General features: G+C 43.5%; 1 protein-coding gene and 1 non-coding gene across 2 annotated transcripts; both read left to right on the top strand.

Annotated features, from left to right (window-relative positions):
* The first annotated feature begins 18,864 nt into the window (after positions 1-18,864).
* Positions 18,865-76,657, top strand: ETV5 (ETS variant transcription factor 5). Its single transcript, XM_027586396.2, has 13 exons — positions 18,865-19,025; positions 22,065-22,183; positions 22,315-22,402; positions 22,533-22,580; positions 22,674-22,724; positions 46,378-46,507; positions 47,425-47,712; positions 58,905-59,164; positions 61,195-61,254; positions 65,628-65,696; positions 65,856-66,025; positions 70,358-70,459; positions 74,101-76,657. The coding sequence occupies exons 2-13, from the start codon at positions 22,139-22,141 to the stop codon at positions 74,320-74,322; spliced, it is 1,533 nt and encodes a 510-aa protein (XP_027442197.1). The 5' UTR covers positions 18,865-19,025; positions 22,065-22,138; the 3' UTR covers positions 74,323-76,657.
* LOC113919009 lies at positions 40,304-40,408 on the top strand. Its single transcript, XR_003518755.1, has one exon. It is a non-coding gene; the product is annotated as a U6 spliceosomal RNA (small nuclear RNA).
* Positions 76,658-121,896: the final 45,239 nt, after the last annotated feature.

The following is a 121,896-nucleotide window of genomic DNA, read 5'->3' as shown; positions in this document are numbered from 1 at the left end:
TTAAAATGCAATTCCCAGAACCGAACCCAGTGCCCCAGAAACGGGTCGACAAGTGCAGAGCCACATCCCACGCTCTGGACTCTGCATTCGCTTCCCTTGGCAGCCGGATGGCTCTGCTAAGGCAACCCCCTCTCACGGCAGCCATCTCCCACCTCCCGTGAGCGCCAGTCACTACTTTTGGGGCGGTGTTTCACTGATCACCAAGTCCCTTCAGAAACACGGCCTCGTTTACTCCTCACCACAGCTCTGGGAGGGTGATTAGAGATGAGGAAGCTAAGGTTCTTCCGAGGCCGCATGGCCAGGCCTCACACCCTGCCCTGAGCCTGTGGTTCCAAGCCCTTGCTCCTCCACACACACACCCATGTGGCCTTTTCACTTGAACTTCTGTTAAGGCCAAGAAAGTCTCCCTGGCTCCATTTGTTAGTGTCTACTCAAAATCTTTTCCGGGGCACCCGGGTGGCTCAGTCGTTAAGCGGCTGCCTTCGGCTCAGGTCATGGTCCCAGGGTCCTGGGATCGAGCCCCCGCATCGGGCTCCCTGCTCAGAGAGGAGCCTGCTTCCCCCTCTCCCTCTGCCTGCCGCTCCCCCTACTTGTGCGCTCTCTCTGTCAAATAAATAAATACAATCTTTTTTAAAAAATCTTTGTCTTTTTTCCGTTCCATTTTGTCTTGTTAATTTCTGCCCATCCTCGAACCTGTCTAGATCTTTCTGACTCCCATTTCTGCCGCCCCACATGTTAAAGGGAAGACAATGGGCCAAAGAGAGAAGCAGCAGAAGAGGTTGAAGGACCAAACGAGGAAGGAGGAAGGAGCCGGAAAGGGAGCATCCCGGAGAAGAATGGGCAGCACGGTGCAGCATGTTGGGGGTAGGGGGAAGACTGCGTTCCAAAGCCCACCACCTCCGCGGGCTCTGCTACCCTACACAAGCCACTTAGCCGCTCAGAGCCTCACTTTCCCGGGAGGGGTGCCGAACTAGTCCATTCCCGAGACTTTTCCCAGTCTCATGACTCTAATGTAGAAAAGGACCTCATCGTTAGTCCAGTGGATCTTCTCTTTTAATCCAAGGACTCTGTTGGACATCAGATTTCACTCCAAAATATTTCACGTGGTTTTCTTTTGCTACAATAAAGAAAAGCAAAGATGGCTAGGGGCCAAGGCAAGCAACATCTATTTCATTTGATGGCCAGCCCTGCGTTTTAGGGGGTGGGGGAGGGGAAGGAAGGATTACAAGAGTTACATCTCAAGATGTCGGAGCCAAAGACTAAGGAATCCTCAAGGGGGCCGAGCCAGAAGCTCTGCAGCTGTCACCAGACACCCTCCCCATATTATCAGAAGGCCAAGGGTCCCACAACGAGCAGTGGCCACTGAAATGTCATGAGAAGGGAGAGAACGTGTTACCCATCTCTCGTGCACCTTCCTGGGGAGGTCACATGGCAAATGGTCTCGGATCATTGTGCTAAGATGGGAAATATCATCCCATGGTCTTATTCTTCTGGAGCAAAGCTGTTCAATAGAAATATAATGTGAGCCACATATGTAAGTTTACCTTTTCTAGCAGCCACATAAAAAGGGTAAAAGGGAGCAGGTGCAATTAACTTTAATAAAATATTTTCTTTAACTCAAAAATTTCCCAGATACTATCATCGTCATATGTAATCAATATAAAAGGTATTAATTACTTAATAATCAATTAAACACTTCAATACTTGAAGTAATTTTAAACAACTTTAAATAATAATTTGAATACTTTGAAATAGTTAATTTAATACTTAAATACTGAACATCATTTTTTTGTACGAAGCCTTCAAAACCCAGTAGTTATTTGACATGCCAGCGCTAGCCAGGGGGGAGTAGCTGCTGTGCCAGACAGAGAAGCTTGAGGTGCTCCCACCGCATCTGGTGCTCCGCCCCCCCATAACCCTTCTCCAACCAAGTGATAACTGCCTGCTTCACGGTCTGCATTATCCATCAGACTGGAGGAGGTCTAGGAGGGCTGGGACCGGGAGTTAACTGGTATGTTCCCGGCTCCCGACTCCATGTTTGACATGGATATCATAGGACTTTGATGGACATTTGACAAGGAAGCAAGGAAGGAAGGGATGCAAGCTCTGCTGTGTAAGCAGTACAGGGAAGAGCTTGGGTTCGAACCTAAGGATCTGACAATAAAACACATCATCATTTCACTTGATCTTGCCTTCTCCTAAACTTCTGGAAGCATTATGAAGAGAGCACAGTCTCAGTGTCCCACAGACTTAGACTCAAATTCCAGCGAGGTGACCAGTTACGGGGAGCTCACTGCAGGGGTTTGGGAGTGATTGTGTGCTATTTACCTTACCTCTCTTAGCCCTGATTTCCTCATCTATAAAATGCGGATGATAATATTTACCTCATAGGTAACTATGAAGATGACATGTATCTTGCAAACATCAGACTTTCTGTAAATGTTAGTTTGCGTTCCTTTTCTAATAAAATGGAAATAAATCATTCCTATCTGGCCAAGTTTGAATCCTGCAGCAGCTTTGTCCCTATCGAGAGAGGGAAAAGTAATGAAAAGCAAACCAAAATTTGAGAAAGGGAGCCAGCTCCTACCATCTGCCTCCTTGTTTGTTCTTTAAAAAGCTCCACAAAATGCAGATCTAGCCAGGGTAGCCCGTGAATTATGAGGAAGCTAGCAATCCCCTTGCTTTTCCAGCAGGTAGCTACGCACTGTCCTTTCTTCTGACCTTTGCGTCAGGGATTCCAGTCTTTAAACCTCCTCAGCCCCAAGCCCAGTAGAATCTGCTTTTGCTATTCTGAGCTCAGGAGGCTGGAAGCACTTTGAACCACATCTGGTGCAACCACCCAGGTGGAGAAGGTGCCCAGGAATCGCTCAGAGAATCGCTCAGAGATTCCATCCTGAGGCCTGAGTCTTAGCTGGGGTTGATCCTCAGGGAAGGCAATGGTTCCTTTAACCAAGAATCTCACATGAGCTCAGGAAGAGGGACAGCTGGGGAAAGCAAAACTGCCATTGTCTGGATAAGAAAGCAGTTATCAAAATTAAACACTCCCTCCCAGCTTATTTCTGACTGTTCACCCTCCCCTCACACACCCCCTCTAGAGCCTTCTCAGCTCCAGGCCTTTTCTGGCACAGCTCCTCGGCCTGCTGGGCCCTCCCCCTCCCCTGTCACCACCACCCTGCTCCTCCCCACCTTCACCTGTCACTAAGCCTTGCCTCACTCAGTCCTACCACCGCCATGACCAACAAGTACAACACACACACACACACACACACACACACACACACACACACACACACACACACACACCATCATCACACAGGCATACCTATCACCACCAATACCACACACTCACTCCCGGATTCACCACCATTGCTTACTCCCTGCGTACACACTTACTCCCTTGCACATATACACAGCACCCCCCACACCACAAACACACGCACACACGCACAGAGGAACATACACATCAATTGTGTCATACACCTTCCACTGCCCCCCCAGCCTTATGCACACCCAACACAGAAGCAGAGTAAGTATCCACCTCAGAACATTTGGTCTCCTGGGTTCTGAAGATTTATCGCTTTCACCTTGATTAGAGATATTCATATACAAACAACTTAGCTTCCCTACTGGACTATGAGACCCCTGAGAGTCTGTTTCTCTTCTTACTTTTGCAACCTGCACAGCTCTTGGTCAATAATTATTTCCTTTTTTTTAAGATTATATCTATTTATTTGAGAGAGCGAGAGAGCACAAGCAGGGGGAGGGGCAGAGGAAGAGGGAGAGGGAGAATCTTAAGCAGGCTCCATGCTCAGTGCAGGGCTCAACATGGGACTCGATCCCACGACCCTGAGATCATGACCTGAGCTGAAGTCAGATGCTTAACCGACTGAGCCACCCAGGCGCTCCTCAATAATTATTTCTGAATGAATAAATGACTCAATTAATCAATCACTATGAGTCCGTAGGCCCTAAATGAGGCGAGGGGAGAACCAATGGTGTAGGCCCTGAGCCGGCCTGGCCCTGGGGGCCTGGGGGGGGCGGGGGGGGCGGGGGAGGTGCTGTCTTTCGTGGCTAGTCCTGCCTGATCCTGCTCCGCTGCCTCGGTTTCATTCCAAGGGAAATATTTGTTCTGTGAGCAAATAAAATGTGAATATGTTCTAATCTGTTGCAAAGATACACAGAGCTGCCTTGGGCCTGATGCTTAGCTCTCTGAGGGCACTTCAAAGAACTGCAAAAATAAAATGTCCCGGTGAGGGCAGGAGATGTAACTCTTCCCTTCCCAGAGACAAGGGCAAGGGAAGACTGGGTATTAAGATTCCCTTTGAACATTTCTAAAGGAAACCTCCTCCTCCTCCAGGGGTGCCTGGCTGGCTTAGTCAGTGCACCATGTGGCTCTCGATCTTGGGGTTGTGAGTTCAAGTCCCATGTTGGGTGTAGAGATTACTTAAGAATAAAATCTTCAAAAAAACACAAAACCAAAAACAAAACAAACCCTCCTGTGGGCCTGACAGGTCATCGTAAGGTTCTCTTTCCCATTGTTCCTCAGACTCAAAAGAGCCAAAACCCCACAAAAACACATCGCCACACACTCACACCAGAAAACTTTACTTGATGCCCACGGTTAACTAATGGAGAGTATACCTCCCAGAAATGCACGTGACACCGAACTTCTCCATCTCCCTGGCCCTCTGAAGCTAGCCTTCTGCCCACCCGAGCATCACACACACACCATGGATCTCTGTTTTAATCAACGAGCAGAATGCTTGGAGACATCAGGAAGAAAAAAAAATTCCTACCAGCAGAACTTTAGGAAGAGTGCTTTGTATTTTGTTTGTTTCCTACTAAGGAATTCTTAGAAGTTCAGAACCTTCCATAATAAGCTGTCATCGGATACAGTTGTTTCCGAATATGGCCTCAGGTTTGATTGCAGGGTTTTTAAACATCTGACCCCGGAATGCAATGTTTCAGTGTTCACTTAGCCCAGCCCTGCCCCTGTTTACAGGCTGGGACAAAAAAACACAGCGTCGAACTATCAGTTAAGGAAACCCAGGGTGCGCAAGTGCAACCATTTAGTAAATGCCTGAAGAGGGATGACTTCAGTCCCTGCAGTAGGGAAATACAACCCAGGACTCCCCCTGCATCTCCATGCTCTGGAAGTTTGAGTCTTCCAGGTTGAGCTGTCCTGAGGTCAGGCACACCTATCTACGATTCCAGTTCAAGAACAAGCCTCAGCCCCACTTCTTAGGGCACCGTCTTAGCTGCCATTTGCAGATCCTTACTTGGTGTTTGAAGCCTCTCCACACACTGCAGGTGAAAAATATTAGTGTCATCCTGTGCTTCATTTCACAATGGGGGAATCTGAGGCTCAGAGAGGCCAAGCAACTTGCCCAGCGTAGCCCAGCCAGAGTCGGAATTCTGATTTGCTGACCCCAAAACTCCTTCCCAGGGGACTGCTTCACCAAGAAAGCCAGCCTGCACAGAACTTCAGGAAGCCAATGTCTGCTTATCCCTACTAGTTTGTTATTCAAAGCAACTGCTATTCTCTCCCTCATTAGATCCTCTATTTTTTAACACATGCAATTTTTAAAAATTTAACACATGTAAAAGCAACACAATACTAACCCAATCAATTCAAAAGACTTTTTGAAAGCCTCTATGTTTCCTTTGAAAATGAATTCCCTTTTAGATTCCCCCATTACAAAGTAGAATTGCAAGACCTCTCTGATTCCTTTACAACAGCCCTGTTCTCTGGGCGTTACTACCTCTTCCAGGGGCCGCCAGGTGGACGCCTCCAGAGCAGCCCCTCCTTCAGCTGACCACTGTCATTCACAGTGGGAAGGGGGCAGCGGAACCTCCTCTGACATAGGCACCAGGGTCTGGCCCCTCTCCAGCACGCATACCTATACTAAAACTAACACACACACACACACACACACACACACGCACGCACACACACACAGATTGTCATGGTAGTGTTGTTTTTAACCTCAAAAAATTGGAAACAGCCTTATCTCCATCCGCAGGGAAACAAGCAAATGATGTTATAGCCATAAGAAGGCATACTAGGCAAACCTTAAAGATGGAGTTTATGAAGAGTGTTTAATGCCCTGGGGACATGCCTATAATCTCAGGCAAAATGCAAAGTTATATATTAAAAAATATATCTCCATTATGTAAAACAGTGAAGAAAAAAGCCAGGGAAGAAATATGTTTAAATGTTAACAGTATTCATTTCTAGAATTATGGGTGCCTGTTAATTTTGAATCATTTTTGTATTTTCCTAATTGTACACAATGAGTGTATAATGATTTTATAATTCGAAATGTTTTGGTAAGTTTTCAAAGACCAAATCCCCAATGTTGGTGAATTAAGAATACTGATAAAAAAAAAGTTTACAGTAACAAACAATTTTGGGGAAACTAAAAATGTGAGACTACTAAATATCTGATTGGAATTGGGCCATAAATTTAAAAAATTTTTAAAGTATCATGATACATATGCACGCCTGCCAGTTGAGAGAACAATTTCTACTTCTGATCCTACTCCCTGACAAGTAATAATGTACCAAATCTTTTAAAATAACAAATGTAACAGCTTTCAGAATTCTGTTCCTTGTCAATCCTGGACTTGAGCTCAAAATGGCTTGTACTGACCTCTACCATTCAGGGCCAGTCTTCATGAGGAGCTCTTGGATGAAATCCCTGGGGGGGGGGGGGGGCAGGGAGGCAGGAGTATAAACAAATGTGAGCCTCCTCTCCAGCCTGGTGCGAGCTTAGTCACTTACTGGAGGAATTTAGAACTCTGTTCGCCTTCCACTATGCAAGCTAGCAGAGGCAGAAAGAATCAGCAGAAGGACATGCTGGGTTGATCGCAATTGTTCTGAGGCACTAGAGGGCCAGTAGCCCATGGCCAGCCTTCCCCATTCTTCTTGCAGACTCCATCCTGTTCATTTGCACTCTGGAGCATTCTGGGCCAGGACAAGGAGACCTCTACAACGAATGCTTTTGTTGATTTCCCACGCCCCGCCCCCTGCCATCTCTTCATATGGCGTCTGAGCTCTTTTTTCTCTTACCTCTCTGTTCTGATGTACTTCAAGCCACCCTTCACACCCATTAGATGTGTCTTTCCCAAATTTCCCCTTTTCACGTGTCACTCCCTTACTCCAGAACTTACCTTAGCTCCCTCTCGCTCAAAGAATCAGATCCAGACTCCTCAGATCTTCACTTCCCAACTCCCAGTCCCTACCCAGCCCCTCCAAACTCACCATCCTCTGCTCTACTTCCCCTCCACACTGCCCCTCTCCATCCTCCCTACTCCCCACCCTAGCATCCAGCCCAGCCCTCCCCATCCTGCAGGCTGCACTTCAGTGGAACCTCAGAAGTCTCATCAATTGGAAAGAAATGTTCCTTCACTAAAATAGAATAATGGAGTCTTGTCCAAATTATGCTCAAAGATACAATTTTCTCAGTGTTAAGTTTTCTCCCATCAACTTTTGTTAAACCTTTGGCACCAGCAGCTCTGCCTATCTCTAGTGAGAGCCTGCAGATGGCAGAGCGAAAAAACAGTCCCCGGTGAAAAATTGTGGAAAAGCCTCAGGAACAGCCCATCGTGTGTCTTCAGTAGCTTGTTTATTTCACAGGCATGTGCTCACATTGTGGTTTTCTATGTACACAAAAAATAAATTCCCATTTTCTACTAATTAAATTGCTTGGGTGCATGTGAGAGAATTCTATACCACGTGCTTTTGTGATCACCTTTTTAAAAAAAATCGTAGTGTTCTTTGCATAAGAAAATTCTGAATGCTGTGAGCCAGGACACCTGGGTGACTTTGTAAACCATTGCTTCAGACCCATTACACCCCTCCTTCCCCAACATACCACACACTCATGCATAATTTGTGCTTTTATCCTTCTGTTCGGCCCATGCTCGCCACACCCCCTTCTCCGCCAAAGAATACCTCCTCAGCAGCCACTCTGGAAAACAGTATGGATGTTCCTCAAAAGGTTGAAAATAGAGCTACCCTACGACCCAGCAATTGCTCTACTGGGTATTTACCCCAAAGATACAAATGTAGTGACCTGAAGGGGTACGTGCACCCCAGTGTTTATAGCAGCAATGTCCACAGGAGCCAAACTATGGAAAGAGCCCAGATGTCCACCAACAGATGAAAGGATAAAGAAGATGTGGTATATATACACAATGGAATATTATGCAGCCATCAACAAATGAAATCTTGCCATTTGCAACAATGTGGCTGGAACTAGAGGGTATTATGCTAAGCGAAATAAGTCAATCAGAGAAAGACAAGTATAAAATGATCTCACTGATATGAGGAATTCTTGATCTCAGGAAACAAACTGAGGGTTGCTGGAGTGGCGGGGGGTGGGAGGGATGGGGTGGCTGGGTGATGGACATTGGGGAGGGTATGTGCTATGGCGAGCGCTGTGAATTGTGTAAGACTGTTGAATCTCAGATCTCTACCTCTGAAACAAATAATACATTATATGTTAAAAAAAAAAAAAAGATAGCAGGAAGGGAAAAATGAAGGGGTAGAAATCGGAGGAGGAGACGAACCATGAGAGATGATGGACTCTGAGAAACAAACTGAGGGTTCTAGAGGGGAGGGGGGTGGGGGGATGGGTTAGCCTGGTGACGGGTATTAAGGAGGGCACGTACTGCGTGGAGCACTGGCTGTTATATGCAAACAATGAATCATGAAACACTACATCAAAAACTAATGATACGGTGACTAACATAACATAATAAAATTAAATTTTAAAAAAGTTAAAAAAAAAAAGAATACCTCCTCAGCATTCTGCAAGATCCCATTCATGTAATACATCCTCCATGAAGGCATTCTGCCCTCTGTCCTGAGATCCAACAGAACTCCTTTAGTTCCTTCAGAAATCAATGGAGAGAGAAACACTAGACATCAGAGAAAAGTAGTTAGGAAGAAAACACTAGTGAGATCTACAAGAAAGGAAAATATCACATTGAGAAGCGAGACATTAGAAACTCTCTCATTTATCCCAGGAAGTATTGCAAAGGTCAGGAGTGGTCATGAAAGGTTCATCCAGCACCTGAATTTATACAGAGAAGAAGGGTGGGAGATGGAGTGTTATGTTTCTAATCTATCCCACTGCGCTAGATGTTTTTCAAATAGCCTATTTATTCCTTCTTGGAAACCCTAAGGTTTGCATTAGGATCCCTATTTTACAGTGATAAAACTGAGGCTCGGAGAAATTAAATTTGCTCAAATTCACCCACTTAGCAAGCGGCAGAGCCATGATGAAAACCCAGTCCCACTGCTCCTGCCTGCTCAGCACTGGACACCTTCACAACCAATCTCACTGAACGGTCAAACTACTCTATGCAGCAGGAGTTATTATTCCCATTTTTTAGACAGGAGACTCATGCAGAGAACTGAAGTGGCCTGAACCAAGAGTCACATAATTAATAGCGATGGAGCTGAAGTATGAAATGGGGCTTGGGCTCCAGATTCACCCTCTGTTCCCTCTGTTCACCACACAAGGGGAGCGCAGGTATAACTTAGTAACAGTTGCAAGAGAAGACCGTGAGTCTGGGAAGCTGGGAGAGGTAATCTAGCCCACTGAAGACTTTTTAATAAACGAAGAGCTTCTTCCAGACATGAGTCTATAGAGCTATTACGATTATTACCTGATGGATTACCTCACAACCATTTACATCTGCACGGGGTACACGGAGTTGTAAATGAACGCTACCCGCATGCTTTTGGGAATGTGTGGGTTGGAAAGGGTAAAACACGGATCCTGGAATGAAAAATTACATCTCGTCATGGAAGGCAGTCTAACACATAGGGAGGAAGAGGAAGACCATATTTAGCATTTATATTCTACTGTGGTTGAAACGACCCTGTCAGAACAGGCCCTGGGGTCAGTTTCCAGGTGCAAAATGAACATTCTTAAGTGGGAAGGTCCAGATGAAACCCAGATAAATAGACAAAGCAATTAGGTATGCAGAAAAGAGCAGCAGGAATGAGGAAAGACTGCAAGGGCAGTTCAAGTCAAAAGGCATGGAAAATTCTCCCACCCACGGTGCTACCTGGTGAAAAAAATTCCTCAAAGGTCCGGTGGAAATGCTGATTTTTCTGGCCTGCCTAAAGGGGGCCCTCAGGGGTGGGGGTGGGGGTCTCTTCCAGAGCGCCGGCCACACTTAGGAAGGCCAGGCCGACTGAGGAGAAAGGGAAAGTGGTTCTTCCAACCTGTTTCATGTCACCAGCCCAGTGGCTAAGGGGCTGTCTGCAGGGGAGGATCTAGGTCGAAGGAGTCAATGAGGAGGCTGATCCCCTTTTTCTGAGCAAGGCTCAGATTTCCAAAATGGAAATGGAAGATGTGGGCATTTTAGTGCAGTATGAACTCCCCCTGGATTGCCAAGGGCAGAGGTGAGGCTGTCGGGTTTCACCAAGCTCCATGCCATCCCAGTCTGGCTGAACTGAAGCCCCATGTTGGGGCACAGGTAGTGTTGCTAAGGAAATGAAGCACTTCCCTCAGCAGACAGCATGAGCTGGCCCAGAGGCCAAGGTTACAGCTCCTCATTCCTCTCCCACCATGTGGGCAGGCAGAAGCTGGGCGTGCCTAAACACAAATCCACCAAGAGACGCTCACCAGCCATCCCCTTTCTCAAGCACAGTTTTGCCGGGCAGTCGAAATCACTTGCTGCTCATTCACGTACTCATTCATCCTTTGGTGACCTCCTGTTAAGTGCAGGTGCTGTGCTCAGGGCTGGGCAATTCAGGCAAGCATATAAGGGGGTCCCCGTGAGAGGAGTTTGTCCCGTGGACAACACAAACACAGGACCAATGTGATCAATACTTTAATCAAGGGTATTTCAGAGGAGGTGATGTTGGAAGCAATCGCTCCGTGTCTTTGGCTGTTTGTTTTTAAGCACCTAAGAGATGTAGCCCACAATTCCAAACTGTGGATGATCACCCCTGTAATGACTGTATCAGACCCCTGATATCTTATCTCCCCAATCCCTATTGTACCCTGTCTCAGTCATCTCCTGGCCCTACCAGCCTTCCATCCAGTGGTCTAGCCACACAGAAGCAATGGCCAGGCCCTGAACGTGCCAGTTACTGCCCAGCCTCGCTATGTCCGTGAGGGTCCTTCCTTCTGCCCGGAAGGCCTTTCCCTTCTTGCTCTGCCCAGCCAAGTCCTAGTAATTAAACATTCCAGGGCTGGCCCAAATGTCAACTCTCTCTGATGCCTTCCTTGACCCTAACAGGAAGTACTCACTGCTCCTTCATTTGTACTCTCAGAACCCATTTATGGGCCCCTGTTACCACACCTGTAAACATCATATTGTAGCTATTTGTTCCTGTGCCTTCCACCCACCTCCCACCAGACTGGGAGCTCTTCTCAGACAAACTCCACGCGGGGAACACCAGCCCCTCAAGAAATGTGTACGGAAGTAGAAATGAAAGTTCCTGCTGCATAAACTCCCATGTCTTACCTTAATAAGAGCGCATTCAGGGGCGCCTGGGTGGCTCAGTCGGTTAAGCGACTGCCTTCGGCTCAGGTCATGATCCTGGAGTCCCGGGATCGAGTCCCACATCGGGCTCCCCGCTCAGCGGGGAATCTGCTTCTCCCTCTGACCCTCCCCCCTCTCATGTGCTCTCTCTCTCTTTCATTCTCTCTCAAATAAATAAATAAAATCTTTAAAAAAAAAAAAAAAAAAAAAAAAAAAAAAAAAAAAAAGAGCGCATTCAAAGTGATAGCCCAGGTTCGCGTCTGACAGGAGGGATAAGCCATTCACCTTCACCGGCATCCACTGATTGCCTGGACTCTGTAACGCTCAGCGGGGGAGAGGCAGGGGCAGAAATGGAGTGTAATAAAATCCAGTTTATGGAGTTTGTTAAGGGTATGAAGCATATCCTTAGATATGATTGTCTGGGCAGTAGAAAATATCTAGACTGATACACAAGACACTGCTAATAGAGCATGATTCTGGATTACGGGTAAAGGGGAGGAAGTGATGAAGGGGCTTTTGTTTTCCACACCTTTCTGGGATGTTGCAAATTTTTGTCATGAGTCTCAGTCACTTTTCAAAGAAATAAGACACGAAAATGAATCTTATGACTACATTTAAATTTTTTTTAAGTTTTTAATTTATTTTTAAGTAATCTCTGTACCCAACTCACAACCCCGACATCTAGAGTTGCATGCCCTTCTGATTGATCCAGCCAGGCGCCCCTTATGACCACATTTTAAATGAACCGATTCAAACTAGGTTAATAACTACAGTCTCACTAGAATATTCATAGCCGTGTCAACAGTAATAGCAAAAACTAGAAACTGCCCGAATGTCCACGAACAGTAAAATGGATCAATCAGCTGTAATATATTCATACGATGGGAAACTATGCAGCAAAGACTGAATGAAACATAGCTACACACTACAAAATGAATGACTCTTCCAAATATAGTAAAGAAAAGAAGCCGGACGCAGAAGAGTTTGTACTGTACAATTCCATCTACAAAAAACAGAAATAGGCAATATTGATCTTTGAGAGTAGAAGCCAGGATGGTGGCTACCTTTGTGGGGAATGGGGAGAGGGATTCAATGAGTAGAAGGGGGCATGAGGAGGTCTTTTGGGAGCAGGGAGCTGATAACGTTCTGTCTTGTGATCTGGGTCTGGATGCACGGAGGTGTTTGCTTTGTGAAAATTCACCAAGTTCTACACTTACGATTTGTGTACTTGCCTGTATATACGCTTCAGTAAAAAGTAAACAAACACACAAAATAGGTCACAGGTGAGATGTCCGAGCACTCCCTTACCTCAAGCTGATAATCTCTCTTAAGAGCAAGATGTCGACCTTCCAGCCTCCTAGACGTTCAGCGATGGGACCACAGAGACGGGAGCCAAACTGTATGAGCACCTGTGTCCTGCCCCGAGGAAGAGCCCACGTGCAAGGAGGAAGAGAGGACTGGAGCCCCTTCCACGGGGCAGAGAAGTCCGAGCTTTCCTGGGATGGGAAGCTGTTCTCATATTTTGCATTTTTGGTTACGTAATTTGGCTACTTTAATGGGAGAGAATATGGAGAAGGGAGAGGGGCAGGAATGAGGAGAGGTTTTTAGGCAGGCTCTGGTTTAAATAGAAGCTGCCTTATGTCCCAGAGGTAAGGGGCAGGGGACAGACTACTAGCAAGAATCATGGTGGGGGAGAGACAGAAGGGGACATGACCTGTTTTTAAAGACTCTGTTTGGCTCCATGTGGCAATAAAGGGGAAAGACTGCCTCAGGTTGAAAGGGCAGGCCGGATGCCCAGTTGAAGTCATATGATCAAATCCACGGACGGGACATTTCACCTGGGGGCTCCCTTACCAGTGGCCGTAACTGATCTTTCCTTTGTCCAACTCAAACTAAATGCAGCCCCCTCCACAGGCCTGACAGAGCTGAAGCAGAGGTGGGCGCTTAACAAACCAAGCCACGAGCTGAAATGCCCACCCTCCCTACTACCCGCTCTCCAGCTGCCACGTTGAAGCAGGCCCCTAAGAGGATCCACATTCCAGCCCCACCAGCCTGCTCTTCCAGCGGGCCCAAGGGGTGATGCCACAGTGAGGCCTTGCAGAGCCCGAGGCGGGCAAGTTCTGAGCCGGCTACTCATACGTGGGGGGCTGAACTGGGAACGTCGCAGTAAGTGTTAACCCCTGGCCATAAGGAACTCTCCACTAATGGTGTAAGGGAAGCAAAAAGAAGACTCTGAGTGGTCAAAATAGATTTTGCCAAGTCGACACATTCAAGTTCATCTACTTCCTCATTGGAGGGGGCCCTGTGGCTCTTACCCAGAACCCATGGACCCTTTCTCTACGCCCAATTCAAACTCACTTGGTTGGCGGCTTTCCCTTGGTGGATCAGAGGCAAAAAATTACAGTAGATGTGAAGGACTGCTGGAGAAGCATGTTCTTAATATATGGACAAGTTCTGACTGACACACTAATGTGGCACAGGAGCAAGAAAACTTTAAAGCTAAGACTCGGGATTCTCCCCCTCCCCCAGATTTCAGCAGCCTACGGGGGGGCTCCTTCTTGGGCCTGGGAGGTAGAGCAGGATGTGGGGCTGTGACTGGTCCGACCAGAAGGCCCAGGAGGCTCGGGAGAGACAGCAGGGGCACTCATACACAGTGGAGAGCCCACTGCAGAGCTGACTCCTTCCTGGAGGCTATGGGAGGCCTAGGAAGTTTCTGAAGACGTTCACTCTACTGTTTTGTTTTGTTTTGTTTTGTTTCTGTTTAAGGTTTTGGGCTCAAGGAAGAAATCCCTCAGCCATCAGGAATCTAAATATGACATGTGCCCCCAGGTTTCCTGGAGAGTAGATGTTTCCTACAATCTAAGAATTGAAAGTTAGGAGAAGGAGGCAGGACAGAGGATGTCCTCAAGCTTAGGAAATGGACCAGGAGAGGAGTAAGTTCCCACTAGGCCCATGGGTCAGAGGCCTGGCTTGTTCCTTCCTCACTATGACACCTCAGACGTGTTTGTTAACCTCTCACTTTGACCCTCAGTTTTCACAGCTGCAAATTGGGTATTGTTGCTCCCTCTGAAGAGGATTGGGAGTATCAACTAAGACAATGTACATGAAGCGTCTAACATGGAGCTTGGTGTCTAGGGGATGCTCCAGTGAACGAAATTCCCATTCTCTTTCTAAAATTGGCTTCACTGAAGACCAAGTCTTGCTGGCCCAGGAGAGTCATTCATAAGTCAGGTGGGAGTTGCTGGAGCGAGTTCCCAAGAAAGCACCAGGACTTCTGTGGGAGTGGCCAGTAAGAGCCCCGAAGGCAAATGAGGGAAAGGCACAGAGGGAAAACTGCGGGATCGGAGACTTCATAGTGAAGTGTTTCAGAGCAAGGACTCTATTCAAGATCTGCTTTCAGCTGCTGACTCCCCACTCCTACTCTTAGATCTTAAACAAATTCCCTAACCTCTCTGTGCCTCGGCTTCCTCGTCTGTAAAACCAGGATACGAATGGTATCGACATCACAGGGCTGTTAGGAAGGTCAAGTGGCTTAGTACAAGCAAGTCCCCTAACCAGCCCACGGCAGCTGGCTACTCTTTCAGTGCTGGCTGCGGTCCTGCAGCTTCTTTCCCTGGGGCTGAGGCAGCCCAGCAGAGTGCGGACTGGCAGGCTCCGGAGGGGCCCCCTTAGGTACACTCTCCCTCTCACTGGGTGCTGGCTCTGTGACCTGGAGTGATTTATGGAACCTTCCCAGACTGAAAATTCCTCATCTGTGAAAAGTGGAGGTGGTAATAATTGTACCTCCCTCAGAGGATGGTTGTTGGGACTAAATGTGCTAACACATGAGAAGGGTTTGGGAAAGTGTCTGGCTCATATTAAGCACTCAGTAAATGTCAGCTGTTATTATTCCCTGGCTATAAGGAACCCTGAAGGCAATATGGCCCCTGTTTGTTTAAAGAGACATTGAATCTAAAAAATTTTCTTTTCTCTCTTCTGTTTTTAGAGTATTTACTTCTGAATTCGAGAAAGGAAGAGGTGCTAGCCATATGGAGTTCTTTATCTCTCCCTTGAAGACAAAACAAGCAAACGAACAAACATTTCCTTACCTTTTTGCCATTGCCCTCAAGTCCCTTCCTCCATATTATACCGGAAGGGACCATGTAGCCCACAGTCCAGCCTCCACCCAGGGCTACACTCACCACAACAGTTCTAATAGCGGAATGGGAGGCAGTTTCCCAAGGTGAGGGACCGAGAGCAGGACACTGCCACATTTCCCACCGTCATTTTGGTGATCAGCTGGAGGCAGAGTTGCCTGCTTTACACTTTAACCTGCTTTGGGGATTTTAGGGAAAATTTTAAAAGCTGTCCTCTAAGGGAACACACGTTTTCAGGCTTGGGGCAAGGGACTTGTCTTTCCATTTTTCCACTTTTCCATATTGTTTCCCTGAAGACACACTGCACATGGAAGAACAAGGTGCAAGTTATCCTGTTGTAATTAAGTGACTTTTGCTACCACTGGAGGACAAAAGTTAGGTTGACCCTAGATGAATGTTCCAGAGGGCTGGTCACTCTTTTTGTTATCTTTTCTAGTCCTGTTACTCTCCTGGAAGAGAAGAAATGATACATTAGAACATATGCTGTAAGTAATGTTCTAAGGAGGAAAGACTCAATGTACTAGACAAAGAACTTCTAAATACTGACACTTAACTCTTTTCTTTAAAAGATTTTATTTATTTATTTGAGAGAGAGAGAGTGAGTGGGGGGTGGTGAGGAGCAGAGGGAGAGGGACGAGCAGACTCTGCACTGAGCGCGGAGCCTGATGCAAGGCTCGATCCCACTACCCTGAGATCATGACCTGAGCCAAAATCAAGAGCCCTAACTGACTGAGCCACCCGGGCACCCCCCTAAGCATTAAGTAACTCTTATAAAGCAAAGATCACATGAGAAGATGGGGAGTGGAATAGGGATGGGAGCAGAGGACATAAGTCACCAAGAAGGAGAAGCAGAAGAAAAGAAGGAAGAGGTGTGGAGAAAAGACATCAGAAACACTAAACAAAAAGGAACCAACTCTGGGCCCAGGAGTCAGCCTGCGGAGGTTGGTCATCATGCATTATACCATCACATTTCACACTGCAGCTATGGTGCCTGGGCCCAAGGACCCCCCTCTCCAACACAAGCTCCAAATTCCAGAATCGTTGACTCTTAGAACTAGAACAATCCTCTGCATGCATCTACCCTACCCACGGCAATGGTCCCTCTGTACTATCCTTAAATCTTTCTGCATAAATACATCCTGTGGCAGGACACTCATTACCAGCGGGAGTGTTCCTTCACTGGCCACTCCAAACATCCCAAAGTTCTTCCTCATGCTACACTAAGCTAAAATCTGCTTCCCTGTGACATCAACCTGTTCTGTCCTCCATCATTTGGGGTTCAAATGATATTTCCTGGTGGTTTGCTAAGCAACAGAGGCACATGCTATTTCTCTCACATAGGGACTCTGGGGCCTGCCTGCCTTAGGGGAGGAAGTGGATGGGGAGCTAACCTGGGCTGGGAGTCTAGCTGGAGAGAAAAAGCCCTCAGGGCTGGTAGCAACCCAGTGGCAGCACAGCAGGACTGGGGTAGAATCTCCAGCCACCAAACAGAAACAGTACTATCTGGGGGATGAAGAGAGGCACTAAGGGAAAAACTGTCCTTGAGCTGGCGTCGGAAGCAAAATGCTCTATTAGGAAATTAAGTATCATGGAACTGCCTGTTGAAAGTTCAGAGCACCTTCCCACCCATCAACTCATGTTCCCCAAGTCTTTTGCAAAAGCCAATAGCTCACAAAGGACCAGTGCTGGGTCCAGGACTCAAGCAGGGTACTCCAGGTTCCTTTGATGAACCCCAATATTTCTTGGGCTATAAATGACAAACCAAGTGGCTTCTCTCTTTAAGATACACAAATGGAAGCCGAAAAGAAGGTGGGCAAATTTTGACTTAAAAAAATTTTTTCCCCTAAAAATCCACATTGCATTCCCCAGGCAGGGGTGGTGGTAGCCCCACAGTTGGCTACCCCCTTCACTAGGGGCTCTCTCCTAACATCTGGCGTCTTTCCTCCCTACCACGGGCACGCGGGGTGAATGGCAGGGCACCCCAACATCCTGGGGGAGCGCAGAGAGCTGCCCCGCCTTCACAGGAGGGGGTAGAGGGGGCAGAATAGGGAGAGGATTGCTTATTTATTTGTTTCCTGGAACACCCTGTTAAGAATCTCAGCAATTGCAGTTAGTGCCCGATCGTTTGGCAGGCAGAGTAGCTTCTCGCCGTTCCCAGCTGCACGGGATCTAATTCGCAAATGCACCATCTTGCATTCAACACTTAAATGGAAAACAAGCAGTCCCGGAAGGGAGGCAGGCGGTCTAACTCTGCAGGCCCGTTTCGGAGGGATTTACGTTTCTAGGTCCGTTGACTGGTTGGTGCCATCCCCGGAGAGGATTTCTCTGAGCTCCGACCCTCTCTCATCTCATCTCGGGTCCAGAACCTATTCTGGCGAAGGTTGTAAACTGCAATTAAACGGGGAGCAAACGGAATTTGGGCCTTAGGCCTTGCCAGGATAAAATAGTAACCAAAATCTGTTTGAGAGCTCAGATTTTAAAGCGAGATACTGCTTATTCTTCCCCACTGGAAACCTGGTTAAAGGAAATTAAGGCCTCTCTTAAAGGTAACTAAGATTAGAGGGCTCGGTTTCCGTTTTCTGTGTTTCTGTGGGCCGAACGCCCAGGTCGGTCAGCGAGTTTCTCTCTGGGTGGAATGACGAATTCCTCTCGCCTGAATTATAAAATGATAACTTTGCTTGGTGCTGCAGCTGCTAACGTCTGGCGCCCAGTGGCCCATCCTGGCGGTGGCGTTGCGGGGTGTGGGGTTGGGGGAATAGGGGTGAATGGAGACGGGGGAAGAGCCATGCTTCGGTGAAAAGTTGGGAGAGCTGCGAGGAGGGAAGTAAACGCGACTCTCCGCGGCTTCGGCCCCTTTAAGTGCTTCACTGACTCAGCTAAGCTTCCCCCTCAGGTCGCGTTTTTTATGAATGAAAAACGTCCTTACATTCATTATATAAACAAGCCTGTGCTGATTGGCCAATGGCCCCCGGTGCATAAATCATGTAAAACAGACCCCTGAGGGGGTGGAGAGGAAAGCGATATCGACCAATGGGGGCTGGAGTGGATGGGGCGGCTCGGCTGGATTTGCCCGCAGACAGGGTAAACAAGACGTGATGGACAAGCGCAGGAGCGGCCTCGGGCCAATGAGAACCAGACTGAGCTAGGACCGCGGGCCAATGGTGGCAGGCGGAGCAGCAGGCCCCGGGGGGCCGGGCCAGCGCTCCAGCCTGGTTGGCAGCTGCGGCGCAGAGTCCAGCCGCTGGTGCGCGGAGCGGTTCAGCGTCCCCCGAGCGGTTCGGCCCAGCCATTCGCCCAGGCGCCCAGGCCCGGTGCGCGCGTGCGTGAGCGCGCCTGCGCCCCGGGGCCGCTGCAACCGGAGGAGAGCGGCTGCCTCAGGTGAGGGGGCATCGAGGAGGCAGGGGGGCATCGGAGGGGGTGTTCAGGAGCCGGTCCGAAGGGCTCAACCGGCAAGAGTTCACTGGCTGATTCAGAATCCTCAAAGTCCGGGTGCACTTTCTATCTGGACTGAGGTTCCCCCCCCCCCCCCGAGCTGGCCGCCCCCTCTTCTCGTGGCTCGGTCCGGTTCGGTTCTTGGTAGGCGTAGGGTGGGGGTGGCTAACGGTTCCGGAGCGCTCGGAGAGCCGGTTTCCGCACGTCGCGGGGAGGCGCACCCGCGCGCGAGGTGCGGGGGCTCTCGGGTGGGAATGGGGGGGAGGGACGCGGAGTTGCGGGGCTGTACAGTCTCTGGAGGTCTGAGAGCCCGGAGGAGCCTTGGAGGCTCGCGAGAAGAGACGCCCGGCGGAGCTTTGCAGTGGGGAGGAGGGGGCGGGAAGCCGCTTGAAGGGGAATATTTGAGAGGTGATGCCCCCCAAAGCACCAGGAGGGGTTAAGTGACACAGGCATGTGCAGCCTGAGGGGTTGGGGGTTGGCCAGGAACTTATGCAGGCCTTGCAAGTTTCAGATTGTGGAAAGTGGACACTCAATCCCCCAACTCCCATCCCCAGCAGCCTGAGGGCGTCAAGGCTGCATCGCGGTTCTCGAGAAATCGGGGAGCATCAGAGCAGCGGCCTGGGGATAGTAGGGGAAAAAACGGGTGCGGAGGGTGGGGGGATGGAGAGATGCTGGAGCCTCTCACTGGATTAGTGATCTGTCCGCATTTTCAGAGGAGAGGGAACCTCTGGAGGGAACCGAACTCCTGGTTGAGGAGTGCCAAGGAGAGATGTTTGGAGGCTGGGGGTGGTTGGTAGCGCCCGGCGCCGCCACTCGGTTTTATGAATGTGGATGACTTTATGAATGAAGCGGGTTTCTTTTCGTTGGCTCGCTGCTCCCTGCGGCTTTTTTTTTTCTTTCCCTTTTTGTGAATGAAGCATTGAGCTTTCTTCCGAAATCTCTGGGGGTGAGGGGCCTGCGTCGGAGGCTGGGCGTGCGTTGGAAGTGGGGGCGGGGGCGCATCTGAAGGAGTTTTCATGAATGGGGAAGGCTGGGAATTGGGTGGAAGTGTGTCTTGTTTTGTGAATGGGGCCCAGCGCTGGGGATCCAGTTACAGCCTTTACCTGATGTGGCGGCTCGCTCTCCCATTCATAAAACCAGGCCCGCTGCGCGCCGCGGGGGAGGGGCCTCGATCGCGCCGCTGCGCCGCGTTAAAGTTTTCCTGGGGGCACCGGGAAGGGGGGACCACAAAGGAAGTGGTTTAAACTCCCTTAAGGCTTTAAAAAAAATTATACTTTAAACAAGATTTTCCTAGCCCTTGAACTCTGAGAGCTGCTTTAAAAATCCTCGATGCCTCTTTCTGGTTCGCGTATGGCAGCTTCTTTCTTTTATTGCATTTTTAAAAAGGTATTTTTGCTCTTCGTGGTGAAGTGTTTTGCAACGTATTTCATTGTGAGGCTCGGAAATATGTCCCCCTCCGATCTCTTTCCCGTTGTCCCTTTCCCCCCTAGACACTGACAGAATTTCTAAGGTCACGATTTAATCGCACAGATTTTGAAGTCTACAGAGGACTCATTTTCACGGCCCTCAACTCACTGCCGACGTTTCTCAGATTTTGTATATGGGTTGATGACATTTGAGAAAGAGGCTTTATTCTGAACGTTTAGCGCTGTTTGGAAGGCATGCAGGCAAGCTAGCGGGCATGTTTTTCTAGGAAATTATGGACTGTGTGCAGTTTTGCTCCTCTCCTTCTTTCTCTTTGACTTTGAAAATTTCTGACTAGTTGGACCAGAGTGCTGAGAGGAGGTTGACCACGAAGGGTTTTCTTGTATCCTGCTCACTTAAGAAAAACAAGTTGCGTGGAATTGCCCACTGAGAAAAAGTTCCCTATTTAAAATTTGTATGCAAGGTAAACAAAAGAATTATCCTTAAGCAGTTGGCTTTGTTTAGAGCTGGGGATAAATGAAATTACTGTTTTCTCCATTTTGTTGATTTAACTGCATTTCTATTTGGAGAATGAAACAAAGGGTTCAGGAAGATGGTACATTCCTAAAATTGTTACTTTATTCCTCCCAAATTAGAAAACGTTCCCTCCTTTCCATTTGACCCTCAACCTGTCTTCCCAGCCCCAAGACTTGACAGTGCCTGAACAAGTTTAATTGGGCGGGGGGCAAGTTTGGGGAAAATTACTTCACTGTAAGAAACAAACTGAATTTTCTTTACATGGATCTTTTGCTTTTAATGCTTTTTTAAGATCTGTGGTAGAGATGCATTTAAAATCTGTGTGATGGAATTTAGTTTCCTTGATCCATTAGTTTTCATGGCTATTTTATTCTAGAAGTTGTTGATAGCACAGATATCTCTGTAAGTTGCCATAGGAATATTTGTGACATTACAGACACTACATCTGTTTGAACAGAAGAATTAGATTTTAAAAGAGTGTTGTGTGAAGATAAGTATATCTCTGATCGATATATTCCTGGAACTATATATGGTGTCTTACCACTGACCTACAAACTACTTTTAGAAACACTATGTATGTCAAATTCTTAATTGCCAATAATTTGGAATGCTTAAACCCATTTTCTCTACTTCCTGTCACTGTACTGTCAAAAATTAAATTATCTCTTAAAAAAAAAAAAGACCTAACATTACAAATGCCCTGGAGAACCTTCTATTGGAGAGAATCTTGAAATCACCCTTTTATAATGAAAATAAGGGGTTTTGGTTTTGGTTTTTATAGGGAACAGATAGTAGCAAACTTATGATTAGAGAGAGAGGGTAGGAGGGCTAGGTAAATGGATTTGACACTAAGTACACTATGAACTTTTGATGCCCTTAATCAAGCACACCTTTAGTCTGTAAAGCTTACACACTGAGTGGGCTTTAAGTACCTCAGAGAAAGGTAGCGATTTTGCACAGGCCCTAAAGAAAGAGCAGTAAAAATTACTTCATTTCTCTTCTTTGCTCCCTCTCAGTTAAAAATCTCCCAAATTCCTATTACAGGAGGACCCCTTTCCCCCCAGAAATTACTCAATGCTGAAACCTTTCAAAGTGATATTCAAGGCATTGGAAGCACCATGGATGGGTTTTATGATCAGCAAGTCCCTTTTATGGTCCCAGGGGTAAGTGTATGTGGCTTTGGTTTGTTTTGTTCTCCCTCTTCGAATATGAGTCTTCTCACTGGTTTAGTGGCACAACCCCCTTTGACCCCTTTATTACCCTGGAGCCTTCACTGTCTTTTGGCCTCTTTCAGAAATCTCGCTCAGAGGAATGTAGAGGGCGGCCTGTGATTGACAGAAAGAGGAAGTTTTTGGACACAGATCTGGCCCATGATTCTGAAGGTAGTAAAGCTTTCCCTTTGGTCTGTGGCTTCTTCAAATGGCCCCCTGGGAGAGCCGCATGTAGACTCATCTTCCGTGTTCTCCCTACCACAGGAGTTCTCATTCTGGTGTCTTCTGTTTTCAATTCCAGAGTTGTTTCAGGATCTCAGTCAACTTCAAGAGGCTTGGTTAGCTGAAGGCAAGTTTCTTGGCTGTCCGATTTTCCATATAAAACATTTAACTGCGTTTTTTAATAAAACTTAAATGTCTAAAATAAAAATCTCTTTTCCAGCACAAGTTCCTGATGATGAACAGTTTGTCCCAGATTTCCAGTCTGATAACTGTAAGTACCTTTCTGGTGGTGGCACGTTTGTTCTGAAAACGTTTGGTCTTGGAACATCCATGTTTGGAAGACTTTTTTTCAGCCATTGCCAGCATATTTGGACAGTGGAATGCATTTAGTTTCTTTAAATAATTCAAAGTTAACCCTCAAAACTTTTATTTCATTCCTTATTGGAGTTATTTCTAAAATGCTTTTACTCTATTGCAGATAAGATTTACTGAACATAATTTCATCCTAAATTTCTTTTTGCCTAAGAATGTTGCAAGGCTTCAAGCTCAAAATTATAAATCAACTGACATTATATATATAAGATGTTGGACTTAACATCCATTAACCAGACGTTATTTTACGGTGTTTTTTTTGTTTGTTTTATAAATTAAGTCCTTGATGCAGATCATGAGTCTGACATTTTTTTCTCTTTTAAAGGTGCAGAAAATAGTTAATGGAAGATTCCAGTTAATTGTGGCTTCACCCAACATGTTGTCAATTTTGTTTCTACTTCTAAGTTGACACAGGGTGGTCACAGTGTGACCTGATTTACTCTTATTTTTCATGTAGTTGTTCAGGACTTTATCTTTCAGAGAGGAGTAAAAACTTACTCTTCAAATGGTCATTGAGTGCACCTATCTCATTGAGTTAATAAATGCAGTGGGAAGCTCAAAAGATGGCTCTCGGTGCTGGCAAGGGCATGGTTAGCTTTTCACTGATCTTTCTGGGCTGTCCTCAACAGGTTTGGGAGCTTTTATGGTCCAGGCAGAGCTCTCAAGGACAAAGCTGGCTGATGAAATGTGAGCAGCACAGGGCAGCTCTAGAGAGCATTAGTCACTGGCGAGTGAGCTGGTTTAAGAGAGGCCTGGAGAGAATGCTGCCTCTCTTGAGAGTTGCATCATAGAGAAATTCATGTCTCTTAGTCATAGTTTATAATAGCAAGCACCTGAGCCAGGCAAGGATTCGATTTCTCATTTTGCACCAACAAATTCTTCCCGCTTTGTTTTATCTTGTGTGCGTGTATGTGTGTGTGTGTTTATGTGTGTAAATGCCACAGGAGAGAAAGGGTATCTTTGTATTTAAGTAAAAGCTGACTGTTCTAAGTCATTAGATGAAAGCCTAGAGGTACCAGCTAAACATTCTTTAATGATATACCTCCTATTCAAGGCACAATGCCATGAAACTTTAAAAGGGAATAAACCGTAATCCACAAATGCATAGTTAACCTTAGCGGTGTCACAGCTTGCCATAGTTTTTCTATAGGAAAGTAAACGTATGTTAATTATTGCCCTTTGATTGCTTTCAAGTGATTGGGAAGCTTGCCACTAAAAGGCTAAATAAAGATAACCCAAATATTGTGTGTGTGCAAGTGTGTGTGTGTGTATGTGTGTGTGTGTGTGTGTGGCAAGATAAAAGATGGGATTTGTAATCCTACTTTGTTCTGTGTTGACAATTTGGCCCAGCCTTTCCATTTCCTCCTCAGAGCAGCAAAAACTGCAGTCTGTTTGGGAGGTGGCTTTCTTGGCAGAAGTTCTTTGAAATGCTTTTATGACACTTTTGTTTGTTTCTCTGTAACCCAAAGAGTTAAAAAGGAGTTGAGATGACTGCATTCAGATTGATTTCATGTGCTGAAGCAAAGGTATGCTCTTTAGATAAAGATGTCAGTAAACAAGATTTATATTTGGAGAGATGTTTCTCTGCAGGAATAGGCTAAAGTGAAGGAATCAATAAATGTGTTTTGGCTCCTTAGAAATAATTCCCACTCAGCCAATAGAATGTGCTAAATTCTTTAATTAAATTGCCATACCTACCTAAAATGGAGATGCTTTTCAGAGATATTTCTGCTCACCAAGTGTGATGTGTTTTTTACTTTGTTTGCTTTTTGCTTTAACTTCTTAAGGTTGAGCTTTTCTGTCCTTTAAGGATAAAACAGATGGTTGAGTAGCCTCAAAAGTGTTTTAATAATTCTTTCCCCTTCTCTGACTCTTATTTCGGGAGATGGAGCTTTAAGAAGGAGGGCTTCAAATAGATCAGCTTGCCTTAGAGGTTAAGTAAGAGTACAAGGATGCAGTGGTATGTTCTTGAGCCGTTCATCCTTACTGTTACGTGTGACTGGTTTTACTGCAGTTGTGACTGACAGTGTAGATGCATGGAAGCTGGCAGAGTCCGGGGCTGGGCAGACTTCTCTTTGAACACATCTCACAGCCTTGGATTGAGGATCAGCTTTCACTGCAGTCACCTTCTGGAAGAGCCCATGCTTATCCCAGGGGAGGGGGAGAAACTCATTCAAATTTAATAAAACCTTATGAGTTGATTTGAGTCAGCCAATCAATGAACTGTAAACCAAACTTGCGCTTGCCCAGTAAAGCAAACCTTTTCCCTGTAGTAGCAAAAGCATTTGTAACAAATATTCTTCTGTGGCCTGCCGCACTGATTATAATCTGTCCTTTTAATGATGATTTGATTAATTTTCTATATGTGGGGGGGCTGTGTGTGTGTGTGTGTGTGTGTGAGGGGGGTGCAGAGGCAGAGAGAGAGAGAGTGTGTATGTGTGTGTGTGTATGAGAGAAAAAGAAATACTAAGTAATGTGGTGATTTTTATTTTAGAATGTCAGTTTTGAAGATTATGGCTTACTTTTTTCAGTAAGTGCTATGAGCTCAGCTTCTAAAGAGATTATATTTTGTAAGTTTTCCAGATTTGGGTTCCTAACCATAGGCATCTATCCATAAATGTGATTTGAATAAATTAAACCATTGTTCTTCTAAGTCTTACAGAAATGTTCAACTTACTTCTAGTTATATAGACTTCACCTTACCTCACAAATACAGACATTAGTAAAGTATCCCCCCATCTGGAAATTCTTAAAGGTCAATTCAAGGCAACAAAAAGTGCAACCTGTAGACAAGAGGGGTTCTGCCAGTGCCCCCCATTGTCCCCTGGTCCTGAGAAGTAACCTTGAAGATCCCAGACTGGGCTGCAGGTACCTTGTAGAGATAGTCTTCCCAACCCCTTCGTTTTACAGAGGGGATAATATAAGGTCCAGATAACTGGAGAGACTGACTGGTGGTTTGGGGCAAATGGGAGGGGTTAGGTGAAATGAGAAAAAGAAATTACAAAATATTATTCTTAAAGAAGCTCTCACAGAGCTGCAGAGCCAGAGGGTCCTGGCACATGCAGGTGTGGTCCAGGCTCTCTCATGATTTCAAAAATCATGAGAGAGCCAACCCTCAGGAAAGACTTAGGGAGACTGTTGGCCACCCAGTTTGTCACCTCAGTTCTTTTCATTCCATGATCCTGAAAAACTTATTAACTATCTTGGTGCTTTGAGTTTTTCCATCTAGGATTTGGAAGAAACCTATAAAACAGAAAAACTATAAAACTGACATCTTTCCTATAAGACATACTGGTGTACATACAGATAAAACTGTGTGTATGTATATATCTTGTATAATATAAATAAGTGTGTGTATGTGGAAATCTGGGTCAGTGATTAGATGTGTATACATTTTTACTATACATTTTCACAGAATTAACTATAAATCAAAACCATGGATAAAATTGGAACTCAAAGTGCTTAGGTTTGGGGAAGAGGAGCTTACATTAATTTTTCTGGACTAACTTGGCACTTAAGGGTATTACTAGATTTTAGCATATAAAAATAGTACTTTTTAATGCAGATTTCAGTTCTAATTTTCTTTTAATCACACTCATTTGTTTCAATTGTGATATTGTGAATGTTCACCTGTCAGCATCTTGAATAACAAAAATATTTTACACTGGGGAAAAGTCATGATAAAAATCTTATTTTAAAAACCGTGGCCTCCATAGCAAATATAATTTAGAGAACTGTTTGAAAATCCAAATGACCTTATATTCCCCTTGAAGTGTTCTTTTTTAGATCTGTGTTTCAAAAAGAATGGACCGATTGAAGAAAGTACTAGTAATTTCCTAAGGATTGGCTAATTAACTGATAAAATCGACTTTTCATAAATACATTGTAATAGGTGGGTCGGGGAAATAGAATTAACTGTTATGGCAGCCCTTGAGCCTAAAACACATTGATCTTAATCCTGTTTTTATAGGAGATTATTCAGCTGGACTTTTTTTTTTTTTAACTACATATGAAGTTGATAGAGTAGAGGCAGAGTCTTCCTTTTGGAGAGGGCACATCATTTGGGGCCCAGTTTGGAGCAAAAACTCTTCAGTTTACTTGCTTTGTGGTCTTGGGCCATTTCTATTTGAAAGGGTTGTCCCAAAGTCTTTTGTTTGGTAAGAAAGTAATAGTAGGCACTTGGAAAACGAGAGATGTGAGGGAGTCAAGGTTATCAGTTTGTCCGTTTTGAGAGCCAGAGGTTCTTGAAAGTAGGAAAAGACAGAGCAGTGCTGTGGGGCAGGGCGGGGGGTGGGGGGAGGATGTGGAGGGGAGAGGTCATTTGACTCCAGGCTACAGTGTATCTTTCAAAGTCTTTGTTAGCTAGCCCACTACCTTACCACTGAGAGGTGCTAAGTGACTTGAAATCCTTCCTGTTTTGATAGCCTCCAAGATCCTTAGACCAGGACTCTTAGGAATCTAAGACCTAGAGTCCCCGTTTATCTAAGAGAGCCAAGTGTTCCCACAAAATCTATTTTCTCTAACATTAATTCAGTTAGGCTTATTACAAACAATGACTTTTTCTCTTCCTCTTTGATGTCTTTCTGCTCTAATAAAACCCAGTAACCTTTCCAGTCCTTTGTGTTTGGCAAGAACTTGGGACAGGGAATTACATGTGTGTCTGCCCAGGACACCACTTATGTGGATTCCAGAGCTAACAAAATCCTGGTATCATTCAAGAACTCACCATCTATCCCATTTCAGCATCCTTTTATAAGATTAAGACATGGGTAGCACGATAAAGCTGGGGATTTGTATTATCTGCCATTTCTACCATCTAGGAGTATACTTGTTTTAATTTCAGTCTCAGAAAAAATGTTCGTGGTGGTGGGCTTGGGTGGGGTGTGTGCTTCTCTACCAAGAGACCGTACCCTCCACATGTTACTCGAGTTTTAGTGGTGGTAGAGTAGATCCAGCCTCAGAGGCTGACAGCCCCCTCTCAGGCGCACGGCTGCCCTTGAGGCAGCTTGGGCCCCATCTGTGCCCTGGCACACAGTGCTTCTCCACTCGGAATCCAAGGAGCTCGGAGTCTTGTCATGTTGCAGCTCCCAGCTCTTGGACAAGCGCCAGGCATACTGATGCCAATACCGGATTAGGTTGCTTTTTTAAAAATTCATTTTGTGAACTCATCAAGCTCATTTAACAGAGGCTTTGGTCGTCAGTTTCTATCATTGTCCCAGCCCTCTAAGAGGCTCAGCTTAGAGGAGAGGCCAAATACTAGGTCCCTAGTGTATATGCGGGTAGGCACGCCTATGAGAGAGAGAGAGAGAGAGAGAGAGAGAGAGTGTGTGTGTGTGTGTGTTTGTGTGTGTGTGTGTGTCTGTAACCACAATGTAAGTACTCCTTTAGGCTTGGCAAGGGAGTAGCAGCTCTTCTCAGGGAGAAGAGCCCCCACAAAGCAAATAAAGGGTGTCCCCTGCCCAGAATGAGGAAGCATTGGTAGAAAGTTGCAGCACAGGGCACAAAGACTCCAGGGAGCAGGATAAGATCTAGCTATCAAGAGGCCAGCAGTTTGCCACTGGTCTGCAGAGCAGCCAAGACATTGAATGGAGATTCTGTGATCAGAAAAACTATAGAGAAATTCTTCCCGTGTTGCCCTCTGAGTTCACTAGCTTGGGGGGGCCGGGGGGGGCGGGCAGGCCATGAGAAGAGGTAAACAGAAGATATTTGAAAATAGCCAAATATGTTATGAAAAAAAGGAACCAACCCAAGAGCTAATTTATCTCCTGGATTTGATTTTCACAAAGTAGTATGCTTTTCTTGGAATAAACTCTGGCTGTCAGACTGGCTTCATCAGATCTTCTTCAGGGTAATTATCGAAGATTTGAAAAAAATCTCTAAGAAACCAAACCAGTTTTTAGCCTTGTACTTTGCGTTGTCCTTGGAGTAGATTTCACTCGCCAACCCCAAGATACCCATGCTCTTCCCTTTTGATGTCTCATGGGCATGGGGCGGGGGGCGGGGGGGGGGTGTGTGTAGTTAGGGAGGATTATAAACCTTTCAAGCCGGATGTGAAGCGGTAAAGGAACTGTGAAGCTGTTCATAATAGGTAGCTGGCACCCTCCCCCCTCTGCAGCCAGAGAATCTAGTAGTGTCTCCAGAGACCCTCTCCCTTGGGGAGGATGCCAGGTGGCTCCCCATGTAGCTATTGGCAGTGAATGGAAAAGCAAGGAGTCTGGAAAGGCTGACTTCCATAGAGAGCTGTCCTCTAAGGCAAACCAGCTTGCCTGGGGGCAGGAGAAATACAGTGAAGTCTTTTTTTCTCAGCTGGTAGCTACAGTCAGATTCTGAACAGGGCAGCACTAGATAGTTTTCTTTTGCCTTTCCCCCTTTTGCCAGAGGGCACTTGCCGACCTTACTTGGAGCTGACTTGCACATCCTTGCAGATTTCAGCCAGGGTCTTGGCCATCTGAATCTTTGCGAGGGTGCAGAGCAGGCAGGCGCCTGCAGTGTCTGAATTTCTTACATAAACACAGCACACTGGGCGAGCTAGCGTCCCTGTGGCGACAGCTGGGCTCTGCTCCGTCTGCCCCAGTGAGCTGAGCTGCTGAGTCCCCCTCCTGCCTGAATGGAGCATTCCAAATTGGTTGTGAATGGAGGGCGGGGCTCCCTTGCAGACTTTTTCAATGAATAACCAGACCCTATTGTGCAGCCTGTGGAAAAACAACCAACTCAAACAACACTGGGACTGTTAGAAATACGCTTGTGATTGGCAGCTTGGAGAACCTCCAAAATTAGTTTCCTTTGGCTTCCCTGCTGCTCCCTGTTCTCCGAGCCTGGGCTTAATGAGCCTGGGCTTAATGGGGTTCCAGTTTTCTTTTAAGTGCTGGCTTTAACCCTGCAACTGCCAGGCGGATGGTCTGGGCTTCTGGGGTAGGGCTGCTACTGACCAATGAGGCCGCCCCCCCCTTTTTTGTCCCGTTTTACACTGGAGCTGTCCAAAGGGGCTGCTAATAGAAGAGGGTGGTTTAGCTTCCCTGGAGAGAGAGGTGTTGAGACTTGATCTGAGGATATTACCCTTTTATCTGCCGCTTGCCATGGGGTGGTGGCTTTAGCTCCCACTGAAGATTCCTGCCTGGTCTGCTGTCAGCTCCAGCCCGGACTCCAGGCCCGAGGATCGGTGTCTGCGGCAGCGCAGAGATCTCTTGGTTAGGCGTGCATTTTGACTCGGCAATGAGAAAGCTGTAATTTGCCTACTCCTTGGCCTTCTCTGTCCTGTTTAATTCCCCACTGTGGTCAGATCCATGTCATTTTAAAATGATACTTCTCAGACTGTTACTCAGCTCCAGGGGAGCCTCGCTCTTGCTGTGACCCTTCCGCCCGGGCACTCGTCAAATGCCTTGCCTCCCCACGAGCATCCCAGGAAGTACCACAAAGTACCACCAGCCTCTGAGCAACCCCCAAACCAGAGCGGCCTCCTCACCCCAGATGAGGCCAGGTTCTAGGGGTACGCTTGCCTCAGTACCCACTCGAAACATCCTCCACCATCTTGGCCAACAGCTCACAGACACACCCCAAAGGGCTATGTGCGCTAGCCCAGGGCCATGGGATAAGCATGAAAAGGGCAATCAGTTAAAAAGCAAAACAAAACTTAATACAGATTCAGGGCACCTTCCTCAAGAGCTTTAAGGAGCTCTTCTGAGTTCCTGCTCCTCATCCTCACACCTGAAATGAGGCTGTTGGCATTTGCGTCTCGCTACAAGGTTTGTTGCTGTTTTTCTGAAATATTTCCTTTGTTATAAATTGAGACTGCAAGAATGGCTTCCTTTCCCTATTAAAAAAAAGAACAGGCCTGGGCAGATCGTCCTTTTGTGAGAGAGTTTGAAACCTCCCAGGACGTAACCCTAGATATCAGCTGTGTAAGAGGATGCTGATATTTGTGCTTTTCTAGAGGGGCTGAGGAGGACTTCAGCTTCCAGAAACACTTTTCAGCCGAGTGCCTGGAAAGGCTTTGTGACTGCCTGAAAGGGCACTTAATGAGGGTCCTTGGTACTTTACCCGTAGAAAAGGTAGAGTGGAAGAAGGGGACGTGTCTTCTACGCGGCTGCCCCGCCCACAAGACCGACCAGATCCTGGAATGCCTACCCCAGTTGTCCTGATCAGAATCTTAATGGGGAATAACTTAGTAGGAATAGCTTCCCTGTGCCGAAGGGTTCCTCAGGTCAGAAGATTTCTCCCCCTCAACTCCCTTTTCTTTCCTTTCCCTCTCCATGGACTCTTTCTTGAGGAGTAAGGAGACAGCTGCAGAGGGCCTTAATGTCATCTCTATTTTGACAGATATTAAACTTCGTCCCTGCTTCCCAATTTACATTCTTGTTAAAACAGGAAACAATCTCTCCCAAAGCAGAGAAGCCCTGTGTTCTGTTTCTTTCTGCCGCAGCCAGTCCTTGGCGAATGTATTCTGCATACCACATTCTCTGTCAGGTTCCCTTCCCACCCCATCTTTCAACAGCCCCCAACATCAGCTTCTAACTGCTCAGAAACTGAGGATCTCAAAACCAGAGTTCTCAGAGTCCTTGGGATGACCTTAGAGATAAATAGGAAAAAAAACTAGTTAGGGCCAGTTCTCATTTTCTGATTCCTCCTTTAAGCACATTCACAAGACAAGTCTTCCTAGGCTGCGTTTAGACTTCGTGCAGCTAATGCTCTGTTTCCCAGTAAGACTGCATGTGCTAGAGTCGAGTCACGGTGTAGACACCCTTGACACATTTGCCGAGTTTCTGCTTTTAGGAGAAGGAGGGCCATAAATAGAGGAATGGTTCTCAGAGAACCTGATTTCCCTAATTTCTCTAGAGTTTGGATTTTCTCCTGTCAGATTTTTAAGTTTGAAGTCAAAGATAAAATTTCCACCATGCTTAAGTCCTGTTTCAAGTATCTTTAACACTTTAATGCTAGTTCAGATGAGAATCATGTAAATTGGGAATAAATTATAGGAAGGATGCTACAGAAGGTGTAGCTTTGCGGGCTTTTTTTCCCATTCAGGAAAAATGCCCTGTTTCCCCTTTTCTTGACGGTGTGGGCCCTCCCTGTGAGCAGCCCTTCATGGTAAAATCTGTGGTTGACGTAAGGCCCACAGGAGAGGAAACCATCCTGTCATCTCTACCACAGAGGCTCTCTTCAGACCTGTTTCTCACGAGTGAAAATCAAACAAATAGTTGTCTATCACATTGGTGAAAGTTGAATATTGAAATTCTTTGAGCAGCTCCCCCAGGAGAGGAATTAGGATGAATAATGCTCAGATTTTCCTTTTGGGGTAAGCAGGCCAGTAAGTCACCCTTTCATCCTACTGGTCTCTTTAAGCTTGAAAGTAACCAATCGCCCCAGGTGGAAACCAGCTCTCCAGGCTGTGGTCTAAAAAGCCCCACCCAGTGGTAGTCGAAATGGGATGTTCATTCAAAGCCAGAGGAATCACTTATTTTTATCTTGACTCTCCTCTGAGTCAGCTCTGTACACTCGCACAAGCCTTTTCCTTGACTGTCACACGCTCTGGTTTCTCCAATCGCCCACAAATTTGGGGATGTGACACATTGATGCAATTAGATATATGCGTTCTGTACGAAACCTTTTTGTGGAAGAGCCCCATCTTAGTTAATACACAAGCCCTACCTCAGTCAGGGTGGGGCCAGTTCTTTTCGAAGCTTACCCTCTCTCTTTTTTTTTTAAGATTTTATTTATTTATTGGACAGAGCAAGAGCGAGAGAGGGAACACAAGCAGAGGGAGAGGCAGAGGGAGAGGCAGAGGGAGAAGCAGGCTCTCCACCGAGCAGGGAGCCTGATGCGGGACTCGATCCCAGGATCCTGGGATCATAACCTGAGCTGAAGGCAGACGCAGGCTGAGCCACCCAGGCGTCCTGCTTGTCCTCTCTTTAATTGCTAGCTCTTCTATTCAAGGCTTCTGGGTTTCCATTTTCAAATTCTAAAGTAATAATCCTAAGTTGTTAGAATAAATGAGTCCTTTGGAGAAAAGAAACTGCACAGATCCAAGCCGTTTCAAAAATAATACTGAGGTGTGGAGAGTGTGAACTTGAGGTAAATCTGAAACTAGTTCATCTGGGTCAGAAGGAAAAAAAAAAAAAACAACCTCTCTGCTACCTTTGGCATTAAATTATCTTCCTGATTTGATTAACAGCGGTTTTCTACTTGGAAATGACTACTTGAAAGATTTGCGATTTTGTACCGAGAACAAGAAGGAGCTGTTCTGGGATAGACACTTGCCCATCTGTGAGTCAGGACATCCCTCATTCAGTACCTATGTCCAAAGTGGATCCCTCTTACTAACATGACCACTTCTTTTAAGGAGGATCCATACAAAGACTCTCTTTCCTTCTATTTTAGCCAGACTTGGAATAGAAACCTTCAAAAATCACCTGTGTCATTATTGTTAGCTGATAAAGTTTAAAGAAAAGGCAAGGTCAGTATCCCAAATTCTATTTAGCAACTGGTCCTCTTACTTGATGACCAAGGAAAGACATGACCAGCCAACTTTTTTACCCTGGCAAACTTGCCACTGGACCATAGGTCAGCCTGTGAGGACTCTTGCTTCTAAGGCCTACAACAGGCCGTTATTACCCTGAGCTCTTCCCAGAGCCCACTCTGCCTTTGAAGGTGGGGGGCAGCTTCCAGTCCCTTGCAACAGAAGAGGCAAATAGCCATGAGGACCACTTTGGCTCTTCCCAGTGAAAGCTCTCCCCACCCCCCAACTGTCTCTCCTTTCGAACCTGGATGTCATCCTTGGCTTGGATCACATTTTCTCCCCTCTGGAGGGGAAATAGGGAAAGCCTTGAGCCCCGCCGGAGGTGGGGGTGCCCCCCCATATTCTGAGTGGTCAGCTTGCCTGGTACTATCCCACCTTTTGGGTTGCAGTTGTGCATTACACAGTGACCTCCCAAACTGATTTTCATGGGCAAAATTGAGTTTTTCATCTTTTGACCAAGAGTATTCCAGCTGGTGATTTGATTCTGGGATACCGTGTGCGGGTTCTGCCGGCCAGCTGCTGCCATTGCTGGAAGAGACTTGGGCGGGGGGAGGAAATTTTTTGTGGGATGTTGTAATCATGGCGCTGAGCCTAGCAGAGGCAAACCTCCAAATCATCCCATTCCCCTCCCTATTATGTGAAGTCACTAGATGATACAAACATTATAGTTCAAATAATATGATCCCAGCAGTATAAGAATACCCCCGATAAAGCCCTTTCCTGTAAAGTATGACCCCTTGTCAGGTCAATCACAGAGAAATGTAAATCCCTTTGTAAGTATAAAACCACCGGTTTTTATCTTTTCCTGCTTTTACCCTTGCCAGAAGGGCTTTGTTGGGGGTTCTAACAGAAGCTTCCACCCGGGGGCCCCTTGGGCTGGAACTGCAGATGTGCTTTGGCATCTTTGAAGCTGGATTTCTCTGTTGTTGAATCTATGTCCTGTCATATAGCCCACATTCCAGGGAGCAGTAAGGACATAAAATGCCATAACACCGGCCCTATACAAGACAAAATTTAGAAACACTTTACTTTCCAGAGCCAGGGTGAGCGCTGCAGCCTCTTGTCGTTGATCCAATGGCAACCCTATAAACAGCCAGCATTTCCCCAGAGAAAGCAATGTTCTGCGAGCTCAGTATGTATCTATGGCCCAGCCTAGACCCATGTTGCTGTCAGCCCCAGTACATAGCAGAGATTTAAGGCTATCCCAGGTAAACAGAAGATGGAGAGGCTTACAGAGCATGGCTTCATGGTTTTAACTGCTTCCCTGTATCAACTCCGTTGTCTAATTTAAAACCCAGGTGGGAGAAATTCTATCAATAATTCTCATTCCTATATCCTAGGAGGAATTCTCCTGCCTTTGCAGGTAGCCACTTAGAGATATTTCAGATACCACTTTCCACTAATGCTATTTATACATTTTCAAAGTTGGGCCAGTGCTTTTCTAAGCTCCTTTTCTTCCCTTTAATTTCTAACTCTTGTATTCAAGGCCTCTGGGTTGCCATTTTCAGAAGTCTGAAGTAATCTTCTGATGTCCCTGCTAACCCTGTTTTTCTACCGCCTCCTTTGTGAATTGAGAGTGGTCTCTCTGGAGATGTAGTCTCCACACCATCTTTCAAGTAAGTGCCTCTCATGTTTAATAGGAGCTCACCAATGTGAATCCCTGGGCTTGCATCCCAAAAAAGTTGCCAGCTCTTAATTTCGAAATACTTGGTATAACCTCATCTATCTTACGGGCGAAAAAAGCTATCTTCTTCTCTCACTTCTTTTCCTTGAGCAAGACCTGCTCTGGTTTCACTGGGTATTCTTTCACTCTGGTATTCCCCAACCATGTTCATGCAGGGTCAGATGACTTGAATCTCTCTTTTGGATTGATCCTTTCTGAATACCAGTGTAACCCCAACCCTATTTGTTGGATCTGCCTTTTCCCATAGTCCATGTCGTGATAGCAAGGTCAAAGTCCTTTTTTTTTTTTTTTGAGCTTAATTATATTACCCCAAGTTTCTAGCTCTAAATCATGAAAAATAGAGTGGGGGTTTTGGGGGGTTTTCTTGTTTTTGTTTTTGTTTTTGTTTTGTCCACACACTAATTCCTGAAGCCTCTCTTTTGCTGAATGTAGGTTTTTCCCACAGTATAGGAGAAATCTGATTCCTGAAGCCAGATGTTCTGGGAACTAGCTTTATCATTTCCTAATTTGGCTCTTGTGATATTTATCATACAGAAGATAATATTGGCCGTATAGAAAGGGCTTCTAGAATTGTTAATCGATGAATTATGCTACCTCATGGTTGATTCTGTACCCTGGGGCCCAGAAATATACCACCAGGGTGATGATACTCAGTCCTCTCGTCCCTGACTAGCAACAGGACAAGTAGGAAAAAATAACCTGGAGTAATCAACACCATAACCCCACCGCCACCACCATGATTAATCACCAATCTAAAATCCTAAATATTGCCGCTGTGCCAATCCTAAAGAGAACTTCCCTTGTACCCACTGATACCAGATTCTATCCCAGGGAGGAAGCCTTGCTTTCTTCATGTAGGACTTTGCCCAGGACAAATGAAACTATTCTTGCAGAGATTGCAGAAAGAGTCTGCCCTGAAATAGTGTATGTTCACCTAGGTGTTGTCTGCACCAGATTGTTTGTCATATCTCCCATGAGTTGTGTAGAGAGCCTTGATTCCACACCAGAGTCCTGCTGCTTGCTGTGTTCTGGGAATCCTTGATTCCCAAAACATAAATGCACAGGGGATTCTCCAAGCCAGCATACTTTTTAAAACACAATTTAGGGCTTTAGTCCGCATCCCATTCTGATCTAGCCAGGTAAGCTAGGTTGGTCCAGTCGAGGCCTTCAGAAAGTCTTGTGCCTTTTTTCCCTAAGGCTCAGAGCACCAAAAGCCAAGGCCACCCATTTCAAGCTGCTTCTCCTGGCTCTGCTCAGCCTTTATGGACAGAAGGAGCCAAACCAGCTGCTTAGAGAGGAAGAAAACAAAGGAGAACCTCAAGGAAGAGGACTTTAATTCTTTTTTATTTTGCCAACCTTCACAGATTGGTGATGACTACATTGTGTCCTCTTGAGGACTCTGGGGATAAAATCTAAGGAGTTGTCCAGCTGTTCTGGTAATGTTCTAAACCTGTTGTGCACATATATTTACAAGGGGTAGTCATGCCCCATCTTTTTCCAAGAATGCTTTGTGGTCTTGAGTTGGGCATATGTTTTAGTTTCTGTTATGTGTGTATTGATATGTATGTGGAATTACTGATAGGTTTCACTTTTGTTGATATTTTGTACTTGTGTAATTACTGTCTTTTTACCCAGGCAATGGTAAAGGTGGCCATGGGCCATACTCCTGTTGATAGCAGTGGCGATTTTCATTTTGCCCTCTCTTGGGTGTTCCTTTCTCCTTTGTAAGTGGACCAGGGCCAAAAAAGTATTTGAGAACCACAGGCTTTAGAAGTTAGAATGTGACCAACATTTGCCTTTGTGTAATTTTAGTTCCTGGGGCTGTATTATCCACACACATGGTAAAGGATAAACAGGGTGGTATCCTTCCAGTTTGGTAATGGGCCAGGTTTTAAAGTTCTTAGCACATCCACTTTTGACCTGTTAGTCAACCATAAGATAAAGGCTTTTTTTTAATCTCCAAGTATCTCAGAGGAGATGGACTATGATGTTTTATTGATTTGTTTTTATTTTTTTTAAGGATTTCTTTATTAGAGAGCACACGGTGGGGAGGGGCAGAGGCCAACGGAAAGAGAGAATCCCAAACAGACTCCCCACTGAGCACGGAGCCCAACGTGGGGCTTGATCTCCTGACCCTGAGATCATGACCTGAGCCAAAATCAAGAGTCGGACACTCAATCGACTAACCCACCCAGGCACCCCCTTGTTGATTGATTTTTATTTTATTTTATTTTATTTATTTATTTACTTATTTATTTGAAAGAGAGAGAGAGAGAGAGAGAGAGAAAGCACATGAAAGGGGGAAGGGTCAGAGGGAGAAGCAGACTCCCTGCCGAGCAGGGAGCCCGATGCGGGACTCGATCCTGGGACTCCAGGATCATGACCTGAGCCTAAGGCAGTCGCTTAACCGACTGAGCCACCCAGGCACCCTGTTGATTGATTTTTAAAACGTATTCCTACATTTGCTTCATTTCTCTGTGTATAGATTATTTTTTTCTGTCTGAACCATTCAAAAGCAATTGCAGACATGATATTTCACCCCCAAATACTTTAAGGTGTGCATCTCCAAAGATTAAGGCTATTCTACGTAGCCTAGGAAAATTAACTTTTATACGGTAATATTCAGAATTCCCCAGTTGTCCCCCAAATGTATTTTATAGCTGATATTAATATTATTTTGATCTAGGACTCAATTAAGAATCCCATATTGCATTTCTTGTTGTCTTTTATCTTCTTTACAACACTCTGTCCTTTTTTTTCCCCATAACACTGACCTTTTTTTGAAGGGTCCTAGACAGTTGTTTTGGAGGGGTGCATTTTTTTTTAAGATTTTATTTATTTGAAAGAGAACACGTGTGTGTGCATAAGTAGGGGGAAGGGTGGAGGGAGAGGGAGAGAGAATCTGAAGCAGACTCCATGCTAAGCGTGGAAACCAACGCGGGGCTCGATCTCACGAGAGATCAGGACCTGAGCCGAAAACAAGAGTTGGATCCTCAACCAACTGAGCCGCCAAAGTCCCCCTGGGGGGTACACTTTTAAAGGATACTCAGAAATGCAAAGAACACACAAAAATGCTGGCCTCAGGCCCAGAAATGTCCTATGTTGCTGATTCCCTTACTCTTATATCCATGTTATTGCATTGACCTTAAAATACTAGTGTAAAAGAACAGAATGAGTCAGATTTAGATATTTGGGTCGGAGATAGTTTTTGCATGTTTGAGGAGAGGGCTTTTGAGGGAAGCATTCAAATTTTTTTAGCAGAGCTTACTAAATAGTTCATTTTGCTATTTATGGATGATTTTTCACTATATTCAATTTTTAAATTTATGCTTCACAAGGTTGGCTGTGTCAGATATTAAAGAAAACGGCACATTCTCCCATACCTCCTCCAATTCTGCTTTTAGAACTTGTGCCCCCTAACTACATTTGATAACACTTCAGGTTTTTATTTTTGGAAACTGTTGCCAGGCAGAATTAATGTTAACTGTTCAAGTGGGTTTGAGCATGTTTCTTATTTGGTTTGGAAATCCAAAAGGCATCTCCTTTTCCAGATGCTCTTTTTAAGGGCCAGAACCTATCCACTTGCTTTATCTCCCTTGAACCTTCTTGGTTCCCAGAACAGAGTATTATCTCCTGTTCTTGTCATTCACCAGTAATGCCAGAGCAATTACAAAGAATATTAAGACATTAGGAATATATTTTATGCTTGAAATGAATTTTTAATCTACTCAACCCTAAAATAAAGACCTATTTCTGACCTCGTCTGGTGATATGGGAGAACTTAAAACATAAGCCTCATTCTGTCTACCTCTTTTCTCTTGCTAACTGGCTGTTTGCACCTTGTCTCAAAACTTGTCCAAAAAAGGCCAGAGCTAAGGAAAGGCAGCAGTGTGTTGGAAAGTAGGCCTGTTGGCTTTGTTGTGCTCTTCAAACCACAAGTCCCAAGGGACACTACATCTGGTGACTGAAAGCCCTTTGGTCTTTGCTAGTGGGGTACTCTGACAAGTTAAGAGTACATGAGGAGAGAAGAGGTCACACCTACTCTTTCTGGGTGGCTTCTTGGGTTCTATTTTGCATCATGTTTACATTCACATGTCCCTCTGCTTGATGGTTCTTCCCCCTGCCTTCTTTCCTCATGCTCTACCCACTACCATAACCAAAGAACAGTGTGGGCAGATGTCTTGGGCTCTCCCGCCCCCCCACTCTTGAACAAACAGTACATATTTCCTCACTCTGGAGGGAAATGAGGTGAGATGGTAGTGGCCTAAGAGAGGAACAGTGCCCAAAGCTGGGGCAAAGGGAATAATAGTAAAGCTCAAGAATAGACCTTCACTGTAGGAATATCACTCTGGAATCTCAAGAAGTCTCTTACCATGACTACATACATTCCACATTCAGAAGTGCTGTGAGAGGCTCTAGAGACATAAGCTGGCCACCCAACACATAAGCCTCATGGACATGCCTTTTGGAGGCAGGTGTTGGTGTTCTGGTCAACTTCCATCGTAAGACACAATTTTCCATGTAAAGTAGGAAGATCGTGGCTGTCAAGTGTGACCAAATAAGGTCCTCCCCCGAGGGCAGGCCCACACAGCTGATTTAGGAAAGTTGAGTCGGCCCCAGATGAAGGTACTGAAACTGAAGAAGCGGGGAGGAAAACTCCAAAACAACCTGAGCAACGACCACTGGGGGAAAGTAGGCAAAGCCTGTGTGTGAAGCGAAAGAAATAACAACGGGCTCAGTCTTTCTCCCACTCAGACTGCAGTGTCACTGATCAGCAATTTCTTTAACACTCAGCAGCTACATAAATGTTATATGTATTCACAACAAAGTCAGTGGCAAATTGAAACTTTGATGATTATGGGAACACCCCAGGAAAGCCTTATTAGAGGAGGTGGGTTTTGTCTTAGTAAAAAAAAAAAAAAAAAAAAAAAAAAATTCCTTTTAAATCACACTGTCGTTCATCATAACATTCAACAAAAGTGTTTTCCTTTGTTTTGATCGTATGTGCTGTAATAGCACTGGCATGGGGTAGCTGCCTTGGACAGAGTCCACAAGCCTGGACTTGTGGGCAGGAAACAGATTTTGTCAGCAGAGGGAATTATTATTTCTCTTCAATGGGCCAGTTTGTCTATTTTTTCTATTTCAAAACAATTGGGGTTCTTTGGAAGACTGTTTCTATACCATCACAGAAGAAAGATTTTCTAAAATTTGAGAAATCTTAATAAGTATTAACTCAGTAATCCTGTTTAACTGGGCTGCTTGCTTTAAAAACGAGAAACTTGTGCTCCCTTCGGCAGCACATATACTAAAATTGGAACGATAGAGAAGATTAGCATGGTTCCTGCACAAGGATGACACACAAATTCGTGAAGCGTTCCATATTTTTCCTAAAATAACTCTGTATGTTAACAATACTAGAATTAAAATAAAAAACTTAATACAAAAAAAGAGAAACTTTTAATTGATACAATGTATAGCAATTGTTAAGGGTACAACTTGGCAAACTGTACAAGCATTTAGATCAAGACCCAGAATTTATCAGAGTACAAGAAGATTCCTTGTGCCCCCTGAACAGGCACTGCCCTCAGGGTAAGCTCCATTCTGACTTTAAACACCATATATTAATTTCCTGTCCTTTTGAATGTTACGTAAATGGATTCACACAGCATGTACTCTTTTGTGTCTGGCTTTTACTCGGCATATTTGTGAAATTTCCGTGTTGTTCAATGTAATTATAATTTCCTTATTCTCATTTCTGTGTAGTGCTATTTAGTTTGGGATTACATCCAGCCAAATTTGGGCAGAATTGATAACTCTATAATGTTAAGCTTTCTAACCCATGAATATGATATATCCTTCCATATATTGAGAGTCTGAGAGTTCTTTAATTTTCTTGTGTTTTGTAGTTCTTGGTTTGAGCGTCTTACGTGTCTTTTATCAGATATGTTCCTAGGTATTTGATATCATATGTTGCTATTGTGAATTAATTTTTTTTAAATTTCACATGTATACAGAAATGATTCTTTTTTATATTAGGCTTATAGCCATTGATCTTGGTAAATTAGCTTATTGATTCCTATATTTTGGGGATACTTGTATACCTTCTACATAACAAATCAGGCCATCTTTGAATAATGACAGTTATATTTCTTCCTTTCTAATCCATTTGCTTTTTGTTTATTTTTTTCTTGACTTATTGCATTGGTTATGATCAGGCCTGCTTTTCTAAATTAATTAATTAATTTATTTATTTATCAGAGAGAGAGAGCACAAGCAGGGGGAGCAGCAGACAGAGGGAGAGGGAGAAGCAGGCTCCCCATGAGCAAGGAGCCAGATGCGGGGCTTGATCCCAGGACCCTGGGACGTGCCCTGAGCCAACAGCTGACACTTAACCGACTGAGCCACCCAGGAGTCCCTTAGGCCTGATTTTTGTGTCAGACAGAAAAATCTCCCAAGGAGTTCCCTAATAAGAAAACCAACTATAAAGTTAAGTTGATTGATCTGTGAACATAATGTCTGGATTTAAAATGGTGTTATAGTGGTCTACAAAGCAGTATATTGTACTTTGTGGTACACGACTACAGATACGGACTTAAATCTGGTCAGACAGGCATCCTTGTCTTTCCTACCCCTAACAAGCAGAGACTCTCATACATATTTGTGTATGGATCCTTAACAGAGTTCTTGAAGTTCAGGAGGAGTCCAGACAGCTCACTCAAAGTGTTCTTGTCTCACAGGTGGCATTGAGAGGGAATTGTCTAGAAGCACTTTCAGGAGAGGCAGGGAATTTGGAGAGAGAGATGGTATCCATGGCAATAATGTGGGATCTGGCCAGTCAGTGACTGGCTGTGGAAGATACCAGGTCTTCAAACTCCTATGGCTGTCTTAATAAGCAGAAGATATTGGTCAGCTGGATTATAGAAGGGAGGGGAGATCTTTTAGGGGAATAGAAGGCAAGGGCTGGTAAGAAGTAAAGGCTACTGGAGTCCAGAGATGTCGGTTGCCAGTGGGAGTGCAAGAGGGATCCTGGGCTTTCTGGTGGCCTAGGGGCAGGAAGGCAGTCGGATGGATGCAGGTTTATCGGGTGCGCTTCCAGCTGGAGAGTGCAGAGTAAACATGAGGGTACGGACCCTGAGAGCTGGCAGAAAGTATTCTTCCACTCTCCTCTCTGGTGGTGTCTTTTCTTCTCCATCTTTCCCTATTTCTTTTAATGCCTTTTTCATTTAGTCGTCTTCTCTCAGATTCTCTCAGGAGGCAATATGATAGAATCACTAAGCACTGTTCAGGTAGGGCTCTTGACCACTTACAGGTATGAGACTGTGCCAGATTCCTTACCTTTTTGAGCCTGGGTTTTCTATCCTATGAAAAGGGGGTACTAGAAGTACCTTTCTCACTGGGTTGGGAAGATGGACTAAAACAACGTATACTAGAGCAACTTGTCACAAAGTAAATGCTAAGGGGTCTATCTGGCTGCCTCTTTCTTGTCTGCCTACCTTGTTCTTTTCCAGAGGTCTTGGTTTTTATTCATTTTTTTTTCTTTGTTCTAGAGTACTTTCTCTCAACCAGGTGTAATGTGATATTTTTGTTGTTTTTGTTAAAAAAAAAAAAAGGTTTATGTCCTCTATTTTTAGTGTACAAAGTGGGTGAGTGAAATGTCTCCCATTTCTGTCAGTGCAGTAGATTACCGAAGTGACAGAAGCACTTCATTTCTGTCCCCTCTAATAGCAGCTCCAAGACCTTGAGTGATTACTTTAATTCCTTTGGGCCTCACAGTCCTTATAAATGTAGAGGCCTGAATGAAGAGGACTGTGAGGCCCTGGTCTAACTGTGAGTGCATCTAGGAGATGATGCTAAAAGTCCGATTCCTCACTAAATTGTGCATGCCATGAAGAAAGGACCGTGGCTGTTGGGCATACTACCCTGTCCCCAGCATCTCTAGGATGCCTCGCCCATAGAAGATGCTCAGTGAGTGGGGGAATGGATCAATGAATGAATGTTATCTTTATAACAACAAAGGTCGTCTATATTCAGTGGGGATTATTGTCGGGGCACCATTATTGTCATAGGCGATTTTCTATAACTCTGAGCTTAAAACTTAATTCTCCCTCTACCCTTCCCCCCTGCTTGTGCTCTCTCTCGCTCTCTCATAAGTAAACAAAATCTTTAAAAAAAATTCTAATTGTAGAAAATATTTATCAACTTACATAGTCAACTTTCTTGGCATTTCTTTTCCAACTTTCTTAGCAGTTCATGACCTTTTTTCTTTCCAATCCGTTGCCACGCTTTGTACTCCTAGGTCTCTGTCATCGTTTAGGAAGTTGCCTGTGCGAAGTTAAATACTCTATTTTTGAAAGCACAGTGTATAATTACACAACATCATAGCACCATCTGCAAGGTGCTGTGCCATATTCTGTATTTCTCAAGGCAGCATCACATATCTCATTTTACAAAGGAGGGAACAGACTGAAAGCAAGGACATTCCTTGGGCTTCTAAGTTCCTGCTTTAAATACACCACTATTTCTGACTAATGTATGCCATAATTAGGTTCCTTCACACATCCTCTGGCCCAGCGGTCCCTTTGGAGAGCTGAGCCTCCTTCCTTACCACTCCAACGGCCCCTAATGGTTTTCTTGTCACTGATCTGTGAAACTTTCAATTCTTGCTCTGGCCGTGTTCCACTTTCTTCTCTCTCTTTCGAATGGCTCATTCCTGGGGAAAAAATATTTATGACTAACAGTGCCTCGCCTTGTAGGGTAGATGCGGTCCCAGCCTTCAAGGTTAAGAATTACTTGGAAACATAATCCACTCAGTCACTCATTGTCTTAGTCCATTCGGGCTGCTATAACAAAATACCACAGACAGCGTAACATATAAACAACAGACATTTATTTTTAAAGTTCTGGAGGCTGGAAGTTTGAGATTAGGGTGCCAGTATGGTCGGGTAAAGGCTCCCTTCTCGTTTTGTCCTCATATAGCTCTGCGCTCATGACCTAATCACTTCCCAAAGCCCCCCACTCCTAATACCATCACATTGGGGATTAGGATTTCAACATATGAATTTTGGGGGGACACAAACATTCAGACCATAGCACTCACCAGATATTTCTTGAACTCCTCCTTTGGGTGGAGAACATAAGATTCCAGGTATAAGACAGTTTGGGGGTGATAGAAGATACCATTTACTTTAGAGGCAAAATGATAGGACACACACTAAGAGTACTGTGTAGATCTAAAGAAAGCAGGACATCAGACTCAGCAGTCAGTTTAGATCTTCTTTCAAAATGGGTATATGCTGTTCCTAAAGCCATTAGAAAAATGTTTCTTTCTGGACAACTTTGGCTTACCCTCTGGTGTTAGAACTGGTAACTTTTTCAATAATCCTGTGAAAATGTCAATACATTTCCAAAACCTGAAATAAGAAAATTGAGTGATACCATAATTGTTTACTTTCTACATGTAGGTAAAGTCATGATTATAAGGGATTTTCTTTAGATAAAGAAGAGTAGACTTTTCAAGGACATGTAACTTTTGTTTACACTGGGGCATCATCAGCCTTTCCTCATGATTTTCCCAAAACTTTTATGGCAGAAGGCTAATGAGAGGAAAGGCAATGACAAAGGGATCGTGCTGAGAACCACCAGAATATCCACTTCATTGGAGAAGTGCTTTTCTGTGTCAAGTTGTCTGACTCTGCCTTTTCATTTACTAACACTGTTCTAACAGCAACAAGCCCAGCCATTTTCTGTGTCTGAATGTCTGAAAACATTTGATAACAATTGAGGGTTGGCTGCCATGATGTCACCATCAAAAAATCACAAGAGAGACTCTAATGACTTCTAAATAAAATCTTCCAGCTCTGAACTTATTCCATTTATTTAGGAAAAGCAGTTGGCATTATGTGGGAAAGGAACTATAAAAACCTAGCTTTTCCAGTCGGTCACTGACAGGACTTTGCTTTATAAACTTGTCATCTGTGATAGAGTCATCTGTTGCATTTGTTCACTTCTGAGACCCGAACTTGGGGTTGGAGGTGGTACCTGAGCAAAGCAGTTGTCCAGAAGATTGTTCAGTCTTCTCAGCAGAAAGTAGATGGTCGTTTCGCTCATTCTGCCTAGTATAGTCACTAAGAATGAACTACGCTCCTGAAAGTGTTCTAGGAGTAAGCATTGAGTCAGACCGAAATTTTAGTGGGGCACCAGGGCACTGATTGTGGTTAGCTATCTAATGAGACCTTTGATAGAGTGGAGAGTTGCTGGCACAAAACTTAACTTGTCTCTCCCCCACCCTTCATGAGAGCTGGGCAGAGAACAACAATCTTAACTCATAAGTAGTAGACAGCCCCCATGGTGTAGCATCTTTTAGAGTTTGTCCTACTTTGGGTAAAATGCCCTCTCTAAAATGAGTCAGCTCCTAGATAAGACAGAAAAGGCAAACCTGGCTTTATTTTGTTTCATTTCACTACCGTGTAAGTCACCTTGATTTGAAAAACTTTGCCCTCTCAGAACCACATATGGAATATTCACTTGATTTCCAAACGTTATGCAAGAGCTCTGTGTACTATTTCATCAGTTTTAGAGAAGTAATTGGCACTTCTCTGAAAAGATTGGTTATGAAAACCTGCCCTTCGTGGGGCAGGAAAGGCACAAAGCAGACATAAGCTCAAAGGTTTCCAGGACTTGTCCTTACGCAGTTTGCCTAAGCTAGGTTGTGGTTTGGTCCATTGTTGTATTTATTCCTTTGCTCTTAAATTTTTTGAAATGCCTTAAAGTTAAGTATTTCTTACTCAGAGCTGATATTTAGAGCTGCTTGAGAAAGGACTTTTAAAAAAGTCCTTTATTTAATTTATATGCCTCTGAATAAGAAATGTATTTACCAGAGCAGTTTCAAGCCTTTGACAAGTTAATGTGTAATGTCTACCAATGTATCTCTGGGCTGTTTTGTCCCTTTTGGAAAAAAAATTCTTCATGTCTGCAACCCTTGGTATTCTATCGCACCTGCATTTTTCTTGACGAACCATCACCTGCAGGAATTTTGAGGAAGTAGACCCAACACGAAAGCAATGGGGAAAAAAAACATGGCTAATTAAAAGTGTCAGATGATGACTTCCGACACTGAAAGAACTTTTCATTGGTTTTAGATGGAAGGCTCTGTGTTTCAGTGTTTGGCTTTCTTGGGCATGTGACTCGGCATGACTTCCAAGAGCCATCCACTAGTGACAGGGGTTGCAGAAGGAAAGCATTTTGCTCCCTGTTAATCGGCTCTTCTCTCTCTCTCTCTCTCTCTCTCTCTCTCTCTCTCTCTCTCTCTCTCTCTCTCTCTCTCTCTCTCGCCTCCCCCCCCCCTTCTGATTGCAGTGGTGCTTCATGCCCCACCTCCAACCAAGATCAAACGGGAGCTGCACAGCCCCTCCTCCGAGCTGTCATCCTGCAGCCACGAGCAGGCTCTCGGTGCTAACTATGGAGAAAAGTGCCTCTACAGCTATTGGTAAGTGAAGCCAGAGAAAGGCTGGCTGGAGAGGAGCCGTGGGGCCGGCTGCTTCCAGGACTCCAGCAGACACTCAGAGTAGCGCTCAGAGTCCTCTCCCATGGCAATGTCGTCCTCTAGGTGTAGGCCAGTACAGACGGGGGCCTTTGTGCAAAACATGAAAAGCAAAACTGTGAAACCGGCTCCACGGGGGAACTGAGCGCGTGGGGTACTGAGCCCTCCTGAGGGAAAGAACCTTGAATACTGGGATATTTGATCTGTGGCTTCTAGGGAGGGAATATATACTTCATGTCTATCATATGTTAATGTGAACTTTAAGCACCAAAGAAGTAATCTTCAAATCAGAATATATGAAAAAGTCCCCGTGCCTGTGCCCTTTACTTAAGAATATCCAGGCCCCAGGAATGAAGCTTTAATTTTAAATCATTCTTTGCTCTAGAAGATAAACACAGACTGCCTGGGAAAGGGGGAGAAGAGTCGTTAATTCAAGTCATGTTACGGCAGAAATTTATCTTCCACAGAGGTCCTGACTACTTCTTGGGGACCCTGGAGCAATTGGGAGAGGGGGGCCAGAAACCCCCCCAGGGCATAAACTCTGCCCCCCACCCCATCCATCCCTCCATACACATACATGGAGAATGCTTTTAGAAGGGGGGAAAAGGAAACCGGAAACAGAGGCTAAAATTATCTTGGAGAAGAATCACTAGAAGTGTTAAACAAGTCCCTGTGACGCAGAGTGTTTGTCACTTTTCAGAGGTACAAATATTCCCTCGGGGCTGCCAGCAATTTAACTATGTTAATGCTGTCATTTCCTGGCGATTTGGTCTGTAACCTAGCCTAGCCATCTTGCCGGACCTGGCGACCATGCTAATGGCTTCATCACAGCTTAATGGTTCCTTCTCTCTTTCTGTTTACAGTGCCTATGATAGGAAGCCTCCCTCTGGGTTCAAGCCATTAACCCCTCCCACCACCCCCCTGTCACCCACCCATCAGAACTCCCTATTCCCCCCACCCCAGGCAACTCTGCCCACCTCTGCACACGCCCCTGCAGCTGGCCCGGTCCCAGGTGTGGGCCCCGCCCCCGCCCCTCACTCGCTTCCTGAACCTGGACCACAGCAGCAAACCTTTGCGGTCCCCCGGCCACCACATCAGCCCCTGCAGATGCCAAAGATGATGCCTGAAAACCAGTATCCATCAGAACAGAGGTGGGTGCTGATCTGGGGTTCTTTCGCTGCCCCCATCCCCTCCCCTTTACCCCACGGGGAGAGAGGAAGCAGTCGTATTTGCCAGGTACCTGTAAAGTTCCCATTGCGTTCAAGCATCTTGTGAGGTAAGACGAATAATAGGAATATGACCTGTTTATATAGCACTCTGTTGTTGAGGTACTCCAGACAATCTATGAAGTAGATAAAGGAGAGATGGTTAGTACCATCCCGCCATTATGGAGGTAGAAGACTTGACCAGGTTAGACGGTCTGTCCATGCTCACCGAGGGCTGGTTTCCTAGCTTCTCACTGGATACTGCCTACTAGCATTGAACTTGGGTTTATGCTACCCACAAATACTTTATTAACATTTTACTTACGTATTAGGGAAAATCGCTAAATTTCAAAACATATCATTACTCATCTGATTTTAACACATTTTAACAGGAAATTAGCTAAAGACCTTATTTGTATTACCTACGTTTGAGAGAGAAATCTTCTGGTTTTGCTCCAGGTAGGTTCTATGTTCCTAATAAGGAAACTGAGGCATCAGGAATAACTTGCCCAGAGTCTTTCACTCATCAAACAAACTAAAGTGGAAAGGCAACCTACTCTAACAACACCAAACTTAATAACCTCGTAGGTCCCAGCCTTGTAAGTCCATTATCTAGGTATTCTCGAAGTTTGGATGCCTGTGGCCTTCCTTTATATAGGCTGTTCTGGAGACCCGTCTTTTTATTTCGAGTCTCTCTGGGACGTACATAGGTGGGGAGTTGTCAGTGATGTTACCAAGGGTTGCAAGATGGTGACCATTGCATTTCCTTCCTCCCTTTCTTGTTCTGCATTGGCTGGGGGTAGGGCTGAGGGGCAGGAGAGGGAGGATGTGTGAGTATACTTTCCTCAGGCCTGGTCCAACCCAAATACCTCCTGGTATTTTCTCAGGGGTCACTTTATTTCTAGATGAAATACAGAAAAGAAAGCAGGCATTCTTGTCTGATTTTGATCCCCTGTCTCCCTGGCTGTGAAAGTCGCCATGAAGAACTGCATAATTTGGCTGGTTAGTCTTTATTCCCCTAGGGAGGCCAAGAGCCATGAACACCAATGACACATAGGGCCCAAGGGGTGAGCGCTGACTCGGGGGCTGGCTCAGTGGTGGGCCTTGGTTTCAAGAGGGAGTTCATCTGAAGGAGACAGCTACCACCAAGCTTTGCCAGTTTATTACCTTGTTAAAAGCCTTGCACTTTTTCAGGAGAATTTGGAAATTGGATTTTCATGTAAAAATTCCAGGTTGTGTGGTTTTGTTTTGTATTTTAAGTTGGCAACTAATTCAAATTAAAAACAACAGCAACACTTTGCAGACTAAACAAAACCTCTCTGGGCAAAATCATTCTGCGAGACTGCCAGTTTGTGCACTCGGGCCTGGATACCATTTCTATTTCAATAGTTTTTTGGTTTTGTGCTTTTTAAATAGTATCTTCCTGATTTCCTGCAAGGATTAATAATTGAGGAGGAGGGATGAAGGAGGGGACATATATTTGGTCCTTGAAATACCTAACAAACCTTGTATTTGTTATACCATGTATAAATCCCTTTTATTCATAGTTCCCCCTCAAGCCCTGTTTCTTACCCAGAGGGCTTGTGTAAGGAGAATGTTTGGCCTCTTGGCGCCCTGGCAGACAGGAAGCCTTAGTCTCAGTGGTGAAATAGGTTTGTCACCAGGCTACCCAGCCCCCTCCCCGCAAAAGGGGGAGGTTTGATCCCTGACCTGTAGGACTATCTGCCCTCAGGTGTCCAAAGAGAGAGAGGCAGGAACCAGAAACCAGGTATTTCTTTTAAGAGGGGGATTCCTCCCTGACATCTGCCTGTGTATCTTAGACTTACTTCCCCTGCACTCTGCCATTAGGACTGTGGGTCTAGAATAAAAAGACCTCACACACACTGGGCTGATACAGAGATCCATGACAGAACTGGGGTGAAGGGCAAAGTCCTAAATCGATAAAAGAAAAGCAACACTGGGACACCCAGTCTTCTACCCTAGGGCACTGTAGTTGCAAAGTTGCAAGTGTACAGGAGTTTCCCCAGGGGCTTATTAAAAATGCAGATTCCTTACTCTGCCCCAGATTTTTCAGTTTGGTGGGTCTGGGAGCATGGCCTGGATATTTTATTGTCATACTTTGAGAAATCATGATCCAGCTGTTTCTTCTACCCCATCCTTACTCCAGCCCCCCTTTTGCTTAAGTATCAAATACCCAGTGAATTGAATTTTGTTCTTATTGCCCTTGTCTATTATTAATGATGGTATCCATGTGCTATTTGGGTGATGCAAAGTACATCAAAGACATGACAAATGATTTTGCTTGTAGATACTAGAGAGCACACAGAAAATGAGGCAAACTAAAAGCCTTGGTCTGATTTTGTAAAAGTAATAGTAATTGCACTTGTGTATGATAACAAGCCTCATAACCCCACCTCTCCTAATTATTATGCCTGCCTAAAATGGAGCAGATTACCTTTTTTGGTAAATAGAGTTTGTTCTTTGCTAACTTTTTATTAATTGCAATCTAAGAATATTACTTCAAAAGTAACCCCCTACCAAAAATACATGGTATTTTGTAAGATATGAAGGAAATAGTCTTTTTTTTTTTTTAAGATTTTATTTTTTTATTTGAGAGAGAGAAAGAGCCTGAGCGGAGGAGGGACAAAGGGAGAGAGAGAAGTAGACTCTCTGCTGAGTATGGGGCCCGACATGGGGCCCTGATCCCAGGACCCTGAGATCATGACCTGAGCCGAAGTCAGATGCTTAACCAACTGAGCCACCCAGGCGCCCCAGGAAATAGTCTTATTTGAGCTTTTTAACAATCCTCTAACAAAAGCAGAGTAAAAAACCCTATTCCACAGATAAGAATATCAGGCCTCAGAGCAGCTAAGGGACTTCCTAATGGTCACATAGCCAACTACAGGGGCCTACATTTAGAAACCAAAGCATTTATAACTGCACCATTTGTTTTGGTTATGATTTGGGGGGGGGGTTGTTGCTAACATTCTCTTAAACTACCAGAACTCTATCCTTGTTTTACATTACAAAATCCTACTGAATTCCTATTACACTCGTCTAAACTCATGTTGTGACAGTTATCTTTTTTGTTTTGCTCACAGTATGCCTCTGCAGTTGAATAAACTTTTTGAGGTTTAAAAACCATGATTTAGAACCTTCTCAGCCCAGTATCTTACTTGTCCTCGGTGTATGTTTATTGATAGTGATAGCAGTTTGCTAGAATTATACTTTAAACAAATAAAATATAATCTATTCAAAAGTACATTCTTAATGTTCTATATAATCTTAGTATATAATTTTTCACAACTCATAAGTTATTTTTAGAAGATAAATACTGTGTTTGGAAGCCATGATTTATATTCGTGATTTCCTCCCCCTCGAGGAGGAAAAAAAAAAAAAAACCATGTAATTTGGCATGTTGAGACATGTTCCATTTATCCTTAAAGACCAGCTGCTCCTTAAAGAGGAGGCATATTTTTCGTTCAGCCATCCCGATCTCAAAAGTTCTTTCATCGTGCCGCTTATGATGTTTACATAGGCTAAGTGGAGGAATTTAGAAAATGTTCCTATGTTATACCCATCGTACTGGCCAGGTATGATTTTGTCCTCTGTTAAACTATTTCTTATTACATCTCAAGTTGAAGGAGTCCCCACAATTCAACTGAAGAGGCTCTGCTAGGAAATTTATCATCTAAAAATTTTGGAATACGCTGCTCTCTCACTAGCATCAAGAGGCAGATCTCAAGAAATGACAGCATTTAAGACAGTACTGCTGGTGGAAAAATCCTCTGCTTCTTGATGTTCCCCAAGGGATCAGTATTGTCATAGGCTGTCCTGCTGAACTGATAGAATAGAATTCCCCAGAGTCATCAAGAAAGGGTCAGTTATGTGAGTAACCTAACCTGTTCGAGAAAGTTCTCTCCCTCAGTGGTTATGATCACATCTTCAAAGCTTAAAGGAATGAGCTTACGTTTGGTGGAATTGTGATTTGATAGATAACTATTCATTCCCTGAAGATGCTGTACAGATTTAAGAGATTTAATATACTCGAGGCTTTCTATTGTTTCTACTTCCTCCCTTAAAGTCCATCCCCAATAAATTGCCATTGAACGGCAATTTTTGTCCTTTAGATTTTGTAGTTTTTAGAGAGGGAAGAACCTGACTGTGAGTCATATCTGTAGCCTGGCCTGGAATGAAGTGAATGTGTCTGACGCATCCCTTCTCCACACACTGCTGTTAATAGCATGTTATGTATGGCAGCACAAATTCACTTTGGGATCCGAAACTGAGTTTTGGAGATGCTTAATAGAACCTTCTGCGACAGACTGAATGATGTACTTCTAATGGTTAGAGTGAGAGGTGTTTTTAGTTTTGAATCTTAAGAGGGATTGTTTTTAGCTTACCTTCTATCAAGCTCAAGGAAATTTCCTTCTATTCCTAGTTTACTCAGAGTTTTTAATATGAATGGATATCGAATTTTATCAAACATGTTTTCTGTCTATTGACATCATCAAATGAATTTTCTCCTTCCATTTCTTAATGTAGTGAGCTACATTGGTTTATATGAAACTAACCTTGTATTCATGTGCTAAACCTAACTTATTTGTTATGTGTTACATTTTTTGCTGCACTTTTTATTCTAACATATATTGAGAACTTCTGCATCCGTGTTTACGATTGAGAATAAGGTATAATTTTTTTCTTATATTATCCTTGTTGGGTTTTAGCATTGAAGTTACTCTCCTCAAATGAGTAGAGGGTGTCCTCCTTTTTATGTATACCAGAATAGCACATGTGAAACTGGAATTCTTTATTCCTTGAATTTTTGGAAGAATTTACCAGAAAAATCATTTGGGCCTGATATTTTCCTTGTGGGCAGACTTTTAATTACCAGTTAAGCATCTTCACTTTTCTGGTCTTGCTCTGAATTTCTATTTAGTTGAGTGAATTTAATAAATTACTTTTTCTGGGAATTTTTCCATTTTGTCTGAGTTTTACAGTTAATTGCCATAAAATCTCTAGTTAGTCCTTGGCAGACAATATCATCTGTCTTTTCAACAAATCAACTTTGGTTTTATTCATCCTGTCTATTAGATGTTTTCTATTTCGTTGATTTCTCTCTGCTCTTACTAAAATTTTTTATTCTTTCTACTTTCTTTCATTGTTTTTCTTTTCCTAACTGCTTTGGTTGGATGAGTCACTCATTAATTTTTTAGCTTTGTTTCTTTATAGTATAACATATAACCAAATAAAACTTCTCCTAAGGCTGGGATGACCACATATTGGAGTTTGTCCCAGGTCACTTATGGTTTATGCCTAATGGAAGTTATTGCTCATAGCTTTCCTTTTTACTCCCCCAAATGTCCTGATTTGGACAATCAGTTATTTGATTTCCCTACCCAAGTCCTGCATTTTAGCTGCATCCCTCAAGTTCTGATTTAAATTAAAATTCTGATTTAATTTAAAAGCTCAGTTCTAAGTGTTTTCTTTTTTTCTCTCAATCCTGTAGTTCTTTAAAAATATATTTCTTAATTTCCAAACATATGGGAGTTTTCTAGCTGTCTGGACTATATGATTTTTATTTAAATATCATCAAGAGAGTATTCAAAAGTAGTTACAGAAACAGTATAGGCTCTGAAGTTGGGCCTGAGATTGAATCCCACCTCTGCTACTTCCTATCTGTATGACCTTCCTATCTGTATGACTTCACTTTGTCTAAGCTTTGGTGTCTTCATCTGAAAATGGGAGAATGCTAGTTACTTACCACACAGAATCATCGGGTCGATTAAATGACGTCGTACTGGCACAGAGAAGGTGCTCAGTAAATGCTAGCTTCTGTGACACTTTTTAAAGATCACTGTTGTATTCCGTAAAGGAATCTTCCTAAAATGATGCGGATAGCACAGCTTAGAAACTTCTGTTGCTTCATTGGTTAAGGGTGAGTTTTTACCGTGTAAAGCTCCCTTTATCCCTAATCTTTTCATCATCAGACGTATTAGTGTTGTACATATAAAGCTAATAATACTCTCACCAGCTGATATTCTGAGGACATCCTGTATTTCCATCCCCGTCTTCCTTCTGTGTTTGATGTTAGGAAATCAGACAAACATCTAGGCCTTTAAAGGACATATTTTGTTCCTCATCTATCAGTGTTGTGTCACAGTTTAGATGGGCCAAATTTGAGTCAAGGCAGTGCTGACAGACCTCACAGAGCCCTGAGAGCTTTTTCAGAGTTCTGTAGTGTGCTTTCAGGGAGTGTTCGAGTTCTGTTTGGTAACAGTGTCTGGCTCTTGGAATATGGCAGGAAAGTAAACATTAGTGTGAAATAAATGGGAATAAAAATCAGCATTTTCATTCTGAGAAAGGAGAGTGGGTATTGGGTAGGCAACTAGTGGACTCTGTTATGTGTATGTGGTAGTTTTCTCCCAGTTCCTTAATCTCCCCTTACAGTTGTCTAGCTTCTGAATTTTGCTTGTTGGGGGGTGGGGGAGGAGATGGGCAGTTGATGGTGGTGTTTGAAGGTAATGTATACTGAGAACAGCGAGCTAGGCCCTGTTTCATGCACTAGCGTTTGTAACCTTTACAACAAACCTTTGGACAGGTATCCTGGTTGTCCTTACTTTATTGATAAGGAAAATGAGGCTCAGAGCAGTTACATAACTCACCCAAGGTCACACAGCCGGTAAGTGGTAAAGATTGGATTTCAGCCCAGGATCTTCTGCCTTCACCGCCACAGCCTCGTACCCGGCTGTGCTGCTTCCCTGTTCTGTCTTCTCTTAGCCTTAATGGAAACATTAAGTACATGGTGTTGATTTCTTGGCCGATTTTATGTTATCATCTCCCTGCCGGCCTCTCTGAGCCCCGGCTACTTTACCTGGCATCCGTAGCCACTGTGTAGCCTTCGTCAGATCCACACTTTTCTCCTTTCTTCCTCTAAGCATTGTGTTTACTCTGTGTGTTGGCAGCAGAAACCGAAAAGGAAATGCAGAAAAAGCATCTAACGGTTTTCATAACGTAAACCAAATGTTGGTAGCGTGGGTGAGCTCTTGGGAGGAAAGGCGCTATATAAATCTGACAAATAAATAAATAACTGGTTCTTTAAATAAACTGGCACCGAAAAAGCCTTAATCTGTAACCTATTGAATTTAAGCTCACTTGATAGTCGGAAATCTCCTTTTGCTCACCAACCAACTACCAACTGTGAGTTCACTACGGCCTGAGGAGTTCTGCTGGGATGGCGGGTGTGGGAGGGAGGAGGGAGGGGGTGAGCAGAAGAAGGGGTTTGTGAGGAACCGAGCTGCTCCTCCACCGAAAACGATTGCCTGCCTCAGTAAACAAGAGGCATTTTGTCCTAGCCGTATTATATATACAACACATTCTTAGATACTTCAAAAGCATTGCGGAAAGGGGAAGGGGGTTCAAATGAAGGTCAGTGAGTAAAGTTCACAGAATGTATTTTGAGGACAAGAGCGGAATTACTTTACTGATCTCTGCAAATAAAAGCCATTATCAGCCGCAAGCTCTGAGTGAATCTTTCTCCAAATATGTTGGTTTTGTGACCTACCCTTAAGATCCCCTTTGCCATGCCACTCCCTCAAAACAAACCGGGACTGAACCATCCCAATTATAGAATCTGTTCTGCAGATCCCCGGCCCCTAAGCTCCAAGCACCCTTAAAGTGGGGCTTGAGGGAGGGGCAGGGGCTGCTGGCTGGTACCCATATGGAAGTACCTCTTCCTGAAGAGGCCGTACCAGGCCGACTCTAGAGTTTCATTCTGGAAGGTAAGAAGTTAGGCACCGGGAGGAAGTGAAGGGCTTGGGCCTGTCAGCTGCAGGGGCTCTGGTTACAGAACTGAGCGGTTCTGCGCCCTCCCTGAGCCATCAAAGGAAGTGATTTGTGGAGGTCACCTTTGAAGAGCCAAGATGGTGGCAGAGGGGAGAGAATGTGGAAGATGGGTGCCTTTGTTACTGTTCCTTCCTGCTGGTGTAAGGTCTGATCTCGGAAGCTAAGCAGGGTTGGGCCTGGTTAGTACTTGGCTGGGAGGTTTGGTACTTGATAAAAATAAGGCCTTGAGAATATCTTCGCCTTACTTTTCTGCCCACTTCTTCAGAATTCGCTTCAAAAAAGTCAGGCTTGCCGTGGGCCGCTGCTGCCTATATTCTAAACGTTAAGCCTAAACCTGGGTTTCAAATTTACACTTCTTCAAAGACCCTGGAAGGGTTTCCTTAAATAACAGCAACCTCGAAAATCCGCATTCCTGAAGGAGTTACCCCCGTAAGGCATTCAGCCCCGCTGGGAAAGGCTCTCAACCCCGCGCAAACCTAATACGGTTTGTACAGCTTGTTCAGGACCTTGGCCGGGCAGATTCTGATGCCGTTGGCGTCTGGGATAAAGGGACAAGCATATGTAAAACTCTTTGGTGATCTTCCTGTTATGACACGACCTCGCAGCACTGCTTTTGGTAAGGTAGTAGGGATCCCCACAGAGTGAGTTGAGTGCCTTGCTAGACCCTGATCTAAACAGTGTTTCCTCTGCATCCAAATCTCTTCAGGGGAAGATTTTGAGTCTTGATATTCCAGAAATCTGTTGGCCACCTGTTGCGACAGATTGATTCAAATCAAATTCAAGTTATTTTATGAAAGCTGTTCATAGGATTCAAGTGAAAATTAGAGTAAGACCTTAATATTACAGGATTCTATTGTTGATTTTAAATAACCCACTGGAATCCATTGTTGTAAATTTTTTATTTTTGAACCTGAACCTCGGCTCCTGCTTTCTACCCGAGGGCATATATTCACAGCTGCTTTTCTTTACGCACAGAGGTGAGTGTCTTATACATATTTCATGGATCGAGACCTCACCTTGAGGTTTGCCGTCTCGAACTTCTACACCCATCCTCCTGAAGTCTGTTAGTGCATACAGCTGTGGTACAAACCATGCTTTGTAGACATGATTTTATTTTATCATTCCAGTAGCATTTTGATGCATAATGCATCCCCATGTTACAGATGAGGAAACTGAAGCCAAAAAAATTTGCCATCTATCACTTTCCCTTTTACTATACTGCCCTTCCAACAGAGAAAGTGCAGTTGACGTACTTTCGGATTTTTCTGACAGCTGAAGGATATTAATGCTATTCAATTAATAACAAAAGGCTTTTATTGTTCTGTCTTATTATATGGTAGTGTATATTTATTAAGCTGTAGATGAGCAAAAAAAGAAAATCCCCTAATATCATAACCAACCAAAGGTAAACAGTATTCACATTTACTTACGCAGCCCTCTCCAAGATTTGTACACCATACTTTTGTTCATAAATAATTTTTACTTTTGCAAAAATTTGATGTTCTTTGCAACTTCCACAGTATGTCAAAAATATCTTCTCAGGTTCTTACATGTTTGTGTATTACATCATATTTGATTGTTGCTCTCAACTAAAGAGCTATATCACAATGTGCTTAGCCAGTTCCCTTGTTGGAGGGCTTGCACTGGTGACCATCCCTGTAACTAGATCTCATCCATCATATTTGTGATTTCAGTGCTTTTTATGTGCCAGGCACAGATCTATTAACTACCGATTCATCCTCCAAGTACCCAGAACAAACCTTTTCTCTCTCAGTACTTTTTTGATCACTAATGATGTTGAACTTCCCGTTTGTTTACAATCGTTAGTATTTCTTCTTTAGTGATTTTCCTATTTATGTCTGTCACCCATTTTTTCCTACTGGGATATTCATTCTCTACTGATTTTTAAAAGCTGCTTATGTAGCAATATCGCTGTACCTGTTAGAGATTTTTCTCCAGCTTGTTTTGTTTTTGGTTTTTGTTTCTGATGTGTTCTGACTGTTAGAGACATTCTCCTCAGTTTGTTTTCTTTTGATTTTGTTTCTGGTGTTTTTTGAACTGTAGAAATTTATACAATGAGGAATATCCATATTTATCTTGATGATTTCCACTGTTGGTATGATGTGTAAAAAGGTTTTCCCTCACTCTCAGATTATGTGTTTCCACATATATTTTCTCGGTCATTAAGGTTTCACATTGAAACCTTGAAATCCATGAAATTTATGTTGACATGTGGTATAAAACAGGGACCTTCCCCCCACTAATTTGAAATGCTAACTTTAACAAGTAGTAAACTTTAGAGTATACCTGAAAGTTTTTGACTTCCCATTCAATTCCTTAGATATACCTATCTTTCATTCCTTGTATTGCTGTTTTAATGACTGCAGTTTTAGAAAATTTGTGAATATCTAATAGATCGTTACTTCTTTTCAAAAATTGTTTACTATTTTAAATAAAGTATAGAATCATTTTATCAAGTTGATTGGGAAGGCATTGCTTTTAAAGAATAATTGTCAGTGAATCAATAGCTTCAAAGTCCTCTAAATGTTTTCTCTTTAATTAAATTCTCTTTCTTCTCCTCAGAAAACAGTTTTGGGGTGCCTGGGTAGCTCAGTTGCTTAAGCAACTGCCTTCGGCTCAGGTCATGATCCTGGAGTCCCGGGATCGAGTCCCTCATTGGTCTTCCCACTCGGCGGGGAGTCTGCTTCTCCCTCTGACCCTCCCCCCCTCACGCTCTCTCTCATTCTCTCTCTCAAATAAATAAATAAAATCTTTTAAAAAAAACAGTTTTAAGGTTTTATTCTTATATGGCCTACACATTTCCTGATTATTCCTAGAGATTTTCTGTTTTTCATTGCTTTATGAACAGGATTTTTTAAATCACATTTTCTAACTGGTCAATTTGTACTCTTTGGTCTTTAAAATTTGATTCTATCTACAGGTAAAAGAAGGAATGAACTAATAAACATATGTATATGTTAGTCCTATTTGCAAGTAAGTGGTCTTATATATTTAGACACATAACCTGGCCCACCTGTACAGAGGGACTGTATGAAATAAACATGCACAGGAGACAAGAGGCTACTGTGTCATTGCTTTTTTGCCACTCCCTGACTCAAGAGGTCTGAAATATGCCCTCTAATTTGGGGAAGAGGGTAAAATGTTCAGAAATAGGCATTAATAAGTGCTTTGCAAATAATTTCATTTATCCGAACTTCTAATTCCCAGTGCTAAATCAGAGTAAGCATATATCATGTTCTTAGCTAACAACTATAACTACTTTCTTCTTGCAGATTTCAGAGACAACTGTCAGAACCCTGCCACCCCTTCCCTCCTCAGTCGGGAGTTCCTGGAGATAATCGCCCCAATTACCACCGGCAAATGTCAGAACCGATTGTCCCTGCAGCTCCCCCGCCCCCTCAGGGATTCAAACAAGAATACCATGATCCACTCTATGAACATGGGGTCCCAGGCATGCCAGGCCCCCCGGCACATGGGTTCCAGTCACCAATGGGAATCAAGCAGGAGCCCCGGGATTACTGCGTTGATTCAGGTTAGCACAGACTCATGCCACTTCTCTCTTCGTTCTCTCATTGATCTGTCTGGTCGTTATTGTCTTCTATGTACAGGGCTTTAGGGAATAGTTTTATAAAAAATCACCCTCAAAGAACTTAGGAGCTACTAAAGCCGACTTGTTCATTCATAACTAAATACAAAACAAAACAGAAAAGCCATCCAGTGGGAGGAAGTGCAGTAGTTTTTCAAAAGTGGTGGGGAGCACACCTCTGAGTCCAAGCCTAAAGACCCAATCGTGGCGATGCCCTTTTTAAGACCTGTTATCTAAGGGTCACTGGACCTAGGAAATATCATTTCTGCATTTTAGTCCTTGCCCCTAGCTTTACGGCTTTCCTTTTGAATAGAGTAGACTCACAAACTCCCAATATGAGCATAAGGAAGAGTCTTACACGTAGGATGGGATTCTTTCTATTCTTGAAATGAATGGTATTCTGAGAAATCACCTAGTATGTCATGACTGTAGGGGGTGCTGGGTACAACATGGAAAAGGCTGTCTTGCTGATTGCCTCATGGGATTCACTGCCCTATTGGATTGCTTTCATCTGGGCAAGTTCCCGGTGTCCTTCACAGGCTGCTGATGTACACAGGGAGAGGTAACATCAGGGCACCCATTGTCTGGTTGTGGGTTACCTCTTGTCTAGAAACATAAGCATATCAAGAAGTTTAAGCTGTACTTGGGGGGTCCCCCCTCCTCCTCCGCCACCACACATGCTCATTCACGAACTACATATCTTATAGACCAGGCATATTAAATGAGATCATTAGGGGTAAGAAGAATTGGAATTCTGCATTTGGCACATTTAGAAACTGTTTCCTCCTCTTCTTTTCCTCTTCTTTCAGAAATTACTTAAACTTTCTCACTCTTTTCTTGCAGTTGGTACTAAAGGAATTTGAGGGTGGTGGGTAGGTTTTCAGCCTTTTCCATGGGTGTTTTTCTTGGAAGACCCTGGGGAGGGGTGGGGCAGTATGTATTTGAATGACTTTTGCAAATAGAACAGGCTATGTAGTTTGCTCTTGGCCTTCTGGGAGATATAATACATAGATTGCTCAATTCAGGCAGAAATGGATTATGGGAAAGGCTGGGAGGTAGACAGAAGGGAGACATCTGTTGCTTTATGATAAAAAAAATTACCAAGCGTATAGGTATTGATAGCTTGTAAAATTCCCACTGGCATTCCTCCTGAAAGCTTTGATGTATTTTTCTCAGGAACAGGCATGACCAGCAATATTTTTCCTTGGGGATTGACATTTTAATCTGTCCTGAAGAGTTTTTTCACCCCACCCCACCCCACCCACCCCACTTAAAGCAAGACACTCAGCCGATACTACCATATCTGCAATTCATGTGTCCCACATGGGCACAACTCAACCCACCGGCTTTCCTCTCAGTGGACACCTGGATAACCTGATGCTTGAAAAAGAGCTCACTTGAGTTCGGGTTTCATTCCAACACCTCCAGCATGGGGAAACGTCCTTGCAAATGGCCTTGCCCTCGCTTCCTAACCTCAAATCCCCTAACTTCTTCGGCCTGAAAAGGACCCTCATCCATTGGCGCAGAATTGGATGTGACCACCGGCTGTAAAGGGGAGCAAATTGGGAAAGATCTAAAGCACCCCTCATCCCGCTCTAACCCCCAAAGCCCCTGAGTCAGTAGAGACAGAAGGCCAAGCTCGGCCTTTTGAAAGCCAGTTTCTTTTTATACCATTAACTCTCTCCCCAGATTTGGTGTTAACTAATTTCTGTAATGAACAAGTTATAAGAATGAAGCATCATATTTTCCTCCTCGTTCTCTTGATCAGGAGCCAAGAGTCCTACTTTCAAATGGTGGGTGATGGTGTTGCCTATGTTGCCTGTTAGGGTGGCACCTCTCTCCCAGGTCAAGACCAGAAAGACATGATCTGGGAGCAGGAGAAAGTCTAGGGGCTTCACTACAGGGCTGCAGTTCAAGAGATGTGCTGACTCACCTACAGAAGCTACTGACAGAGTGGGTGTCTGTTTCTCTTTCAGAAGTGCCTAACTGCCAGTCGTCCTATATCAGAGGGGGGTATTTCTCCAGCAGCCATGAAGGTAAGTAACTTTTAAAAAAAAATAATATTCAAGCAAGCTTAAAATTTCTCAGCTTCCAGGCTAAGATTTGGGATCATAGATAGGTTAAACCTTTCTTAAGTCATGAAAATGAGAGCTAGTTGATGGTAACCTTCAGTTATTTTGAGGCACACTCCTGAATGCAGTGAGGGCCACCATCATTTTCAATAGTAATGACTCTCACTTTTCAGAGGTCATGGGATAATATGAAGAAAAAATAAACCAATCTGGTTTCCCCACTTCCATCCAGGGAGGTGTATGTAGCTGTTTATAACATTATCAGCCTGAACTAGAACTTGGGAATGTGTGAACACTTGAGATGGTACATTTAGGACTTCTCTGAACACTGAAACGGGGAAGGGTTTTTTTCTTAGAACATTTTCCCCAGAAGTACATCTTGTTTTTTGTCCTAAAGATTTACTTATTGATTTATTTGACAGAGAGAAACACAGCAAGAGAGGGAACACAAGCAGGGGGAGTGGGAGAGGGAGAAGCAGGCTTCCTGCCGAGCAGGGAGCCCGATGCGGGGCTCGATCCCAGGACCCTGGGATCATGACCCAAGCTGAAGGCAGACGCCTAACGACTGAGTTGTTTTTTGTCCTATACATCTGTCCTTAAATACCCAGGGCAGTGTGATTCCCCAAACCCATGGCATCAGCTTCACCTGGGATCTGTTGGAAATGCAGGTTCTCGGGACCCACCCCACACTACTGACTCAGAGGCTCCAGGGGCCCAGCACTCTGGGTTGTGACACGCCTTCCAGGGGGTCCTGATGCACGCTCAGTTTTGAGAACTACTCTAGCATGGGGAGTCGCAGCTTTGGTTGCACGTTAGAATCAGCTGAGAGCTTTTAAAACTTTTGGTGTCTGATCTTCACTCAGAACAAGTAAATCAGAAATTCTGGGGTGGGGCTTAGGCATTAGTCCTTTTTAAAGGTCCCCAGGTGATTCCAGTGTGCATCCAAGGAGGACTGAAAAGCTCATAAAACAGTACTAGGAAGCATCTGCTGTCTTTTAAGTGATTGTTTCACAAGCGTGATTTCTATGGGTAGCTGCTTCCCGCTGACCTGGTGAGAGGGAACACCCAGTGGGGTTGCACTGTGTGCCCGAGAATATTCTGAGTGTTTGTCCAGCCCTGGGAAGGAAGAGCTGTCTACCGGACCTCTGACTGTGATCGATCGGCACAGCTGTGTGGGGCTCTCTTCCAGGTTCCCAAATGTTTCTGCGGCAGCAACTGATGTCTGCAGCAGGCAAACTGGGAGGGAGTGGGGGAAGAGAAGGAGGAAAACATTGTGCATAATTACAACATTTAGAAAGGAGCATGCTCTTACAGGAAATATTTTTAGTAAAGCATTGGACTGCTTACTACACACACAATATCTGGAGAGTTTGTGTGTTTTCCCCCTACTCTTTCCCATTCCTCTCCCTGACCGCCCCCCCCCCATGCATCGGAGAAGCTAGTTTCAAAGAGACCTGCATTCTTAATTACTCTAAATTACCATGATGTGGCTTCTCCTTCCTTCTTCTATAGGCTTCACCATGGATGCCAGTTAGTGAGACAAGTGTTTCTGATTGGCATCTGCGATTACTAAGATAGCCATCCTGCCTTAGTGCTCGTTCACCTGGAATCTCTGCAGGGCGGGTAAATCTTTCCTCTCCACTGGGCCCCTCAAACAGGTTCTTCCTTCCTGCCACCTTTGAGTGGTGGGGTGGTTGTGGCCACAACTGCTGTAACTGCTGGGGCCAATTCAACTGACTTAATTTCACTTAAGCCAACAGCATTTTGCAGATGTTTTCGAGGAGCTTGTGGGGCAGTGACTAGAAACCGCAGATACACCAAAACGACACTCATGGGCAGGCCCTCATCTGATTGGTTTGAAAACCAAACCTAGAATTTCATTGAGATTTACATTTTTTTCCCTGTATGCTGTGAATGTATTATCCTTACCTAGAGGAAGAACAGGAAGAACAGCACTAAAAATAACACGGCAAGTTTGACAGATGTGTAAACTTTGAAGGAGTTTACTTATAATGACTTTATAATGAGGCCATTAAAACATCACTGGAGTGTCAAAATCCAAATGGAAAGTCAGGAAATTTATAGCTTCCTGGCAGCCAAGGCAAAAAAAAAAGGAAGGAAGAAAAGGGATTATGTAATTCTCGTTGATAATATAAAATATAACAATTTGTCATAAGAGTCAGTTTCCTAGTACCAGACTGGAAAATAAATTTATCATAGGAGTCGCTGAAACCCTGACTTAAAAGCTAGCATTGTATTCTTAAATCTTTTCTTAATGGAGAGTCTTTCATATTCATTCAAGTATTTGTTGAGCACTTATTATGTATGAGGTGATATGAGGATACTATATTCAGGACATGGTCCTTATCCTCAAGGAATTTAGAATCCATAATGGAGACTATATAAGATAAAGCTCTCACATTATCCAGTTAGTTTCTTTTGGGGGGGAGGGGGAGAGGGAGAGAGAGAATCTTCAGGCCCAGTCTCACAACCCTGACCTGAGCCAAAATCAAGAGTTGGACGCTTAACCGACTGAGCCACCCGGGTGCCCCTACAATTCATTTCTTAATAGTACTTATCAGTGTACAATTACTATCTTAATTTTTTTAACATTCATTTATTTTACACTATGTGCCAGGAACTACTCTTGACACTGAGGTATAAAGGTAAACAGATCAATGTAACAGAATATATGTTAATAACTCATAATGCTCTCACACTAATTCTCATACAATTAAAGCATCTTCCCGTCTGCAAATGAGGAAGCTGGAGCACAGAGAGGTCACACAGCCCATCCAGGTCCGTCATTCTGACTCCATGGCCCACACTCTATAATGCTCCACACTACCGAGTCTCACTTTTCTTTCCCTACTTTGTTATATGTCTCCTCCCGTTGGGATACAAGCTCCATGAGAGCAAGCACCAAGTCTCTATTTTCTTGTTATCCACCCTCTTTGTGTGCCTGGCATAAATATTTATTGGATTAAATAATAAATAAATGTCAATAAAATATACTTCCTTTGATATCGTGAAGCAAACAGAGAAATAGTGCTTGGGGCTGAGAAAACAAAAATGAATAATACAAACCTCAAGATAATCTCAGTTTCTTCCAAGTTGGGCAGTGCTTTCCCAGTCCCAGGCCTTTTAAACACGGCACTGGTCCTGCCAAGAAGAACTTGATCTTGGCCAATTGTGAAGAAAGAACAGCCAGTTTATTCCTTGGTGTCTTTACCCGTGGACTTTTCAAGTACTAGCAAATCCCTCTCAGAATCTCAGGCTAGTCCTTCACTGCAGCGCAGCCTCGCGGCCTGCCCCTGCCGCACCCCCCAGCACATGCACCCACACCCCTGTACTGCCCAGCCAGGTGGATGGAGCCAGGGCGCTGGGCTGAGCACACGGGAGCTGCTGGGGCTCTCTGCCAAGGGGTCTGCTGGAAGAGGAGCAGGCTCGGCCACAGGGAGGGATAGGGTCCCCATCAAGCCTATTAACTGACTTTGATTTTAACCGCTGATCTTGTCAGGGTCCCTGGTGACATGACTGGGTGGTCAGCACGTAGTGCATATTAAGGGTATGTGGACTGCGAGTGCCGGCCATCCTTCCTTCTTCTTGACCCCTTTCACTTTTTGCCCTCCTTTCCTTTCATTTCCACTTGCATGCCTTGAGCCCATCAGTTCCCCTTTTTGGACCTCTGTTTTGTTGTCTCTATAATGAATACGTTTTTATTGCTAGAAAGTCTCTTCAGATTTCTTCCATTATGTCTGGTGATAATACTTCCAACTTGCTTTTAGAGTTATTGCTGGTCACAATCCTCCACAGGCCCAAGTCTTTACTCATTTTGGCAGCATTGTCTACCCTCCAAGCTCTTTCATAATTGAATGAGGTACACGGGCAGCCTCGACAAGTCCTGGGAAAGGTTGAAATTAATATTTGCTAAAAGGAAAATGGCAAGACTATGTACAGATCACCCAAATCCTCCCGGCTAGGCCAACTGAAATAGATGAGATGTCTTTTCAGATATAAAAGCTTAGTCACAGCATCAATGACCTATAGAGACCTCATAACAAGATGGGAAGGAACTTAGTGGTGACTCAGCACTTCCCTGCAGTCTTAGCTTGAATAGCAGGAATCAACGCTTCTCTGACTGAGGCATCAGAACCTGAACACCTAAGTCCTTTTGAACCCCCCCCTACAATTCAGTCTGGCATACATTTGGCAATTAGTAGGGCTTAGGACCCGAAATAGTAGAATTCCATTTTAGTCCTTAAAGCCAGAGTTTTAGTAGAATACAGATAGAATTTATTAAGCAACATGGTCTTTCTTTTTAAATTTTCCTTCAGGTTTTTCATATGAAAAAGATCCCCGGTTGTACTTTGACGACACTTGTGTCGTTCCTGAGAGACTGGAAGGTAAGTAGCACCTCCAGTTTGTTGCTAAGCCGGAATGTCAGAAATATCGGAACACCTCAGTCTTGTGAATGCCAAGTTGGCATTAACAACTCCGTCATGCCCAGATTGTCCAAGAAACCTAAGACTAAAGTATTGCATCTATATCCTCGTCCCAAATAGGCAAAGTCAAACAAGAGCCCACCATGTATCGGGAGGGGCCTCCTTACCAGAGGCGAGGTTCTCTTCAGCTGTGGCAGTTCCTGGTTACCCTGCTTGATGACCCAGCCAATGCCCACTTTATTGCCTGGACGGGCCGTGGCATGGAATTTAAGCTGATAGAACCTGAGGAGGTAAGCACTGGTGCTGGGCTTGGATGATATTTGATTGGTTGATGATGATGATGATGTCTGCTCTTGTTTAGTTCTCCACTGAGGCTTTTTACTGTGTTAAGTTTGCTCTTCCTTCTCATTCAAATTCTGGCCTGGCCAATGGGCTTGGCAGTTCTCTTCCTAGTAATAGGACAATTTACAATTTGGGAACAGGCAGAGTTCTCCACTGTAGAAAACACAGAAAGTATTAGTAACACGTCTGCAAAATCAGAAGAGTGAGGCCATGAAGACATGCATCCGGAAACATCTGTTTTCCATCTTGGAAAGTCTTTTTCAAGTGTTGTTTCAGTGATACCAACTTGTTTTGGTGTGGGTCCTCGTATGTCACAGGCTATATTTGCGGCTACACGAACATATTAATAGTATGACATTTTGGTAATATCAGAAGCAAATACCCAACCATATATTTCAAATGGCTCTACCCTAGAGAGATAAAATGATCAGAAATGGGTCAATCTTATGAGCTTAGATTTTTAAGTGTATTATGTGTCATCACAAGTTGAGAGGTAGCCTAAACCTTCATTATTTTAATAAAGAAAGAAACACCACCAGACCTATTGACAGAAAGGCCTACAGACAGCACCCAGTACCATTTCTTCAATGGGGAAAATCTACAGAACCCCTTTCCTGAATATCACATAGCAGAGTAAATTAAATCATGTTCTCAGTTTGGCATATTCCAAAGGGGTTGCTTTTAAATTTCTATTTGATTTAGACTCGAGAGAGATTATAAATGGAGGAAAAAATGCCCTGAAAATCTGACGTAGGCTTCTTTTGGTAGCGTATACCTAGGTATTATATGCTAAACCAGCAGAGCAAAATGTATCTTTGGGTTGGGTGTAAATGAAATGGGAACAGTCCCTTTGGAAGGCATTTGAGCAAGAATGGCAGTTGTAGATGTTCAATTAAGTCCAGGGCTCGCTTCAGCCCACCAAGAGTATCTGTTGGCCCTGGGGGCTTAATAGCAGGAAGTAGCCACTTGGCCCTTGATTTGGAAGAAGAAAATGGTCTGAAAGTTAAGATGAGAAAAGGAGACTATGTGGATTGGAAAAATCTAAAGAATCCCGGCTGGTAGGAAGGTAAGGAAGGCTTCGCTAAAGGCAGTTATAAAAGAAGGATCTGTGGTGTTCCCTGTCTTGTATCCTTCATAAAAATGAAAGTGTGTCAATGTCTCCTATCATCAACTATTTCCGTTAAGACTGTGTCTCCCTTCAAAGCCAGAGTTTGGTACGCCTGTGTTTTTCAAAGTTTTCTCCTGGGGCAAGTCATGTGGAAATGGAGCCATGCCCGAGAGCTGTCCACCCTACATTCTTGGCCTGGTTGATAGGAGGCTTGAAGAAAGCATGTTGCCTGAACTACTGAGGCTTGCTGCAAGCACGTCTGCCATGGGGGCAGTCCTTACACTGATTTATCTCATTTCACAAACAGGAGCTTTTATTACTTTATTGCCACTGCCTCGGGCCTAAGCAGAGCCTGTGCTGTTGCAGGTAAACCTGGTTATGACCCTCTGTAAAGCTGTTATTGAATCTTCTGCTCTCCTACCAGCAGGAAAGACAATGATGAACAGATGGTAAAGGGCGCCTGCTTTCATACTTCATAGAGAAACTAATATTAATCCAAAATGCTCATAAATGCCAAGTAGCCAAGTCACGTGAGAGGCCTGTGGTGGCCTTGCACCTCTCTCAGCTGATGGGACCGCTTCGTTTCAGCAGGAAGTACTTCTTTCCACCCCACCTTGAAATCCCCCGGTGCTCCACCAGCTCTGAGGGTTCGGTTCTCTGACGTTCCAGAACCGCTTCTGTTCCGCGTGCGCACTTTGGCCACAGGACATGCAGAGTACAGCATTGGTTGAGCTCTTTCCCTACTGGTTGTATAACTTTGCCGTCCCCACTCTTTGTTAAAGTCAGGAAGATACCAACTCCTCGAGAAAGCTGGAAGACGTTGTCATGGGGGGAGCTTGAAGGGTGAAGCGGAGGAGGAAGCTGTTTGGGACGTAATTGTAGGCAGCTGTGTGGCTGAGTAGTGCACTCTGGGTAATTATCCATAATATCCATTACACTGTGCATGGAAATTGTGGTTTTAGAACTGCGTTTTGGCAGGCCCCCTAATCAAATGTCTTTTGATAGTCATCCAGCTTAGCACCCTCTCAATTATGACTGACTCGGCTTTAATCTGGAGCCATTTTAACTGTGAATCTGCATTAATGAATATTTTGGGGGGTAGGGTTGTTTGTTGAACATGTGGCAGATAACTGATGCCATGGGGAGGTTTAAAAGGATGGGCTGCGAGAAAGAGCTGCTCCCCGTGCTATGGCTTGCTCTCTCTTGAAAAGGGAGGAAAAAAATGTGAGGTGTTTTTTTTTTTAACTCTTTCTCAGCCTCTGTCCTCAAGGTGCGTGTGATCAAAGTGATGAATGGGAAAATGAAAGAAAGAGCTGCTAACAAGCTCTTGCCTGCTCCCCTCCCCCCAGAAGTAGGGCAGCCCTCATTTCCAACAGCTTGCACTTGTGCCGCATCATGCGTTACTGGAGAAGGAGCAGCCCTGGGGAGGGCTACGGAGTCACAGGGCCCCGGTCCAAGAGAATGAGTCGGTAACTTTGGCCACCAGAGTCGCTCGGAAGTCAGTGCATGTACAGAACCTCACTCCAGTAAGCGGTTGCCTATGCAAGTGACGGCAAAGAGAGGTCAAGGCTGAAGGGGAAGAATATTCCAGAATTGATTTCCACCACTGAATCCAGTAAGAAGATGAGGCCGGGCTTCCTTTCGGGTGCCCTGCATCACTTGCGGGCTCACAGCAGTTCAAGGACAGCTTCATAGTGTCATTTCTTTGGAACAGGGTAGAAGGACATGTATTGGTTGAGCAGGTCTCCCTTGCACCACTGTTTCTGTTGGTTTAAAAGGTTTATCTTCTCTAACCAAGGGATGGAGTTTTGGTGAATTGTGCCTTTTTGGCTATTTCAAAGAGAGACTTGAATGGGTGCAGTATGGAGAAAGAAGGAGAGCCAGGGACATCGTGCGTGCCATACGGGGCCCAAGGCAAACGAATGGAAACTTCGCTTTCACACAGTCTGTTGCAAGGCAGAGGGGAATCATGGCTATTGAATTATTCTAATGTAATTAGGACAGACGCATTCGTCCTTGCTTATCAGATCATTTCTGGTATTTTTAAAGGTCATTTTGAATCCTGATTTCAGAAGATGTTGCTTTCATTCTGCCCAGATGCTTTAAGGAAATGTTTTAAGTGAAATGCTTTTTTATGATCCGCTTTTCCCATTTGCAGTCTCCCTACTTCCCATTCCATGTGTAACATCTGTTTTTTTTAAAGCTCAAAGGAATATAGTTATTTTGTGTGTTTTTTTTAAGTTTCCAAAAGTGACCTCAAATATTCAAAACATGACCCCTGGTTTCCATACATTTAAAGACCTCTGAGGAGCCTCCCATTTCTAGAGTTACTCTTCTCCTACACGGACAGTCGTCCTTACAAGCAGGATTTGGATGTTGAGATACTTGAGAACAGAAATTGCTTGGCTGTCCTGACAATTGGGTAAACTCCACTAGGAAGTTTCTTGCTATAAGGCTTCTTTGCCCAAAGCTCCAATTACATCTCCCCATCACTGCACCTCAGGTGGACTGGGTTGGATATAATGCACTTCAGAACTGTTTGGGAAGCCCTGTTAATTTTTCATTAAGTGGCTAATGGTGCTGCATGTTTTAATGTCCATTCTGCAAGTCTGCTGGGAGCAGGGGATTGGATGGCAGTGGGCTGGAATGATCTGGTTCCCCCTTACTCCATGAGCTGCAGTAAGTAAACAGCTCCCAGCCCCTCGCCAATCTTATTAGAATTGAACTTCTGCTCTGCTGGCCCATTAGCAACTCACTAGTGTGTTCCTAATGTTTCAGGAATGACCATTCTAATTATTCCTTATTGACTGCTACAGAAACCATAGCACTTAATGGCAACATGTTAATGGTCTATGGGTATTGGTCAATAATTCATATGTGGAGAAACAGTAGAGAGCCTGTTTCCTCTGGGACATTAGCCAAGCCCTCTGCAATCTTAAAGTGCTAGGATTCTTCCACCTCTGGATCTCACCTCTCTTAGCAGTCGCGACTGAATCATCACCTTTGTTGAATGTTGGGTCTTGAGGGAATTAAGTATTTTTGCTTCCAGGTCAGGGAAGTGGACCACTGACCAAAGCAGTCAAATCACAGAACTGGCGCTCCTGGGATTGGGAGAATACCACTAGGCCCAGGGAATGAATTTGCATTGCTCTCTACTTTCCTGTCTCTTTAGGTTGCTCGGCGTTGGGGCATCCAAAAGAACCGGCCAGCCATGAACTATGACAAGCTCAGCCGTTCTCTACGCTATTACTACGAAAAGGGCATCATGCAGAAGGTGAGCCATTACAAGAAGCACCTAGACCATTCTGACCACTTTCAAAGAAAATGTCAAGGGCTTCTGTAATGTGACTGTTTATAATGGCTAGGAGAAAATGTTAGCCTTGTAAGTGATTCTGTGGTAGGAAAAAATCTTGGGAGAACAAACTTAAGAGTCAAATGAGATATAAAGAGTACTTTAATGCTCTTGGGAAAACGAACACCAGAGGTTGCACGTGGAACACACTATAGGAAAATTAGGCTCCCTGGTTTTACTTAAATTGCCTCTAATTACAAAAATGTCCAGAAACATAGGCCAACAATTACATCCATAAAGGAGTACATGAAGGAATCAACTTGAAGGCCTCCACTACCATAAGAGCTGAGTTGAAGTCTTTAGTTGGCAAAACACCCAGACCTCTAAATATCTTGGTTTAAGACTCTCAATAGCATTAGAGGAGTAAGGAAATCCTATTTCTCTTTCAGAACTTACAGGAAAAAACTGGAACTCAAGTTAAAAAAAAAAACCTAGGTTTGTAAAATGGCAGCAGAATCACCTAGTACCAGCTTGCTCTTTGCAAAATAAAGGATAAGGCGTATTTTGAGGAAACCAGCACAAATCTGAAACTCCCGTGGATAGGCAGAAGATGGGAATGGTTAATCACTGGTTCATCTTTCTTAGCCACCATATTTTATGTCGTGCTGTTACCCAGATTCTAGCATATACACATTTAGGCAGGCTGTGTGGTGGGTGGCCAATAAGATGCACTTGGCAGAAGCATATGGCCATTGCCGCTGAGAACTTGTCTGTGCCGAAGGCAGGCTGATCTTTCTCATAGGCAGGTGGTAATGTGACCCCATATTCCTCTCACCGTCTTAAAAAATATTAAACAGCTTGCCATGGTCCTCTGGATAAAAAAGAAAGGTGAAGATAAAGATAAAATCTTACAGACTTTCTAGTGCTTCATACAGACTGTAAGGCTATTCCCGGTCTGGGCACCATCACCCAACTCCTGTTTCCTCACCCACACTTGACTGCTCTCACTGGCACGGCCATCTTCTCTTAATTAATATAGTATTTGTTTACCAAAGAATATACAACATGTGCATGGAAGTCATCAAGCATATTTGAAAATGAAAAAAAAAAACCCACCTATTAAGCTATCATCCTATTTAAGAACTAGAACATTCCGAATGCCTTCATTACCTGGCCAGCCAATCATCACTGCATCACTCCCAAGAATCTAAAGTCCTGGGACTGGGTGTCCTTTCCTGCTTGCAGTAGCACCTGCACACCTCTCTATCAGGCCCTTCTCTCTGTACTGAGTGTAAGCTCCTGTGGGGCAGAGCTGAGGGTTTGACTTCAGTGCTTGGCACAGAGTTGATAATCTAGGAAGGGTGGTTGCTCGATTTCCCCTTTTTGTAAGGTGTACAATTTAGTGGTTTTTTAAATATATTCACAGAGTTGTGCAACCATCACCACAATCAATTTTAGAAGATCTTATCACCCCAGAAAGAAACCCCAAACCCATTAGCAATCACTTTCCATTTCCCCCAAACTTCTCACACACACATACAAACACACACACACACACACACACACACACACACACACACACACACACACACTCTTCCCTTTTAATGTTAATACTATTAGGTGGAATCCTAAAATTCAGGAAGAAGAGCTATTACTCGTTTGCTGTTCCCAACTCCAGATCCAATCTGAGGGAATGTGACAAGACATAATCACTTGAACTACCGACAGTGAGTTGTCCCTGTGACTAGGTCATCAGTTGTTGCAGGAAGTAGAAGAGAACTTCATTTCTGAGAACAAGACAGGCAAAGAGTACAGGAAGGCACAAGAATGGGTTCAGATCCTAATGCTCACATTTATTAGTTGGGTGCTTTATAGTAACCTCTCAAAGCCTCTCTTCCCAATAAAAGTGGAGATTAAAAAAAAATGCTATAATTTCACAGGGTAATATATGTGAAAATGTTCCAGAGATAATACTGTGCTACCCAATGTAAGGGATTGTTGTTATAATTATGACATGACCCATGAGTAAAAGAGAACTGATTAAAGGTGAATGATAGCATGCCCGTGTGGGGAGAGAGGTAGAAAAGCTGTGGTCCCAAACCCTCAGCTTTTGAAAGGGAAGATTGACATGCACAGAGGTTAAGACTCATTAGTGCCTGAACGAGGATGGGAAGCCATCCACTCCTGGTCCCTGATCTCATATTATTTCTACTATGCCCTTTTGCCTCCCTCTGCTATGTATATGTACTGGCTTTTGGGGTGGGGCATCAAGAGATTTAGTGTAAGTCTGTAGCTTAAAAAAACTAAATAGGGTTGATGGATTGTGTACATTTGCTACCCTTAAGGCTTGCTTTGGCGAAGATGCCGCTTGTCCCATTTCACTCCCACAGCCCCTGATTCCTAGTGTTCGGATTCCAAAGAACGTTGGCAGCCATGTTCTGGTGACTAGACAGACATGTCACCATAAAATAAGCTTTCGGACCTATTAGGAGAATTCTGCTGTTACCTCTACAAGCTGCCACCGTAAGCAACAGATTTTTTAAACCCAAGATTTGGAAGCAAAGCCATATTTCTGCAATTAAAAGAGATTTTAGAATCACAACAGAATGACCAGAGCGCAGGGTTAACTTCAACCTTTTGAATTTTTGAGCCTAAAAATATTCATTTTATCAGTAATTTCAGCGGCCTTCCGTTGCCCCTTTGCATTACCCAAGCAAAGCGCATTATCAGGTTTGATTTTCAGTGGTAGGGGTCCTCTTGCACTGATGCTAAACAACCAGCAGAGAATAGCTGATCCCATTGACCTGGATGGCTCATCAACTACATCATGAGGCCTTCGAATCAAAACCTTTGGGTCCAATAATATTATAATGCATAAAATTCATAAAAAGGTAGTTAGCAGTTCTTCAGTGTACCAGAACCATGGAATGCATAATTAAAAACCGCAGCTAAGCCAAAAAGCAATTTTATTTGGCTTTGGAACACATTTAAATTTCCACATAGTCTCTACTGATCAGATTCCTAGCCCTTCCAAATAACAAAGCCGTACTGTGAAGACTGTGAACTTTGGTGGCAACTGAAAACAGGGTCTGACTTCTGCACATTTGCACCTGAGTTGTACATTTGCACTTCTGAACATTTGCACCTGAGTTGTACGTTTTTGAGGTGTGCAGGGCAGCCCGGACACACCGCTTAGATTCTATGCGTATAGTTCCCCGTGTCCTCTTTCACTTTCACTTTTCAATCCTCCTTATAACACCAAGCACCGGCCTCGACATAACCTTTCTTTCTAAGCACAGTGAGAATTTTCCTCTAAAAGAACCTAAATAAATAAGTAAATAAATAAATAAATGGCGAGCCTATCTACTGTGAATTTGAAATTCAGATGTCTTCAACTGCTGAGCAGTGGTGTCAACAAAACACTTGGCAGATAACAGGTCCCCGAGATTTGTCAAAATAAATCTGAATGGTTTGGACAGTCAGCTACTAATGAGCCTCCTTTGGTCCCTGGCTCCTTGAGAACCTGATGACGTACAAATACCTCACCATCCTTCCCTGGGTTTCCCCCTCCCCCCGTGCCCTGTTCCAGCTGGGCCTGAGAAGGTGTGTTTTCTCTCCCTCAGGTGGCTGGGGAGCGATACGTCTATAAATTTGTCTGTGACCCAGATGCCCTTTTCTCCATGGCCTTCCCTGACAACCAGCGTCCGTTCCTGAAAGCAGAGTCCGAGTGTCACCTCAGCGAGGAGGATACCCTGCCGCTGACCCACTTTGAAGACAACCCGGCTTACCTCCTGGACATGGATCGCTGCAGCAGCCTCCCCTATGCCGAGGGCTTTGCTTACTAAGTTTCTGAGTGGCTGAGCGGCCGAACCCTAGAGCTAGCAGTTCCCATTCAGGCAAACGAGGGCAGTGGTTTTGTTTGTGTTTTTGGCTGTTCCTAAAGCTTGCCCTTTGAGTATTATCTGGAGAACCCAAGCTGTCTCTGGATTGGCACCCTTAAAGACAGATACCTTGGCTGGGGAGTGGGAACAGGGCAGGGGCGGAAATGCCATCAAAAGGCTGGTGCCTCAGCTCTGATCCTGACAAGGTTTCTGGGAAGAGATTGCAATGGAGCCTCCTTCCCATGGACAATATATGCAAAGCAATACCTTGTTCAGGTTAGTGCCCACAAACCAGGGCAAGAGTGTGTGACAATCTGCATTGATCATGGACTACTAAATGCCTTTACATAGAAGGGCTCTGATTTGCACAATTTATTGAAAAAGAAATGACAAACGCATAGAACGGTCGGCTAAGAAGCTGGGGAGGCTCAACCCGCAAAGGGTTAAAAGTAGATCTTAAAATTCGGAGAGTTCTTCTAGCTCAAGCTGAAATGTTTTCCCCCTTGGCCTAGAAAGAAGGGGGGAAAGTCAGAACAGCTGTTACCCACTCCATGGTTCTCAAATAATAAACCGTTGCTACTCTTGGGAACCTTCTAGCCATGTGGTCACCGAGTAGAACAAGCCCCCTTTCTCTTCCCAGTCACACGGCTGTGTGTGGATGGCTTTCATTTTAGAAGGATGATTTACACTTTTGACAGTATTTTGTTTTGCTTTGATTCGGGGGAATCATTTTGTTTTGGTGGTTGTTTTGGAAAAACAGTTTATAAACTGATTTTTGTAGTTTTGGTATTTAAAGCAAAAAAAAAAAACAAACCTTTTGGTAACTGTGCACTGCGTCCTTAGCAGGGCGGTGCTGACTGATGAAGACGCTGCAGCTTGAAAGGGGCTTTGCTGGGGGCACCCCCTTAGCCGCGCACAAGCCCACTCTATTGCCTGCTTTGTGCTTTCTGCACCAGACAGCCTGACGGAACATTTGCACCTGAGTTGTACATTTTTGAGGTGTGCAGGGCAGCCCGGACACACCGCTTAGATTCTATGTGTATAGTTCCCCGTGTCCTCTAACACGCCCTCTCTGGAAAGCATATGTACATAATACGCGTCATGTCCATTTGACACCTGGCCACCCGGTGGGAACCCTGGGGATGTCTCCCCGGGCATGACCGATGACAACTTCCATTTCATCAGTTTGTTTTCTTTTCTTTTTTTTTTCTTTAATCCTTGGACTTTAAACCTTGCATATGATTCAATAGTTTGAGATGTACGTGTGACACTGACAGGTAAAAAACAGTGCTAGCATTTTAGTTTCCCACCACCTTAAAAAAAAAAGAAAAAGAAAAAGGTTTACTCCGGTTGCTGTATGATATTGGAAAAGTTTTCCACCACCCAGCTAAAGCGAAGTGCAAGTCGGCCTCAGAGTAGAGGAGAAGTTCCTAGGAAGTGGTAGTGTCTTGCTGCCTGCTCCGCTGATAGGATCCCGCGCCCCCCGCGGCACTTAGCGCGCTGAGAATGACCGCTGGGCTGCGTCCGCGCCACGCAGTGCTGACCCGGTGAGGGGAAGAAACATGCTTTGAGTTGTTTGCCTCTGACTGGGGCGTGCGCCCGTCTCCGCCAGTCCGCCTTCTGACCAGCAGCAGCACGTTTGCGAAGAGGTTCATAGGGAGAAGGGGTGCGTTTTATAGCTATGAACACATGAGGTTTTCCTCTATTGGAAGCTAATTAGCCCGCCAAGGTGTTGAACCTCTAGCTTGGGCCTTAATTAGCATTGTACTCTAATCAAAGGACTCTTTCCCAACCATATTTATAGCTCTCTAACCTACACATAGTCTATATATAGATGCATATTTTACCCCCAGCTGGCTAGAGATTTATTTGTTGTAAATGCTGTATAGGATTTTGTTTTGTTTTTTTGTTGTTGTTGTTGTTGTTGTTTTCTTTCTTATCCTGGTTTGGGTTTCCTTTTTTTGATGGATTTATGCTGTCTTAGCAAGTATGAAAATAACCCTCTGTAGCCTGAGCCCCCCCCCCCCCCCCCGCTGTAACTATGGGGCCTGTACTGTCGCGGGACACAGGATGGCGCATCACTGTTGCATCCCCATTAGACTCATGCACCTCCCGGATGGTTTTGGTTTTTTATTTGTTTTGTTTTGTTTTTGCTTCTTTTCCAGAGTGTGGAAAGTCTACAGTGCAGAAAGGCTTTAACCTGCCAGTTGATTTGAAATACTTTACCCTGCGCAGGGCCGTATGCATCCTGCCAAGCTGCGTTATATTCTGTACTGTGTACAATAAAGAAGTTTGCTTTCAGTTTACCAAGTGCCTGAAACCTGCCTCTTTCTTGCCCTCTGTGGTCTAATTTGAAAGCAAGCAGAAGCCACCTGGCTTCCTCTCTCTCGTTCCCTCTCTATCTCTCTCCCCCCCCCACCCCATTCTCCCTCTGTCCCTCTCAGTTATTTAGCCTTACCAGTGGACTGGAGTGGAGACTAATTAAAGGAACTGTTACTTGGAAATAGAAGTGCATAGTGCTCTTCGGCCTCACCTCTTAAACTCTAGCTAAAAATTGAATCGGAAGCACTAGGAGGTAGAGAGGTCCTCTTCCTCAGCCAATGGTGAGCTGAGACCACCCCATCTCCTTGAGCCCACCTACCTGCTCAAAATTATTAACCATTTTTTAAAGCTTAGCTCCTGTTTGGACCCTGGATTGTGTGCAAGATTACTAATTAGGCTAGGACTGTGAGTTCCAGAGTGATTCTAGCTCAGCCTCTTGGATACATACTTGCAAAAACAGTAAGCACCTAAGAAGTTCCTCCTTACTAATTTTCCCCCAACAAGCTTTAATCAAAATTTTTACCAATACCAGGCTGTTCCTTTGGGAAGGACAACAAAGACTTCAGAAAGTCTTGGCCTGTTTTTTTCCTAGACATGCAGCAAAAGGAATTTTTTTTCCCAGTGCGTCTTCTCCTGGTGGGCATGTACTGATCGCGCGGGGCAGGTGTGGTGGAAGGAAATACAGGGTGCAGGGCTGTGCGCCAGGCTGTGTGCGGGGCGGGGCTGTTCCCTGTTCCTTTTTCACGCTTTTCTGCACCTTCCTTTGGGCTTTTCAAGACTCCTATTACAGGAGAGAAATAACTAGAACCTTTTTTCAGGCCTCTAACAGAAGGCTTTCTGTAAGTTTATCTACTATCTTTCACTGTTTTACAAGCCCATAAGTGTACAAACATCTGAGACTGAATCCATGCACAGTGGCTTGAATTGGAGCTTGTGAGGCCTGAATCCCTGCCTCATAAACCCATTAGCTTCGACAGATTAAGAAAAGATGCTTGGAGAGAAGGCAAGGGAGCCGAGGACAAAGCGAGCTTCACCACGATAAGGCTATGACAGTCAGTTTCCCATTATTCATGGGCTCATTATCCAGCCCGGGCCCAGCCCCAGATCGTTAACCTAATGCGGGAGGTCACCAAACACTGGGCCGCCCTTCTAGCGTTGGGCACTAGGATAAGGAAGCCCAGAAAATGTGAAGTTTACTCTTCATCGAGGTCCCCTTTCATGAGCCAGGCCAGGCAAACAATGCTTACTCAGTTGTTAGATGACAAAGAGGTAGTGTGAGGGCAAAAGAATGTGATCACGAGAGCCAGGGTATGTGCAGAATCTAAATTCTAATGCAGCTGGGACAAACGTAAACTAATGTGGAAGAAAAACACTCATGTACCCAGACGGACACCTTACACAATCCGTTGCCTGGTGGTGCAGGTGGCTGGAGCTCTGTGTGTGGCCTCTGGAACACAAGCAAAAGGGGAAAAGGCCAGAAAAGCATCAGTTTTAGTACATATATATGTAAGCATTGAATTTATTTAGCATAAGTGCCCCGTACTTGAAGTAGGCGGTGGGAGTGAGAGTGGAGCACAAACAAGCCCGGGCGTCCTGATCCCGGCAAATACACCGAGGTCCCAGACACGAGTCCTTGAGCGACCAGCCTTTCTTCAGCTCCTCCGATTTAAGACCTGAATCCATACCCAAACCTTGGTTCATTGACCTTGGCAGTGAAGCTCAGATAGCTAACCTTTGAATGCCACTTAACAGTTTACAGAGCACTTTTTCGTCCCCATTGTCTTTTCGGCAGACTTTCTTAAATGGTAACACTCTGTTGAAATTGAATCTGAAAATATGGCTGTGAGCCTCCCAAAGTACTTTCTTGGAAAGTTCACAGTAGCTACCGTGGGACGAGGACTAGACACAGGGGTTCTGGCCCCAGCTCCGGGACTGACTGGATTAACTCAGTGATCTCAGGGCCATCCTGGCCTAACCTCCCAGATCAGTGAGGGCACTGACGAGACAAGCTGATATTCGGGATCTCTTAGGAGGTATGGGAGAAAGGAGTTCCTTTGGGAATTCAAGGTGTGTGTGTGTGTGTGTGTGTGTGTGTGTGTGTGTGTGTGTGTGTGTGTGTGTGTGTGTGTGTGTGTGTGTGTGTGTGTGTGTGTGTGTGTGTGTGTGTGTGTGTGTGTGTGTGTGTGTGTGTGTGTCTGCATACACATGCCTGCTAAGGTTTAACAGCTAAAAACATCCTCTTTACCTTTAAGGAAGCTCTGAAGATTGCTGAGTCCCACCATCAAAGGTTTATGTTTGTTCATCTCCCAAGCCTCTACTGAGCACCTGCTAGAAGGCAGGCACTGCTGGATGCTGAAAACAAATGATTTCAGATGGCATTTTTCAAATAAAGCCCTGTTCATGGCACGGTAATACCTTATGACTCCTTAAATGCTGTAGTCGCCAGCTCATGGCGGCTCAGACTCAAACGCCGCTGACCCCACCTTCTTTGGACCACACTGACCAGAGGCTGAGGAGGGTGGGCATTTCTCCACCAACTCCTGCCCCAGCTGGCTGAGGGTGGTTTCCAGGGATGTGAACTCTTCGGTGTACTTCCTACCAGGAAGAACAGAGGGTAGGCCCAGGGGTCCGTGTGCAGGGAGCTGTCGGTGGACATAGTAACTCAGGTGGGCTGAGGGGACATGGAGCAGGTATGGGGCGGGTGGCTACACCTACTTCTCACATTAGCAGGGCTCTCCTGGATGACCTTGGTTTTGTGGTCTCCATACTTAAGGTGGGTGATTCTTTGCTTCCCTCATTCTGTTAACAAACATATAGCAAGCATTTCTTTCGTATAAGACCCTGCAATAGATGCTCTGAGGCAGGGGTGGGGGTGAGGGTCATACAGAGAAACCCACCCTCCCCTTAAACAGCTCACAGGCTAGTGGGGAAAATGGTTTTCTACATGAAACTAGAATACAAGTTATAACTTACTATTACTCATCCAATAAATTGGGCCTATGCTATGCCAGGCACAGCTCTAGGATTAGTGGAAGGAAAAAAAATAGGTACCAGTCTCTGCTCTCAGGGATCTTACATCTGGGGAAGGGGGTAAAAAACCCATGAAACAAATAGTCACGGTATTCATTAGATGGTGTTAAGTACTAGGGGGAACAATAAAGTAGGAAAGGGAAATAGTGAATGGTGAAGTGTGGGGATTGCGATTCTCAGTAGGGATGTCAGGGAAGACCTCGCAGCTGGGCAAAGACTTGAAAAAAATAAAGTAGCCAGATGGATATCTGAAGGAAAAGCATGTAGACAGAGGGAAGAGCAAGTGCAAGGCCCTGAAACTGAATACATGTGGACTATTTAGGAATAGCAAGGCCTGTGACTCCAGATCAGAGGGAGGAGATGGGGGGCATACTAAGAGACAAAGGCAGAAAGAAGGAATTGTATTATCTAGGGCCAGGCAGGCTCTTTAAAGACTCTGGCTTTTGCTCTGTTAATGTCTAGCTGTTAGAGGTTTTGAGAGAGAAGTGACATAATCTGACCTATATTTTAAAGGACCACTCTGGCCGCTGAGTTGACCATAGGTCCTAGGGGAACAGGGAAGGAAACACAACCAAGTAGTAGGCTATATGGTAATGGGTAATGCAGGCGAGGTAACATGTGGTTTGGTCCAGGGCGCCAAGGGGCCATAGTCTGGGTATATTTTTAAGGTAGAGCCAATAGGTTTTAGATGTTTAGAGTGAGAGAAAGGGAGGAGTCAGTGTGGCTCCAAGGATTTTTGGCCTGAGTACAAGGAATTGAGAAGTTGCCATTTACAGCTACTTACTGAGATAGAAGAGGAGAAATTGGGGGTGTGAGTGGGGGAAGAACAGGCATCCTATTTTGAACATATTAACTTTGAGATGCCTATTAGAAATCCAAATGGGAACATCAATTCAGATATACAAGTCAGGAGTTCAGGGGAAAGATCCAGACTGCAGAGACAAAGAAGTCGTCAGTGTGTATTTAAAGCTGAAGCTGGATGAGATCACTAAGGGAATGTGTCTAGATAGAAAAAAGAAAAGTTCCCAGGACTGAGCCCTAAGGACTTCAAGATTAAGAGGTTGAGGCGATGGAGAAGAACCGTCAGAGGAGAAGGGGGGAAAGTGGCTAGTCAGGTACGGACAATCAGAACAGTATCTCCAGGCGGAAGGAGAAATCAATATGGCAGATGTTTCTGATACCCTGTCAGTAGGGTGAGGACGGAATTAGCAACACGGAGGTCATGGATTACTTGCGAATTTCCACAGAGTGAGAGAAAGAGACACAACCGAATGATTCGAAGGCGGTTTGAGGCAGGGATCAGAGAAGGCTCCATGGATTCAGAATCCTGGGCTTGAGTTCAGCTCAGACTCTCTCACTAGCCCTTCTATTCCCTGACTCTCAAAGTCTAAAAGAGCCCTGGGTATCCCTGCCAGGTGTCCTGCCCAGAAGGTATTGGTGAGCGATTCGGGGATAGAGGAGGAGAGATCACATTGCTGTCACCACCATCTTTGCCATTCCTATGGGACTCTGTTCTTGTTCTGTGCTCTTAAATTTCTTTTTTCGAAATGTTAAGTGTTTTTAAATAACCTTTTTTCATATTACACAATTAGCATATGTTCTTTGTAGAAAAACAGAAAAACAGAAAAACCTTAGCCCATATTTAAAACTATTCTGAAAACTCCACCTAGAAATCACAGGTAACACTTTATCATACATCCTTCCACATGGCTTTTCTTTTTTTTTTTTAATTTATTTATTTGAGAGAGAGACAGAGAGAGCGTGAGCAGGGGGAGGGGCAGAGGAAGAGAGAGAGAGAGAGAGAGAATCCTCAAGCAGACTCCCCACTGAGCGAGGCGCCCAACAGGGGGCTCAATCCCAGGACCCTGAGATCATGACCTGAGCCGAAATCAAGAGTCAGTCACTTAACCAACTTAGCCACCCAGGAGCCCCATCCACATGGCTTTTCGCTGTATTGTTATTTATTTATAAAAATAAGGTCATGCTATACAGTGAACATAGATTTCTAACTTATTTTTTAAACAATATATTTTTAATATCTTTCCAGATCAGGAAGTCTTTTCCTACAGTATCATTTTTAGTGCCTGCATCATATTCCACACTACATATGTACTCTACCATTTTTGAGCAGTCCCTTTGCTGAAGATTAAGGCACCACAAATATATATCCAAAACCAAGCCAAGTGATCTCTATCCTTGAAAATCAAACAAACAAAAAACAAGAATTGGGGCTTTTAGTATGGAGGTTCCTCAAAAAGTTCAAAATAGAGCTACCCTACGACCCAGCAACTGCACTACTGGGTATTTACCCAAAAGATACAAATGTAGTGATCCAAAGGGGCACATGCATCCCAATGTTTATAGCAGCAATGTCCACAATAGCCAAACTATGGAAAGAGCCTAGATGTCCACCAACAGATGAATGGATAAAGAAGATGTGGTATATACATACAATGGAATATTATGCAGCCATCAAAAAATGAAATCTTGCCATTTGCAATGATGTGGATGGAACTAGAGGGTATTATGCTAAGCGAAATAAGTCAATCAGAGAAAGACAAGTATCATATGATCTCACTGATATGAGGAATTTGAGAAACAAGACTGAGGATCATAGGGGAAGGGAGGGAAAAATGAAACAAGATGAAACCAGAGAGGGAGTGAAACCATAAGAGACTCTTAGTCTCAGGCAACAAACTGAGGGTTGCTGGAGTGATGGGGGGTGGGAGGGATGGGGTGGCTGGGTGATGGACACTGGGGAGGGTATGTGCTATGGTGAGCGCTGTGAATTCTGTAAGACTGATGAATCACAGACCTGTACCCCTGAAAAAAATAATACATTATATGTTAATTTAAAAAATTTAAAGAAAAAGAATTGGGGCTTTTTCTGGTGTTCCCAATTAACAACCAACTCCTACTAATTTTACCTTCTAGATATCTCTCAAATCCACGTCCACCATCACTGTCATAACTGATCCACAATCACCTCTCACTGGACTATTGCCATCACCCCGTAACATGCCTTGCCACATCCACCCTTACCTCCCCCAACCCCTTCTCCCTACTGTAGTCAGAGTGATGATTTTTAAGCCCAAGTCACTCCCTCACTTGCACCTTTCCATCAACAACCACTAGAACACCTAAAATTTTAAAAGCCTAATACCACCAGATGTTGGCGAGAATACAGTGCTGAGGGCATATAAAATGGTGCGACTCTTTTGGAAAACTGGTGGTTTCTTACAAAGGTAAACATGCACCCACTTTATGATCTAGCAATTCTCATCATAAGTATTTAGCCAAGAGAGATATAGACATGTGTTCACAAAAAGACCTCTGCGCTAACATTTAGAGAAGCTTGATTCACAATAGCCACCAAAAGTAACCCAAGTGTCCATCAAGGGAAGATCGGATAAACAGGTTGTGGTATCCGTACAACAAAATGCTACTCAGCAATTAAAAAAAGAAGAAGAAGAAGAAGAAGAATGAGCTGTGGGGAAAGAAATCAGAAAGTGATAGCAAGGTGTGAATGAGCAGGAACTGGTTGGAAAGGGGTGGAGGGAATGCTCTGGGGTGGTAGAAATGCTCTCGATGTTGGTTTCGGGGCTGTTAAGTGTCCATTTGTCAGCACTTGGCAAACTGAACACCTGAAGTCTGTGCTTTTTATGTCATGTGAAGTAGTCCTCAAAAGAATATTTCTAGTCATTTCTTCGGATAAACCAAAGTCCTTAATTTGGCCTTACAACGTGAGTCCTTGCCTATGTCCTCAGCTCCATCTTGGCCCATTCTCTCTTACTGTAGATGTTCCAGCCTCCCTGGCCTCCTGGTGCCTCAACCATACCTTGCCCCCTCCTGCTCCAGCCAGACACAAACTATTCCCTGGACCTGAAATGGGACACTGCCTTCAAAACCATCCCTGACCTCCAACCAGCTTAACCTCAACACATACTTTAATCTCAATTCAAAAGTCACCCCAGGGGAAAGCAATCAACTACTCTCACGAGTAAGTGAGTAATTTCAATTTCCTGGCCTTCCCACCTTTGCTCTCCTCTCCCATTATCCACTTTTCCCACACTATCTTTTTTTCATAGCACTTCTCACAATTCTTAATTATTCATTTATTTGCAAGATTAGTTCATTGTCTTTCCCAATAGACTGTAAATTCCATGAAAGCAGGACCCTGTACACTTTGCTAACAGCTTTATCTCCAATCCAGAGGAGGTGATTAAGAAAGACCTATTGAGGGGCACCTGGGTGGTTCAGTTGGTTAAGCATCTGCCTTCTGCTCGAATCACGATCTCAGGGTCCTGGGATCGAGCCCCGCATGGGGCTCCCTGCTCGGCAGGGAGCCTGCTTCTCCCTCTCCCGCTCCCCCTGCTTGTGTTCCCTCTCTCTCTCTCTGTCAAATAAATAAATAAAATTTAAACAAACAAAAAAAGATCTATTGAACAAGTAAATACAGTAATCAGCGTCTTTGTTCTTTTGTGACTTTCAGGATAAATTCCTAGAAGATGGACGTTTAAGCAAAGGATAGGCATATTTCAAGGTTATTTGTATGAACTGCAAAAGGTTCACCAAAAAGACTGTGATTCGTACTTGATTCTTACACCCTTTGTCTAGGCAAGACATTATTTATGCTTACACCTCAATTTGCCATTCTCTCTTTCTTTTCTTTAATTTATTTATTCAGATATTATTTATTGAGCACCTATTACATACCATGCACCAAACCAGCTACTTAGAATTCAGTGATGAATGATATCAGTAGTTTTCACATTTTTTGCTCACATGCCCTAGAAAAGAATCTTTAAAAACCAGACACCTGTTAGCACTGTCTTAAGTCAACATTTAATATTTTCTATCATATTATGAAAAGTTGAAAAGGATATAACCTCCAATGTATTGTAAATTCTGACATTTTAAAATATAATTATTCCAATTTAACAGTAGATTCAATAATGCTACCAATTTAATTACCACCGTTACTAAATTTCATCATTGATTATCACCAAACTATACAGTCTCTTCTTTCACAGACTTTTATGCCACTCTTTTTTTTTAGAGAGTGGGGAGGGGCATAAGGAGAGGGAGAATCCTGAGCCAGCACAGAGCCCAACACAGGGCTTGATCTCACAACCTTGAGATCATGACCTGAGCTGAAATCAAGACTTGGACGCTTAAGCAACCTACCCCCCAGATGCCCTGATGTCACTCTTTTTTATGCTTGAATCCGTATTTCCATGTACACCCCCCAAAGAATTTTATCCCGATATAATCTATTTTTATGCTGGGAAGCCTTTATCCTGCCTTTTAATCTTACTCTATCATACCTGTATACCATAAATTGTTTTAAATAATTTCCTTTGGCAACAAGGCTTTACATGTTGAAAAATTATTCTGTATTGAGTGATTACCAAATTAATAGTTCACAATTGATCAAAGCAATATAACTATATAACCAAATCTGGGATATATTTATTAAAATTAAAAAGTAAAAATTTATCAAAAATGAATGTCAGCGATCCCTGGGGACGGGAGTACTCCTGTTTTTCCATTAGTTCACTGTATGAATGAGATGGGTTTTAGTGTCAATTCTAGTCCTGATTTTCAATTTTAAATAAGTGCAAAGATACACTGTGGGACAGACAGTGCTAGCTGTCCACCAAATTCATTTTCTTCTCCCCTGGTAATAAGATTGTCGCCATAACGTGGCTAGACTACATTCCCCAGCGTCCCTTGCTGTTGCCGTGCCCATTATCAATATATTGTTTCTCAGCTCAAGTTCATCCTTTCTGTTTGCTTTGTGAAATGAATCTGGGCCCCACATGCATTCCTTCTTTGCCAGGAGGCGGTGACGCTTTGTCAGCAGAAGGCACTGGAGTGACCCTGAAGGAAAAAGGGTTTTACTTCCCAGTTCCTGTGTGTGTGTGTGGGCTCCTGACGTCATCCCAGCTTCTCTAATACCTAGCTGCTGCGTAGCAAGCAGCTTCCAGCGGTTTTTTCTGGCGCCCCTACCTTCAGCGGTTTTATAGCAAGCAGAATGTTTGCAACTCCCACCGTGCTCACACTTCCTCCATGCTCTGTCTAGGCTCCTGTGGTGCCCAGTAGCCAGCAGCAGCCAGCAGCCAGCAGCCAGCAGCTTCCCTCGGTACTGTACCCTCCCAGTCAGCTCTGTAGCAGAGGACCTTGAGCAGCTTTCTCTGGCACCCAAGAGGGTGGATTTCCAGCAAGTTCTACTGGTCAGCAACTTTCTGTCCTACAGCGAGCCATAGCCATACCCTCCAAGACAGTAAAGAATTACCTTAGCAGGCTTGCATTCTCCAAACCTTGCACGGTCCAAAAAATGGTTTGGCCTTTGCCTGGCTCCCGAGATAACCTCTAAGCCCTTGGAATATTCTGCCTGAGAAGAGTGTCTTTGTTTACCTAGGACCTTGTGCCAAGCCACATAGTCTACGCTAACAATGTGCTTTATACTTGGGGGGCTTTGGACCATGTAGTCTCAGTTGACCTCTGGAGGGTTGAGTAACTGAGGTCAGCCATATGGGCAGTAAGCCAAGCAGACATGATCAGCCCCCAGTGGAAACCCTGGACAAAAAGGCTCAGGTGAACTTCCTGAGTTGGCAATGTTTCGTGAGTGTTTTTCACACATCACTGCTGGGAGAATGGTGTGCTATCCCTCTGGGAGAGGACAACTGGAAGAGTGTGCCTGGTCTCTCCCGGACTCGGTGCCCCGGGTGCCTTTTTGCTTTGCTTATTTTAATCTGTAGCCTTTCACTGTGATCAACCATAACCTTAAGTATAACAGCTTTTCTGAGTTCTGTTAGTCCTTCTCACAAATCAGGGAACCTGAGGGTGATCTTGGGGACTCTCAAATATACCTTTCCAGTAGGGATGCCCGGGTGGCTCAGTCAGTTGGGTGTCTGCCTTCGGCCCAGGTCATGGTCCCAGGGTCCTGGGATCGAGCCCCGCATCGGGCTCCCTGCTCAGTGGGGAGCCTGCTTCTCCCTCTGCCTCTGCCACTCCCCCTGTTTGTGCTCTCTTCTCACTCTCTCTCTCTCTCAAATAAATAAATAAAATCTTTAAAAAGAAATATATATATGCCTTTCCAGTAAAGTCTGAATCTCAGCCCTGAGGGGAGAGGAGGGTGTTGGGACCCTTCCTTGGGGCTCTATCTCACCCTAGGGCTAGTACTCACTCTTTATATCTGCTATTCCTTTACTTCTGAACCGCCAATCCCATTATTCCAATCTCCTGTATTGGTTCCTAATTCTTCGTATTAAACTCTCCTTATTCAAATTACTTTATGGTTTCTCTCCTCTGATTGGACCCAGATAGATACAGTGGACATGTCGCTTAGGTCTCTTTCAGTAGAAATAGTGTGAGCTACTTCTGGATTAGGGCTATTAAAAAAGCATGTGTACTTCCTCTCTGCCCTCTTCCAGTTGGATGTAGATGATAACAAGACCCTGGGGGATGGTGGAGGCATGAGATGGGAGAAGCCTGGGTCTCTGACTCACCACGTGCTGAAGAGCATCTGCCAGTTAAGAAACAAACTTTGATAATGTTTGAACCATGTTTAAGTCTATCTGTAACCGCAGTTTAACTTACCCTAACTAATATATCTTGTTCATTTAAATCCTTAAGAATGGAATAAGCTGTGTGTGTGTATTTAATTGATTGAAATGCCACTCCATTATAGAATAGTCCTTCCACGTTATATGCCAAAGTCCACATACTGATCTTCATCAGAAATTATTTTAAATGATCCAATAATTGACAATTCCATTAGGTCCTCCTTCAATTTCGTTGAAAAGGAAAGATTGGAATCAATTTAACTTACAAAACTGTGGGCGCCTGCGTGGCTCAGATGGTTAAGCGTCTGCCTTCGGCTCAGGTCATGATCCCAGGGTCCTAGGATCGAGCCCCACATTGGGCTCCCTGCCTGGCTGGGAGCCTGCTTCTCCCTCTCCCTCTACTGTTCCCCCTGCTTGTGCTCTCTCATTCTCTCTATCAAATAAATAAATAAAATCTTTAAAAAAAAAAACAAAACTGGAAGTTACCACTCACTAGAGTCTAATCATTTCCTCCATTTCTGATAAGTATACCAAAAAGGTTTTACCAAGACTTAGCTACCAAATGCTTCTACATCAGTGGTTCTCAAAGTGTGGATTCCAGACAAGTGCATCAGTATCATCTGGCAACTTGTTAGAAATGTTAGAATTTCTATGTTAGAAAATGTTAGAAATTTTAGGCCCCACCCAGACCTACTAAATCAGAAATTCTGGGGATGAGACCTGCAGTCTGTGTTTTACCAAACAAACCCTCTGGGTGATTCTGATGCTCCGGTTTGAGAATTACTACTGTGTGTTATACCTGTAATTCTTTTGCCTGGACCTGTATTTAATCTGATAGTTTCCCCCAAAGCATTCAAATATTGAAATATTAATTTCAACATATCTTTGCCATTTGTATTAGTTACCTATTAGCACATGACAATATTACCCTCAAGCTTAGTGGCTTCAGACAACACACATTTATTTTCTTCCAATTTCTGTGGGTCGGGAGTCCAGGCATGACTTAAACTGGGTCCTCTACTGCAGGGTCCCATAAGGCTGCAAAGTGCCAGAAGGGACAGAAGTCTCATCGGAAGCACAAATGGAACAGGATTCCCTTCTAAATTCACAGAGAAAATTCTCTGCTGTCGACCAGCTAGAGGCCACCCTCAGCTCCTTGCCACACTGACGTGAGCCCAGTACAGCCATTCGCTGCTTCAAAGCCAGCAAGGCAAAGTCTCTTCTAATAAAACTGGAGTTATGCTTTTATGTAACAAAATCATATAAACGTAGTCATGTACATCCCATCATCTTTGCCATATTCCCTTAGCTAAAATCAAGTTCTAGGTCCCGCCCACACAGAAGGGGAAGACATTACACCGGGGCAAGAATACCAGGGAAGTGCCCTAAACTCTGTCTGCTGCATCACTCAGGACTTTTTGTTTATGTGCCTTTGTTTCATCACTTGCGTGAACTCTATTTGATCGAACTTCAGAGGTTCCCTTTAGATCATTCAATAATAAACATGCTGAAAAATATTTACTAGAATAATTTTTTGCAAAGCTGGGCCTCATGGTCAAACCCACCAGCCAAACCGGACTATGACTTACTTTCCGTCAGAAAAAGTCAGATGTCATTTTGCAGCTTAAATAAATGTGTTAATACAAAATTTAAGAAATACATTAAAACTTGAAATAATACATTTTATAGCACATATGGTAAGAAAGATTACTAAAAGCAGTCAAGATCAAATTGATGCATGTCTAATATAATTGATCACGTCTGAGTTACCAGAACGAGATGATAATGGTAGTACTCATTACTTTATAATTATTCAGTGTGATGTGTGACTAAAGTTATCAATTATTATTAATGTGATGAGTATTACTGAAAACAAGATACTCCTTCAGTAAATGTGTGTTCATGTGTGTATTGAACTCTGGTGGACAGCTTTGGGGGGATAATGCAATAAAATAATGCATTAAAAAGGCCAAAATAGCTCCATTAATTTCATTAGACATTATGATTAAATTTCCCATGTATTTAATGAAAAAGAAAGGTATATACTGCTAAAACTAATTGGTCCAGCAGCTAGTGTATAATTTTATTTTTTGTTAATAAGAACTGGAAAATCTTATTATAAGCTGAAATAAGATGAGTATTGACTATAATTGCAATGCACATCTCATAATATGATTTGACAAAAGAGGTTTGAACTATTTTATTGAACGAGGCATACCAAATTTGAAAGCCCATGAGATTTTTATATAGTACCTATTTTGGTGTACTTGCATGAAGGATACTTTGTTTGCAAATTTGTCTTTTTTTTTTTAATTTCAAATCTATGACAAGATGAAAGAATAATATAATAGACACATGCAAACATTTCACTTAAATTCATCTAGCCTTCTACCTATTTATGAAAGTATATAAAATGAAAGTGCCTAGGTTGTAAGAACTTTACCAAGCCTATTGTCTAGGAAAATACATCACAAGCTGGATTTGTCTGATAGTCTCTCGTGACTAGATTCTACTAGACATTTTGGGCAGGAATACTACTTAAGTGTTGGTGTACTTCCTATCCCATCACCTTGAGAGGCACATGATGTCAGCTTACCCTGAGAGGACTGAGCCTGAAGCTGATCACATGGTTAAGGTGGTAACACCAGTTCTTTCTATTTTATTTATTTATTTTATTGACATATAATGTATTATTTGTTTCAGGGGTACAGGTCTGTGATTCATCAGTCTTACACAATTCACAGCACTCACCATGGCACATTAGATCTTTCTATTTTAAAATTACTCTTTCCCCTATGGGATTAATAAGTAGACCATTCCCCAATTAAATTTCCCCTGATGATTTTATCATCCTCTGATGATCTTGCCTGAGTAAATCAATATACACATTGGTGGTTGTCCGATGTTAATTTTCTGGTATATCTTAAAAGGTGAGTAGACCTCTTGGCTCACGTCACAGAAAAGTCCAGGACTAAGACAAAGTTGAATCCAGAGGCTCAGATAAATTCACCAGTACCTATTCTTTTTCTATCACACAAGGCTCTGCTTTTCATTTTGTTGGTTTCGTTCTTGGGTTATACCTGATGGTGGTCCCTTTAAACCCAGGCTCATACTTGCATAGCTTCAAGTCCAATAGAAAAAGATGATGTCTTCTGAAATAATACCAATAAAAGTCTTAGAACTAAGTCTTCTTGAATCTGATTGTCTTAGATTAGGTCATGCCCCATCCCCAAGTCAATGACTGTGGCCAGGGAGATGACACCGAGTTTGATTTATATACCCAACCCTGCAGCAGGAGTTAGTATCAATTCCAGACAAACCATATGGACTGAGAGGTAGTTCCCCAGGGAAAATGGAGGGGCTGTTATTAAAGAGCGAGGCAAAGGATGCTGGGCAGGAGGCAGAAACAACAGATGTCTCCTATAACTGATTATCCAATAAAGATGTTTAGACATCTGATAAGCCATCTGAAAAGACCAACATTCAAGAGTAGGAAGCAAAGCTAGGCACCTATTCACTCTTTACATCAAAATAAATTCCAGATGATTTTTAAAATTTTTATGCAAAAAAACAAAACCACAAGAGTACTGGAAGAAAGCATGACTGAATAATTTTAAAAACTGGGAGTAGAGATAGCCTTTTTAAGCATGACACAAAACACAGAAATCAAAAAGGATAATATTGATAAAACTTGACTACATAAAAGCTTAAAAGCTTTTATACATCAAAAATACCACACTGAATGAGGTAAGGAAGATCTACAATGAAGATCTAATAGTTATGAAAATCTATACACCAAGAAATGTAATAATGACCATCATGTAGCATAAATTAGAAAAGATACAAGAAGAAATAAACACAAATACTTTAGTAGGAGACTTTCAGTCACCTCTCTCAGTCTGTGACAGGTCAAGTGGATGAACGATGGTAGATAAGCAATGACAGATAAGACTTTACATATGTAACTATTCATAAACAAGTTCTGATAGATAAAATTTCAACTCTATACCCTGAAAATAAAGAATACATTCCCTTTCCCCACAAGGGCCCCTGAAACATTCATGAAACTTGATCAGAAATTGGACCATAGGAAAGCATTCTCAGATCAGTGTACAGTGATACCCAGTAATAATAAAATCAGAAAATAAAAAGACCCTTCCACCTTCAGAAATTGTTTTAAACAAACTCTTTTTAAAAAAGACTTTGTGTATTTATTTTATTTTTATTTTTTTAATCACACTAGCTAGTAGGTTCTTTTATTTCAGAAAGGTTGAGATTCATTAAATAAGTACACTTTAGGAACTATACAGACCATACACTAAGAAAAATGTAACAGAGGTCAAAAGCTTTGTAGAATATAGTTGGAAATACTTCTTGGAAGGTTTTAATCTCACCTCAGACCCTTCTCTGCATGGAGGCCCTAATTTCTTTTTTTTTTATTATGCTATATTAATCACCATACATTACATCACTAGTTTTTGATGTAGTGTTCCGTGATTCATTGTTTGCGTATAACACCCAGTGCTCCATGCAGAACGTGCCCTCTTTAATACCCATAGATTTTGCGTATTTATTTGACAGAGAGAGAGAGAGCACAAACAGGGGGAGTGGTAGGCAGAGGCAAAGGCAGAAGCAGGCTCCCCGCTGAGCAGGGATTCCAACTTGGGCCTCGATCCCAGGGTCCCGGGACCATGACCTGAGCTGAAGACAGATGCTAAACCAAGCTACCCAGGAGCCCCCCACCTTCAGAAATTTTTTAAAAATATTAGAATTCTGTCCTAAACATTTCTTGGGTTTAAGGAAAAGTAACAACTAAAGTTCTAGTCTATCTAGAAGCAATAACAATGAAAACAACATAGCAGCACCTATGGACTAGTATTAAAACAGTGTTCAGTGAAAATTTCATAATTTTATTTAAACTGATAAAGGAGATAGAAGAAAAACAAATTAATTGAACATTTCACTCCAAAATTAAAAAAAGAACAACAACATAAACTATAGGAAACTAGAAAGAAAAATAAATCAAAGTTGGAAAACAGAAAAAATAGAAATAAGAATAAATTAAAACAATGAATAAATAAGGGGAAAATAATAAAATAGATTAAAATTTGCCAATCTTATTAAGGGAAAAAACGGGTATGGTAGGCAGAATAATGGCCCCTCCAAAGATGTCTACACTGTCATCCATAGGACCTAGGAATATGTTACTTTACATGGCAAAAAGGGACTTCGCATATTGATTAAGGTGAAGGGCCTTGAGACAGAAGAGCATCCTGGATTATCCAAGTGGGCTCGACCTAATCATAGGAGTCCTTAAAAATCAGAGAACCTTTCCCTGTTGAGGTCAGAGAGAAATGTAATGATGGGTGAAGGGTCCAAGAGATGTATGTGAGAATTTGGTGTGCTATTGCTGGCTTGAAGATGGAAATAGAAGACCATAAGCCAAGGAACGCAGGCAGCTATAGAAACTAGAAAAGGCAGAGAAAGAGCTTCTCTCCCAGAGCCTCTGGAAAGGAATGCAGCCCTGTCAGCATCCTCATTTTAGATCCCCAAGTCAGACTTCCCACCTACTAAAATGTGAGATAACAGGCCACTATGCTTGTGGTAATTTGTTACAGCAACCAAAGAAAATGAATACAATGAGGAAGTTCAGTTTTACAAAATAAGAAATGACAAGGGAGAAATACACCTAAATGAGAGAACACTAAAGGTCATGAGACTGATTTGCTGACTTTGAAAACCTGACCAACTTCTAGGAAAATATGATTCCCTAAAATCGACCTCAGAGCAGGTAGAAAATAAAAATAGACCAATTTCCATAAAAGGAGGGGAGAAATTTATCAGAGCTACTCCCTCAAAAAGCAGCAAACTCAGAGAATTTCACAGGGAATCCCCCACGGAATTTTTACTATACTTCTTGAGAGCTGCTAATGCCAATGTTATTTAAACTGTTCCACAGCTTTGGAAAAAATAAAAACCTTGTAAATGTCTCTTACAATGAGAATTTAACATTGATACAGATAAATAACAAGGATTGCATACACAAAATTTACAGGTCAAGGTAATTTATAAATATAGATATAAAAATCCTAAATGAAATATTAACAAACAGACCCAGCAGAATTAAAAAAAAAGACTACATGAGGATACTCTATGAATGCATGGATGGTTCAATACTAGGAAATCAATCAATATAATTCATATTACTAGATCTAAGAAGAAAAATAATACGATCATTCCCATAGACGCTGAAAAGGCATTTGACAAAAGAGTATGCATTTAAATCACTAATAAATGTAGAAAGAATAAAGAAATTAGAAAATCATAATTCAGCAACCATTACAATAATATAATTAATGCAAGCTAAGAACCATCAGTGAATGCCAAAATTAGTAAGTGAAAAGTTTGAGGACTAAAGGATATTTGCATAGTCTCAGAGTATCTTCCCAAAGATACTTATTAATTGCAATGGAAAAAACAGTAACTTTACAGAGGAAAACCTGCTTAATACTATCAAGTGATGAAAGTTAATGTCGCCAATAATAAGACAAATCAACACCCCATGTCTCCTGATATGATGCACTAAGAAAACACAGCATCCCTTCTGTAGTATTCCTACAGAATTCCTAATCATGAGGAAACATCAGACAAACTTAAACTAAGGGATTTTCTACTAAAAAGATTGGCTTCTACTCTTTAAAAATGTTAGCATCATAAAACAGTAAGAAAAAACTGAGGAACTGTTTCAGATTAAAAAAAAACACAACTAAAGAAACATGACAAATGAATTTTCCTTTGCTATAAAGGACATTATTGGGACAATGGATAAATCTGAATAAGATCTATAGATCAGATAACATTATATTAATGTTAATTTCCTGATTTTTTTTTCAAAGATTTATTTATTTATTTCAGAGGGAGGGAGAGAGAGGGAGAGAGAGAGAGAGAGCACACTCAAGTGGGGCTGGGGGGGAGGGCAGAGGGAGAGAGAAAATCACAAGCAGACTTTGACCCCGAGATCATAACCTTAGCAGAAATCAAGAGTCGGACACTCAGATGTCCCTAATTTCCTGATTTTGACCATTGACTTATGTTTCTAGAAAATACACACTGAAGTGTGTAGGGGTAAGAGAGCATCCTGTGTGCAACAGTTCAGGAAAAATATATATATACAGGAATAAATCAATGTGCGGGGCATCTGGGTGGTTCAGTGGCTTGAGCATCAGACTCTTGATTTCAGCTCACGTCATGATCTCGGGGTCCTGGGATTGAGCCCCACTTCAGTCCTATTGAGGATTCGCTCTCTCCCTCTGCTCTGCCACCCCCCTATAAAAAAAAAAAAGAATAAATCAATGTGTTAGAACACAGAAAAATAGTAGAAATAAAAATAAATAAAAACATAATAAATAAATTAAGGAGAAAATAATAAAATATATAAATACAAACATATCATTTATATGTTTAGATGAAATTAGATGCAGAGAGAGAAAGCAAATGTGGTAATATGGAAACATTTGGGAAGTCTGAGCAAAAAGTATGTGGGAAGTCTTTATACTACCTTGTCATTTCCTAAAGAGTCTTGATTGTAATGAGGAAGGATAGAGAAGTTGGTCAAAAGTTTGGGGGTTTGGGAGTATTTTTTTTAAGATTTTTTTATTTTTAAGTAATATCTACACCCAATGTGAGGCTCCAACTCACAACCCTGAGATCAAGAGTCGCACGCTCCACAGACTGAGCCAGCCAGGCGCCCCCAGGGATATTTTTAATGAGAGAAACCTAAGTATAGTTAAATACAGACAGCAGTCGTAAGGATTGGGTGGTAAATGGGGGGGGGGGGAGTGTGCACGAGAGTGAGGAAGAATAAACAAGTGTGAGAGTAAGAACAGAAGATGAGGAATTGCTTGAGATTGTAAAAGAGAATAAATGTTCAAGGGTGAGGGATGCCTGGGTGGCTCAGTCGGTTAATTGTCTGCCTTTAGCTGGGGTCATGCTCAGGGGAGAGTCTGCTTCTCCCTCTGCCTCTACCCCACCCCTGCTCGTGCTCACTCTCTCTCTCTCTCTCTCTCTCTCTCTCTCTCACTCTTTCTCTCAAATAAATAAATAAAATCTAAAAAACAAAAGACGACAAGATGCTGCCGTCATTCAGTGGATGGGGAGCAGAGATGTTAAACTTGCTACAGTGATCCAGGAAATCCTACAGAATGAAGATTGTACTGTCCAAAATACCAGTGCACCTCTGCCAGAAAAACTGACAAGAGCTACGCCTAAAAATCAGGCTTCTGGGGTCAATGGTCAGCCAGCCCACCATTACTGAGCCATGTGACTAGGCAAGCAACCAATTCTCATTCGTCTTGAAAATGAGCATTTTATACCAGATGGGAACTCACATCCTTCAGCCTCTGACATGCCCAGATTCTGTCATCACATTGGGTTGGCCCCCCCAGAGGTGACCAACAACAGTCACGAGCTGATCCTACCAATGATACACAGGTGTAGGCAGAGTTAATCCCCAAACCCTCCACTATGTAACCTCCTCAGGCTGGGCTGGTTCACGGACTTACTAAGCTATGCATCTAGAATTTAGATGATGAATGTGCTTTCCATAAAAGTCTGTAGTTACAAATCATTTTCGCCTGGGTTATTTCATTCAGTGGTCCCATTAGCCCAGGGAAGTAGTTATTACAACTCCAGTTTTATAAACGAGAGGAACTAGATTCAGAGTACAAATGACTTCTCCAGATAACTGGGTCAGTAAGTGAAAGATGGCACAGGGATGAATCCCTGTCTTCTAAGGCCAAATCCAGAAGATTTGGCCTCCCCTCCGCCCCACCCCCACTCTCACCATTGCCCTCGGGGCAAATGCCAGACTTCTGTTCCCTTTGGTCCAGGCTGGGCAATGATCTCTCTTCCCCGTCCACCTGTCTCAGGTGATTCTTTTCAGATCAGAAATCACCCAAGGAGCAAGTAAGAGGACCACAAGCTTGCTCTCAGCTTCCTGAGGAAACAACTTTCTAACACCAACAATAGATAGCCAACTGGTCTGAAAGGTAGTGAGTTCTCTGTCACGAGAGGTGTTTAAAAAGACATTGAGTGACTATCTGGCAAGGATATAGTAGAGGAGATTCCTAATATGCAAATTAAAGGGATCTCTGAGGTCCCTTCCAAATCTGAGAGCAGAGGACTCCATGCTTCAGGACACAGCATGGTTCGGAAGCTGGCTGGGCAGATGCCCAGGCCATGGAATAGAGACAAGTCTGGAGAAGGAAAGAAAGAAAGAGGAAAAAAATCTGAAAGTGATTGTGAAGACGAAAGCTGATTCTTCTCTTCCAAGAAAGAGAGACTGGAGCCCCAACAGGGATGGGGAGACAAACTGGGTTGATGCCTAAAGAGAAAGTTAGAGGAAATGTCAGTATTTCTCAAATAGCCTTGCCCAGAAAATGTGTCAACAAACATGCAGCCAAACTCCACTGACTACAACCCAGACAACACAGACGAGAAAAAAGAGGAGCAGTCTCTTGAGAGAGAAGCACTTGAATTGAGTTAAAAATATATTAAATTCACAATCAATCAAAAATGCTTAAGGCCCAGAGAATGTCTCTGGACTAGACTTCTTCCATTTCCCTGAAAAGAGATGGTGTGGGATTCTTTTTAAAGTATTATCTGAATCAACTTTTGGGGGCGGAGAGTGGGAAGGACTGGCCTGTGGTGGAAAATCTGCATTTCATCTTGTAGACAGAGCTGGATTTCAAATGCAATTCTGGAGAGAATTCTAGGGCCTACTGCTCTTCTTACAATGGAAACCATGTCCAGAATGTTTCTTTGCAGCCTGGCAGCCTGAAGTAATAAACAGCGTCAGGTGAAAGAAGGATTCACATTTATGGTATCCGACAGAACCACTTTTCCCCAAAATCCGTTAGAAATCTCGTTCAGCTCCTCTTTTCAACCAAAGGTACAAAGACTTTAATTAAGTTTAGAAAAAAAGGTTTTTAAATAACTCCTTTTCTGACACATGAAAAAGGGAGAAAATGCAGATGCACTAAAAGAAGGAAATAAACATGACATGTTTCTTTACCACCCAAAATTAGCATTTTGGTATGTCTACTTTTTTTTTAATGTAATTTTCGTTTTTTTTGAATGTTCAAAACAAAGTGGTATTGAATAGATATTCCTTGAGAAGTGTTGCCTCCACCCCAGCTGTGTTTCCCACCCCCTGTCCCTTCTCAGGTGAAGTCTTTTAGGTTGTTTGTGTATCCTTGTAGGGCTCCTGAATGCTAGTTCAAGTACAAACATAACTTCCTGTTTTACACCTTTCTTACTATAAGCGGCATCAGACCACATATACTGCATCTTGCTTTTTGCTCTTGATCATATATCTTAGTTCAGATTTTTTCCTGTGTTTCTGCAAACATTTTAGTTTTTACTAAAACAGGATCACACTTTGGTAATTGGCTTTTTTCACTTAAGAATGTTTTATGGAGGGCGCCTGGGTGGCTCAGTTGGTTAAGCGACTGCCTTCGGCTCAGGTCATGATCCTGGAGTCCTGGTATCGAGTCCCACATCGGGCTCCCTGCTCAGCGGGGAGTCTGCTTCTCCCTCTGACCCTCTTCCCTCTCGTGCTCTCTGTCTCTCACTCTCTCTCTCAAATAAATAAATAAAATCTTTAAAAAAAAAGAATGTTTTATGGACATGTCTGTATATGATCAAATATTCTACGGTATGACTTTTAAAGACTACGATGCAGGAAAAAGCCCTGGGATATTAATATGGCTGGTTTTTGCCTCCCTCCCAATCAGATCATCTCCGGACCTGGAAAGAAGAATGCTTTGGCCCCCAGGCATCAAAAGGCCCTGGACGAGTTTCAGCTAAGCCAGGTAGTTAGTGCTCTATGCACCGAGGCAGGACTGAGGCTGCGAGTGTGAGTTTATAACATTTACATAATCCTACCCACAGTAATGCCAGCCTGGCCTCTAAACAAGGACTGCAGCAAAGATGCAATCAGACAATGGTTAAGAAAAGACCATTCAATGTGGGGCAACAAGGTGTTAAAATATTGGTACATCTACACCATATACACAAGCATACGCCCCTGCATGAATACACACATGCACACACAAGGATTTGCATTTCAGCAGAGAACTCGTTTTGGTTACTGCTTTATGGCTTTTCAAGAAACATTTTTTCTCAAAATTTGAGTCTTCTGGAAACATTTTTCTTATCACATATTTAACATACATGCATTATAGAGAAATTAGGAAGAGTGGATAACCAAAAGGAGAAAATTGAAATAATCTATAATTTGTAAAAATCCTTGCCCAATTTTCGTATATACACCTATATGTATGTGTGTGTGTCTCTACACACACACACACGTAATTTACAAAACTGGGTTCATATTGTGTATTTTGTTCTTGTAATCTCCTATTCCACTCAACATGTTATAAATACTGCTCCATATTCATAAATATTATCTTTATTGTTATTAATGGCTATATAGAATTCTATTGCATTAGTGAAGATACCATACTTGGTCTAAGCAATCCACTTTTGTTGGGAATCTAAGTTCTTTTGAGATTTTTATTATTATATATAATGCTACACTGGACATCTTTATAGCCAAATATTCACATACATTGAAGGAGTCAATTTAGAACGAGTGCCATATTTCTTCACTCAACCACTGCTCTTGAGCACCTACTCTTCACCGTGAACCATGTAGGTGCTAAATTTACAACGATGAATCTGGCACAGGGCCTGTTAATTGAGTCAAGGACACTGAAAGAATGAGTAATTATATTTTGGGCTCACTAGACTCCGTAAGGTTCCTACTGTGGCTGGCAGGCCCTGTCACAACCCTAAGTCTTATTCATGCAGCCACCCTACTCCCTAACCTAAATGACCCTTTCTTTGCCTGGTAAACTTCTACCCATCTGTCAAGACCCAAACCAAATATCCCTTGCTCTATGGAGCCTTCCCTAACCACTCAAGAGAGAATAAGTCTCTCCTGGAGAATTTTATGGCCCCAGAACACCTGTCACATTCCATTTGTAATTATTCATGTCCCTCCCATCTTTTGAGTTGGAGACTTTGTCTTATTATCTCCAGCTATGCAGAAAGATGCCTAACACATAAATGTTCTCACTGAGTACTTATTGAATGAATCGCTAGTACCATGTGCTTAGTAAAATAACAACTGAAATTACATTATTGGCAAAGAAGTGCTCTTAGCAAAGGCCCATGGTCAGCAACCAGTTTAAGAGAAGGCTCAGCTGTCCTGGCCCATGAGCTGGGCCAGCTTTTTCCCATGTTCGTATTTTGTCATTCTCTCACTTGACCTTGACTATTGAAGACTTAGATTTCATTCCTAAATGTCTTGGCTCACTTGAAGAAGCAAGGGGCACCAAGGGCTCCCCAGAGCCTAAAACTTTTATAATTGGAGGGACTTTTTAAAAGAAAAACAAACAAAATCATGAATACCAAATTAGGTATAAAAATAATATTTATTTTGACCAAGGAAAGAAAGCACAGAAAATTATGAATTTTAAAAGCTGACAAACATCATAAAATCTCTAACAGCCTGACACACTTGTCTAACACTTTTTAAATTTTTCAATTATTCTGAGAAAAATATACATTAATCTGAAATCAAGGAGTACACAACAACAATATAAATACATTTTCAGATGGCTACAATTTAGGACATGATGAGCCTGTAGCATGTTGTAGTGCCAAAAAGTAAGGAAGTGTTTTAAAAAAAAAGAAAAAAACTGATGGTCACATGTCAGAGGGACACTTGAGCCAACTGAAAGAGCTCCCAATGGCCAAAGCTGGAACATTCTGCAAAACAAAATAAAGAAGTATTGGATTATAGCCCAAAGTATAAAATAAATATCCAGAGTATATATATCATATACTGTTATAAATAAATGATTGAATAAATAAAAAGAAAGAATAAGAGAAATCTCCTGAGTAGAAGAATTCCAAATAATTTATGTAGATACTACCCCCTCAAGGAGGGTTATATAACTCCCCACCCCTCAAGTGTGGGCTGCACAAAGAGATTGCCTTCCAAAGAAAACAGCAGGGCAAGGGCAGGGATGGGAGGAACAACGGAACAGTGGAGAAACCGCACAAACACCACCTCAGCCAGGTGATGGAGGCCACCACCAACAGTGAGAAGTCATGTCGAGAGTCTGTGCCCTTCCTATGATGGGATGAGAATGGTACTTTACCTCTGTGGCCTTCCTCCCCCAAACCCATAACCCCGGCCCATCCATGAGAAAAATAGATCCCAATAGAGGGCCACTCTAAAAAACCCAAACAGCACACCTCAAAACTGGTCAAAGTCTTTAAAAAGAAGAAAATGTGAGAAATTGTCACAATCAAGAAAAATATAAGGGTACCATGACAAACTAAATGTAGTGTGGGATCCTGAAACAGAAAAAAGACATTAGGTAAAAACTAAGGAAATTAGAATAAAGTGATGAACTTCAGTTAATGATTATGTATCAATATTGGGTCATTAATTGTAACCGAGTATATTACTAATGTAAGATATTAATAGTAAGGGAAAACTGGCTACAGGGTACGTAGGAACTCTGTACTGTCTCCACAACTCTTCTGTAAATCTAAAACTATTCTAAAAATTAAAATCTGTTTGGAAAAAGGGCTAAAAGGTTGTATTGAACTCCACAAATGTGTTACTAAATTATAAAACTTGTTAATGAACATGTGTTGGAGTTTTATCGTGAAAACACTTGTTCTTAGGCCATTGTGCTGCATCAGGAGACATTGTCCCTACTCTTCTATCTAAAACAACCAGAATTCATCAGTAATGAATTCCACCATGTCTTATGTGGAAGTATATATTTAAAATTTAACAGATAAATGTGAGCACTTCAGGTGAAGTAAGGATGGGGGCCTGGAGCCCAGTAAATTAGCCCTCTTCTTCCCAACACTCTGGGGCATCCAAGGAACTGCCCACGGCTCTGAAGAGTCTGTTTCATTCATTAATTCAACAAATATTTGTGCTGCTAGTGGATACTGTGGTACACAACAGACACAAGTTTTCTGCCTTCAGTGAGCGGTGGTCAGAAAACTCTGGACTGGCTCTCAATCCTGGCTGGACTTTAAAATCACCTGAGAAGCTTTTTATTATTTTTTTAAGATTTTATTTTTAAGTAATCTCTACATCCAACATGGGGCTGGAACCCACAACCCCGAGATCAAGAGTCACACGCTTCACCCATGGAGCCAGCCAGGCACCCCCATCACCTGAGAAGATTTTTCAAACATACCAGTGTTTGCGCTTCTCCCCAGAATCTCTGAGGGTGAGACCCAGGAATCTGTATGCTTTACAATATTCACCAAGAGATTCTAAAGTGTAGCCAGGATTGAGAAACAGAGACTAACCGATGTAAGAACAACCTGCTCTAAAATCCCTGTTCAGTGATCTTTGTCATCAAGGGAAAAAAGGAGTAAAGGGCTGAAGTCCAGACCCTGGAGGGTGCCTCCTTCCCCTGAGGGAGTCTGGGGAGAAAGGAGCGGGGGTGGCAGAGGTTCCTCAGCTGAAGGCAAGGCTGGTGTCGCAGAAGTGGGGGCGAGGGGCGGGTGCTGAGGAGCAATGGTGCGTAGCATCCCACGCACTTGCTAGTTTTAGAACAAATCAGCTCTTCTCCGACATATGTACTAAAGAAGCCTCCTCCTGGAATTTTCCAGACAGAGCTGAAGACTACTCGCAGCATAAAAGCAACAAGCCTAGATTCGGCTTCTCTTGAAACAAAGCATCCTAAGACTGGAAGGTCTTTAAGGGGTCACCAACCCACCCCCAGACACACACACACACACACACACACACACACACACACACACACACACACACACACACACTTCAATAATGTTAGCGCCACAAGCTGTATGTTTCGGAGCAAGTTTTCATGGTATGTCTGAACATTCCATGCAAATATTTGAGCTGCCTTTTGGCATTTTTGCAACTGTAACCAAGAATTCTGTTTAAGGGAAAGCCTAGGAAACGTGGCTGAGGGACAAAGAAAGGGAAGAACAGACGACCAGGTGGCCTAGAGTTGAACAACCCCCCCTTATAACCTTATAGAGAAGACAGGACTCTCCCCACTTTAACAGAGGAGGACACTGTGCCTCTGGGGGTCGAATATCTTCTCCAGGTTCATTTAGCTAACACAGGGCAGAGTGAGGATTTACTTTACCTTCACAACTCTGTCAGTAGCTTTGTCGCCCGTGTTCTCCCTCATGAGGAAACTGAGGGAGGCAGGAAGATGGTGGGCGGCAGAGTGAGGCTTTCACGTGGGTCTCCTGCTCCAAGGTCAGTGTTCTCTCCCAGATATCACAGCTGCTTGTCGTCCAGCAGGCCCTGTCTCCTGCCCCCACCCCCAGCCACACCAGGCAAGTCTCTGGCCAACTTTCTGCACTGTTTTGCAACTTTTCTGTACCTGTAAAATTATCCCAAGATAAGTTTATTTTAAAACGGCAAATAGTACCATTGCTCTCTTATGCCAAACTCTTTGCAAACAATAAGTAAGTTGAAATTATTTTTTAATGCTAGTTTATTCAGGGCGCCTGGCTGGCTGAGTCGGGAGAACCTGAGACTCTTGATCTCGGGGTCGTGAGTTGGAACCCCATGTTGGATGTAGAGATTACTTTTAAAAAAAGAGAAATACAAGTTTTTTTAAAATGTTAGTTTTTTTCATCTTTACACATTCTTCAATATCTATTTCTTTTTTTTTAAGATTTTATTTATTTGACACAGAGAAAGCGACAGCGAGAGAGGGAACACAAGCAAGGGGAGAGGGAGAAGCAGGCTTCCCGCAGAGCAGGGAGCCCGATGCGGGGCTCGATCCCAGGACCCTGGGATCATGACCTGAGCCGAAGGCAGACGCTTAACGACCGAGCCACCCAGGCACCCCTTCAATATCTATTTCTGTGTACGTTTTGTAATGTGCATTATATACCCATACAGGAGCCTATGTGCAAATTATATTAGTTTCTTAGGGCTATTGTAACAAAGTACCACTAACTGCACAGCTGAAAACCTCAGAAATGTATTGTCTCACAGTTCTGAAGGTTGGAAGTCTTAAGTCAAAGTGTGGGCAAGGGTCACGATCTCTCTCAAAAGGGTCTAGGGGAGAATCTGTTCCATGCCTTTCTCTTTGGTTCTGGTGTTAATGGCAGTCCTTGCTCTTCCTTCCTCTGCCCCTGTCACGTGGTCTTCTCCCTGTGTCTCTCTCTATGTATATATTCCCTTCTTATAAAGACACCAGTCATACTGGATTACAGGCCCACACTGCTCCAACATGACCTTGTCTTAACTTAGGTCTTAACTACATCTGCAACGACCCTATTTCCAAATAAGGTCAAATTCTGTGGCTCTAGGAAGGACATGAATTTGGGGGAGACACTAGCCAACCTAGTATAGTCTGTTTATTTGGTGGCTGGCTCCCCAAAATTCACATCTGTCCCACATACTAAATATCCCCAAACGTCCCCAAAGGTTTTAAGTCATTCCAGAATCATCTCTAAATCCAAAATCTCATCTAAATATCATCAACTCCGAAAAGCCCAAATTTCATCATCTAAGTCATTTATGGGTGAGACTTGGGATATGGTACGTCCTGATGCAAAATTCCTCTCTATCTATGGAGCTGTGAAACCAGGAAACAACTCATCTATTTCCAAAATACAGTGGTGGGACAGGCATGGGATAGGTATTCTCAGTCCAAAAGGGAGAAAGAAGGGGGCGAAAGCATAAAGGGGTCACGGGTCCCAAGCGAGTCTGAAATCCACTGCACAGCTCTAGGTGACAGTCTAGCTTTATTAGTCAAGTCTAAAATTTTCCAAAATTAAAGAAAAGGAAAAATAGCTCATTTTCTCTAATATAAGAACTTCAGGGTTAATGCAGAAAAAATAGGAACAAACAAACAACAAACAAATATCACTCCTAATTCCATGACATAGAAGTAGCCCACTGGTCACATTTGGTGCATTTCCACATATACATCATTTATTTTTCATATTTTATCACTGTTTTTACATTGTGCCTGTACTACATATGTAACAAGAAAGGAAAACAATGTATATTAATTATATACATATATATGGTTCTAACTATTTTGTCTAAGCAGTGTCCCATACCACATATTTCTTAGTCTCATTACAATCAGCCTTGTTGGAAGAGGCAGGTGCAATTGCAAGTGATATCCAGCCACAAGCCACCAATCACCACGGAGATCCACTGCAATGGGAATTTTTCTAAGAATAGAATGAAAAGTTACCTTTTCAGATGAAAGCCCCAGGTTTTTTTCGGCTTTCTGTACAGTGACTTGCATTCTTTCTTTCCTCCTTCACCTCACCATAATGGAGGCTCTAAAGAAATCAAACTCTGAAATGTATTATCACAATAGGTTGTAAAGGAAGATAATCACAAAAATAATACTTTGAGCTAAGGTATCTGCAGCTATCAGAATCTGTAGAGTTGTTTATTTTTAAGTATTGACTAAAAATCTGGAGCTGCACATCAATTCTGGGAGCGATATTATTATTCCACCAAATAAACATGAATTTATTTTTTATTTTTAAATTTTATTTTTATTTTTTTTAAAGATTTTATTTTTATTTATTTGACAGACAGAGAGACAGCCAGAGAGGGAACACAAGCAGGGGGAGCAGGAGAGGAAGAAGCAGGCTTCCCGCAGAGCAGGGAGCCTGATGTGGGGCTCAATCCCAGGACCCTGGGATCATGACCTGAGCCGAAGGCAGACGCTTAATGACTGAGCCACCCAGGTGCCCCTTAAATTTTATTTGTTAAGTAGGCACCACACCCAGCATGGAGCCCGACATGGGGTTTGAACTCATGACCCTGAGATCAAGACCTGAGGTGAGATCAAGCCCAACCGATGGAGCCACGCAGGTGCCCCTAAATTTAAAATTTAAAAGAAACATCCCTACTTATGATTAAAAACAAACTAGGATTTGGATTAAAATGGCTGATAATACGATGTTGAAAATTACTCAAGATAGCTTATAAAATTCCATCTACGTATTTGTATCTTTAAACACTTGCTCTGTAAATTCTCTTTTTTGAGTTAAGTTTTGATAACAATGTTTAAGTTCAATTATTTAATAAAGTGGTCTTTTTTTCAATTTAAAAATAAATAAAATGCCAGTGAGATGCAACAATCCCCCCAACTTAGCATCAATCAGCTTCCCTTCCATCAGACCACGCGTCCTTCGCCCACAAGTGTTTTTATTAACTGGGATACCGTCCATCTCTGTGCAACTTTATGAAATGTGTTTTGGCTTGGAGCACAGAAAATCCATTTAGACATTAATAGTCTAGTTGCGAGTTATGTTATTCATTCACAAGAGTAACAACAGTGTGCTGTGATTTTTTTCCAGCATTTCCCCCTTAATTTTACTGGCTAATAAAATCCAAACACTGGAACCTTTTGCCCAGAAAGTGGCACCAAAGGAAAGCAGCTGCCCACCCAGACCCCCAGGGTCTCTCCAAGTAAGACCAGAGTCTTGGGTGAAGCCCCAGGGGAGAGAGGAAGACCTGCTCTCCAACCGCTAGCCCTCCCCAAGGGTCAGCCAGAGGTTCTCCTTTGCTCTTCCTGACTGAAGGAAGAGATCCCGGGTCTCCCTGTAGTTCTAGAAATTCAAAATGGTAGTATCACTGCAAAGCATTCTTCATCTACTTCTTCCAATCAAGCGTTCTTTTTCTTCCAAACCCAACAAGCAATTCTGAGCAAATAATGATGTGCCAGATTCTGTGTAAGGTGGGCGTATGGGAAGGAGCTCATTGTTCAATAGGGGAGAGAGGTACATAAATCAATAATTGCAACACAACCTGATAAGAACCGTAATGAGACAGGAGCAAAGTACAAGAAAGCCCAGTGGATATTTGGCACAAACACAGTCACACTAAGATTTAAAAAGTATAACTATTTGTAAAAATAACGACCAAAGAGCTATTATTTATCGTAGGGTCAAATGTATACAAGAACATCACCTCAGCCCCATTTGATAAATGGTGAGGGACATGAAGCAATTCACACAAGAAAAAAAGAGTAACAAACAGGAAGTTTTCAAAGATCCTCTATTTCATTAGTCTCCAAAACACAAAATCAAAGCAAGAAAACAAAAACTTATAAAATCCAATTCTCGGAATTCTACAGAAAAATTAAAAACTCCACCTCATCTAGTAGCAATGTAAATTTATATAAGACTCCAGGAAGACAATGAGGCAATATGACACAATTCAAAACGATAGTTATCTTTCTAAATCCAGGATCCCAATTCCATGGAATTTATCCTAAGGAAGTAATTGTAATGAAGAAAAAAAGCTACATGTCTAAAGGTATTTGTCACTGTCATTTATATTAGTGAGAAACTGAATATGACATACATACCTAATACAAGGGGAGGTTTCAGTAGATTACAAAAAATAATTAGAAAGTCGCTGTAGCAACATGAGAAATGATTTACTTGTTAATATAAAATTTAATAAGAGGAAAACACAAAACAGTACATGATGATAAATATAACTCTAGTCCCTGGTCCCAGGTGGGACTCCAGCGTCAGAAACCTTCAACTAGAGCAGGTTTCAAAGTGATTTGGTGAACGTTAGGCTAGGTAGTTCCATGGCTCTTCTCTTCTATAATTCCTTCTCCCTAGCCAACTGCCACCCTTGTCATCCTCTGCTTTATTTATTCTATTTTAAGATTTTTTTTACCTCTTCATCTCCTTCCCTTTGAGGTAGAAACTGTGTCCTACTCAGTTTTGTAACCACCTACCTCTTCACCAGCCACTAACAAATTCGATACAGTCATGATTCTTTAATTTACTTAACAATGTACGAATATGTGATGAGGGGAATGCAGAGAAATGACAATTATTGTGTTAGGCTGGTGAAACTGAGAGAACATTTTTTTAAAAATATTTTTCTTTTATGTTTTGTTTTACAATTTTTTTAAGGCAGAATCTCAATTGCCTGGACAGGATTTCACTGTGATATCTGAAATCAGGCTTTGGGTATTTATGTCCCATATGAGTAAGCAAGTTTATCTGGAAAAATAAATTTATAAGCTTAAATGACAAGCCAAGACATTTTTGGGGAAAAGTAAGGAAGAAGGCCTTATTCTATAGATATTATAACTTCTTTTAAAGCTATCGTTATTATGTGAGTGAGAGGGAAGCCAAGAACCCCAACACCTCACTGAGTGTGACTGTGTTGTTTTATTATCACTGGAATAGGTCTGACTTGAAAACACACACACAGTGAGTACATCCAAGTCTTTAATGGTGCTGGACACCCACACATTTTTCACTGTGAGCCATGATGAGTCTGAAGGACCACGCTTGGCAGAACAGTATGGGACCTATCTTGGACATGACTCAAGTTCATAGTGAGGCATCCTTTATTGCCTTTCTCCTCTTGTCAGTAATGCTCCGAAATGCTCGTTTTATGATATGGCTTTTAAAGGAATTAAGCTTGAATAGCACAGAATTGTATAATTATGTTACAATTCAACTGCAATTATTAACAGATCCCAGTCTGCTACATCATTATTAGGTAATGAAGATGATGATAATAGTGATGACAGCTAACATCCAAAGTCTTGTTTACTGTGTGCCAGTTACAGTGCTAAACAGTTGGGAAGATGATCAGGCCACTAGCCCATGAGTTCATGTGTGCTACTTAATTAGCATGAAAAATTTTAAGAACTTCAGGTGGCCATAGTCTGGAGGCAGATGAGTCACATTTTGCTCCCAGAAATCATACTGGATGCACAGGCCAGTGTCCACATCCCCACATGGCAACAATGGGCAGAAGCTGAATTTCTGAGGTTCTCTTTAGATAAGGCATGCACTTCCTACTTCACCACAATCCTCACTGCTCCCTATTGGGCTTATACTCCAGCCTTCTTCATAGCTTGCTTGTCTCCTTCCATTTGAATCTTCTACCCCTCTACCTAGACATCATGACTGCAAGTCAGGCATCTGCCACAAAATGGTACAATGCCAATAGGTAGACATAAATCTAAAAGGAACACTGCCAATCATGTAGACTGATAGATAGCTTTTCCAAACCTTTTGTAACAGTGAAGTGTTTCTTCTAATGAAATCTTACACAAGGCCTGATCTCTAAATACAAAGAGAAGTTGATCTGGCTGAGAATGGGGAAATGCCAAGAAGGACCCAATCTTCTCCCCATCCTCCCTCACACCCTCTGCGAGACCCCTAGACACTCTAGGGGTGCTGGGAACAGTCCAACCTCCTGATTACAAAGCAGAAGACACAAACAAGCGAAGTCATCTGTCTTCAGGCCCACAGCTAGTTAGGGGTGGAGAACCCAGGTCACTGATGAATGACTCAGTGTTTGGCAGCTTCTTCCATTAAAGAGTTGTTGAATTTGTAGAATGGAAAAGAAAAATTGTAAGTAAGAATAATGATTCTCTATCGGCTGCTTTTTCCAAGCCCTCATTTCTCCATGTTACATAGCTTTATTAGAAAAGTTTTAAACTAAAGAGTCAAGCATAGAATTAAGAAAACCACATGGTCTTAGAGCAGAAAGGATATCAGAAGTTTTTTTCAGCCCACCCCTTCATTTTACAGACCAGGAAAACGAGGAATTTCTTTCCCCCCCCCCCCCACTTATCTTTACTGTAATTAGTCGAGTTAGTCATTCAGTGGAAAATGAGGAATTTCTTAAAACCAATTTCCCCTCTTAGGTGTTCCCAGTTACCATCCCATTCATTATATCAAGTACTGTTACATCGTGACAGCCAGAAGCCAGGGCTCTCGATTTTAACCAGTTTATCTACGAAAATCATGAAGTTAAAACCTAAATTAAGGTTGCAAATTCTTTCTTTCCATGCTTTTCTTCAGTCTTTGAAACACACTCTCCCAGGTGGGCACTCAAACATCTCTTTACTCCAAAAAGTGCATTTACACACTTAAGGGAAGATTGTTCGTTTCAGACTAAACTTTCCAGGAGAATTCAAGTCAAACTATCTGTGGTCAAGAGCTTTTATTTTGAAATTTCCAATTAATCTTCTGATAGACCAATAATTTGTAAAATCCAAGAAAATCCAAGAGACAAATTGAATTTTTAAAAGACTCCCAAAATACAACTTTTTAATTATTAGATTCTAAACATAAAATTACTCTATCAAATTGCTAGAACAGTTTTTAACCACCTACTTTCTATTCTTGTGTTCACCCCATTGTGAACCAGTAATACATGCTTCATGAACAAATCTTGGAGCTACTCGGAGTAGCTCCAGATAAAGCACCGTCCAGGTGGTTGGTCTGGATATAGGGCAGGATAGTGAGACCACTCATATGAACCAGGTAATGCTTCCCACCTTTTAATCCCAGCCCAGCCAGCCATGGTTGGGTCCTCAAAGGTCTGGGCCATGGTCTCTGCACAGCTCAGTGGGAAAGAGATGTACACAACCCTCTAACTGCACCACTTAGAAAAGAGTAGGGCAGGGTTCAGATCATGGAGGCCATGCAAATGAACTAAGAAATGTTGGGACTTCCTCCCAAAAGTAATGGGAAGTTGTTAAACTTGACTTGAGTCATATTTGGATATGAGAACAATAGGTCTGCCTGCAAGATGAAGCATGTCCGAGAGGGGAACGAGACCCATCAGGAGGCTTCTGCGATCGTTTTGGAAAGAGATGATATAGCCTGAACTCAAGCAGTAGCCGTAGAGTTTCAAGAGCAATTTAGAGGACTTGGTTATTGATTGAATGTAGGTGATAAAGAGCAGGGAGAAGTCATCAATGACACCCAGGCTTTGGTTTGAATGATTACATAGCTAGTGGTACTTTACTGAGATGAGAAACCTGGAAGGAGGAAGGTGCTGAGAACAATGAGTCCAATTCCTGACAGGCTATCTTTGAGCTGCCTGACCCTGCATTCTGACTCATGGTGGTCTCCAAGCTGGAATGCCCACCACTCATCAAATTTAAACCATAAAAAAGACATTGCAACCATAAAAGAGCATATTAAGAACACTAAAGCAACATGGCAAGATATTTATTAAGTAACATTAGGTAAAGTAATAAACTGCAAGTTAAAACAAGGTAAAGTTCTTCCCCTGTTAAATTGGCCAAAAAAAATTTTTTTTTAATTAAAATGCTACAAACTGCCAAGGATATGGGAAAACTGGCACTGTCACACATTGCTGGTGGCAATGTAAATTGGTACAAACCTTTTGGAAGGAATTTGGCAACATGCATCAAGAACCATAAAAGAGTTTGTTCCTGTGACCCTGTAATTCCACTTCTGGAAATCTATTCTAAGGAAATAACCCAAAATGTGGGAGGAAACACTTCACATGCAAAAATGTTTATCATGGCAGAAGATGGAAACAACCAAAATGTTCAATAATAGGAGATGGGTTAAATAAGTTATGACACACTGATTTGCTGGCCTCTCGCACAGAATGAAGCAGCTCAGTAATGAAGAAGAATGCTCGCCCTAGAATGTAAAGTACGTGTGGGTAATACATCTCTGCTTCCATCCTTCTTGCGCAAACAATTTCCACGGGAAAAGGACTAGAAGGAAATGATCATGATGATTGGGTTACAGTGATGAGTCCGTAGATAATTTCTAAAGTTGTTTTAAATGAATTTCCCCAAAGCCATTCATTGTAAGTGGTCAAAACGCTTGAGTAAGAAAAACCATAATGTAGCAGGAAGAAAACTGGTAATAAGAAAATTGTATTTGTGTTAGTTATAGAAAAATAAAGTGTAAGTTTTCTCACGGACCAGGAATGGAAAAGACCATGGGTACAAGCAAACTGTTGATGTTTTGGGGTAAAAGATTTTTATATTTACAATATTACAATTAATTATAATATTACGTGTGAACTTGTAGTTATTTCAAGCAACCTACCCAATCTTCAAAACCCACCTCAAAGAACTTCTCTTTTCTTTTCTCTCCTTTTTTTTCTTATTATTGAAGTATAATTGAGAGGTAATGCTATTTTAGTTTCAGGTGTACAACATAGTAATTTGACGATTCTATACATTACACCATGCTTACCACAATAAGTGTAGTCACCATCTGTCACCACTCAATGTTATTCCAATATTGCTGACTATATTCCCTATGCTATAGTGACTATATATTGACTATATTTCCCATTCCCTATTTCATCTCCGTGGCTTGTTTATTTTATAACTGCAAGTTTGTACCTCCTAATTCCCTTCATCTACATTGCCCATCCCCCTACCCACCTTCCCTCTGGCAACCACCAGTTTGTTCTCTGTATTTATGAGTCTGTTTCTGCTTTGTTTGCTTGTTTTGTTTTTTAGATTCCACATATAAGTGAAATCATAAGTTGTTGTCTTTCTATGTCTACTTTACTTCACTTAGCATAATACCCTCTTGGTCCATCCATGTTGTCACAAATGGCCAGATTTCCTTCTTTTCTGTGGCTGAGTAATACTCCATTGTAGATATATGCCACATCTTCTTTATCCACTTATCTATTGATGAACACTTAGGTTGCTTCCATATTTTGATTATTATAAATAATGCTGCAATAAACATAGGGATGCATATATCTTTTCAAATTAGTGTTTTCATTTTCTTTGGGTAAATACCCAGTAGTGGAATCACTGGATCATAGGGTAGTTCTATTTTTAACTTTTTGAAGGACCCATCCTTTTTCCCACAGTGGCTGAACCAGTCTGCATTTCCAGCAACGGTGCTCCAGGGTTTCCTTTTCTCCACATATTCATGAACACTTGTTATTTCTTGAAAGGCCTCTTAAGGCTTTCCTTATCTTCTAATCAAACATTATTTCTCCTTCCTTAAGCCACCATGGCATTTGGTTTTCATTCTTGTATGAGCAGGGCCCAGTGGTTCCCAGACTTCAGTGTGCATCAGAAGCTGGTGGCCATTGCTGGATCTCACCCCCAGAGCTCCTGATTCAGGAGATCTGGGGTGGGGTCTTAAAATTTGCATTTCTGGCCATTTTCCTGGGATGCACCTACTGAAAACCATGGTAGGAGTAGGTGCAGATACAGTAGAATACCCCCCTTCCCCAGCAGAATGTCTGCCAATTGGAACACCTTCTTGGAGACAGACACATTCTCAGGGAGCAGTTACCTGTGATAAATGAGGAGGCACTTAGCCCATGTGCTAAACTTCTCTGGAGGTGAGGGAAGGCAGAATCAGTGAGCCCGACCCAGCCAAAAATTCAGTCTACTGCCCTGGCTCCTCCCTAGCATCATGGGAGTTTGTCCCATCAGCTTTCAAAAGTTCAAATAAAGTAGAATACACTGAACACACTAGGTGGGGATGGGGAAGACATAAATAAAGCTTAGTCCTGGCCCCAAAGTCACCAGTGGTACCCATACGCAAATGCAGCACACAGTCCCATGAAGGAGAGATGAGGTGGCATCAGCTTTGCCTGGAGGAAGGGAGAAAGGCTTTTCAGAAAGAGCTATATTAGAACAGTGTCCTCGAGGACCAGGAGGAATCCACCTGGCAAAGATGGGAACCAGGTGAGAGCGACCCGGGCACAGGGAGCAGCTGGGGCAAAGCTCACAGACTAGACTGTACTGGCCCACGGCGGTGGGGGGGGGGGTAGTACTGACCTACCTGGGGGTGTGAGGTTTGTGCAGGGTAAGGGATGAGGTGGGGACAGCTGTGAGTTTGGGTCGCCTGAACACAGTGCTAAAGGCAAGGCTTTTATCTGATAAACACTAGGGAGCTTTGGACAACAGCAGTGTTTAGGAAGAACCAGAGGGACAGGAAGGCAGATCAGAAAGTATACCTGTCATTGGTGAGGGTGACGAGGGCCAGGACAGGGGGCTGTGCTAGAGGAGGACAGGGAGGGACGGCTTGAGAGATGTTGGGGGTGGGAGCACAAGAAGCCAAGCCTGTTCAGCATTGTGAATCCTTCCAAATCCCTTTTACATCCCTACCCCCCCAGCCCCCCAGCTCCCCGGCTCCCCAGCATATCCTTCTTCCCTCCTTAGCTGTTAAATTCTAAAGCAAGGAGATTCCAAATGCTGACTACATCTTCCTTGGCCCATCTCAGCTTTTGGCAAATAAATTGGTGCCGTTCCCCAGAAAGCTTTTCTTGAACTTCATAAAGTTAGCAAAGAGAAGAAGTGTTAACAGTATGATCTGTTGAGTCTCAAATTCTAATCCCAGCCCTCACACTAACCCAGCTTTTTCACTCCCTGAAGTTCTGCCAAAATCAAAAGAGAAGGTCTGTGCCAGACACAAGTAATTCCAGCTGAACAAGCACTCAGAGGGTCACGGAGTATTGCTGTGCTCACAAAACGTCCTGCCGCTGGGGAACGGGCTTGGGGCGGCAGCTGGTAAATGTGGCGGTGCGTACGTGTGTCGCAGGCAACAAGAGTGACAAGAGTGGTTTTCTTTGCTAAGTAAATACTCCGCTACTGACGCCGAATTATGTGAGCCTCGAAGAAGACAAGTGTCATTCATTTATTAAAAGAATGGAGAATGAGAGAAGGCATGACTCTAGATGGCCTTCGAGTGAGAGACAAAAATGATTTAACCCCGGCAGCTTGAGAAAAGTCAAGGTGCGAATGTGAAGCACATTCTTGTGTGGCTATAATGCATGTAATCCTTTAGAAAGACCATTGCATCTAATCGCCACAAATCACTCTAAAAGGCAAATGTTATTATGCCCATTTCACAGATGACAGAGCTGAGGTTTAGAAAGGTGAAGTCATGTGGCCAAGGGAATGTGTAAGCGAACTTCATCACAGTGAAGTGCAGACGGTATGGAAGAAATATTCTGACCGACTTGGAAAACAGAAAGAAAAAATGATGCTGATTCCCTTACTTTTGTATATGACTGTAGAGTTTGCAGGGCACACTCATATCCGTTATTCTCATGGCATGCTCGGGAAGGCCCAGTGAGGAGGACAGTGATAGTCCCATTGCAAAGATGAGGGAACTGAGGGTCAGGGAGAAGGGAGTTGAACATTGAACTGAGTCCAGACCCAGCTCCTCTTCCAAAGAGCGAGGCTCTGTAAAAAACATAGGGTGTGCTAAGAAAGAGAAGAGGGGGCGCCTGGGTGGCTCAGTTGGTTAAGTGTCCGACTCTTGGTTTTGGCTCAGGTCATGATCTCAGGGTTGTGAGATCCAGCCCTGGGTCCGGCTCCTCACTGGGCATGGAATCTGCTTGAGATTCTCTCTCCCTGTGACCCTCTCCGCACCCCTGCTCATTCACTCTCTCTCTCTCTCTCTGAAAAAAAAAAGAAAGGAAAGAAAGAAAGAAAGAAAGAAAGCATTCCCAGGAGAGAGAAGACCAGAAAAAAAGTCCTCAGGGAGACTTTATGGTGTATGATAGAGAGCCCAAGGTCCACGCTTGCAGGTTACTCGGCTGTGCAATGGTGGTGTGGTCGTATGTGTCAGGCCTGGAGCCACACCGCCAGGATCTGAACCCAGATTCTGCCATTTAGCCCACCATGCCTCAGTTTCCTCATCTGTCGGCGCTGACCGTAACAGTCCCTCCTCCACAGAGAACGCTGTGAAGAGTCAGCATGGGAGAAGCAATGAGGAGAGGGTCCGGGGCATGTATGATCTTCATGCAGTTTTGCTGTTGCCACCATTGTTACTGTTACTACCTCTATGACTACCATCAGCGAGTCCTGGGGACGGGGCTGGCCTGAGGAGGAAAAGGTTGGAATCTCAGGTTGTGAAGTTCGAACCTCATCTCAGCCTGTTCGGACAGCTTTAAGAAAGCAGCACAGACTGAGCGGCTTGTTTATAACAACAGAAGTGTATCCCTCACAATTCTGGAGGCTGGAAGTCTGGGGTCAAAGTGCCGGCCCGGTCGGGTTCTGGTGGGGATTTTCTTCTGGGTTGCAGACTGCTGACTTCTCGTGGTATCCTCACGTGGCAGAAAGAGGGTGAGAGGGCTGTCTGGGGTCCCTTTGACAAGGGCACTAATCCCATTCCTGAGGGCTCCAACCCCCATGACTTCATGACCTCCAAAAGGCCCTGCCACCTAATAACATCACATTAGGGAATAGGGTTTCAACATATGAATTTTGGTGGGACACATTTGGCTCATTGCAAACCTGAAGGAAAAAAAGTAATAGGAGGCCAATTTTAATTAAAACAGGATAAAAGTGTTTGTGGTATGACAATGAGTGTGGCCGGCATCCGCAGGGATCCCCGCACACGTTTCCCTGTGTGGACTAGGATCCCATCCGTGGGCTGCCCCAGCTGCCTGCACTTCTCCCGTCGCCACACTTATCCCAAAGCACCGTAAGTGCCTGATCCTTGCTTGCCTCCCCGGCTGGACCAAGCTTGTCTTCCTCACTGGTGCGTCTGGCGTCTAGTACACTGTCTGGCACCTAGTGGGTACTCAGTGAATATCTTCCTGATGAACGAATAATAAATGACACCCAGTGGAATGACAGTTTGGAGAGGAAAGAGTCTATACGGAGACCAGCCAAGAAGCAGGTGCAAGAGGCAGATGCAAGAGTCTGGGTTAGGACGGGAGAGGGAGTTAGGAAAAAATAAGAAATGTAAGAAGCATGCGCAAGAAAGGACAGATAGGGCTTTGTGAATGAGGGACTGTGGGAGTTCACAGGAAAGGAAGGTCAAAGTGGACTCCGGCCCCAGGGTCCCGGACACTGGCCATGACCCTTTAAAAATGGAAAGAAAGAAGGAGACATTGGTTTGTGAGAGAAGATCCAGCCATAACTTTGCCTAGTTGAGCTTCATAGAAGTTGCTGGTGATGCAAATGGAGTCCTACGGGGCAGTATGGAGTGAGAGGTACTGGCTAGAGGTGGGGGTTCAATGAGTGACTGTTCTTCTGGGAAAGGGGCAGCAGAAGGAGCAGGTAGTGACTGCCCAGTCCAAGAAGGCAAAGAGCAGAGAGGAAAGAGGTGGATGGCGAGGAGACCTGGATGGAGCAGTAGGACCATCGTTCCCAGGCTGTCTGCCTCATTTTTGCCCCAGGCAGCCCAATCCATCTGGTGGAGCTGGCTTTAGAGCCAAGTCTTGGTCCTGCCCGGATGTCCTCTCTCATTCCACCTCCTCTGCCCGCCCTTCTCCGCTCCTCCCTCCCCTCCAGCAGTCACTCCATCTCTTCTCTGCTTTACCAAGAAAATCGTAAAATACAAGCAAGAGGAAGGCCCATTCCCCGAGTGTCCTAGAGAAAGGCAGTGCTTAGCTCTTGCAACCACTTAGTCTCCCCTTCCTTTTCTCCTCAGTCCGTACTTGCCCAAGACCTGCCAATGAAAGAACTGAATCAGAAAGGAAAGCCATTTGTACCAGAAAACCAATTTTGCTTAAAGCAAGCTCACAAAAAGAACACGCCATTTAATTTTTGTTTCATTTCCTTGCAACATTTTATTTCAGTCGTGGCTGCTGTGAACCCACAACATCTCACTGCTTCCTTTCTGCGGGAAAACTGCCTCTAGTGGGGTTCTCAGGAGAGAGAAGGCACAGAGCCGTTTCTGCATGTTTCTGCCTCCCTGTGGTAGGTGGAAAATCCGCGGAAAGAAAGCTACTGCTCATCCACACTATGAGACAATGCCGGGAAGATCGACTCCGGAATCTTTCTTAGATTCACAACTGACTCGTTGTGTTTCAGAGCTGCTGGTTCCTCACTGATCCAACACAGTGAGAATGACTGCCCTCAGGGGACGGTATGATGATGGCGTAACATGGTCAGCGACTTGGCCCAACTTCGGTGCTCCCTGAAGACGGGCCCTGTGGTCCTTGCTGCTTGTCCCAGGAACCGCCAAGCCTCTGCTCTCTGCAGGGCTCTAGGGGAGCCACACAGGGGGCACAAGCTAGGGACCCGCTCCCAAGGGAGCTCTCTACCTAACGATTTCCAAGAATTTTCACTTTATTATTACGTTTTTTCCGACTTCAGTCTCATCTGACTAAAATGTAGAGAGACCTCACAAATTTGGAGAGGCCCGAGCAGCACGCCTTCCTAAGCTTATCACACTCTGTGGGCCCAAGTTTAACACCGTCACCAAACAAAACATCCCTTTCTGGCCAAAAGAAGGCCCTAGAAGGTCTGAACTGTCGACTTCATCAAGTGGTGCGCTTGCTTGGAAGGGGGCCAAGCGTGTTGGAGTCCTGGCCAGCCCAAAGTACCCAAGCCACTTTTGGAGAGGGCAGGCGGAAGTGAGGGCTCTGATTTTCATGTTAAATCCCCATTTGGCCTCGGAAATGTTAAAAATAAACTTTCACCTGCATCTGATTTTCCTCTTTGTTATTGCAACCATTGTCTGTTTGAACAAAGAGGTAGCAAGGGCCTCTTTGAGCAGTTCACAGAGTTCAAGCCAGAGCCCAAATTGGAGGGACACAGATGTTAATGAACAAGGGGAGCAAGCAAGAGTGCCACTGGGAATCAAAACACTTCCCCAGGATTGTCAGGCCACACTCTGCTCTGTCAGCGGCCCCTCCTGGCTCTCGGGAGAAAGACCTGGGAGCCCCCTGTGCATGTCTTCTTCCGCAACGAGCTATTAGAGGGAGATGGTGATCTAGCCCTCCCCCGGCCCCTGTTTTTCTTCCCACTTGCTTGCATTTTGGAGGCACCCATCAAATTTGGGGGTGGGTAGCTTAGTTACAATAGAATGAGAAATCACAAACTAAACACTACAGAATTTACTGGTTACCTTGGAAGCATTATGTTGTTATAGAAAGAGCCTGGGTTTGGGAGCTGGATAAACCTGGGTTCAAATTCATTTATATTCAGTTGTGTGACCTTGGGCAAATTACTTGACCTCTCTGAGCCTCAGTTTTTTCTGCTACAAAATGGGCATAAAAACAGCATATTGGTTAAGGCAATGCAAACTGCTGTAATAAACACAGACACACACAAAGTTACTTGGCTCTAACATTGTGGAAGTTCGTTTCTGATTCGCATAAAGTGCAAAACAGGTATTCCTAATCTGTAGGCTGCTCTCCCGCAGGAGAGGAGTTACATGCCTACGTCCTTTCTCTGTCTGGCCTCCCTATTTTCTGAATGGCTCTCCAGGTCATCAGGCTTTGTAGCCGTCAATCCAAAGGTGGGAGGAAGATGATGGAGGACTGTGGACAGTGGAAGAGTTTTATACTAAAGCCTAGAAACATCACACAGCACTTCCACTCACGGGCTAGTGTCTATAGCACAGGTATGTGGCTGCGATTAATTGCAAAGAACACTTAGAACTGAGGTCCAGATGTGTGCCCACAGGAAGATGGGGAAACGGGTTTGGTGACCATCTACCTAGTCTTTGCCACCTACACCAACCTTTCAGGGCAATAACGGGACTAAAGGAAATAATGACTATGAAATAGGGCAGCTCTCAACACCGGCTGTTTCCTTTCCTCTTTCTCCTTCTCCAGGGCCAAACTTTTGCTCGGAGCAATGAGACAATCTTCATTTGTAATGACTCACAACAGGAACAGCTGGTGCCAACAAGCTCCTGACCCCCACCCACAGCCCTCGCCCAACATTTCCCCATTGCCAACACAGGAGACCCTGAAATCCTGCTCCCTCCCCGCATCTTCCAGCACTCTCCCCACAGCCTTCACAGCTTCACCGGGTCCCTATTCTTCCATGAAATTGGAAATTGCAGCTGTTAAATCCAGGGTCAGAAAATCATCACTTAAGGAAGAGGTGAGGTAAGTTAATGGTGGTGTTACTGTGTTTTCTGTTAAATTGTATTCTTTATGCCCGCAGGTGGGTATGCAGTCTCTCACTGCCACAATCCTCACCCTTTCCTGTTGATGACATCTGGCCTGGTTCATCGGTTGACCAGCCTGGTTCCTGGGAACCTTTGGATTTGATGCCTCCCAAGGCCTCCTGGGGGCTCTCTGGGTCTCCATGCAGGGCTGCCACTCTCAAGCCCAGCACCCTTTTCTTGGATGCATTCCCAGTCGGCCCCTCAGACCTCATGGGTTTTGCCTGTACCCTGAGTCACACCTTGGCTCCGCTTTCTCTTTCTGTACATATATACGGCTTCAGGGATACCCTCCTCGTGACTTTCCCAAGTACTGCCTTTGCCTCACCTTAGCATCGGTTTCATTATTCATCTGGGCAAAAGGGTTCGCGAGCAACATCTTACTGAATGTTGTGGTTTTGGAACATAGGAGTGGATGAGGTGTCACCAGTTTCTAGAGGGTTGATCTTTATACAGTGTGGCCGGTTAGCGTTTCTACCTTGTTTCTAAGAGCAAATGTGTCCCAAATGCCAAATGAATTCGGAATGAATGTTATCATCCAAGCCTTTCATAACTTGAGAATTGCGTTGATCAAAGTTCTTATATGGTGGAAAGCTCACGGACTTCAGAGACATACAGACTTCAATTTAAATCCTGGCTCTGTCACCTTCTAATTGTATGACTTTGGGCCAATTATCTAAACTCTCTTAAGTATGTTTCTTTCTCTGTAAATTGAGGAGATAGTCTTGTTTAGAGCGTTGGTACAAAGACTTCGTGAAAGCATGTATATACAGCTCAGAACATAGTGATGAAACCAAGTCAACACTCATAAATAACAATTATTATAGCTTGCCTAACGTAGGGAAGCATTAGGTTGATCTATGCTGTTTATTAAGTTTCATTTTTTACTTATTTTTTATTGACATATAACTGACATACAATGTTATGTTAGTTTTAGTGTATAACATAGTGATTTGACATTTATATATATTATGAAATGATCCCCACGATAAGTGCAGTTACCATCTGTCACCATACATAGTCATTACGGTATTATTGACTATATTCTCTATGCTGTACTTTGCATATTTATTTTATGAATATGTGACTTATTTATTTTATAACTGGAAGTTTATACCTCTTAACCCTCTTCACCTATTTTGCCCATCCCCCCACCCTCTGCCTCTGGAAAGCACCAGTCCTGTGTATTTATGAGTCTGTTTCTGTTTTGTTTTGTTTGTTTTGTTTTTTTAGATTATTTGTTAAATTTTTAAAGTCACCTTTTTTCCATAAGGTTTCAACATATGATTAACCTATGTTTACTACGGAAAACTAGAGGAAAGGAGAAACTTAAAAGGAGAAAATAGAAATCATCCAAAAACCATACCATTCGATAAAAACCACTATTACCATCTTGGTGGTTTTCCTCTCAGGATTTTACTACGTACATGTATACGTTACATCATTGGAATCAGGCTAACTATAATGTTTCACATCCAACATTTTCCACTTAAAACATAATAAGCATCTTTGCAGTAAAAATTCTTTACAAATGCTAGTTTTTTTTAAAGATTTTATTTATTTATTTGGAAGGGAGAGCAAGAATGAATGGGGGGAGGGGCAGAGGGAGAGGGAGAAGCAGACTCCTTGCTGAGTGCCGAGCCTGTGGGTCCCAAGACCCTGAGATCGGGACCTGAGCTGGAAGTCAGAGGCTTAACCTACTGAGCCACCGGGGCACCCCACAGATGCTAGTTTTAAAGAATTTTAAATTCAAGGAAATTTTTAAACTATTCAATAGTTTATTTATCCATTCCTTTAGTGCTGAACATTTAGATTATTTCCATTTTCTTACTCTCATGAACAATACTTCCATATGCAATCCTGCAACTTTTATTTTATCAATATTTATGTTTCCTTACTTAAAATAGCTTCCTAGAAGTAATATTGTCAAGTCAAAAGGGATGTACATTTCTAATCCTCTTGGAACAAGCAGCTCAGTATTTCCTTCAGAAATTCTATTACAACTTATTCTCTGGAGTGTTTTAAAATCCATGCTGTTGCTTTCCTAATCACTTATGCAGGGAGCCCGTGAGTTGACTCTATGGCCAGGGGATGGTAACTTTGTAGAGTGCACATTTTGGGGGGAGGGGGGCGGAGGGGCTGCCAGGCATGCACTTTCTTTCCCTAACAATGCCCTGAATTCCTCTGGGGGAATTGTTTCTGCCCCTTTTACAGTTTTTGTGTACAGAGTTGGAAGGGTCCCCAGGCAGGAGACAGAATGACATTGAAGCCAGCCGCAGGAGCACCACCCACACTCTGCCCCCCTCACCACTGGTCTGGAGAGCAGTGCTCTGTGCTCCTGGGGCAGGAGCCCTCTTTCCATAAAAGGTTCACCCTCCACCCGAAAGCCTTTCTCCGTGGTGGTGGGTCAGGCCAGTGCTGGAGCCTTTGGATAATACCCTGGCTCTTCCTTTCCTTTCCTTAATCCCAAAGTAGGCACAGAGAAGGCACTTAATGCCATAGTGCCAGGTGCAGAGACAGTGTCCAGCACATGTTTGTTGAAATGACCTTGGAGGGGGACTGAGAGAGCCTAAAAGAGAGAGGCCAAAGGGCTGTATTATGCACCATCTAACTGTCTCCTGGAGCCTTGTTCTCAAAGAAAGCCCCTGGAGAAATCCATGTGGGTCAAGGCTGATGTCAACTTTTCTAATGGAAGGCTCGTCCTGCCATCTAGTGGTGGGCAAAGGGAGCTGGCCGGGGGCAAGACCGCAGCAGAGTTATCGATAGTCAGGGTAGGATGAACCTGCAGTCCAGAAGGCCACAAGTGGGTGGGCAGGTCAGGGGAGACCCAGAGCACCCTGGGGACCCCACGGAACTCGGGGTGCCATATGAAGGAGGCAAGGGC

This window comes from Zalophus californianus, chromosome 1 (assembly GCF_009762305.2).
Source record: "Zalophus californianus isolate mZalCal1 chromosome 1, mZalCal1.pri.v2, whole genome shotgun sequence".
Taxonomy (NCBI): domain Eukaryota; kingdom Metazoa; phylum Chordata; class Mammalia; order Carnivora; family Otariidae; genus Zalophus; species Zalophus californianus.
Note: the sequence above shows the minus strand (reverse complement) of the source record. Positions and strands in the feature narration are given on the sequence as shown.

Coding starts and splice junctions, on each gene's coding strand:
- ETV5 (XM_027586396.2), top strand. CDS start 22,139: ATGGATGGGTTTTATGATCAGCAAGTCCCTTTTATGGTCCCAGGG. Junction 65,697..65,855: donor CGTTCCTGAGAGACTGGAAG/GTAAGTAGCACC, acceptor CGTCCCAAATAG/GCAAAGTCAAACAAGAGCCC. Junction 66,026..70,357: donor AGCTGATAGAACCTGAGGAG/GTAAGCACTGGT, acceptor CTGTCTCTTTAG/GTTGCTCGGCGTTGGGGCAT.